The following is a 109,565-nucleotide window of genomic DNA, read 5'->3' as shown; positions in this document are numbered from 1 at the left end:
GCCCTGGAAAACGCGGGCGGCGACAAAGATTGGCATGGATCGCTGAGGTTCTCCTCGATTGAGATTCTTGTCCATCATTAATTAAGGGTCTCATGCTTGGCGCGTGACTTCGTTAGAAGCCTGGCCCGCTCGTTAGTAGTCCTGCCGTTCGCCATCGGGCCCCTTCCCCGGTCAGACCTCCCCCCGTCCAATATACAATAAACACAGTGCACTTTCTCTAGCTCTCTATCTTAAGGTCTCGGCGTTTTCTCATCGACCTTGCTGTAAGGAGGACTCGGGTTTATTATTAAACTGCAAACCGAGGTACGGACATTCCGAATAATAAAGGGTCTCCTATGTTCGTTGGCAGGCTATTAGCGGACCGACAATATAGGTACATACGCCGTCTAACGCTCGTCGTCGTCGTAATGGGGAACTCGGAGCGGGCGCAGTTTAGATTCGGAGAGCGCCAAGCTTCTAATTTCGGGTTGCCTTTAATTACGAAATCCAAACTGGAGAGTAAAAGCTCAAATTACGATCCAGGCGCCCACGCTAAATGCCACCCCACCCTGCCCACCCTTGTACCGGAGGCCCTTTACGTGGCCAGTTTTACAGGATGACTGCGTATATGATACTACTCTCTCTCTCTCTCTCTCTCTCTCTCTCTCTCTCTCTCTCTCTCTCTCTCTCTCTCTCACTCGTTATGACGATAGTGCTCGGCGAGTTGAAGGTTCCCCCAAAACCAGAAGATTGCAGGTAGATTCATTCTGGCGGACTGGCACTCATTAATTCTTGTTTTAATTACGAGATCGTATAATGAAGGGCGAGCGCGGAAGGGTTTGTCAAAACTAGATGATGGATTCTGACTTAAAGGCCGCAGTGCCGACGGAGAAATTGCCGCCTTCGTAATAGTTCGACTAGTTATATTTTAAAATGAAATTCGATACTTTACGTCTTTCGTGATGTTTCGGATCCTATTAAGGCGAAATTCTAAGGTTGACATGGAGTGTACGCTAAGTTCCTTTGTATAAGATAAAATGCTTGCGCAACCTGAATATTGATTTTGGCCACATTGAGCTGATTTACATTGATTTATCTAAATGTTTCTGTGATTATCATTGATTTATATAAAATTTTATGTGATTTTTCATTGCTTTTCGACAATTTTTATGTGATTTCCATTGCTTTTCCATAATTATAATGTGATTTTTTCATTGGTGTTACACAATTTTTCTGTGATTTTCCATTGGCTTTCCACAATTTTTCTGTGATTTTCAATTGATATTTCACAAATTTCTGTGATTTTCCATTAGCTTTCCACAATTTTTCTGTGATTTTCAATTTATTTTCCACAATTTTTCTGTGATTTTCAATTGATTTTCCACAATTCTTCTGTGATTTTCCGTTGGAGTAACACAATTTTTCTGCGATTTTCCATTGGTTTTCCCCAACTTTTCTGTGATTTTCAATTGATTTTCCACAATTCTTCTGTGATTTTCCGTTGGCGTAACACAATTTTCCTGCTATTTTCCCTTGGTTTTCCCCAACTTTCTGTGATTTTCAATTGATTTTCCACAATTTTTCTGTGATTTTCCATTGGTTTTCCCCAACTTTTATGTGATTTCAAAATGGAATCAGCTCGATTACCTAGGGCTTCTACACGTGATTACTTAAAGCGCAACAGAGGTGTTTGAATTTGACTAGTTTCCTGCACGATCATAGGAAGTAGAGTTGTTAAATCCCAGAATATGATTGGCTGGATCTGCTACCACGAGATACGGAAGAGGAGGAGCTACTTAATTTTTAAACGCCGTAATAATGAACAATACATAAAAATATAATATAAAGGTTAACCCTAATGATTTATAAGGGCTCTTTAAGTGGCTTTAATGTTAATTTATTTTCAGCACAGTTTGAGTACTTTTGATCCGTGCTAAATTGCCGCGACACCCAAATTTGAAACGCCTACGATTATGTAAATCGGCTTGTTTAAATTTAATCACGCATAATGGGAATGGACGAATTAAGAATAACTCTCAAGGTGCAAACGATAGACTGAAATTGACCGATTTTTAACATTGTCTTTTATCTGCTCGAAAAGAATGACCCCTGAACCGAAATGACCCAAATGGGGGTTTCCCAGCTACGTCAAAGGCAGCGGTTTAACATACTTCTGGAAAAGTCAGGGCCTACGCGTGGAAGTAAATCGCTTAATTAGCTTCGTTAGGACGGGCGAAAGTAGAAAACGCAGTCGGAGCGCGATTTCGAGACAAATCGAAATTAACGATTCCCAATTATTTTTAAGCGGAGGCCGCCCAGAAATAGATTCGAACAGGCGCTATATATACGTAATAGAATAGAATAGAATATACGTAACGGGGCGCGCGCACGCGATTAAAGGCGTAGTGAATCCGTCTAATTAGTAGCGCCAGGGGGTAATCGTTATTTCGCCTAATTAGCCTTCTCCTTAATTAAAATTCTGAAATTCACCAGTTTCTGGCCGGAGACCAAAAATCCCAGTTAGAAGTTGACACGATAATACATTCGTAAAAGAATCGTCCGTAACAGCAGCGGCGAGTGACGTCGCCCGAGACGGAAGGCGGGGATCGGGAAGCGCTTTCTCGCGTGACGTCACTCCGAGCTCAAAGAGTGAGAGCGAGCGAATTCGCAGTAATGAAGCGGAGACGGTGACGCGGAGACGAGATGAGGTTAGAAACTTTGATTACGCGCCTGCCACTTCTTTCGCCTCTCGTAACGACACCTATCCGTCAGAAGCATCTTTTCGGTTAGCCCCCCTACCCCCCTGGTCCCTTCACTCTCTCTCTCAGCCTCTCTCAATCCCCGTCCCCCCGCGATGGGTGACCCCTCTCGCGCCGCGACTAATGAGGGACCTCGTTAAGAACGACAAAAAAGTATTTCACATAAAATATCGCGCCATGGAAGAGAGTTGATAGCGCGGAGGAATTAGGGGGACCAAAGCCTCTTGGTCGTCCATAGCGCGGAGACAGAGCGCTGATGCTCACCAGAAATGAGACAGAGACACTCGCGATGGGAGGAAGAAAAAAAAGGTAACCATTTTTCCAAGGATGCCATTGGGAAGACGAGAGAGGAAAAATTTCGTGGAATTATTAATAGATAATTGCTCCTAAGAGTTTGGCATTTCTGAGGGCTGGTGTTACGGCCTCGAAGACATTATACGTTGACATAAATCTGAGGAGATCTTTTGTCCTTTTCTAACCATTTCGTTAAAAGAAGAAATATGCCAATAAGCGCTTAAATAAATTATCCTCCTAGGAAATCGCCAAGAAGTTGGATTTCCGAGTGCTAGGACCGGCAAGTTATTGTTTTTATAGTGCTTGTGGAAATAATGGAAACTTTTCACCTGTAACCAGAACGTCGTGTTTTTGCCAAGCCTTAATAAGTTAATATATGTCAAAAAAGCTACCTGGTTAAAAAGGAACGTTTGTTGCTGCCGTAAAGGTGAAAAATTTCCATAATTTTAACAAGCACTATATAAACAGTGACTTGCAGGTCCTGGCTCTCGGAAATATTACTTCTTGGCGCTTTCTTGGGTAGATGATTTATTGAAGCGTCTATTAAAGAGGACAAAAATTTAAATAAATTCCAAATATGAATTAATTTTAACCCAACAAATTAAGACATTAATTTCAAACATCTTCTATGGGTAAATTTTTCAATAAAGCATTCTTTATCTATACAGGGTGTTTCGAAAGGTTATGCAAAAAGTTTAAGGAGTTGTAGGGGGTGAGTTGAGAAATATGCCTGTTTTTTTTCAGTTTTCCTACGATGAGTTAAAAGAGCGCCTGAGAGCTTCAAACTGTGGCCTACTAGCCCCTGCAACAAGCGCCAAGCCAAGCAGCAGGGACTTTAAATACTGTTTAAGTTTCCGTTTTTACGCTGGTTACCTCCATTTGTTTACAAAGTCCTTTTTCACCTATCACACAAACCCAAACCTTAATGTTCGCGTTTCCCTGCGCTGCTTGGTTTGGCGCTTGTTGCAGCCTACTTCCAGGGGCTAGTAGGCCACACTTTGAAGCTCTCTGGCGCTCTTTTAACTCATCGTAGGTAAATGGGGAAAAAACAGGCATACTTCTCAACTCACCCCCTACAATTCCTTAAAATTTTTGCACAACCTTTTGAAACACCCTCTATAAATATACTTAGGCTTTGAAATTGGAACTTATTACATCCTGATGTAGTGTATACTGAAACTTGCCTAGATTCTGCGAAGATGCCTGGTCTAGATGGATACTGTCCTTGTAAGAGATAAATTATAAGATTTGTATTATGTATTGAAAGGAAACGCACATTTAAGCTTGGTTAAGTTTAAATTTTATTTATAACGATTGGATTAGAACTCTTAGGATCTGAACAAACTTCTGATAAACCTACAGCCAGAAGTAATTGAACCGAAGTTATCAGACTGCTATACTCCCCATTTTGGAGGCATTTTCCTTATGAAGTTACATTTTGACCTTGAATTTTAAATTTTGCACGCTCCTAGGCCGATAATAAAAACGTTTTTGTTTTTATGAAACCATTTTTTATGCATATAAATAGCTATACCCACAATTCCCAAGTGCAATTTATCGCGACAAAAGAGGGGGATGGAAATTAGCTTTTATTTGACGTAATTTTCTCATCATTTTCATAAGCAAAACGTCCTCCGATTCTGATAGCTATTACGATAACTGCGGTTCATTTACTTCTGGTACAACTCCTTAAAATTTGTGCATAACCTTTTGAAAAACCCTGTATATAATAATAATTATTACGTTGGTATTCAGCAAATTATTTATTTCTGTAGGCGGAATGAGGTGGTAAGGAAGTGCGTAAGATGGGAACGAGAGAGAGAGAGGCGACGATGATTTCTCGTCCAGATGGCGCGCGCCGGCGTTCTTTTTTGCGTGTTGGCGTAGGTTATAAAAAGCTTGTTATTTTTTTTCGGTCGTCGGGCCTAGTTAGTGGCCCGAGCTCGGAAAGGAGCTCGGTCCTAAAATGTTTCCGCCTCCCAATTAGGGGAAAACGCGCTAGGAAGAAGAAGAAGCGGGGAATCGAGGGGTGCTGGTTGCGGTGGCCCGGCGACGAGTCGCGTGCGGAGCTGGTGATTAAAACCAGACCATTAAAATTATAACTAGCAGCGGTCGCGCCAGCCAACCAGCCAGAGTCAGGAGCGCGCGACTATTCCGGATTCCTAATGAAGGACAATATAATAGTCGTAGAAAGCTCATATACGAGAATCACGCCACGGTAACGAGGGAGCGTCTATTCAGATCACTGCGATAAAGTTCATTAAATTTGTATTACAAGTCAAATAGCGATAATTTTTAAAACTGTATATTTTATTGATTTTATGTAATTTATTGACGCCTTATGATAATTTCGATAGTTTGGTAACATAAGCTAATACATATCCCCCGATCCACATAAGCTACAAGCTTGAGCGTGGTAGGGGATATAGAATTTATGTAGTCTTTGAAAAGGCAATCGATACATTTAAAAAAAAATTACATTGATACATTAATACAGTTTCATAATAATCGTAACAACTTATACAATATTTATTGTTATTATTTTTTTTTCTTTTTTTAAAATTGTAAGAAATTGTACAGTTGATTATAGCCATACTCTATAAGACAATTAGAAATTCATTTCTTAAATATATCCGCGTTAACACTGTTTTTTATATGAAGATCTAAGATATTAAATAATTTTGGGCCTAAGTACGAAACATATTTTTGTCCAATGGTCTTAGAAGTTTTATCAATACTTAAGTTTTTTTCCGAAACCCAACGAGTATTGTATTAAACGAGACATTTTAATAAATTATTTACCGAATAAAAAATGTATAACCCCTCTTGTTTGGTAGGGTGGATTTAGGCAATCGAGTCGGTTATCAAGTATAAATTTTTTTCATCGAGTATTCGAGTCGAGTAATATTGAAGTCGAATCGAGTTATCGAGTACTTGATTAAGGGGAAACTTTTTCTTATTCGAGTCGAGTAACTAAAAAAAGCTCGAGTACTATTTTTAACGAGTCGGGTTATCGAGTACTCGATTAGGAGCTGGTTTTATTCAAGAAATTAGGAAATTAAATTTAAAAGGAGTAAAGCAACGAGGATAGAAAAAACAAATACTCGACGCGGTTAGAGAGAAGCTTATTCGAGTATTCGGGTACAATTTTTTGGGACTAGGTAATCTACAAGTATTCTCCAATTAATAATTCGAGGTCGAGTACTCGCGCAGCCCTACCCAAATTCCGGAAAAGGTTATACACCCTAACTAAACTAACCCCTTGTGGCCCCTCGCTAGGAAGGCTTGTGGAAGCTACTCCGTATAGTCTAAGCGCACGCGACCAAACAAGAGGGGTTATACTCCCTTTAATAAACTAAGTCGTAAAAGATAAATAGCAAAAATAAATGAAATATTTAATTTTGTTTTTCTTTCTTTTTTTAATGAGCTAAAGATCGACAAAACAGAAGAATATCCTGTGTTTCGCCCAAGCGTTAAGTTGTAATTGCAATAGAAATAATTTAAAACAAACGCCACAAAATGCTTTCAATTTCTGCTTCCTTCGAAAAACACCAATTTGTTTATACCAAGAATATATTCAGGACAATAGAGAATGTGCAGCCGCAACTATAGCTTCTGTTTTCATTATTCCTTGAAGATAGTATTCGCTTTAGTCTTCCCACCTTACCGCGAGAAACGATTACAAGGTTTTTCCTCCGGAAATGACAAGGCTGATAGACTGCTGCGGACATGTTTTCTCTTAGCCTTAATACGTTTTTGGTTATTAATAACTAATCAATATTTAAATTAATTTCTACACTTTTTATAGGCGGTAGATAATGGTAAGTAACGTTATGGTATAAAATGGGGAAAATTGGTAAATAATGGTAGATAATTGTATGTAATATATTTAGATGAAATATTTACAATATTTAAAACTTAAACCTGCATTTATAGAGATAAAACCTTTAGGATTTAGAACAGACTTGCAGAGTAATCAAAATAAATTTTAAGATCTTCTCAAGTTGATACATTTCTTGATTACACATATTATTATACATTTACCATTATCTACTATTATTTACCATTATCTACCATTATTTACTATTATTAACATTCTTTACCATTATTTACTATGATTTACCATTCTTTACCATTATCTACCATTATTTACTATTATTTACCATTTTTACCATTATCTACCATTATATACCATTCTTTTTACCATTATCTACCATTATTTACCATTCTATACTATTATTTACCATTATCTACCATAATTTACCATTATTGACCATTCTTTACCATTATTTACCATTCTTTAAAATTATTTACCATTATTTACCATTATCTACCATAATTTACGATTCTTGACCAATCCTTACCATTATTTACCATTATCTCTACCATTATTTACCATTATCTCTACCATTATTTACCATTATCTCTACCATTATTTACCATTGTTTACCAGTTGCATGAAAAATATTCGAAAAAAAATTACTTTTGGAACAATGAGTCTACATTTATAATACTTAATAATATTACTCAAATTTGTAAGAAATAAATGTGTAGAAATTTCCAGGTTTTCCAAACTCCAGAAAATTAAGCTCATCTTCGCAATAATTTGACATCAGATCCCAGCTGACTCCCAGTTGTCCTTCTCAAAAGAGAACTAATTACCTTAAGAGCCCCCATTACTGGGATACGGGTACGAAAATAACCCAAACAAAAATTAAGCTTTTGCAAAAAAAAACCCCAAATCCTACAATTTCTAATTACCTGTAAAATATAAAAAGAGTAAAAACCTTAGCTAAACTCTAGTCGGTTTAAAAATATATCTCCAGAATGGAGATGAAGGGATGGTAACTACCAAGAATTTATTCGAGTTAAGCGGAGATCACCCTATTCGCCTCATGATTACCGAGCGAAAAACCACGCCCCTATACCTTTCAAAGCGTAATCTTTCCCCCTTTATCTCGGTAAGGGGGAAAGGATATCTGATATGATCGTAGGCTCTCTCTCTCCGTGTAGGCGGAGATTAACTTCCGGGTAACATAAGAACAGAGGCTAAACTCGTGGCTGCGTATTCTCCGTTAACATAAAAACATTTTTGTAACTACTTATTATTATTACACTTTCGCTAAGACTTTCGCAACGCGGAGAGAGATATCTCGTCGGAGAATCGCCAAATCATGAAATATGGCGTCATTAGTGCGCGTTCCCTGATGGCAAGAGAGGATGTGACGGAGAAGAAAGACGAGCGAAAGTAGAAGAGATGATTTCAACGGAAAGGACGGGAGGGGGCCACGGGAGGGGTGCCACAAAAGAGTCCCAATTAAGAGTGGTCCCTTTAACGAAGGAAAAAAGAAACAAGGTCGACCGTTCACCAAGCGTCAAGACTAAACACATCTTCGGCGGGGAAACGAAGCCGCCAAAATGGTGGAGGACAGAAGGAGAGAAAAAATGCGACCACTATAGTCGAAGCCCCCATTCGACTAATAGCGCCACCGCTACCTAGATGGCGCTTCTCCGTTAGAGCCAGGCTTCGGCTGAAGAGTAGATTGAGGACGCGTTGCAACTCGGAAGCTTTTCTATAGGATATCATAGCTAATTAGGCCTAACAAGCTAGCGTTGGCCGGGATAAAAGTAAACGTCACTCATTTGGGTTCCTAGGAAGAAAGGGGGGAACGGATTAGTCGCCGCCCCCCATCCAACCTCCGCATCTTGGGCCCTTATGAAATCTCGTATTAGATGACGAGAAATGACGTTTGGGATGTAGCATCATCTTGATTCGAAAGAAAAGTTTCAGAAAGTGTGTTTGCTAGATAAAAAAAGACATGATGAAGTTGGATCTTATCTTTTCTTTTCAAAATTAAACACAAGAAACTATACAGCGTATAACGAGCTACGCGATTAAAGTTTTAAAAACGTTATTTCACTTCGACATCTTTTAACGCAAACTGCATAGCGCCCTTTTGTGCGGAAAATCCGTAAAATTAAGGGCTTACAAATACAAACGAAACACGTAGGGTGCGCCATCTATAGCGGGAAAATGAAATTATTATTTTCCCTGTTTATTTTAAACTGAAATAGAATTTGCTTTCGACTTCAGTGACGTTTTTCAGTAGCTAACCCTTGAGGTAAAATAAATTAATAAAATAACAATTTAATTTTTAAGTAATATTTAATCGTACGGGCATAACTGTCTTATAATACACCGGCGTATTACACGTTAAAAATACGAAACTTAATTCGTTACAATATAAACTCATCCGTCCCTTAACAAACTACCTGTAACATAATATATGTTTTTATAACAAAATAAACTTTTCGGTAACGAGCCCCCACGATAATTTAGCTGGAATATTTCTACCCTCCCTACATCATTTATTTTTTTCGCCGCTATCCCTATAGAGAGATGCGCGTGCTGGAAGAGTAGTGCAGCGCTAGTGGGATGAGGTCGGCGCGCGAGGGTGGGGGGGGGGGATGGGACAATTTGAGAGACGCGCTCCAATCTACTAATCCAGGATTTCCTAACAAGGCTTCAATGAAGCATCTTCTAGCAGCGAAAAAGGGGGGTTTGCAGCCCGCAATATCGGCAGAGAGAGGGGGCCGGGGCACGGGGGCCGGAGCGATCCGATGAATAGGGCCTTCGTTTAGGAGCAAGATGAGGCGTGCAGGAGAGAAAGCCAGAGAGAGAGGATGGTCCTCGCGGCGTGGCTGATTAGGAGCGAAGCCTTTGATTGCAGTCGCCGCAGTGGGAAGCGTCCATACTTAAATGAGGAACTCTTTAACGAGTTGTTTTTGCCGATTCCCGCGCCCCCCCCCCTTCGTTCCATCCTCCAGCTCCGTCTCTCATCCGATTGGGGGAAAGGGGATCTCCCAGCCCGGGGGCAAACCCCCCCTATTCTCCCTCTCGATCAGTACAGACTCCTAAAAAACTTTTTAGCAACGCCGAGCTGATACGGCTCGTTAAGATCTTGCTTAAGAAATATCAGCGCGCATCTTTTTGCTCCCTACTCTCGACTTTTTATCATAGCTTATTCCGGGTGGGAGGGGGGTAAGAGAGAGAGAGAGAGAGGTATCGTTGCGATGATACATCTAGATGGTAAAAGATCTAAATTCGGATAATGCCGTGGCGGGGGGCTGGAGAGAAAAGAAAAAGGATTTGATTCTACAAGATATCTTTTGTTACGTATATACCGTTTTCGTTAAAGGAATCTTTTGGTTCCTTTTTGTGAGTAGAATGCTTGGATTTAGTCGCGACTGTTCTGTTTCCCCCCCTCTCTTACCAACTCTTTCACTATCTTAATTCTCCAAGGAGTTCTTGAAAGCTATAACGAAAAAGATGATAAATTCGCCGTTTCGTATTCTGGTTTTGATTCGTTATAGATACCGCTTGATTGTACAGTTGAAAATTAGGGTAAATTGTCAGGACTTATATTTTAAATATAAAAATGGGTAGTGGGATATTTATTTGAATATATCGTGTTGCTCGATATCGTTATTTAACCGATATCGATACCGATTTTGAGAATTTACCGATACCACTACAGATTTTGAGAATTTACCGATACCACTACAGATTTTGAGAATTTACCGATACCACTACAGATTTTGAGAATTTACCGATACCACTACAGATTTTGAGAATTTAATGATACCACTACAGATTTTGAGAATTTACCGATTACGATATCTAACCGATACCGATACACATTTTTAGAATTTACCGAAACCGACATCTAACCGATACCGATTTTGAGAATTTACCGATACCGACATCTAATCGATACCGATACAAATTTTGAGAATTTACCAATAACAGGGTTGCCACAGTTTTTCACATTAAAATTCCCTGACTTTTTCAGGTTTTCCCTGACCATCTCCGGAAATTTTCCCTGACTTATTTTGTGCGAAAATTTCAATTTTTTACCCTAAATATTAGTAAAGATTTTCTATTTGCAACCTAAATTAAATTCCCTGACATTTCCCTGATTTTTAGACAACTTTTTAAAATTCCCTGATTTTTCCCTGATTTTTAGACCCATATTCAAATTCCCTGACTTTTCCAGGAATTCCAGGTTTTCCAGGTACCGTGGCAACCCTGAATAACGATATCTAACCGATACCGATACACATTTTTAGAATTTACCGATACCGACACCTAATCGATACCGATACCGATTTTGAGATTTTACCGATACCGACATCTACTCGATACCGATACACATTTTTAGAATTTACCGATACCGACATCTAATCGATACCGATACCGATTTTGAGAATTTACTGATACCGACATCTAACCAATACCGATACAGATTTTGAGAATTTACCAATAACGATATCTAACCAATACCGATACACATTTTTAGAATTTACCGATACCGACATCTAACCGATACCGATACACATTTTTAGAATTTACCGATACCGACATCTAACCGATACCGCTACAGATTTTGAGTATTTACCGATACCAACATCTAACCGATACCGATACAGATTTTGAGAATTTACCAATAACGATATCTAACCGATACCGATACAAATTTTTAGAATTTACCGATACCGACATCTAACCGATACCGATACCGATTTTGAGAATTTACTGATACCGATATCTAACTGATTATTACCGATATCAATATGTAACCGATTATTACCGAAATCAATATCTAACCGATTATTACCGATATCAATATCTAACCGATTATTACCGATATCAATATCTAATCGATTATTACCGATATCAATATTTAACCGATTATTTCCAATATCTAACCGATTATTACCGATATCAATATCTAATCGATTATTACCGATATCAATATTTAACCGATTATTTCCAATATCTAACCGATTATTACCGATATCAATATCTAATCGATTATAACCGATATCAATATCTAACCGATTATTTCCAATATCTAACCGATTATTACTGATATTGATATTTTCCAATAAATTAGCAAAGCCAAAGGTCAAGGCTAGTGGCGCCATCTACCTTTTTTGAGAATTTCGGTTTTAAAATATCGGGAAAAATAATAAAATATTCGTATTATTAATATATTTAAGATCGGTATCGGGTAAAAATCTGTAAATAATATTCTTATAAATACAATATAATTTTATTAGAGATACCTTATTATACTATCGAGATTGTATGTTGATAATGTCTATGTTGAGAAAAAAAATTCGCTTTGATCTCCTTCCCCTATCAAATCAAATCAACACTAAGCGCACCTTGGTGACTTTTTCACCCCCCCCCCTTTCCTCTAGTGCCAGGGGCAAATTTGTCCATGTTATCGACGAAATAGTCATTCTACCTAAGTATAATATATAAATTCTCGATAATATCTCATTTATATAAAAACTACAGCAATAACACTACAATAAAATAGTGATAGATATATTTCTATCATTCTTGTAATGTAATTTCAATATATATTCCGTAGTTTTAATATAAATTATATAGTATCTTAAATTTATAAAAAAAATATAAAATATATTAATATAAAAATACAAAAAATATAATATCAAAAATATTCATTAAAAATAGCTTAGCATACTATATAATTTATAACAAAACTATGGAATATCATATTGAAACGACAATAACTGAAGAGCGTACCAAACACAATTTTTAATACATTCAGCGTATTTCAATTTTCCATTCCTAGAATTCATAGACATATATAAAAATGATTATAGAATCAAAAATCTTCCGCTATATAACACGCGGCTTAACTAGAAGCGCGAGGATTTTTAATAGCGAGATCCAGAGAGTCTGGCAAATAGCAAAAATATTCGATTGAATAAAAAAGGAAAAGCTTCTAAATTGAAAACCTTCGCGCCGTAAACTGTTGACGCGAATTAATTCGAGCGAAGAAGATTCGACAACGATATTGAAATACACCGTAGCGCCATCTACACGCTTATATATCAAACTCTCGGAGCAAAAATTATTTATTTGTAGAGCAAACACGTGACGCTAGCGAAGCTCTCGAATTAAAATATCTCCAGGCGGCGCTAAACGCGTTTTCCCCCAATGGCGTATATATACAATATACACTCTGAAAATTGATAACCCGAGAATTTTTATCGCGTAAAATGAATATAGAGGGCGATACTAGACTCAAGGGGAGGAATATATTTTATTCCTGGCTACGTAATATTGAAATACCGCCATTCATTTATGCAAAAAAAGTTTCATAAAAGACTTACTATTTGAAGTAATGATAAAAAGTGTGGGGTGTACAGAGGGGCTTGAGAAGAAGGGTAACCCCCCCCCCTTTGCTTTTTTTACCCCTCAAATATTGAAGGGTTTTAAAAACGCGTTATCATTGCCTATTCATCGGTGCTTTTTCTTAAAGAGGAGTTGGCACAGGGAGGGAGGTAGTACCCCCCGGAAAATGTATTTTTTTCACGCCAGGATTCTTTAGGATTTGTGGGGTGAAGGAGAACGGAGATGAACCCAACGGTTTGATAAAAAAATCTAAATATTAATGAGTTTTTTGCGGTTCTGGGTTGATTCATACGTGGGAGATTGAAGCGTCAAAGGCGCGGGGAACAAGGTAAAGGCTAAATACAGTGACGTTTCCGTTCGGGAGTGAGCGCTGATTGAACTATAGGTCTTTTTTATTCCTTGGGCAAAGACTTTCCTCCCCTCAATTCCTTACTCATCATCTTCATTTCATCTCTCTCCTTTCGTTTCTCAGCTCAGTCTGGTGCCTACGTAAGCTTTTACACGTTTACCGCTAAAAAAAATCAAGTGAGGTCTGGGCCCCACTTTTTTTTTCATTTCCGCTTTTTAATAAGAAAAAAAAACATAAGTGATTTTTTTTATTGCGCAACCTTCCTAGATCAAGTGTTTTTAAGTAAAATAAACTGGTTAAACTATAGCAAATATTTAGCTACTAGGATTTATTTGTACGTATGATCGTTGTAATAGGCTTTTCTATAAAATAAGCTACGCTTGCTGAATTTGTTTATTATGTAGTTCCATAGAGTAAACCACTCACATAGAGTGGAAGGATATCACGCTACCTGAGAGCAAAAGTCAAGTAAGTCGAGATACGTGACTATTGAAAGAAATTCAAAATAAGAATCCTTGAGTGTTTTTAAATAAAGGTGACTCAGTACAAAATTTTCAATATATATTTTCACTCTATTTTTATCAATTTTCATTGTTAGATTAACATTGTTATTATGCTAGATTTCTAACTTAAAACTGGTTTTTCTCAAATAGGGGGTTTCAGACTTGCTTGACTCTTGCTCTAAGGTAGCGATCAGCGAAACTTTTCGTACGCAACGTCTTGTTTTCGAGGCATGAAACAAACAAGTTGGCCTAAAGGTAATTTACAATATCTAGAAAAAAAAAGTTTTTACTCTAAAAAATGTAACAACAACACCATCGCTCTTCGGACTATATTTATTCACGCCTCGAAAACAAGCTGGCCTGTTAGGATTAATGTTTCACGCGCTTCCATAGGGCCTTCCACTCTATGCGAGTGCGTTACTTTATGTGTAGCTCATTCGTCACGAAATACGTAGGAGTTCCCATCAGTTTATGTTTAAAAACAGGGTGCTTCGTCGAATTTACCCTTATGCCCAGGGCTTTTCGTAGTAAAACGTCATCGATACGTCACCCGTGACGCAGCAGCAACATCAAAACAAGAAGGCCAATCATAGAGTAACACACTCGCATAGAGTGGAAGGCCCTATGCAAGCGCGTGAAACATTAATCCTAACGGGTCAAATTGTTTTCGAGGCGTGAATAAATAGAGTCCGTAGAGCAATGGTGTTGTTTTTAAATTTTTAGAGTAAAAACTTATTTTTTTTCTAGATATTGTACATTACCCAGGGACGTACCTTTGGGGGGGGGACAGGGGGGAGGCTCCCCCCCCAATGCTTTGTAGAGTTGGCAAATCGAGGCGGACTTGGCAAAATGAAAATTATTAAACATGTTAGTTAATTAAAAAAACTCCTAAATCGATAGTAAACGATATTGCAAAAATCATTTAGAATTTCCCAGCAATTGACTTCCCTAAAGTCATTCACTATGTTTGAGATTTCTATGTAGTTGCTTCTCCTTATGTATAACTTACAAAACCTGATTTCTATGCTAGGCAGCTAGTGTGTCGGAACTTTAGTTCAGCCTTGGCCCTTGTGGTAAAAGCTTTTTGAATAGTCATTTTTCCTACAGCACCTTATAAAATTGAAAGGCAGATAGACGCGTGATAGAGAATATCGGTTGTTTGTTATGATTTCAGTGTTCATTTTCTACGTTAAATTTGGCAATCTTTATAAAATTTATAAAAATAGTTTTAATTTTTATAGGAGATGTTACAGTTTTTTTTTTACTTAGGGTAAATTAGGTAAGTCGTGAATATTATAGTGATATTCTTTAGGAAAGTGAAAATTTCACAAGCCAATATTCCTAAAGTTTCGTTGGGTAATGATAAAGTGTGATACAGTGTCGGTTGTTCTTACGTTAATATTTCAGTAATAAGTTTTTGAATTGTTTATGTTATATTTGGGTATGAATAATTCCAGTTATTCAAAGCAGTTCAGTTAAACAACAACTAGTATTCGTCAGGATGAAATGTATCAATTTTTTACTACAGCGGGATACACGACGAGAAAATAGTAAGCGGGTTTGATGGGATTTTTAAATTGCTGTAGCATCGTTCAATCTCTGTTTTCTTCTTCGTGTATCTCACTTTATATATAAAGAGAGTACGCAAATGCTTCACTCACTATAACTAGACGCCGAGCCGTTTTCGCCATTGAATTGGGAATAGTACCGCTAGAATGACATAGGCGCGTTCGGTAGTCGTGGTTTCGCGAAACAAATTCTGAAATTTCCAGTCGGCGCACTCAGCCGTCAACTCTATCATTATACGGGTCGCGCCATCTATAGCTTTCAAAGTACATTAGTACTATTAATCCAATTGTATAATATATAGTTCCCGCCGCTAACAGCGGATGGCGCCACCAATTATAATTTTAATGAAACATTTAAATTGAAATTTACCGTAACAATCCAAACTTAGAGGACTTGACAAACTTTGTTTTTTACTTACCTCCCCCCCAAACGTACTCTCTTCGGTAAGCCCCTGACATTACCTTTAGGCCAGCTTGTTTGTTTGACGCCTCGAAACCAAGACGTTGCGTACGAAAAGTGTTAACAAGTTTCGCTGATAGCCTTTCACTCTATGTGAGTGGTTTACTCTATGAGGCCAATGTTACTTTATTGAAAGGCCTATTGTAATGACGGACGTGGTGAAATATGATTAATGCGAAAAAATGCTACACTTTGATCTTTGCCAAACTACTAACAGAATAATTATTATATTTCAAAAAACGTTGTTTTATCTATTTTGTTCGAAACACGTTTTCGAAGGATGGCTTAAACTCTCTATTTTAGTTTTAACCTCTCTACATGTAATTGCTTTATTTAAGTTTTTCAAAAAGTGTGTTACAGAACTACACTAAAGAATATACATCTAAGAAAAGCATACTATTTGTGAAATTGAAATATTTTTGAATAAACATGGTTAGATCAAATCAAACAAACACTAAAAATCACAATTTTGATGCACCTATCCTTTAGGGCCCAAATCTGATCAGCTATTTTAAAAATGTTTAAAGTTTCGAAACAATTATAGCAGTTATCTTTACAAGGCAAAAATGTTTCGCATCAAAGAGAGCACACCAAACCTTTGTGGTCAAAATAATATTATAGAGGTTAAGCAGAGCACTCTAGAAGTTTGAACAACAACGTCGGAAGTCAAGTGAACATTTTACACATTTTACTTTTCCCGTTTGAACTTCGGAGTCGAATATTTCACAACTTCAAGACGACGCCATATTTCTGTCGACCTTAAGTGACATGTCGTAATATATTTATAATTTAAATAAAATTATTGGTAATTATAATTTTCCAGACTAATATTTCGGTACACCTGGGCTAACGAATAATAATAATAAAAATCAGCTACATGTAGGCTAATACCCAAGGCACCACTTTATAGGCCTAAGTCATCAAGTGACTTTTAAAGCCATTAATTCAGGGGGCCGGGTAACAACATTTGCGTATAAAGGTGGTGTCCAGCCCTTCGTGCTACGCGGGCCAACTTATAATTATATTTCGACAACACTCATACCCATACATAACGCCGGTTTTAGTATCGTTCAAACGGCGTTTTTAATTCTTCGTGTACCCTGGGTTAGCGATTGCAAACGTATTTGATTGCCTTAGCGCGCTTAACCAATTTTAAATAATGTTTGTTCTCGAACGTCGAAGTACTCCCGACGTTGATGTTAAAATGTCTAGAGCGCTTTGCTAACCTCTCTAATAATAATCAGCTAGGCTAATACCCAAGACAGTACCATAGACCTAAGTCAGGTAGTGACTTTTAATTCCATTAATTCAGGTGGTCGGGTTACAACGCGTCGGAGGCTGGTGGCAAGCACTTCATGCCCAGGGCCGGACTTAGAGATCCTGGGCCCATAGGCAGATAAGGAGTCTGGGCCCCTTTTTCGCGCGCTGCATTTACTCATATCCCTGGAATTAGGCTGTGCCTGAATTTCCCTGATTCAGCGTAGAAGTCTGAGCTCTACGGTTATATTACCAAATATAAGCTCTTAACAATCGTCGACTAAAATTTGCGACAATTATGCAACATTGCGATTTAAGGCTGCGTCCGTAAACTGCCAGGCAGATATTTTGGTAATTTTAAAACAAAATCTTCTACCTAGGAATTTCTCCAATATAAATTACGATTTATATTATAGATTTATGACTTCGAATACAGTAATTACGGTCACTGGAGGGCCCCTTCCAAGGATGGGGCCCTAGGCCACGGACTAGGTTGGCCTAGGCGGAAATACGGCACTGTTCATGCCACGTGACCCACAACTCCCAACACTTACCATAGCTTTAACCTCAACAAGTTTTTATAGAGAGGTGGCAATCTATATGGGTCTACACAAAGGAGCAACTTACCAGGAAATAAAATATTTTTGTCGCGATATTTTATTTTGCATTTCGCCAAAATAAAAATATTAAATATCTGGTAGTAGATATTGTATTTTTACCGATATAAAGAATTTCTCGCATAAGCCGGGTTTCAAAATTTCAATTTAATTATAATAAATTTCAAGGTCTATTCAAGGTATCCAATGCGGATGAATATAACGCTTCTTAAAACCACCGTAACAAAACTACTTTTTTTTTCTTTCTAAACCTTAAAACGTATCTAGCGGAAAGCGTGGCCTACAAAAAAAAGGGGAAGAGTTTGTAGGGTACGAAACCGAACATTTTTGTCATCTTTTTTCGGGCAAGGGGGTGGTTTAAAAAGGGTGGAAGGATGGGGGTGTGTGGCGCCAAAAAACTAATCAGAAAAATATAGGCATAGGAGGGAAAAGTGGGCCTACGGAATAACCCATCCCCCTTCCATTCCAGCTTGGCCGCGTTACAATCCGGCGCTCCATTTTTTTCTTTCCCGCATTTCACCGCCGCAAACTTATTACTAGTTCGTATTTATAAAAAGAGAGGGCGCTATGTTATTACGCTCAGTGAGAAAAAGCGACGCGAATTATACAGGGAAGAGGGTGCCGTGACGAGGCCTATATAGGACGCGACGAAAGGTTTAAAGGGCGCAGACTGAGGCTGACGGAATTTGCCGGGTTATAAAACGGTGTCGAGCTTGAGCGGGGGGAATCCGCGAGAGCCGATTTTAATTTAGATAGGGCGCCCGCGCAGTTTGTGGTTCCACGCTCATTTCTTTAGCCGGTCTGGCTCGACGCTCCGCAACCCGCTTAACCATCGGCGAAGATTCGCAGCGCCTGGATGCGCGGGGGCTCGGCCATGCATATACTACGCCACGCATGGGACGACCATTTTTTTCCGCTGTATTTTTCATTCCGGGCGAATATACGATTCTAACGCTCTTCTTCTACAGCCCCAAAAACTTAATCGAGAACCTGCCTACTAACCACAGGGACCTTTACTTAAGCCACGGTTCAAAATAGTGTTTTTCATTTTCCGGAAAAATAAAATGCGGAAAAATTTCAGCAAATCGGAAAAATAAAAAATTGAAACATAAATTACATTTTGAGGGTTTTTAATTTTTTTTTAACTTTTTATCGATGTAAAATGTCTAATAACAGTAAACAGACTACAAAACATTAATAGTGTTGCATTGTTAATCAGATTAAAGCTAGTCTAGAGGTTTAGTTTCACTTTTAGATTCGATAAAATGAAGCGAAAATGCCGCTTTATTTAAATTTGCAAAACAATATTAGACTAATCATGTAATGAAACCTTTTTTTATTTGTTTCGGAAAAATACGGAAAAAAAGTCTTGGTCATTTTCCGACTTACAAGTTGTAAGTCGGAAAATGACCGAGTCTTGTAAGTTACAACAATTATTAATTATTTGATTAACAAATATTTCCAACTGATATACACAGTGAGCTATCAATCTCCTCATATAAAAATATTTGGATCTTGATTAAAGTGGATATGACAATGAAAGCACCAGTTAGAACATTGAACAGTTTCCTTTGTACATTTGAAAATAAATGAACATGAAAGCATTTATAGGTTGTGGAAAGTTTAGACCAGTGCACAAATGGGATAACGTTAGTAAATTTTCATCTTGACTTTCAAAATTGGCGATCTCGACCTTCAAAACAAAATGTATATCTCCAAAATATACTAAAATATTAAAATTAGTATAAATATACGTATCTTGACCTTGAGAATGACCGTCTTGACCTTCAAATTTTTTATCTATAAATTATTCAAAAATATTATAATAAAAAAATTAGCATAAATATGGTCATCTTGACCCTGAGAATGCGCATCTTGACCTTGAGAATGACCATCTTGACCTTCAAAATGTTTATCTAAAAATTACACTAAAATATTATAATAAAAAATTAACATAAATATGGCCATCTTGACCTTCAAATTGGGCGATTTGGATCTTCAAATTATCTCTAAAATTTTATAATCAATTTTATAAATATAGCCATCTTGATTCTTGACCTTGAGAATTGTGATTTCGACCTTGAAAAAAACGATCTTTAGGTTGGCAAAGTATTTTACTGAAAATTCCATACATGGAAATGTTAAAAGCGACTAATTTGGGGGAAAAATTTATTTCTTTTAAAAAAAAGGCTACCTCAATGCGTGTTCCCTTATTTGAATATTTCGCGTATTCCCAGTTAGATCCTAAGGGCGGGGGTGTATTCGGGCTTATTCGAATTTGGTGAAAGCGACAATCAGCCTCCCCCAAAAAACACCCCCTCAATATATATTTGCGGGTGGATGAGGCTGAGGGAACGGGGCCTTTAAGAGGCTCGCGTTTTGCGGAGAAGCGCCTTTCACGGAGCGGCGACTTCCAATAATAGAGGGGACGGCATTGCCCCCCCGCGCGACTCCGCGTAAAAACGTCTTCAATTTTAATGAGACGGCTATCAGATGTAAATGCCCCGCCAAACGGAGGGCCAAAATGAACGGGAAAAATTTGAAACGGAGTGTCGTCATCGAAAGCGAGCGCGAGCCTAGTGGGAAAAAGATCCGGATGACGACGATGAGAGATGTTTCGACGGGGATGACGCGAATGATGAGCCTTACTTTTCGCAGAGACCACGGCTATAAAACGTAATACCCGTGGAAAAATTATTTGGATACAGACGGATTTATAGAGGGATTTTAATAGTAATGTCGTGGGGTTGAAATAGTCTCGTTATTCGAGAATGTATGTACTGCTCTACTATGGTAATGTCCGTATTATCAGTAATATTAATATTGGAATGCTTTGCCACTGGAGATTCTACAATCGCCGTCAAAAACGGTATTTAGAAAGGCTGTTACCAATTGGATTTGCAAATTTGATCACATTAATTCTGTTCCTCTTCGTTATTTTCAAAATTAATTGTTGTTTATCTACTTGACTGTTTGTTCTATTATAAATATTTTCTTTTTTGACCATGGTTGACTAAATTAATAATTATTAATTAATGTTTGTTCTATATTATGTTTTTTTTTCTGTTTCCTTCTTTATGCATATATACTATCGATCCCCCACCCCCTTTTTCGGACCGCGCATAAGTCGCTTGTGGCTTAGTGGTCTTTGTATATCAATAAATAAATAAATATCTGTAATATCATAAGTAACATAATAAATATAAGTATGACACTTCCTATCCACCCAATGCAATTTTTTTAATAATGGTCTGTTTCGCCAATGACAACGAAAACCATTACGTACCGACGGACTGACAACTCTCCTAGTATTTGAAGGAAGCCCGGAAAATCGCCGATGGTCCGCCGAAATGAGGTAGAATATGAACTAGAGATACAAACAAATCTGGGATTCGCGGGACGCGTTTTATTTGAGTCGGAGAATTAGGCTTAAGTTTCAACTTTATCCAATCGTGTTGGCGCCATCTGTTTCTATAAGCAAATACTTTTGCCAAATATATTAAGGTTTAGTTTTCCAATAACACGATGGAGTTTATTAAGTTCATTTACTAGGCCTAACTCAACGAATACTGTCCAGCGAAACGGTAGATCTTGGAAGACAGATTTGGATTTCTATTTATTTTACCTCATTGGTCCGCCAGCAGCCTTTTCGACGGACCAGCCAAAGTCAAATTGAAAATTGAAATGCTTTCAAAAGTGTAAATAACGCTTACTTTTTGAAAATAATGAATTATTGAATCGGAAGAAAAACACTGGCTCCATTTCAGAAGTTGGTTCTTTTCGAATTTCAAACCTAAGCGCGTGTACGCTCGTATTTCTCGCCATCAAACTAACCAACTATTTTTCCAACGGAAAGAGTAGGAACTTCTTATTTCGCAATCCACGACAGACTATCATTAGCCGAATTCGTTCTGTGCCATACTTATGTTTATTATGTTACTTATGGTAATATCAGTAATATATAATACGTATCCAAGAGTATCCATCTCTCGATATTGATAATGCTATTTGTAGATTTTTCGAAATAGGTTTTGGAAGAATGTCGAAATACGTGTTCGTAGACAGGGTTAGCACAATTTAACCAAGAGTGGAAAAAACCGCGGTTTTTTCTAGGAATAAACCGGGTGGAAAAAACTAGATTTTTCCGCGGTTTTTCCATTTATTGTTTTCCTGTTAAAAACCGTGTGGAAAATCGTACTTCCATGGTTTTTTCCACCTCTAGTGGCAAAATTCAGTAAAAAATAAATAATAAAAACAGTATATTCTTCTATTCTATTCACTCTTCTTCTGGCCTTTTTTCATCTCTCCTATTTGCAATGACCAAATTAGTCACTTAATAGATATATCAATGATTAATTTAGCATGAAAAGAGTTTTTTCCACTTTTTTCCGTTTTTTATCATTTATTCCGGTTTTTACCAGTTTTTCCCACATGTCCCGGCAAAAACCTGTTAAATCCAACTATTGAAAACGGTTTCGATGCTAGTTTATTCGAAGAAAATCACACGGGCCTTACGTAGCAACTAGTAATAATCTTTAAATTGCGTGCTTGTTTTTTTTAATAAAGCAGGATGCACGGCGACGAAGTATTAAAGCAAAAACTACAGTCCAATGGGCCTTTTACCATGGTTGTAGCATCGTCCAATCACTTCATGTACCCTGGTTTATCGCAAAAATATAGCCACCAAATGCTTTATCCTTCAAAACTACCTGCCGAACCGTCTCCGTGTATCTTCCGAAACCAGCGCAGCCGAACCGAGTTTACAACAAGTGTCTTCGCTAGTCGTTTTGATCAGACGTCGACTCAAATAGCTATTTCACTAGTTAGTTAGTGGGTTTTAGCATATGTAACATAATTACTCATAAGTATGCCTCTGTATAACATTTCCATTGAAAAAAATTCAATGAGACCTTGTTTCACGCGGAACATACATTAAGCGGGCCCACCCCTGTAGCATTAGGGTGTCGGTCAAGAGTCAGGTATGGGTCTAAAAGTCGTTTTCAGGTCGACGACCGTATGCCGACTCAAATTGTTCAATTTTTTCAAACCCCAAAAATTACAAATTTCCATTTTGAGACTTTATAAAGTCGGCAAGTCGACTTTAATGTACAGTCGATATGCCGACTTGATAAGGACCACACATGTATTTTTTTCATATTTTTAAAATAATTGTATTTTATTGTATAATTATACTTGAAGTTAATTTTTACTAATTATGATTAATTAATTTTTAGAAATTAATTTTATTAATAAGTTACTTCCCCTGTAGCAAATTAGAGTCGGGCCGACGCCGGCAAAAGGTACTAAACACTAAAGTCGTCCGACCTTTGGATTGAGGGTCGAAATGTCGTAGGGGTAAAATGGGCGGCCGACTACAAAACGTCGACTCTTTACCGCCAATTAATAGACTCTAACCGACTCCGAAACGACGTCGGGCCGACTTTATGTTAATGCTTATTTCCGACCCAAAACTGATCTCATTATTAGATTTTCGAATACAAATAAGTTTGAAGAAAAATTAAAAGTGAATAAAAAATTCATCATCATCAAATAGTCAGAAAATAATTAAAATATCCCCTTTTCCTAAATAAATATGGTCGGTTTCATAAAGTTAATGTCGAATCCAATAATTAAATGTAAGGTGTATTTTAAGTTGGATAATGGTCGGTATACCGACTATAAATAGTCCCAAAAAAGGATTTACGGTTTTAGTGTCGAAAAACGTCGTCGACTATAAACCATTGAATTGGGAATAGTACTGCTAGAATTAAAATTACGATTTCAGTTGCCAAGGTTACGCGGGACCTAGTCTGATAAGACGGTACGAAATTCATCTTTATAATTAGGTGGTAGCGCCATCTATATTTTGTAAAGTTATATGGCTAAAAATAAATAATTATTAGCTAACTCACCGTAACTTGAGTTAAAAAGAATCGTGTTGACAGAATAAAATTATTTTTAAACAACTTCAAAGGTTTGTTTGTTACGAGAAATCATGCATTTCAATTTCTCATCAGATTCGATAAAAAATTCAATTGCAATCGTTGCCACCAATAGAGACAGATGCCCCCACGGTAGAACGATAAAGTTGATAAAATCTCTTTATGGAACGAAATTGATCCCGCGCCAGCCAGATTTAGTTGTACCTCTATTTATTCCCAACTCAATGCTGTAAACCGACTTTTCGACCGTACCCCGACTCTAAACCAAAGACTATATATAAATAGACTGGCGTGTTCAATGGCTCAACTTGCATACGATAGCAGACGCTGGTCAAAATTTTCCCCGCGCTTCAGAGTGCTACTAGTGGCGCCTCTAACGGCTGGTCAAAGCATGGAATAACGATTCCTGATTTTTATTGATATTGATTAATTATACTCTAAATAGATTAAAAAATTTAAAATGTATTAATAAATAGGCCTATTGATACTAGCACAAACGTTTTTCAAACGCTTCATAGTTTAAAAAATTCAAAAGCACGCGCCAGTTGATACTTTCGCAGCGCCATCTCCGGACTAGCAGCATGTTAGAAGTTTATTGGCGAACTTGCTTGAGATGAGAGGTGTAATTGTTGACTTGTGCGCTTAATTTTCTATTAAAAATTAATGGAAAAATAATAATTGAAATCTTGAGAAATACATTAAATCGAAACTAACAAAGTAAGTTTTTCAATAATATATCAATATAAATAATATCTATATCAATCAATTATAGCTTTGTGAACAATGTTTTGCATGAGCGGTTAGGCCTTGGCAATTACAAGGTCATGTGTTTTATAAATAACATATAAAATAGACTATAACATTAAAAGATAATGATATTTGTTAAAAGTATTTGAATTGTAATTGTTTTTACGTATTAAAATCTATAAGCTTAATTAAAATGTTTCTTTTCTATATCACTACTATATTAATTCTATGTACTTCGCCAAAAGATTTTCAGTCTTGTATATTGTTTGGATTAGTTCTATTAATTTGTTTACAAAATAATGGAAAATTATTGTCGATTCAATCTCAGCTAAATTACTGTTAAGGCATCAAATTGGTATTAAGTGGGAGTTCCGAAGTGCGATTTAATTTGACGTCGGCACAACGTCGTTTCACAGTCGGAATTGTATGTATATGAAGTTAGCCCAACGTCGTTTCCGAGTCGGAAATATGCCTTTGTGAAGTCGGCCCATAGTCATTTCTGAGTCGGCCCATAGTCCTTTCTGAGTCGGCCCATAGTCCTTTCTGAGTCGGCCCATAGTCATTTTTGAGTCGGCCCATAGTCATTTTTGAGTCGGCCCATAGTCCTTTCTGAGTCGGCCCATAGTCCTTTCTGAGTCGGCCCATAGTCCTTTCTGAGTCGGCCCATAGTCCTTTCTGAGTCGGCCCATAGTCCTTTCTGAGTCGGCCCATAGTCCTTTCTGAGTCGGCCCATAGTCCTTTCTGAGTCGGCCCATAGTCATTTTTGAGTCGGCCCATAGTCCTTTCTGAGTCGGCCCATAGTCATTTTTGAGTCGGCCCATAGTCATTTTTGAGTCGGCCCATAGTCATTTTTGAGTCGGCCCATAGTCCTTTCTGAGTCGGCCCATAGTCCTTTCTGAGTCGGCCCATAGTCCTTTCTGAGTCGGCCCATAGTCCTTTCTGAGTCGGCCCATAGTCCTTTCTGAGTCGGCCCATAGTCCTTTCTGAGTCGGCCCATAGTCCTTTCTGAGTCGGCCCATAGTCCTTTCTGAGTCGGCCCATAGTCCTTTCTGAGTCGGCCCATAGTCCTTTCTGAGTCGGCCCATAGTCATTTTTGAGTCGGCCCATAGTCATTTTTGAGTCGGCCCATAGTCATTTCTGAGTCGGCCCATAGTCATTTCTGAGTCGGCCCATAGTCATTTCTGAGTCGGCCCATAGTCATTTCTGAGTCGGCCCATAGTCATTTTTGAGTCGGTCCATAGTCCTTTCTGAGTAGAATTTTTTTGTCGATCGACGGTCGGCCGACTACTTTTCTACTAGGACATTTCGACCTTTCAGAGTGGGGTGGCCCGACAGTAGGCCGACCTTTCTGTTTTAAGACACTAGCCGACGTCGGCCCGACTCTAAAATGCTACAGGGGCAAAAATGGAAAAATGCTTATAATCCTTGCGCTAGTGAAAAGGTTACCATGGAAATGAAATCATGTGATCGCGAGGCACGAGCTAAACTTGACATGGGCAAAGCCAGAAACGCGCGAGGAATTCTCACTAACTTCCGTTTCCCATCAGTAAAGTTGATGACGCGTATTTCGTCACGGAGTTGTAAGTGACGAAATTTACGTCATATCCGGTGAACAAGGTTTCATTAACGAAAATGCTTTTATGGCATACTTATGAGTGATTATGTTACATATGGTTTTAGATATTGTTTCCATTTGATTGACCCATAAGAGGAATACATAATATTCCATTTTTTTTTTTGAGAAACACAAACATCGGTGTCGACCCGAGGCTTTAGACACCAGCACACACACAATAACTGATTAATCAGGGTGAGATATGTGTGACGGCCACGCCAACGGGGGGATACGTGGGGACAGGGGTGGGGACACCCGTGGCGGAAGTATCCCGACCACCCGTTGGGGGATTGGTAGTCGTCCTCACACGGCCTTCCACAAACTCTGCCTCCCGGACGCCTGGGATTACAGGAGTGAGCCACTACTCCCGGCCATAATATTCCATTCGTATTGTGACTTTATAAAACTATTAGCGAGGGAAAATAGGTAATTAGTAAGGTCGCGCACCTGTGATAATAATAATAATAATCAGCTAAGCTAAATTAGCTAATACCCTAGGAACAACACAGGCCAAAGTAGACTAGTGACTTGTGAAGCCAATAACCGGTGAGCGGGTTAAATTGCGTATGAGGTTTGTGGTAAGCCCTTCAAGCCACGCGAGCCAACAGCTCACTACACTTACCCTTAAAACACTACTGATTCTGGACAATTATTTAAAACCGATATTTTTGAATTAAAGTAGGACTCGCGACTAACGAAATATAATGGTAGACTATACTATTCTAAATGATTGTAAATTAGAAAGAACTGTAGATTTTTTGATAGTTCATCTCTGTCCAAAACACTGTCTCTAAAACTTATCAAGAATAAGGAACTATTAACTTTAAATCAATTTAATTAATTTAAATAGTGGTTCAGCAATGAATCTACAGATGGCGCTGGTGTAATTGATATAACAGGAATATTGAATGTTTACTATAATATTATCCACCTAGAATGGATAGAGCGGTATTCGTAATATGTCAAGTGATGCGACATCTGTTGTCAGTTTAAATAAACTACGTAAATTAATAGTTATTACCATAAATATTGTCCGACTACTTAAGAATAAAAGTTTTGAAAATTCTTATTAAATTATAAAATAGTTTAAATTTTAAATATTTTTCGAATTATTACTAACAATTACATTTAAGAAGCACCTTAAAAGTTTACATTAACGAACAAATGATGGCGCCACCAAAATTTGTGATTTTTAAATTATTGATAGTGTGGTGTTACGAGTCCCGTTGGATGTAAATGGTTTGAGAACCGCTATAAAGTGGTGTAACGACGATTTTTATTACGAGGGGAACGCAACATCGACTGAATTAGTTTTCATATAACCATAAATTTATACGCGAAATGCTCAAATGTTTCAGAAAGTTTTTACTCTTCAGGCTAAAGTTAATGTTTAACTCGAGTAATTAGCTCTCTCAAGAATTTCAGGAAACAAATTCTGATCTCATCATGAACGAATATTTATTAGCATTCCAGTGCCCCAGAGTGAAGCGATCCACCCGGGGCCCGTGAAATATTATCCAGTATAAACAGCGTTAAGGTATACGAGTCGTAAAATTAATTTTAATGTAGATTAGGTCATAAATTTATATTACACGTTAAAGTAAACTACGATTTCCCTTCACAAGACGCTACTTAATTAATAAATGAAGATCGGAAAATTGAAAATTCTATTACCAAGGAAATCGCGTGTTTAACTTGATATCTACAAAATTGGATCCAGATAACTATTAAACCGAGCGACTAATCAAGCGAGGGCCGAAAGCCAAAGTTTAAAAGGTTGCGAGAAACAATTTCGGTGGTTTACTGGGATTCGCGGATTTAATTCCAATCCTTTACGTGATCTTTTTCACTTTAATTATTCAAAAGCTAGAAATTGAGGAGATTGAGAGCCGAGGTTAAGTGAGAGGAGCGGATCCCGGAAAACATCGTGATTTCCCCCGGGCATCCCTTCAATTTATCGACCAGCATCAGGAAAACTACCTCGCTGTTTTTAATATAATACTCGAAAACAGTGTACCTACATCGTACATACGATTGATAAATGTATTTTCCCCAGTCGGAATAACCTAAATATTTGCATTTTATAAGGATAAAATCGAAAACAAAGAAATGTAAAAACTGTCCTAAGCTTATAAATAGCCCGGGAAGTTTTCCGCGCGAGGTAATTTATTATAAACTATTTACCAAGGACAAAATATACTCTCCGTTTAATTTATTCAACGAGGTGAAGTTTGGAGTATCTCTATTGATAAACATTTTTTCCGGCCAATATGGTACGAGTAGTCCGGAGCCGCTTCATGGGGAAAGGGTCGTTTTGAAAGGCACCCTTTGTACGGGAAGTTATGAGGAAAGACCTAGAATATATCAAATAGTAAGGCATCTGGAAGCGAGCTAGTGCGCGTATAGAAACGCGGAGAGGAAGGTTAGCGTGGTATTTTAATAAATTCAGCCCTTTTAAGGTAAAGAAGAGAACGGTATACGTGTAGAACGGGTTCAGGAGCGGAGGTGTCGGTTTTCAGCGCCACATTTTCGACAGGACAAACATTAAAATTCTCTGTTTAATTTGAGGGGTCGCTCAACGTACGGAAGAGAGGGGGGTCGGGGTGCCGTTTTCTGTTGATACGCGTTTTAGTCCCGGCTTCGAAGAGTCGCATTAATTCGGCCCTCATTCATCATAAATAATATTCGAGGCTCTTTTAATCGAGACCGCGCCGCCCGCTCTACAGAAACTTATTATAAAGCGTCCAAATAGAACGAGCGACCCGCTGATGAACGGGGGGGACTCGGAGAAGCTGCGCGCACGCTGGCTGAGAGAGAGAAGGAGGGGGAAAGGAACAACCCCCCGCTTTCTAGCACGCGCTAATAGTTTGTCGAGCGTCGCCCTCTAGCGGCGAGCGAATGAAGCACCTGCTGGACGCTAATTAATTGGCTTTCCCGCGCGAGGTGACGCTCTAGTCGGTCCCGGACGGTACACCTCAGAGCGGCGGTATAAACGTGGGGCGAACCTAGCTCGGGTATTAGTCGTCGCTTATAATTATAAGGGACGCCTGATCAGCGAAAGCCGTTGGAAACAAAAATATAGAACTTTCCTCCTCCTGTCCCACCTTCTACCTCCCGCTTCTACCGCCTCGCTCGCTCTTATTAGGTTAAATTTTGCTCTACCTCCTCCGCTCGCGGCGGGTTACGGTCGGAGTGATTTCAGTCTGGCATTTACGCGGGGAGTCATTCGTTAAAAGACATTAAAGACGCCGTCTGTATAAACTGTTTCTCTATTTCGACACGTATTCCTTTTCCCGCCTTTTAAATTTTGCACCGCTCGCTACAATCTGGCCACCATCCTTTTACGAAATGCTGTTCCCCCGAATCCCCGTTTTCACGCCCCCGCTTTAACAGAAGTGAAGGTCTCTTGATAGACCACCTACCTCGAGAAGGACTCGCATCAACCTCGAAAACAGGTGACGCAAACAGTGGCGTAGCTAAGAAAACCTAGGCCTACACGCGAATCTCTTTTCTGGGTAGGGCTCGGCGTTCGGATCAGAAATTTCCCGTTCATTTCTTTTATATCCATATCCGAAAATTATCCGAATAAAAGTTTATTTTCTGCATAATAAATCGTATAATAGTCGCGAATAATATCCATAAATAAACGATTAATAGAATTTTTTACGATTAATTGAAATTTTGAAGGGTTAATTTATCCGGTTCCCCGAGCTCTATTTCTGGGTTTAAGTTGGTATTTATAATATTATTTGATAGGAATTTAGGGGCCCCCCTGAACCACTGTGGCCCTCCTGCATTGCAAAAGTTATGCGGTTTTTTTACAGCAAACAGAAAATAGCCCCTGAAAATTCTTTATTTTACGAAATTAAAATAAAAAGTCGTGCACGAGTCAGCTTCTACAATACATTTTTTATTTTCGCACGTGCTCAACTTTGTCCCTTTAAAACTGTCTCTACTGGCCGTGAGATGGCGTGCTTTTAAAAAAGTACATCACATGTCCCTCTTGGGATAGGTAGTCTGTGGGTCTACACGCCTCCACGCGTTTTCAAGAGGGTGGTTTAACCTGGCTAAAATTACGCCATCTGTACTGGGTCAAATGTTTTTAAAAATAGGGTGGAATTTTTCTATTCCCAATAAATTCATTCCAATTTAACTAAATTTTTTGAATAGTTTTATAAAGCCACTATAATGACGTATGTTACCCCATACTTTTTATATAACGAAATATATAAATTTTTTAGCAATATAGAAAAATGGATATACTTCCCTAGTAGCATATCTTATTTACTTCCGGTAAAACGCATTTTTTAATTATATTTATGAAGTCACTATAATATCTGGCACCGAACCGCCGCCACTGATAAATTTTGTTCCCGCCGCCGAATTGGTTTGAGTTTTCGTTTTCCTACGTTTATTTATTTTTTTCTTCCAAAAATATTCAGGATTTTTTTATAAATTTTTGAAAAAGGGGGGGGGAATCCCCACTTCACGCCACCAAAAAAAAAAAACAACGCCGCCGATAATTTTTGATAAAAATCGGCGGGCCCATCGCCGCCTACTAATAAAACTGAAAGATTTATGAAATTTCTATTGAAAATTATCTTCTGGTTATTAACGAGAATAAAGCGCTTTTGCAAGCGTTGAAGGAATTAAGTTCACGAAGACATCCATAATCTAGGAGTACTCAAATAATGAGCAGTCGCAGTTCCGATAAACAACCGCTCATTCGCGAGCTGAATAGGCTTAGAAGAGGCTCTGATTAATTTCAGAAGGCCACGAGCAAGTTGGAAGAAGCTAATGCTCAACGAAAAGGACGTAGGAGGTAGAAATATGCCATCAGAGACGGATCGCCTAAAATGATTGAAAAGGAACAAGAGGGGGTCCACAAGGGGGTTCAGGGAGTTTCGGGTACGCGTCGCCCGGCTCGAAATTGGACGGACCAGTCCCGACGCTAAACTCCTCTACTCGCGCATCCACTATTCCCTCCCTGCTAGACATCTTGGAATGAAGACGGAACCCTAATTAGGGTTTGGCCCTAATTGCTTAGACCATCTAACACTAACAGGCACCAACCCCCGAAACCGTTCGAGCCCCCTCTGCCACTTTTGGCCGCTCGGAACGACGGATGTAACGTTTGAGTGATGCTTTCTATTAGTGAAAAGGAAAAGCGGCTTCACTTTGCGCCCATTCCAATGTCCAGCGGGAGGGAGGGTCGAGAAGGGGTCGAACGGAGCCCCAAAACGCGCGACCTTTTACACTTTTCTCTCCAAAATTAGGCCCCTTAGTCGTAAAGCCCAATTAGGGAAAATTTGATATTGACGGCGTCCCCCCGCCTCGCCTCCTCTCCTTTTCGCTCTCATTTTAATTTGGAGATACGTAGAAGGCCCGTTCGAGGTCCTGGCTGGAATACTCGTCCCCACGGTCTCCGACCCAGCTGTAGTTTTAGGAAGAGCCGCACCTCCTCCTTTTCGTAAACCCAGTTAGTTTTGCAGAGCGTCAAATTTTGCGTCCTCGCGGAGCGACTGCATTAATGGGCCAGCCATTATTTAAAGATTCAATTAAGAGTTTCGGCCTTTTAGCAAAATGTATATAAGCGCTCGCTGGCGCCCAGCGCGCCGCCAACTCCTTTTCTATGTATACGCGGGAAGAGAAAAGAGGAGAAAGCGTTTAAGATATTAATTAGTTTTAAACGCGTGGCCCCAATTTAAGAAAGCTGGCTCGCTTTAATCAGAGAGATTAGATTTAAAACGAAACTTTTAAGGACGAGTTCGCACTATCGGATGTAATAAAGGTGGTAAAAGTGGGGAGGTGTTTTCCAAAGAATGCGGGTTTCGTCCGATATCCCTCTCTAGCGTACCACGTTTGATTTGGGGGGATGAAAGTGCTAGGTTGTGCACTTAATGTTATAAGAGAGATCGTATGGCTTGGTGCGCCACCCGCGGGTGGAACGCAATGAAGATGAGGGGAAAGCTAGTGGGGGAAAAGCGGGGTCAATTTCCAAGCTGTTTGGGACCGGGGTCAAATTACGGCGGAAAGACTTGTTAGTGCCTAATGGATAAATGCATCCCAGAGTCTCCGAGCGCGGCTACGTGCGAAACTTCAACGAGCCGGAGAACCCGGAGAGCGGCCACCGGACGTCTCGCCATCTTTCTGTCCATTAATGCTTCCAGAATCCTTATGTATACAATGCCAGAGAGAGAACGCGCGCCTAAAAGAGAGATGCCTAATTGCGTTGAAAGGAAGGAAGAGGTCGCCACGGAGAGAAAACTGTCTTTATCTGGGAGGTTTGGTTCGCATTGTCGCTTAAAATACGACCTTTCGATATTGTACAACCAAGAAAGAATTTAGGTTACTAAAAATGCCTCTCTGAACGGAAGCCCTCCATTGTCTAGCGACATCTAGTATACATCCTGAAAACAGTCTCTTTCATATTTACACAAAACGTGCTTAATAGGGGTATTTATAAAATAAAACAAAAGTCAAAGTATAAAAAGTGAGTCCGAATTCCCTGGTTTTTGGCTTAAACTAGGCTCCAACGGAAAAGGCTAAATTGTAGATCGCGTACGAATTCAATGTCTTTTGGCTTAAACTAGGCTCAACCGGAAGTGGCTAAATTCTAGTTCGCATCCGAATTCCCTGTCTTTTGGTTAAAAATTGGGTCAACCGGAAGTGCCTAAATTCTAGATCGCGTCCGAATTGCCTGTCTTTTGGCTTAAAGTAGGCTCAAACGGAAATGGCTAAATTCTAGTTCGCATCCGAATTCCCTGTCTTTTGGTTAAAAATTGGGTCAACTGGAAGTGCCTAAATTCTAGATCGCGTCCGAATTGCCTGTCTTTTGGCTTAAAGTAGGCTCAAACGGAAATGGCTAAATTCTAGATCGCGTCCGAATTGCCTGTCTTTTGGCTTAAACTAGGATCAAATGGAAATGGCTAAATTCTAGATCGCGTCCGAATTCCCTGTCTTTTGGCTTAAACTAGGCTCAAACGGAAATGGCTAAATTCTAGATCGCGTCCGAATTCCCTGTCTTTTGGCTTAAGCTAGGCTCCAACGGAAATGGCTAAATTGTAGATCGCGTACGAATTCAATGTCTTTTGGCTTAAAGTAGGCTCAAACGAAAATGGCTAAATTCTAGATCGCATCCGAATTCCCTGTCTTTTGGTTAAAAAATGGGTCAAACGGAAATGGCTAAATTCTAGATCGCGTCCGAATTCCCTGTCTTTTGGCTTAAACTAGGCTTAAACGGAAATGGCTAAATTCTAGATCGTGTCCGAATTCCCTGTCTTTTGGCTTAAGCTAGGCTCAAACGGAAATCGCTAAATTCTAGATCGCGTCCGAATTCCCTGTCTTTTGGCTTAAACTAGGATCAAACGGAAATGGCTAAATTCTAGATCGCGTCCGAATTGCCTGTCTTTTGGCTTAAACTAGGCTCAAACGGAATTGGCTTAATTCTAGATCTTGTCCGAATTCCCAGTCTTTTGGCTAAAATTTGGCTCAAGTGCGAACGTGCAGCGATGCTTAGAATTCTGAATCTTGAACGTAAGCTATGCCACCCCATAGCTATTAATTGACAGACGAAAGCCAACAGAGGACGCTGCCCAACAGGATTGCTCCGTGTGATACCTTCGCGCTTGCGCAGAGTGAGTAATGCATTATTTCGCCAGTAGAGGGATGACCCTAAGTGTGGTTAACGTTTACACGTCCCTTTGTTAATTAATCCAAGATCAGATTTTGCTGGAATGTAATACACTAACAGTTTAATAATTAAAATTATGAATAATATTTATATAATTAATTGATTTATCCAAGAATATTTGCTGTGTGCGTTAAGCGTGTGCTTAAGCAGACCTTTTTTCGGGTGATCACAGGCTGCTGTCTTAACAAAATAGTTAACTGTCCCAATATTTAGAGAGCCTGGGAAAATATCTTCCTTCCAAGTTTACTAAAAAGGTCGGATAAGAATAGGTGTTTCTATAAAATAAAACCATAAGTATAAAATGTTTTTCTCCGCGTCACGATCTTAAGCTTTTTAGTACTTTATTGGCACGCGCGTTTCGCACGTGGACTTCAAATTCCATAATCCTAATTGACTTTAGCGCATGCTCTCTATCTTCAATAACTATAGCTAGTGACGTAGAAAAAACATTTACACGTGACCTTCCGTATTTTATAGAAACACCTATTAGTTACGGAGAAGTTGAATTTCCCTGCTAATTATTTTTGTGGTGGATTTTAAAATTCATACGCCGCCATGTTAGGTATAAAAGCAGATAAATATGCCTGCTGTACCTCACAATGTAAAGGTACTGCCACGCGCAAAAACGTAATTTTGAAATCGGTCAATTTCAATTAAAGCTGAATTAAATTATTTATTTCGTTTGATAGTTTCGTAATTATTGTGTCACTACATGAACATTATTAAACAATTCACCGACAGATGGGTTTACGTTTTCGGTTTGAATTGCTTTTCCACCGTGTTCAGGTACCTAAATTTGTTCTTATTAACAAGTTGACAAGCCAAAATATACCTCTCCTCGGAAGAGTTTCTAATTTTCAGTGAAACATAAAATCTATACGTGGTTCTGTGGTAGAACGCTCACCTATCGTGCAGGAGCGCTTGGGTTCGAATCCCGCCCGATACTAATGCAAATTGAAAAAATTTAAACTACACCCAATGACTAAAAGAGTGCTATTTTGGACAAAACCTTTTCCCTAATTCCAAGAAACTGCGTACGCAATGATTACCCTTTGCCCCGAAAATGCGAACGCGTTCGCAGGCCTAGAGGTCGGGGACGGCTAATCATTATCCATGTTTAAATGGATTTTTTTCGGGGGAAAAATGTAAACAAAGAAATCGGTTAATATTTCGGAAAATGATTAAAAAACATGTATTATTCGTAAAATTTTTGCTTTTTATCGAAAAAAACGTCGTTTTTCCGATTAATTTTACAAATTTATCAAAAAATTAATCGGATAATACAGAAATATAAATTAATTGATCAAAACGTTTTACGAATAATTTTGAGAGCTTTATCTATTGAATAAAAGTTAACCATCCCCGACCTCTACGCAGGCCTGACAGACAGACCCACAGACAGACAGACAGACACGGTGGTTGTATAACCCCTCGGAGAGGTAAAAACTACATTTTATAAATTAATTTAAATTAAATATGAAAATAGGCCAACATTCGCTTAAGCTTAACCGCCATAAAAAGTCAAAAAATTAAATTAAAACTGAATAAGTAAGATCAAGTTTAGTAAGATCAAATTTTTTTTAAGATTCTCAAAATACTCAAGTCTATGTCGAAGAGTGATCGGAGGCGTAGGGAAAGACCAAATCTTTAATTTGTCACGGGCCATCTTGTCCGTTGAACTAAGCGATTATTCAAAAAAGGAGAGAATGCGCCAGTCACGCCATGGGCGCATATTCCACTGACATTGCGATTGAAAGGGCGCAAATTACGTCGTATTTTATTATTCAAAGGGAAAAAGCGCGTGATCAGCCAAAGCCGTGGATCTATATAGTCAGGGAAGATGAGGAGATCCGGAGAAATGGGATTGAGCAGCCGGCGTCGTCACAGTTAATCTTACACGGTGGGGGGCGCGGAGTGGTACAACGGAAAGAGTTGCCGAGGCCCAATTTTTTTAGATTCGTCATAAGACATTTGCCGGAATCGGCCAGACGTTGATTGAAAGTGATAACTTCCATTTAGAATTTATATACGGTGAGACGGAAAGCGAATAAAGCAATCGTTTATCATCCTGCTAGGATTACAGCGGCCCGATATAGATTATTACTTCAATCACTTATAGAAATTGGCCGGCTGATGTCGAGCCATTCACTTACGAGCTTCCTTCAATGTTGACTGCGTTTCCATACCCAGATCGCCGAATACCAGTGTAAATTAATAATAGATCAACCTAATATAAATTACTCTTTCCGTTTTATTTCTTTATTATTTTACCTCGTTTTATCTCGATTTATTTGGTTTTATTTTATTCATTATATTTTTCATTTCATTTCAATTTATTTTATTTATTATATTTTCGTTTCATTTTATAATATTTTCATTTAATTTAATTATATTTTCATTTCATTTTATTATATTTTCATTTCATTTTATTATATTTTCATTTCATTTTATTATATTTTCATTTCATTTTATTATATTTTCATTTCATTTTATTTATTATATTTTCATTTCATTTTATTATATATTCATTTTATTATATTTTCATTTCATTTTATTTTATTTATTATATTTTCATTTCATTTCATTTCATTTTATTTATTATATTTTCATTCCCATTCATTTTATTTTATTTATTATATTTTCATTTCATTTCATTTCATTTTATTTTATTTATTCTATTTTTTATTTTATTTTATTTTATTTTATTTATCATATTTTTCATTTCATTTTATTTTATTTATCATATTTTTTATTTAATATAATTTTATTTTATTTTATTTTATTTTATTTTATTTTATTTTATTTTATTTTATTTTATTTACTATATTTTTCATTTAATTTTTTTACTATATTTTTCATTTCATTTTATTTATTATATTTTTATTTCATTTTATTTATTACATTTTCCATTTCATTTTATTTATTATATTTTCATTTCATTTTATTTATTATATTTTTCATTTCATTTTATTTATTATAATTTTCTTTTCATTTTATTTATTATATTTTTCATTTCACTTTATTTATTATATTTTTCATTTCACTTTATTTATTATATTTTTCATTTCATTTCATTTTATTTTATTTTATTTATTATATTTTTAAGTAAGATAACGGTAACGTAAGTTGGATATTGTAAATAGTTTTAAAATAAAACGCTGTAATTTGGAATATAGTACTTGTCCAGTGCGAACGGACCAGGTAAGAGATAAATGAAGGAAGATGATGTGGGTGGGGGGCGGAAAAGGGTTGCTCTGATCTGCGGGAGTCACGCTCAGGGCGAAACGCGCTCGCAGTCAAAGAGCCGCTTCTTCACCCATTTCACCATAAACACTATTCCAACAGGGACTGCATTTCCTTTCTAATAACCCAAACTATAGTCAATTGCAACCTTAGAATGGTAAAATTTCGAATGAAGAAATCGTTTTCAATAACACCCTGTTAACTCGATTTACCCGAATGAGGCAGATTTTGACTCCGATTACCCAATATTATTAAGGGGCTTCCGTTGCTTTTATTTAAAAATGGTGAGCGATACACGCGCGCTGGCACGTTCCGATGAACACGTGACACCGAGCGTGCGCCGCGTAACGTGATTTAAAGAGAAGCGGGAGAAAATCAGCTAATCAGTCCAAATCAATTGAATTGGCCCAAATTATACTTCAATGTTTCCCATTCAATAGTTAGTGCTGAACAGGTTATTTAGGTCGTTATTTTCAAATATCTGAAGATAATCAATAGTAAGATCAGATTGATCTGATATATCCCCGTCAGCCCACAATCTGATATCATATTGCATATGATTCATTATCCCAAGATCTGAACTGATCTGTTATAATTCAGAGGACCAGATTCAGTTCGATGAACAGTTATCTGAGTGTATGTATAATCTTGTAAGAAGTAAATCCCCCAAGATAACTATCTGAACTGATCTGTTATAATTCAGAGGACCAGTTTCAGTTAGATGAACAGTTATCTGAGTGTATTCTTGTAAGAAGTAACTCCCCCGAGATAACTATCTGAACTGATCTGTTATAATTCAGAGGACCAGTTTCAGTTCGATGAACAGTTATCTGAGTGTATTCTTGTAAGAAGTAACACCCCCAAGATAACTATCTGACCTGATCTGTTATAATTCAGAGGACCAGATTCAGTTAGCTGAACAGTTATTTGAGTGTATGTATAATCTTGTAAGACGCACATCAACCAAGATAACTATCTGAACTGATCTGTTATAATTCAGAGGACCAGTTTCAGTTCGATGAACAGTTATCTGAGTGTATATTAATTCTTGTAAGAAGTAAATCCCCCCAGATAACTATCTGAACTGATCTGTTATAATTAAGAGGACCAGTTTCAGTTCGATGAACAGTTATCTGAGTGTATATATATTCTTGTAAGAAGTAAATCCCCCAAGATAACTATCTGAATTGATCTGTTATAATTCAGAGGACCAGTTTCAGTTCGATGAACAGTTATCTGAGTGTATATATATTCTTGTAAGAAGTAAATCCCCCAAAATAACTATCTGAACTGATCTGTTATAATTCAGAGGACCAGTTTCAGTTCTATGAACAGTTATCTGAGTGTATATATATTCTTGTAAGAAGTAAATCCCCCAAAATAACTATCTGAACTGATCTGTTATAATTCAGAGGACCAGTTTCAGTTTGATGAACAGTTATCTGAGTGTATTCTTGTAAGAAGTAACTCCCCCAAGATAACTATCTGAACTGATCTTTTATAATTCAGAGGACCTGTTTCAGTTCGATGAACAGTTATCTGAGTGTATTCTTGTAAGAAGTAAATCCCCCAAGATAACTATCTGAATTGATCTGTTATAATTCAGAGGACCAGTTTCAGTTTGATGAACAGTTATCTGAGTGTATATATATTCTTGTAAGAAGTAAATGCCCCAAGATAACTATCTGAACTGATCTGTTATAATTCAGAGGACCAGTTTCAGTTTGATGAACAGTTATCTGAGTGTATTCTTGTAAGAAGTAACTCCCCCAAGATAACTATCTGAACTGATCTTTTATAATTCAGAGGACCTGTTTCAGTTCGATGAACAGTTATTTGAGTGTATTCTTGTAAGAAGTAACTCCCCCAAGATAACTATCTGAACTGATCTGTTATAATTCAGAGGACCAGTTTCAGTTAGATGAACAGTTATCTGAGTGTATTCTTGTAAGAAGTAACTCCCCAGAGATAACTATCTGAACTGATCTGTTATAATTCAGAGGACCAGATTCAGTTAGCTGAACAGTTATCTGAGTGTATGTATAATCTTGTAAGACGCACATCAACCAAGATAACTATCTGAACTGATCTGTTATAATTCAGAGGACCAGTTTCAGTTCGATGAACAGTTATCTTAGTGTTTATATAATGTTATAAGAAGTAACTCCCCCAAGATAACTATCTGAACTGATCTGTTATAATTCAGAGGACCAGTTTCAGTTCGATGAACAGTTATCTGAGTGTATATATATTCTTGTAAGAAGTAAATCCCCCCAGATAACTATCTGAACTGATCTGTTATAATTCAGAGGACCAGTTTCAGTTCGATGAACAGTTATCTGAGTGTATATATATTCTTGTAAGAAGTAAATCCCCCAAGATAACTATCTGAATTGATCTGTTATAATTCAGAGGACCAGTTTCAGTTCGATGAACAGTTATCTGAGTGTATATATATTCTTGTAAGAAGTAAATCCCCCAAAATAACTATCTGAACTGATCTGTTATAATTCAGAGGACCAGTTTCAGTTTGATGAACAGTTATCTGAGTGTATTCTTGTAAGAAGTAACTCCCCCAAGATAACTATCTGAACTGATCTTTTATAATTCAGAGGACCTGTTTCAGTTCGATGAACAGTTATCTGAGTGTATTCTTGTAAGAAGTAAATCCCCCAAGATAACTATCTGAATTGATCTGTTATAATTCAGAGGACCAGTTTCAGTTTGATGAACAGTTATCTGAGTGTATATATATTCTTGTAAGAAGTAAATCCCCCAAGATAACTATCTGAACTGATCTGTTATAATTCAGAGGACCAGTTTCAGTTTGATGAACAGTTATCTGAGTGTATTCTTGTAAGAAGTAACTCCCCCAAGATAACTATCTGAACTGATCTTTTATAATTCAGAGGACCTGTTTCAGTTCGATGAACAGTTATCTGAGTGTATTCTTGTAAGAAGTAACTCCCCCAAGATAACTATCTGAACTGATCTGTTATAATTCAGAGGACCAGTTTCAGTTAGATGAACAGTTATCTGAGTGTATTCTTGTAAGAAGTAACGCCCCCGAGATAACTATCTGAAATGATCTGTTATAATTCAGAGGACCAGTTTCAGTTCGATGAACAGTTATCTGAGTGTATTCTTGTATGAAGTAACTCCCCCAAGATAATTATCTGACCTGATCTGTTATAATTCAGAGGACCAGATTCAGTTAGCTGAACAGTTATCTGAGTGTATGTATAATCTTGTAAGACGCACATCAACCAAGATAACTATCTGAACTGATCTGTTATAATTCAGAGGACCAGTTTCAGTTCGATGAACAGTTATCTTAGTGTTTATATAATGTTATAAGAAGTAACTCCCCCAAGATAACTATCTGAACTGATCTGTTATAATTCAGAGGACCAGTTTCAGTTCGATGAACAGTTATCTGAGTGTATATATATTCTTGTAAGAAGTAAATCCCCCCAGATAACTATCTGAACTGATCTCTTATAATTCAGAGGACCAGTTTCAGTTCGATGAACAGTTATCTGAGTGTATATATATTCTTGTAAGAAGTAAATCCCCCAAGATAACTATCTGAATTGATCTGTTATAATTCAGAGGACCAGTTTCAGTTCGATGAACAGTTATCTGAGTGTATATATATTCTTGTAAGAAGTAAATCCCCCAAAATAACTATCTGAACTGATCTGTTATAATTCAGAGGACCAGTTTCAGTTTGATGAACAGTTATCTGAGTGTATTCTTGTAAGAAGTAACTCCCCCAAGATAACTATCTGAACTGATCTTTTATAATTCAGAGGACCTGTTTCAGTTCGATGAACAGTTATCTGAGTGTATTCTTGTAAGAAGTAAATCCCCCAAGATAACTATCTGAATTGATCTGTTATAATTCAGAGGACCAGTTTCAGTTTGATGAACAGTTATCTGAGTGTATATATATTCTTGTAAGAAGTAAATCCCCCAAGATAACTATCTGAACTGATCTGTTATAATTCAGAGGACCAGTTTCAGTTTGATGAACAGTTATCTGAGTGTATTCTTGTAAGAAGTAACTCCCCCCAGATAACTATCTGAACTGATCTGTTATAATTCAGAGGACCAGTTTCAGTTCGATGAACAGTTATCTGAGTGTATATATATTCTTGTAAGAAGTAAATCCCCCAAGATAACTATCTGAATTGATCTGTTATAATTCAGAGGACCAGTTTCAGTTCTATGAACAGTTATCTGAGTGTATATATATTCTTGTAAGAAGTAAATCCCCCAAAATAACTATCTGAACTGATCTGTTATAATTCAGAGGACCAGTTTCAGTTTGATGAACAGTTATCTGAGTGTATTCTTGTAAGAAGTAACTCCCCCAAGATAACTATCTGAACTGATCTTTTATAATTCAGAGGACCTGTTTCAGTTCGATGAACAGTTATCTGAGTGTATTCTTGTAAGAAGTAAATCCCCCAAGATAACTATCTGAATTGATCTGTTATAATTCAGAGGACCAGTTTCAGTTTGATGAACAGTTATCTGAGTGTATATATATTCTTGTAAGAAGTAAATGCCCCAAGATAACTATCTGAACTGATCTGTTATAATTCAGAGGACCAGTTTCAGTTTGATGAACAGTTATCTGAGTGTATTCTTGTAAGAAGTAACTCCCCCAAGATAACTATCTGAACTGATCTTTTATAATTCAGAGGACCTGTTTCAGTTCGATGAACAGTTATTTGAGTGTATTCTTGTAAGAAGTAACTCCCCCAAGATAACTATCTGAACTGATCTGTTATAATTCAGAGGACCAGTTTCAGTTAGCTGAACAGTTATCTGAGTGTATGTATAATCTTGTAAGACGCACATCAACCAAGATAACTATCTGAACTGATCTGTTATAATTCAGAGGACCAGTTTCAGTTCGATGAACAGTTATCTTAGTGTTTATATAATGTTATAAGAAGTAACTCCCCCAAGATAACTATCTGAACTGATCTGTTATAATTCAGAGGACCAGTTTCAGTTCGATGAACAGTTATCTGAGTGTATATATATTCTTGTAAGAAGTAAATCCCCCCAGATAACTATCTGAACTGATCTGTTATAATTCAGAGGACCAGTTTCAGTTCGATGAACAGTTATCTGAGTGTATATATATTCTTGTAAGAAGTAAATCCCCCAAGATAACTATCTGAATTGATCTGTTATAATTCAGAGGACCAGTTTCAGTTCGATGAACAGTTATCTGAGTGTATATATATTCTTGTAAGAAGTAAATCCCCCAAAATAACTATCTGAACTGATCTGTTATAATTCAGAGGACCAGTTTCAGTTTGATGAACAGTTATCTGAGTGTATTCTTGTAAGAAGTAACTCCCCCAAGATAACTATCTGAACTGATCTTTTATAATTCAGAGGACCTGTTTCAGTTCGATGAACAGTTATCTGAGTGTATTCTTGTAAGAAGTAAATCCCCCAAGATAACTATCTGAACTGATCTGTTATAATTCAGAGGACCAGTTTCAGTTTGATGAACAGTTATCTGAGTGTATATATATTCTTGTAAGAAGTAAATCCCCCAAGATAACTATCTGAACTGATCTGTTATAATTCAGAGGACCAGTTTCAGTTTGATGAACAGTTATCTGAGTGTATTCTTGTAAGAAGTAAATCCCCCAAGATAACTATCTGAATTGATCTGTTATAATTCAGAGGACCAGTTTCAGTTCTATGAACAGTTATCTGAGTGTATATATATTCTTGTAAGAAGTAAATCCCCCAAAATAACTATCTGAACTGATCTGTTATAATTCAGAGGACCAGTTTCAGTTTGATGAACAGTTATCTGAGTGTATTCTTGTAAGAAGTAACTCCCCCAAGATAACTATCTGAACTGATCTTTTATAATTCAGAGGACCTGTTTCAGTTCGATGAACAGTTATCTGAGTGTATTCTTGTAAGAAGTAAATCCCCCAAGATAACTATCTGAATTGATCTGTTATAATTCAGAGGACCAGTTTCAGTTTGATGAACAGTTATCTGAGTGTATATATATTCTTGTAAGAAGTAAATGCCCCAAGATAACTATCTGAACTGATCTGTTATAATTCAGAGGACCAGTTTCAGTTTGATGAACAGTTATCTGAGTGTATTCTTGTAAGAAGTAACTCCCCCAAGATAACTATCTGAACTGATCTTTTATAATTCAGAGGACCTGTTTCAGTTCGATGAACAGTTATTTGAGTGTATTCTTGTAAGAAGTAACTCCCCCAAGATAACTATCTGAACTGATCTGTTATAATTCAGAGGACCAGTTTCAGTTAGATGAACAGTTATCTGAGTGTATTCTTGTAAGAAGTAACTCCCCAGAGATAACTATCTGAACTGATCTGTTATAATTCAGAGGACCAGATTCAGTTAGCTGAACAGTTATCTGAGTGTATGTATAATCTTGTAAGACGCACATCAACCAAGATAACTATCTGAACTGATCTGTTATAATTCAGAGGACCAGTTTCAGTTCGATGAACAGTTATCTTAGTGTTTATATAATGTTATAAGAAGTAACTCCCCCAAGATAACTATCTGAACTGATCTGTTATAATTCAGAGGACCAGTTTCAGTTCGATGAACAGTTATCTGAGTGTATATATATTCTTGTAAGAAGTAAATCCCCCCAGATAACTATCTGAACTGATCTGTTATAATTCAGAGGACCAGTTTCAGTTCGATGAACAGTTATCTGAGTGTATATATATTCTTGTAAGAAGTAAATCCCCCAAGATAACTATCTGAATTGATCTGTTATAATTCAGAGGACCAGTTTCAGTTCGATGAACAGTTATCTGAGTGTATATATATTCTTGTAAGAAGTAAATCCCCCAAAATAACTATCTGAACTGATCTGTTATAATTCAGAGGACCAGTTTCAGTTTGATGAACAGTTATCTGAGTGTATTCTTGTAAGAAGTAACTCCCCCAAGATAACTATATGAACTGATCTTTTATAATTCAGAGGACCTGTTTCAGTTCGATGAACAGTTATCTGAGTGTATTCTTGTAAGAAGTAAATCCCCCAAGATAACTATCTGAACTGATCTGTTATAATTCAGAGGACCAGTTTCAGTTCGATGAACAGTTATCTGAGTGTATTCTTGTAAGAAGTAACTCCCCCAAGATAATTATCTGACCTGATCTGTTATAATTCAGAGGACCAGATTCAGTTAGCTGAACAGTTATCTGAGTGTATGTATAATCTTGTAAGACGCACATCAACTAAGATAACTATCTGAACTGATCTGTTATAATTCAGAGGACCAGTTTCAGTTCGATGAACAGTTATCTTAGTGTTTATATAATGTTATAAGAAGTAACTCCCCCAAGATAACTATCTGAACTGATCTGTTATTATTCAGAGGACCAGTTTCAGTTCGATGAACAGTTATCTGAGTGTAAATATATTCTTGTAAGAAGTAAATCCCCCCAGATAACTATCTGAACTGATCTGCTATAATTCAGAGGACCAGTTTCAGTTCGATGAACAGTTATCTGAGTGTATATATATTCTTGTAAGAAGTAAATCCCCAAGATAACTATCTGAATTAATCTGTTATAATTCAGAGGACCAGTTTCAGTTCGATGAACAGTTATCTGAGTGTATATATATTCTTGTAAGAAGTAAATCCCCCAAAATAACTATCTGAACTGATCTGTTATAATTCAGAGGACCAGTTCAGTTCGATGAACAGTTATCTGAGTGTATATATATTCTTGTAAGAAGTAAATCCCCCAAGATAACTATCTGAACTGATCTGTTAAAATTCAGAGGACCAGTTTCAGTTCGATGAACAGTTATCTGAGTGTATTCTTGTAAGAAGTAACTCCCCCAAGATAACTATCTGAACTGATCTGTTATAATTCAGAGGACCAGTTTCAGTTCTATGAACAGTTATCTGAGTGTATATATATTCTTGTAAGAAGTAAATCCCCCAAAATAACTATCTGAACTGATCTGTTATAATTCAGAGGACCAGTTTCAGTTCGATGAACAGTTATCTGAGTGTATTCTTGTAAGAAGTAACTCCCCCAAGATAACTATCTGAACTGATCTTTTATAATTCAGAGGACCAGTTTCAGTTCGATGAACAGTTATCTGAGTGTATTCTTGTAAGAAGTAAATCCCCCAAGATAACTATCTTAACCTGATCTGTTATAATTCAGAGGACCAGTTTCAGTTCGATGAACAGTTATCTGAGTGTATATATATTCTTGTAAGAAGTAAATCCTCCAAGAAAACTATCTGAACTGATCTGTTATAATTCAGAGGACCAGTTTCAGTTCGATGAACAGTTATCTGAGTGTGTATATAATGTTGTAAGAAGTAAATCCCCCAAGATAACTATCTGAACTGATCTGTTATAATTCAGAGGACCAGTTTCAGTTCGATGAACAGTTATCTGAGTGTGTATATAATGTTGTAAGAAGCAAATCGCCCAAGAACTGATCTGTTATAATTCAGTTATCTGAAACCTGTCTGTTGGATTACAATAAATTCAGTTAAGTTTCAGATTGCATGTTAACTCATGTCTACTGATCTGATAATATGTTAGTAATCTGATATCACCTGAAAGTAAATGCGGGTAGTCTTATATCAGATCTGTCGTTAGTAATGGTTCAGATCAGATAACGCAACTGTTATCTGAGAATTATCTGGAAAAATTACTACGGTTGCAACTAGGTATACCCCGTATTAATATAAATTTAACGCGACAAAAAACTGACCTAAATGCGGAAAAAGCCCCAACGATCATCCCCTTCAAAATTGCTTCCAAATATAATAACATTGAGGGTAAAAAAATTAAGAGCGCAAGAAAGATTGAAACCTTTCCCTAATTACAACCTTGGGCCGGGAAAATGAGGGGTTATACTAAAATAGTTTAAAAAAAATCCCACCCAAATTAATACCGAATTCGTCAAAACGATGACTCGCGAAATTGGGGTCGAAAGCTCGACATCAGGCATCGGAGGATGAAAGAAACGCGGCCCAAGTCATTAATCACGAACCCCCGATATTAATTAGATTAAAACAAAGGGGCCAGCGCCCCTTAAAACGAAGGTGCGTCCCAGAAAGGGGGCTCCTTAATGAGCGATTAAAGATAAGGAGAACCGCGTTATAACATCTCTTGAAAAATCTTAGAGCAGCGCCACCTACGGCAGAAAATAGAAGTCAAACCTTTGGAGAAAAAATCCTAGATCGGCTGGGGCATCAGATCGGAGATCTCGTTTTTAAAAATCAGAATAAGAATTATGCCCGGCTTATCTATGGGTGGATTACTATGATGACCTAATCTTTGTAAAATATACGTTTCATAGATATACCACCAGGGCGGCGCCCCGATGAACGGGATACTGTTCCTTTTCCGAGGTCGGCTTTTATTAAAAACACTCTCTAATTAATTACCGTTTCGCGAGGTATCCCGCGACTAAGTGATAAGACGTCCGTCAATAATGATAATTGAAGATTCGCCTTGGAAACAATCTAACGGATTCCGCCCTACTCACCCGAGACCTTTTATAAAGAATTCGCGTTGGAATTTCTGCCTTTGATTTTACTATCAGCTAAGCATCGGCGTATAAAAGGTTATAAGATGATGATGAAAAGGGAGTTTGGTGCAGGGGAGGGAGGGGGGAAAGGCGTTTTCTTAAATTTCATTAAGGAAAGTAATTTCAATCTAGGGAGGCGAGAGAAGGGGGGCTCGAAAATTAATCAAATCCATTTATTTTTTAATAATTATTATTTCACGCGAAAAACGAAAAGTATAATTTAAATTTTTCCAAATTATTTTTTTCAAAAAAATAAATTTAAGGTCGCGAACTCTCCTTTGTTTAAATGGGGGGTAGGAAATTAATTTTCGGTGGTCGTAAGCGGAGTTTAATAAAAGATTGAGGAAGAACTCTAGGGTGGGCTTTTCTCTTTTTTATTATTATAAATTTGGGGTTTTTAAACCCCTCGCCTTTCCCCCCTTCCGGCGAAGAGTCGAGGACGTGAGCCCCTATGGAAAACCTTTTCATAATTTTCCGAGATCAGCGCAGCTCGCGTCGGGGTTGGGGCCGGGGTGGGCGTGCGGGCTTGAAGAGAGTCGGCGGCGGTGGTCGAGCTTTGGGCGTGGTTGCTCGGACGAAATTGCCAATTCTTTTTTTAATCAAGCGACGGGCCGATTTGGCGATAGCCGCTGAAATGCGTCCCACTAATAGTCCTTGATGAATCACAGCAGATTGCTATTTATAGACGGGGGCTCCTAATCATTTTTATAGCTCCGAGAAAAATCTATTTTCCTCGTTTTATTACGCGCCAGAGAGAGCGAGGGACTGGGTAATCCAGGTGAGGTCGCGTTCTCATTGCCCCGCTGATAATTGAGAAGGTGAACCACTGATTTTTCTATTAAATTAAATGACACAAGCTTTGCAGAGTAATAAAGGATAAATTATGTAATAACGTTTAACTACGTCCCAAAATTTAACAAGCGCGAAATTTACATTAATTTTAATCGTGGTATTTCACACTACGCACTTTGGAAACGTTTTGAAACGTTTTGGAAAGATCAAATTCAACATTTTCGGAGTCAACACCAAAATTTAAAAATTTGATATTTCGAAACCGTTTTAAAACTTTTCCAAAGTATCTAGTGTGAACGCGGCTTTTGATTCGTAAAAATAATTTAAATTAAATTTTAAGCACCAAATGTGTCAATTTAGAATCAACATAATATTAACCGACTTCAATGTCAAATTTTAATAATTCATTATTGCGTGGCATTATTTCTAATATTACATTTGAAATTTTAAATCTCAAAAGGAAATGAATTTACCGATAGTTATACACGTACCAAATGACAAGTAATTTGGTCGGGAAGAAACCGAATAAATATCATGATAATATACGAGAAGAAATATCCAGAAGTCTAAGGAAGAGCCGTTCCTCCGTGCGTGTGACCAAGTTCTCGTCCGGAAGAGATCTGCGGTCCGCAACAGTCGATCCCCCAATCTTGGAGGGGGAAACCCGGGAGGAGAGTCACCTAGCGGAGCCCGGAAGAAACGTCGGAATCGGGAGACCCCTTCCCTGACCACGCCCCCGTTCCCGAAGCGGGGCTGTCGACCCGGCGCAGGCGCGACGACTTCGCAGTCGGGCCACAAGGTATCCCAGGAAAGAATGTTTCGAAGGGGGTACACGTTGGACGCGATATTCTCGCGGGGGTTCGGGGAGGAGGAGCCAAACATCGAGTTAAAAAGAAAGTTTGTACCGAAGAGAGAGACTCTCTTTACGTCTGGCATCTTCGGAGCGACGCGCGGACGCGGATCGCGCGAGAACCGAAGTAAAAGAACTAGAGAGGAGGGGGATCAAACGTTATTAGTGGGGTTGCCGCGGAACGGTGCGAGAGCAGAGTGTCAGTTAGCGTCCGGCCAGAGAGGAAAACGGGCCGACGGCGTTGCCAAGGAGAACGCGGCCGACTGCGCTCACCGACAACCACGCGGAATCTCCGGACACGCGCGCTCCCAAGATAGAGGAAAGGTATTTTTTCAATCTTCGTCTTCTGAGGGACGCCACCGACGAATGACAAACGCCATCTATTAGGAAAGTCGCGCGTTAAGATAACTATCCTCCGAATATTATGGAAGAAACGACAGTCTCCATTCCGGGCTCCGTTAATCTCTCGACGACTTTTTCCAAGGCGACACAAGGTAGAGTTCAATCTCGTTTTCTTTACGATAATCTTCCATCCGAAGAAAAATTAATTAAGAAACCTCTTAAGAAACTTAATTAGAACATTGACGCGCTTCAATTATTACGTGGACGCGATCATTAAGAAAGCTTTTTCATTATAAATTTAATTTACCAAGTTCGCGTGTAAGAAGAATCATTATGGATCTTAGGAAAACCATAATAAGCGTAAATTTAAAATTTGAGACCGTTAAATTTGTTGCACGATATGAATTTGAAATATTTTTGTTTAAGAAATGTAGATTTATAAAATTAAACTGGAGAAAAATTCGGTTAAAAAATTAATATCTAAATTTGTAGAACCCTTTTAGTATATCCCTTTCTTTGCCTATTTTCACTTGAAACAGTGGTAAAGCAAAAAGAAATAGCATGAAATCATCTGTGTATTAATTAAGTTCTCTCCCCACTGGTTTAAGGGGTTTTCGCCCGAGCTCTTCGGTTTCCACATCCATAAAAACTTGTTGAGGTTAAAGGTAATAGTTAGGTTAGGGAGTTATCTGCTCGCGTGGCATGAAGGGCTTACCACCACTATCCTACGAATTGTCACCCGGCCACCTGAATTAATGGCTTTAAAAGTCGCTTGATGACTTAGGCCTAAGGTGGTGCCTTGGGTATTAGCCTAGCTGATTATTTTATTCCCTGTTAACCTCAAAACATTTTAGATATAAATAAATAAATATACCTAAATCCTTGCCCTAACTTTGTATGAAAACACCGTAGTTTATCGTCATTACTAAAATACCTCTGCTTAAGCTAGATTTACACACAATTTTCTTAATTCAATTTCGAGATAATTTATTTCATAAAGTACAACACTTAATAAAAAGGGCAAGTGATAAAGTAGATAAAACACATGATTGAAAGCCTAGCTGATTATTATTATTATTATTATTATTCCTACCAATTATATCGAAATGTATCTTTACCCTTTCTACCATTTGGTTCCAGTGATGGGTGTGCTCAGCTCATTTTAGAGAGGTTCGGAGTTAGAATGAGCCGTAACTTTCAAATAATTGAGAGCAGAAGAACGGAATTTAGTTATTAAAGAGGGTGACAATCGAGAACCGAAATTTTAGCTTGATTAAATGAGCGTAAGAGAGGAGTGTCTCTTTCGGCCGGAAGGTGAGCTAGCTTTAGAGATGAGCGAGAGAAGAGCCGAGCTGTCTTTTTCAATCTTAAATTATCGACCAATTGAGACGAGCAAATGAGAATTAGCCTAAAAAGCGTGTATTGTGGGCTATTAAATCTACGCTTTTACGTAGATTTTTCACAATTTTTTATTAAATTGGTAGCTCTAAAATTTATTTTGTTGATTATAATATATTTTCGTTGACCTGTTTGATGAGACGAGCGAAATTTATTATATTTTCTTTGAGTTGAGCTGGAGAGAGCTTTAGCAATATTCAATTCGAAAATGAGTTTGATTTGAACGGTTATGAGAAAGTGAAATTACCTAAGTCACTCTCGCGAAGAGCGTGAGATACAAATATGTCAGGTTAGCATGAGCGGCTTGTAAGCTGAGATTGAGTTTTCAAAAAATGCCCATCACTGTTTTGATTCTAGATTGAGCAGTGTACTATTAAAAATATCTCTTTAAAATCATTAAAAATAGTGTGACACTAATAGTTTAGCTTATTTTAGTTCAAAAATACGCTTAATATAACGTTACAAAATAAAAGTTTGCCTTGAAACTTAAACACACAAGTTTCGAAAATTTGCCCATAAAACGTTTTTTGAAACTACATAAAAACTAATATTATCTCGATATCCAAGATAAAACTTAATATATTCAATACAACTTTATAATAATCACTGAAGCAGCCTTTTCAAATTTAACTTTAAGCTCGATAAATATTCAAAAATATTTCCTTCCAGAAAACACAATATCATATAAATTATAACCGCAAAAACTAGACCATATTGAATATAGTATACATCGTATACAAATTTAATTTTCTGGTTGAATATAACCTTTGAAAGCGGGGAGAGAAAATATAATAATCAATTTCGGTGTCGAGCCGTCTACGGCGGCCCACTCTGGCCCGATAATAAGCGGGACGAGATCTCGAAGCAGCCCTCCCTTCCGACGTTCCCAAATTTGAAGGGGAACATTTCGAAACCTCTATACACGTTAGTAATGACAACCTGACTTTGCGACTACACGGATTTGGTGTGGTGGCGAATTCCCAACGATAAAAATAGATTTCTAAAATGCAAACGTAAGCCCGCTCACGGTGATGGTTATAGGGTTGACCAAATCGAGCGGATCATTTTCCTAAATTAATAATTTAATCAATTTTTAATCAATTTAAGAAATGGGGTGGTTTAAATGTAAGGAATATTCGTTGTATGCAAACCACAAATATTACAAGAAACGTGTCTTTTAAGCGAGAATTGTAATGGTATGGATTTGCGTTAAGCTTAAGAAAGAAGGGACAGATATAAAAGTAAAATGGAAAAAGAAATTTATACAAATATTGGAAAAAGATTTATTACACGGGGGGTATCTTCGGCAAAGAGATGACATCGGTAAAGCGTTATTTATAGAAAAACGCTTTTTAGTAAAAAGAGAGGAGGGCGCTTTCTTCATCCGAGTCGCCCAAGACGCCACCTTCCCCCCCCCCGGGGGGATGGAAAGCTCTCAAGCCGACTAGCACGGAAAAGGGGACACTGTCTCCTGCGTGGCCCTCCGGAAAGAAAAATCATTGGTACATCCGATACTAGCCATTTCTACGACAAAGACGTTTCGTCCCCTCCCGAAATGATGGGGATGCAAATATTTGCCTTTTTTTTCATTCGCGTTTGTATGACTCTACTCACATTCAGTGTGGAGCCATAGACTCAAAGTTAGTTCGTTTCTTTAAATGCGATTTTAAAGAGGCACTCTTGAACTCTCGATAGGTATCCCATTTCAGCTTGATATATTTGCTTTAATTCGAATCGCGAAAGTTTTTGGATCGTTAGAAACTAGAGAATACGGTATATGGAAAGACCGAACGCGCAATTCTCACGGGTAAACAATATCAAACATTAATGATACGCTATATTCAACATCAAAGTGATACGATAACAACGACTGAGATCGACCAAATCAACATCATCCCAAATGATTTCGTAACTACAACAAAACATTAAAGCGAGATTAATAAATATAAATTCGATTCCGTATAAAATCGAGGGAAACTGGAAAATATAAACGTTTTGAATTCCCGGAGGTTGTCTCGACGTGACCTTCCGGATGTTTCGAGTCGCGACGGCTCTACAAAGAAAAAACCCCTCCATAATTGGTCCCTGTATAGCCAATTTCGAGTCGGCAAACTTTTTGGTTCGGCGCGTATCTTTATATTTTTCGCCGGGAAACGGGCTCGAAACCCGGGTTGCCGTATTCGTTGTCAAAGCGAAAAAATCGCAAATATAACAAGCGCTTTATTAATACAAGTTCCGTTCCATCTTATTACTAGTTAAGGGCCTATTTGTCGGGCCGCCACGCGCTCCCACGACGCCCCCAATTTCGGGCCCGGACTCCGACTAAACCCTCTTTAATTGATCACTGAGGAATACCGAACCCGGAACGGATAGCGACATCTATCGACTGCTCTGTCCTTACGAGAAAAATATATATTATTTACATTCGTATTAATAATCCGATTTCGTCTGATATTTGAAACAGCCTACTGAATAGCTCTAGACAATATGACGTTATAATAATTTAGCGAAACATTTTCAATCTAATATCTTTCATTTCGTTACCTTAGTTTCAAAACGTCGTAACTTAAGACTACATTAAAGCTAGAGTTACGACGTTTTCCAACTAAACGATTTATCATTTAAAATAATAAAAATAATAATACTGAGAAACTGTAAAGGCATCTTTCGGGGACTTTGAAAAATTAAATTAATGCAATCGTTGAATTTAACTTTTATTAAAGTTACACGAAATTGAATTAAGAGTGAAACAGTGTCGGATACCGAAAAAACTCAAGGGAGGGGGGGGACACTAAAAGACACCTTGAGCTATGGGTGTAATAACAAATCATCAAGTCACCGCCCCCCATATGTATCAGCCACTGCAGTGAAATCGAACTTCTCCGTAACTGTAAGAGTGAAAAAAAAACTTTACTACGACGGATACCAGATGGCATTATATATTTATAAGATACACTCGTACGTTCTCAGTAACGTAAATACGTTCTCGTTTAAGACTAAAATAGATATTTACAAGTATAAATGTAGCGTTTAAAATATTCTGTCAATTTTAAGGTTCTCGCTACGTAAGCGTTTAAACAATTTGAACCATCTATTACGCGAAACCAAGAAATTAACGCCAAACGAAGATGACAAATATCGTGGACCAGAAATTTTCTATTCAAACGTGGAGCGTGAAAAAAAATAATTGTATGAATAACGAGATCTTATAGTGTGCATAAACTGGGGAATAAATTAAACTTTAGCATTGGGAATAGACAAGGGGTGGTACGCGAAATTGAGAGACGGGCTTATTTGTTATTCTTATTGGTTGTTATGAAAATTGAATAATTAATTAGAAATCGCGTATCGTTTGAGGGGGGAGACGAACGAACGAAGGAAGAAAGAGTAGATTGGGAACGGGTGAAATGTTGCATTCCGCTACCGATGCTAATGAACTCCTTAAAGTATCTTGGCGTGCACCTCAAAAGGAAAGCCGGCTGAAGTTGGGGGGGGGGGTCGCGGAGTCACTTTCTCGTAGCGCACCTTTGGAAACGGGTCGAGCTCTGTGCAAAGGGGCTCAATGAAAAGGACCCCAAATGGACGGGGGGTCGGAAGGGTGAAGGGGGTTTCTCCGATAATAAGGTCGAAGAGACGAAACGCCACAAATGTTCCGCCGCTTTGGTAATAGTCCTAGAAACGTTTAGCTCGCCTTTTAATTAAAAGACTGGGGGCCCCGTTAGATGGCGGTGGTTACGGGGGGAAGAACGCGCTTAGTCATCCGAGATGATGGATTCACCGAGACACCGCCCTCTATACCGCCGCCCAGATATTTCACAGCGCGCGCCGGAGAGAGAGCTGGCTTTTGTTGGCTCCTTAGTAACAGACCATTTCACCTTTTCCATCTTAATCCATAATCTATTATTTGGCTGGCGCTATATTCCGAAGTGACTCGCGCTCGACAGCGTGGTCGTAGGCGGGGACGACATCGAAACCGACGCGTCGTCCGTTTCGACCGGAACTAGAGGCTATAAACGCGAGCTTACTTAACAAGAAGCGCATATAGAGACAAAACGCGCCGTTCTCCGCTATTGTCCCGGGCCTATTTCTACGCCCCTTTTAGCCCCGTTCTCCTCTCTTCCGATATTAGGGTTCTCGTTGGTTCCCTGGAGCTCTTTCCAAGTCATGGCTTAGAAGTTTTCCAAGCTTGTTAATTCGATTAGATCATTTCCTCCCCCCGCCCTCTTTTAGTATTAGGGAACGATTCTACGAACTAATTTTGAGGATATGGAATGAGTTTCGATATACGTATATTTAGAACCGTCCCTTCGACCTATTTTAGTTCTAATGGTTCGAGATCGACAACGAATTTCTATTGTTACGAACCGAACACCATTGAAATCTAATTTCACAAATACCAAAGGGATTTCGATTAACCTATAAATGTATATTTCACTAGCTACGAAGTTACGACGCTGAAGTAAAGAGTTGGAATTTATAAATAACTTTTTTTAAAATTATTTTGAAGTTATGGACAAATTAGGAAAATATTATAAATTGCGTTATAGCTATATTAGAAATCAAAATATTAGTATCAACCGTAACCAGAGAGAAGAAGTTGCGTAACAAAAATTGGGTTGTAAGATATTCATTTTTACCTCTCCGAGAGGACTTTGTACCCTAGGAGGGGTTATACAACCACCGTGCCTGTCTGTGGGTCTGTCTGTCAGGCCTGCGAACGCGTTCGCATTTTCGGGGCAAAGGGTAATCACTGCGTACCCAGTTTCTTAGAATCAGGGAAAAGCTTTTTCCAAAAGCGCCCTCTTTTTGTCATTGGGTGTAGTATAATTTTTTAATTGGCCGGGATTCGAACCCGAACCCTTTTGCACGACAGGTGAGCGTTCTACCGCAGAACCAAGGATACAGTTACGCTTCACTGAAAATTAAAAACTCTTCCGAGGAGAGGTATATTTTGGCTTGTCAACTTGTTTTTTATCCTTTGGGGAAAGCAAAATAATAGTTCGCTTGACCTTTAAAAAAATCAATTTCATTTAAATAATTGGCACTCTATTTACTTAATACCATTAGGAAATTTGACTTGAAGGAAATTTCCTACGAAATACATTAGAAACCTACATAAACTATACAATGCATTTAATAATATCAGAAAGGTCATTCGAAAAAAATATATGTAATTGGAAACCGTATTTTCTCGATTGCAGATTTCTCTGGAGTTTGATTTGGCCAATCTCATCGTCAAAACACGACTCCAAAAAGGAAGGTGAGTCGACTATCATTACTTTCACCTTTTTTGCTCTTTACGAAATCAAACCATCCACGTGCTCCATTACGCAAACCTACTGACATAGTGACACGGGATAAAAAAATAAGCTATTATTTCATGGCGCAATGAAATTACTTAGCGTAGTTTCGCAATAATGGAAAGAATCAAAACAACTAACCACAGCATGAATGAATTAATATTGAATCCCTTTTACATCAGGGAGGAAACTATTTTTATTGGTCCCACTAGTACGTTATATAACATTTAAAAAAAAACTAATACCATTAGGGAAACATATTTCCTAACTATTTTAAAGGACACTATAACTTGTAACTTTGCCTTGAAGGCCTATCAGCCGAATTACCGCGTATCGGTTCAATTTAATAAATAAATATATTTCAGTTTCCCCAAACGTTGTTGGTCTTTTTTACCTCTTCGTAGTTCAATATTATCTTTAGACCAACGATGGTGCTCGTTTTCTTAAAGGACACCATGTTTGGCCAATTTTAGTACAAAAAAAACAATATTAAATTTAAAAGAATTAGCTATTTACAATATATACATATAATCAAGAATGTATTGAAGTTACTAAGAATATTTGAGAATAGCATTAACCCCTGGTACCATCCTCACAGCTTTTGTGGAGAAAGTTCGTCTGCATTTAAGGCGCATTCAAGGTCATACCATATAGCAAACTTGAATGGGAAAGCAGACGAATTTAAGCTACAAAGGCTGCGAGGATGGGAATCAGAATCCTGTAGTCCAATATTCTTAGTAACTTCAATACATTCTTGATATAATACATAAAATCAACTTTAGGAAATTTAGAAAGACAACAGCAAGAGGGCTTCTATACGTTTCAAATTTCTTAACTCTCAAATGGCCTCAACGAAATGAATGAATGAATGAATGAATGAATTTCATTTTCTTAACACCTTTTAAGTTAATCCCTTCTTTAAATAGAGATTCTCAAGTAGCATTAACAAAACTATTTTCTTATATCAAAATATCCAAATATAGCAAAGTGATATATAAAGAAAGTTATAAAAACGTATTTAAATTTTGTGAGATAATTTAAAGAATAAAATACAATAATAAAATAAACTGAAACTGAAACAAGCCAATCTCCACCCTAACCGACAAATAACAATATTATTGTTGCTTTTACCAGTATTTTAACAGAGAGTCACCCTAATCTCGCGAATCCCAATTTTTAAATATCGCTAAGCATGAATGAATGAATATTTATTTACTCTTTGTTAAAGAACAAATCCCTTTTATAACAGGGAGGAAACCAGAATACGGATTCACGAGTTGCACTTTAAATTATATTAGCGATCGTAAAAACATATTATATACAATAATTCCGTTGGAATTTTTTTTCAAAAAACTTCAGAATTTGTAAAAATAAAACAAAAAGATGGATATGACAAATAATAAAGCTATATACAATATGTACAGCTCATATATGAATGAATTTGCCCGAGGGAGTAAAATTTTAAATTCGGCACCAGTAAAAGGTTTAGTTCTCAATTGTCCCAGAATTCGTTTCGTCACGAAAAGATCTTGCCATTCCGCACTCCCCGATCCTTAGCCCAAAAGATACGCCACGCTATCATCCGACTTGTCCAGTTCGTTGGAATAAATATAATCTTTTCGAACGTGTTCGAATTTCGGACATTCAACTAGGAGATGGCCAGCGAATCTCGACCTTGACTTCTTCCTTTCTACTATACAAGGAGAGACTCCGGTGTTTGTCGATTTCTTGCCCCCACTTCGTATTGGAGTTTTCCCCACACCGGAGTCCTAGGAGAAGTTAGCTACCAGCTTAACCACGGTTAATCAAGACATATTTAAAGCCCAAAATTAGGGCGGTATATAAACGTCCGCGATAAAATATGGACAAACGGGCGTACGGAAAGACTCTGTGTTACTGCTAATGTATGTAAAGACCCCCCAATTAGGATCCCTAATCCCGAGGCCAAAAATCTTTACTCCGAAAACAGAAGAGATCGGATACATATACGGGTGAGGTGACAGAACCGACTTGAGGCACGTCGTGAGGGGGGGATGGGGGGATTCCGTACGTCGCCTTTTCGTGGCAAGAGAAAGGATTATCGGAACGGGCGGGAGAAGGCGGTTAGCAACGATAATGTATGCTGACAAGTTCATCCTCGCCCTTCAATTCTCCTTATTCTCGCCATAAAAATAGCAAGTCGCGCCCAAGCCTAACTCGAATAGGCCTCCGCGGTGACGCCTAAGAAATCCTTCTCCATATTTCCTTATTCTAGACCCTGGGATAAGTCCCCCTCTATTTCGGCTGGAGTCTTTTCCTTTAAACCCACCAAACACCCTGGGAAGAATAAAAAAGGGCTTTGTGTACGTACCCAGCCGCGGAATAAATATACAAAAAAAAACTAGGAGGTGCTAGTACTACATATATCAATGTGTTACTTGTGTAATACAACGTGCTTATTACACTCTCTCTCACTGCTACTAGCTGCCTTTGAAATTATATAAGCTTTTCGCGCTTGGTTGGAGCGGCAACCAAAATCTTCTTGATGCGGTTGCGCCCTAATATATAGGGTTCCTTCCAGTACTTAGGGTTACACTCCCATTTCCTGACCAGATTCCATTCGCACTGGACCAGAGACTGGATCACGGAAAAATACTAATTCCTTTCTGAAGGGGGAAGAATACGGTAAAAGCCTCTTTTTCGTTTAAGCAGAACGTTTCTGTTTGAACAATTACATAATTGAATTATATTTTTTTATTAGGCTGAACCTTCCTCTAGTGCTTAAAATAATTTTGATAATTCTAATATTAATAGTTAACGAGATATAAGGTCCTAACTAAAGGGTAGTTTGGGTGCTTGCCCAACTTGTTTAGATCCGGGGGTCCGAACTAAAACGTAATAAATTAATTAATTTAAAATTTAAAATTGTCAAAATTATTTTAGTCACTAAACAAGAGGCTGTTCTACACATAAATATTAATTTTATAAGTTAAAATACAAAATTAAAAGAGTTCAGCTTGAAATAGCGCGAAAGTACGCAATGGCCACTGTAGTCTTCCCCCTTAAATCTATTATATACATTATAAGTTTATAAAGTGGAATGAAAATTTAATTAATTTCTGGTAAACTTAGCCAGGCGAGTAAGAACAAAGACAAGTAGGTATTATTTGAAATTATAATCAACGAACTCAATTAGTTTAGTTCGGGATTTTGAAAGCGTTTAAAATTCAACTTTCGCAATCAAAGTAATTAGGAAAAATTAACATTCGCGGGGGTTTATAATATTTTTCTTAGAGAGAAGTATTTTTCGTCTTATATTGATAATACATTCGCAAGCTCCCGTTCCATTTTCAAAATACGGTTTGCACGCGAAAGCAGTGCCTCAGAAAATTGATATTTTAGTATTTATTTATTCCAATAATTTATTTATTTATACTTAGGAAGATTGACAATGTTGAAACGATATTTTGCGTCGATACCAACCTCACTCAGGCTCTAAAAGCAAACACCTTTTCCTTAAATTAATCAAATCAGCCCTTACCATAAATAAATACATTCAGGCATAAGTAACATAATGACATAAGTATGACACTGAACGATTTCGGTTAATGATAGTCTGACATAGAGTGATTGCGTAATCGGAAGTCGCGTTATCGGAAACTCAGTCTTTCTCTTTTTGCTGGCGAAATAACTGCCAAATTAGTTTGATGGCTATCAATATGAGCGAAATATTTTAAAATAACCAATATTTAATAATAATATAATCGTGAATTCTCTAGTCAATTGGTTTACCAGTCCTTAGCCTGGTGTGGTTCATTTTCCGGAAAAATAAAAAATTGAAACATCAAAATTTTCCTTTTTAAGAGTTTTTTTTTAACTATTTATCGACATACAATGTCTAATAACAGTAAACATACTACAAAACATTAATAGTGTTTTAAAAGTGTTTAAAGCTAGTTTAGAGGTTTAGTTTTAGTTTTAGGTTCGAAAAAATGAGGCGAAAATGCCACTTTATTTAAATTTGCAAACAATATTAGACCAATCATGGAATGAAAACTTTTTTTTATTTTTTTTCGGAAAAATACGGAAACTTTTCCGGAGAAAAGGCCTCGGTCATTTTCCAAAATATTTTCCGACTTACAGCACTACCTTAGAAACATAGTTATTTATATGGTCCTTGACGAAACAAGACTATCGTTAAAGAACTTAGTGTTGTGAGAATAGGAAGTGTCATACTTATGACTATTATGTTACTTATGATTCAAGCTTATACTATTTGATCTCTTTAGAAGTATATTATGTACTTCTGGTAACAGGACGACCAAATAAAAAGTTTAAAATAAGTATTTTTACTTCCTCAGAAAGTTAGCGAGTGAAACCTAATATATTAATTATATAAAAGTCTGCAGAAAATATTTAAACTGGCTTTGTTATTTTTATACGGGATTTTCGAGAACACTAGCCATTTCAGTCACGCAATACATACACAGTTATTTCATTTAATTTCAAGGATTTGTTCTTTTAGAAACAGCATTAACATATCGATCGTTTTAATAAATAACCTAAGTATATCAAAACAGTGTATTTCAAAGAGTCACTAGTGCAAACGGAGCCCTTAGTAATGAAAGAACGGTTTAGAAATGGGTGATGCAACTCGCGGGATGAGGAAGAGGGGGATGCTCTGAAGGGGGGGAGGGGGTTCGCGACAGGGATGGAAGCTAGTATAAATGTTGCGGCTTAAATGGTCTTGGCGACCAAGAAAATCCTCTCAATTCTCCCCAATCAATTTTTTAGAAGAACAAGCGTTTATTTTGACACCGGCGAAAATTGAGGAGGGTGGGAAACTAAAAAGCTTCCCCGCTTAGAACCAAAAAAAAAGTAAAAAAAGAGGCCTTGCGGGAAAGAAGAAAGGTAGGGGAGGCCGGCAGAAGTTGAAGATGCGGGGGATTTTTTATTTGTCCAAGAGCGGCGAGCGACGCTCCGGTACAGCCAAAGAATCGAGGCTTTAAAACTAAAACCCTGGATGCGGGCTTCTTTGCCAATCGCCAGTATATACCACGAAACACGGCGAAGCTCGGGATCTGACGTGGCCCACCACGGATCTGAAGATACATGCACGGGCCGCGGGTTTCAAAAAAAAAAAAATAGGATTTCTCTTTTACCACCCCCAAATACTTAAAGGCTCAGTATATTTCGAGCTTGACCAGCAACTGACCCGAATCAATAATGGAGTGAGATAAAGAACACACAGCTAGCTATCATTTTCAGTTGAGAAATAGCGAGAAGTTACTTTATACAACAGGGATTAATTATATTACAGGACGTACGATGAATTCTTAGATTTAGACTCTTTTTAGGGGAGAGAAAAGTAATACGAAATGCCTACGTGGAAATATTGGTAACAACATCCAATCATATCAATACGTATGACAATAGGCGCTTCAATAAATAAATAAATAATTTTTCCCCCATACGCGTATAAATAAAACAGCCAAGTATTTATGTTAGTTTTGTTTGTAAGGCCCTGAATTTTCACTCTTAAAAATATTTTCTTGTTTTTGACCCAAATTGGGTTGTTTTTTTACCCATTGTTGGTTCAGTATTTAGCCAAACAAAATAATGGGTTGTTTTTGTTTTCACCCAAAAAGGGTTATTTTCCTAACGCTTTTTTGGATTAAATTTATAAGTTACCCAAATATAAGTTGAACATTAGCCCAAAATATGGTTAATATATGACTAAATTTTGGGTTATAGTTTCGTAGAGAAACTAGAGCGTACACGTTCAACTTTGACAAAATGGTGCCGTTGTTGTCGGTTAAATGATTAGGCTTAGTAAGCTTTAGACCGTTTATTTTTTAAATTGGGCCTTTAAAAGTGTAAGTAATGAAGTTAACCATTGTGCTAAGTAAAAATAATCAGTAAGCCGCATATGGCTGAGTTTTAATCAAATTTATTGGAATCCATTTCATTTCTAAACTTAAAAAAATTAATAAACGAAGCCTAACCGAACTTTCTCGCACGTACTGTGTCTTAAGCCCCAACTCGCAGTGATAGTTGAACATAATTCTTGATTAGATTCAAAGCGGCTGATGTACCTCAGTAAGCCTTCCGATTTAGGCCACGCCTACCGTGTCAAAATATCGAGAACAGTGAGTCCCCTTAAATTATTGGTCCATGGTAGGGCTAATGTTCAGGAGGCGCGTCCGAAATTGAAATATTGAGCAGTGCGCATTTTAAAATATAACGCTTTTACGAGTAGGTCCTGGTTCTCTGTATTACTACTTCTAGGCAAATCGCAGAATACGTTTTATTTAAGCGTCTATTAGCTAAAATTAACAGCAAAGGCACCACCTTAGGCGCAAGTCCTCTAACGATATTTAATGCCATTAAATAATGTGAGTGGTGTCAAGCCCTTCATGCCACGCGAGCCACCAACTCCCTACGACTCACTACAGTGACGTAGACAAGGGGGGGGGGGGGTTCCGGGTCTTGACCCCCTCCTTGGGCCTACCTTTGACTGTACTAAATTTCCACCCAGTTCTCGACACCCTCTTAACATTCACGTACTTCAACCCCCCCTCCTTTGACGAATTTCTGGCTACGCCACTGCCTCACTATTACCGTTAACATCAACAAGTTTTTAGTTTAGTTTAGTTCAGCACAGTGGCAGAGCACCATTGTCGAAAATTAACATTAAAACCATAGGATGAAACAAATACCTTTTGGGGCTAATCAGTACTGTGTAGAAATTCTGGCTATCTTCCGAAAACTGCCGATATCAGTAGAATTCAGTTGTATATTAGGCTATTAGAAATATGATGTTATTCTTATTATTTGACTTATAGTAACACGAATATAAAGTTACTGATGAATAAATGCGGAATAAAATTAATTCGTATTTCGAATATTAGTGAGCGAAATGCTTTTAAAAGTACTTCTATCGCGATAAAATACGAAGCGATCTAGTAACAATGAATTTTAAGAAACGTTCTACTCTTTAGAAAACGAATGAAACGTTAAGCATCAAGTATATGGAATACGAGATCTTCTCGCGAACCTTCCAAAGTGAAAGGCGCTTCCGTCCCCGCCTAGAAACCCGAAGCGAGCCAGATAAGATTCAAAAATTGTTTATTCATTAAAGCGAAGGAGCTAGTAGCGAAGAGGCCCCCGAAAAGCCTTAAAATGTCATTCGCATAAAATTCTCATTAATTAATTAACAGATAAACTAAAAGGGGTCTCTCTCTCTTACACAGCTCGCGACGACTCTATCCTTAAGCCCGTAACGAACCCATTAAAACAGTCGTACCACCGGGTATACGTACACGCGGCGCTTCAAAGCCAAGAATGGATCCCGATAAATTCCGACCGTCACATTCTAACCAAAACGTTGCGGCGCAGATTTTACCGTCCCTGGCGCCTTCGTCCGCGCTGCCGTCGGATGAAGAGACGACGGAGTCGGCTAAAGCTTAGGCGGCGCAGTCCGTTCGGCGCGTCTAATGGGAGCTATTCCAAATTCGTCGTCTTAATCCTCGTCGCCTTTTATCTGGCAAGCACTTAGAGAGTAAAGGCCAGAGTCAATTTGGCTAGCTAATACCAACGGTCCATTTCGAAGGGATTCGATTCCAATATAGCACCCCTACCGCCTCCCCGCGAAACCCTTATAAGATAGCGACTCCGGGAGGCGGTTACGCTTCCCACGGTATCCTATTCTAGCCATCAGTTTCTCCGCGCTAACCCGAAGACGGGAGGAGGAAATGGAGAAGCCGACTAAAGGCGTCTCTCCCCCCCCCCCCGTCAGCTGGATTAAGTCCCTTTCATTACGTCACTCCGATCGGACTACGGGATTTCTGATTGAGAAAGACCCGCGGCTTTATCCCATCTTCATCCCAACGTTCGCCGTTTCTGGAGGTCCTCCCTTTTTCGGATCATCCTTACGACGCTAATTTATCCCGGGGCTTTATTGGAATAGATCCACGGCTATACCCATCTCTCTCTCTCTCTCTATCGCTCTCTCTATCGCTCTCACTCTCTCTCTCTCTCTCACTCTCTTTCACTCTCTCTTTCACTCTCTCTCTCACTCTCTCTCTCTCACTCTCTTTCACTCTCTCTCTCACTCTCTCTCTCTCACTCTCTCTCTCACTCTCTCTCTCACTCTCTCTCTGTCTTGCTCTCCTTTCGTGATGGTATTAGTATGAGCGTTAATCAAGCTTGGCTGACGACTATGTTACCTATAAATATTACAGTACACGCTCCGGCCAACCGATGGCGCTGTTTTGCCCAACGTAAGAGTTATAAAGGGGGTGGGGGGTTGGAGCTTTCCACGCGATTTAGCGGCGATTAAATGAGCTTAGAGGACAGGAGGCCGGGATATTTTTTGCGAAAAGGGAATGCCAAACGAAGCCGCGTCAGATCCAAGCTGCTTTTAGATCCTATTAATTTTACGAGTCATTTTTATGGGAGAAGTCAGGAATTACGCGCTCGGCTTCACTTATTGAGTTATTTGTGTTCGGGGCTTATTATTAACAACGAAGTGGACGAATTAGCCCAGCCCTTATAAGTCTCGTTTCCAAGAACTATCGGCAGTCGCGAATTCCCTGAAAAGAGTTTTATTGTACTGAGATTTATTTACTGATTTCCTAAAATTTCCTGATGAGATAGGATAAGCATAGCGCTCTGGAAGTTTTAACAACAACGTCGGGAGTACCTCGACGTTCAAAGAGTGACATTCTTTAAAATAGGTTAAGGGCGCTTTCACTTCGCCGGCTAACGTAATCAAGAACGTTTGTAATCGCTAACCCAGGGTACACGAAGAATTAAAACAGGCGTTATGTATGGGCGTTAGTGTTGTCGAAATACAATTATTTGTTTCTTCGTGTGCCCGAGTGTACCGGCAATGAATCTCTTTGTATACTCGTACTTATTTCTCCAAATTCGTCATAATTGTACAAGGCCTAGCCGCGTTAAAATTCAAACAAATATTTACGCTTTTTAACAAGTACGCTGCTAGATAAATAATATATTGTCATAACTCGGTCTCGATTTGTTGAGTTGGAAAATTATAATTATCAGTAAATTTATTTAAACACTATAAATATATTACGACGTATCATGTAAGCTCGACAAAAATATGGCGTCGTCTTGAAGTTGTGAAATATTCGACTCCGAATTACAAACGGGAAAGTAAAACGTCAAAAATGTTCACTTGGCTCCCGATGTTATTGTTTAAACCTCTAGAATGCTCTGTTTAACCTCTCTAAATTGTTGTATTTTAAACTACGATGATATCGTAATCTAGATTTTAGATTAAAGTTCCCATAATCGGCTCGTTTGGATCATTAATAAAATGAAATCTCCTTCGCGAACAAAATAGCTCCACCCTGGACATTAGTGCGCTGCGGGTTTAACACTTCTACAGGCGTCAGTAGATCAAAAATAGGTCAAATGTGACTAAACTACGTTATACGATATTTCGTCTGATAATAAGGGTGATATATATATATATATATATATATATATATATATATATATTGCTATTTTTGGAATAATTCTTTAAGGTCATAGTGTACCTATTTATATAAGAGTACTTAAAAGAAGACCAAAGCCGTAGAGAAGTAGGGTTTCTACGGGGTTGGGGCGAGGAAAAGGGTAAATATATTTACTGTGATATTTGGGGTTTCGCGAGGGAAGCGATAGATGGCGCTCCTTTTTAAAACGTCGTCACCTGACCCCGACGTCCAGGCACCCTTCGCGAGAGGAAAAATATTATGATGATGGACAATGCGCTTAATGACGCGTGAAAACGATCCCCCGCTCTGTGTACTTTTTGACTATGGAAGAAACAGGAAACAGAGATAGAGCATGCCATACTTTAAGAGACCACAGTCACCGGATAGTGGAGCGAGGACGGAACATCCCATCCTCCAACGTCGATCGGAACTAGCCGATGAGGTAGGCTGTTCGTCGGCGGATAAAGGAGCGCAACTCTTGCATTTATGCATTTTTCGACACGAGCCCATCGTTCTCATCCTCGGTTCTCCGGCGCTGTTGGCAGAGTATTCGGGTCCGGGGCAAAAACGGCACGGACTGATAGTCAGTGTGGCTGCTAAAAATAAAGCCTTTGTCGATGGAATTACGGGCCGAATGGCGGCCTTCCCGACTTTGACCCATCAATTCCAGGCCAGCCTAGGCAGAGGCGTTTGTCAAAAACAAACCTCCCAGGAGAGTTGGCACCGCTATTAGGGGGCAGCTCCTACCCCCTCCATCCGGGTATCTCTGGTTGGATAAAATAGTGTTCCAAACCCGAGCTCATCTAGGCAAGCCCTGGCCGATATCTTTTACGCCGTTAGCGGTGAATAATAAGAGAAAAGGTTAGAATTCAACACGCTCGGAAGTAACCAGATACGAGAAGCGATCATTCTTCTTCGCGGGCTCTTCTCAACAGTCTCGGATTTGGCCCGAAAGAGGGCCAATATACGCCGGGAAATTATAATAATAACCCCATTATTTTTCAAAAAGCACAAAGGAGTGACGCGCAGTTGCTTCATTGTAGTTGCTAGAGACGCGATCGAGACTATCTATTAGGAAACAGACGGAAACGCTTAACACTGTTTGTACGGAGTTACGAAACCGCTGTAATCATAGAGGCAATCGCGCAACAATTGTTTCAACACGAGAGTCACGAATCTAATGTCAATTTTCTCACGATGCGAGAAAAATCAAGTACTGTTAGGTAGCGCATGGGGTAATTTTTTAAGTTTGACACGCACCAAGCTATGCAGGGTGTTTCGAAAGGTTACGCAAAAATTTTGAAGGAGTTGTAGGTTGTGAGTTGAGAAGTTTGCCGTACTGTTTAAGTTTACATTTTTACGCTGGTTACCTCGATTTGTTTACAAAGTCCTTTTTTACCTATCACACGAACCCAAACCTTAATGTTCGCGTTGTTTTAAGTGAAGTTTTTAGAGGTTAGACTACAAAATTTGTTATTAAAATCTGGGTTCAGAAAGAAATCAATTTCCAGGTAATAAATAATTTAAATTATTTTAAAATTCAAGGATTTGAATCGTTTCAGCATTTTATATCTTATAACTTCTGATGAGTTATAACCGACAAAACTAAGTAGTTTTAATTGAAATATTAAAGGTTATATGGCGAAATTTGTTATTAAAATCTGTGTTCGGAAATAATTCAATTTACAGGATAATAAATAGTTTAGATTATAACGATTTTAAGTCTCATAAACTAAGTAGTTTCAATTGATATATTTAGAGATTTAACCACAAAACGCGTTTATAAAATCTGGAACTATCTATTTTAAATACACAAAGAAAATAATCCGCAAATATCTCGGTACCGGTATAAAACAAGAGGAAAAATTCCGTTAAAAATGTTCTAAAATATCGCGGTGAAATCGCGACGGACGGACGGACGATGGTAATAAATCTGCGGTTTTTTTTCTTCCGGTGACGGAAAGTGGAGGAGTGACACAGACACACAGCGCCCACTGCGGAGTGGTCTTAAAAAACTCTGTTTAGAGAAGCAAAATAGAAGATACAACTGACTGAGCTTAAGTATAAAGAAAAAGAGGCGGAAAGGCAGGCGGGAGCGCCGCGGATGCAAAAAACGGGGGATGAGAGGAGGATGGTTTTTCAAGGAGGAGAGAGAAAAGATGGGAGGGAAGCGCGGGAGGAAGGATGCGGAGAGAAGTCTTTACTCAAAGTGTATGGAAAGAGGTTTCGGAGTGCTTGTCTCTGCCTATAAGCCGCTATTAGGGAGGTCGCGCGGTGCCACCCGAAAGGAGAAGAGTGCCTAACGGGGGCAGCATCCCGAGAAGGAGCCAGAGAGAGAGAGAGAGAGATAGTGGAAAGGAATAAGTTGGAAAGGGCTTTATACCGCGAAAGAGAGCGACGCATTAGGCGACTACAGTGAACGTCCATTAGCCCGCCGAAGATAATGAAACGAAAGAGGCCGCCAGCGCGAGCCGAGTCCCCGGTCCTCCGCGACGGCTTCCGAACGCTCTCAATCGGGCCGTCGGATGGCCAAGCAAGAAGAGACGTCTCTTCGGCAACTAGCTTTCTCTCGCGGCCCAAGAGTTATGTGTTTTAATAATCCTCCGGCCGTGGAAATCTCCGGAGGGATTCCGCGCTCGTATAAGACGACGTTGGGAGGGGGGAGGAAAAAGATTTATATAAAGAGAAAATATCTCCCCTTTTAGCTACCGCTCAATTTCTCACCCTGTTCCGCTATTCGGGATGCTTTATTCTAAACTAGCTTTATTCAGCCGCTTCTTCGGCATTTGTATACGGTTATTTCTTTTTTTTTGTACCGAACGAGGCTCGTTACGACCAGAGGGCGACACCGGTGATGCCCCTTTTATAAGCTAATGATACCGCGTCTCTTAAATGGCTTCTATCTCAGGTTGGTTTACTTCGGAGGGTAACCCTCGAAATGAACGCTCATTTCATACCCCTTTCTTTTTTAAGGGGGAATATTCATCCCTTTAAAATACTTAATTTTTTTAAACAGATTAATATATTTAAAAACGATTTTTTTTTATAAAATTATATATTCTTTAGGTTTAATAAAATATACATTAAATATAGAAAATTTAATTAAAAAATTTCAATAAAAAATGTTTAGGAGGAAAACGGAACTAAATTTTTAATTGTATATTTAATAATAATAATAATAATAATAATAATAATAATAATCGGCTAGGCTAATACCCAAGGCACCAAAAACGATTTTTTTTTATAAAATTCAATATTCTTCAAGTTTAAAGAAAATTAAATTAAAAAATTTCACTAAGAATTGTAATAAAAAAGTTTTTATTAGGAAAACGGTAACTAAATTTTTAATTGGATATTTACAAACGATAATTTTTATAACATTAAATTAAATTTTCATAGGGTATAGTAGAATTATATAAAAAATATAAAAAGGTTAGTTAACAAATTTCTTTACGAATTGTAATACCAAATTTTTTAGGGGGAAAAGGTATTGATTTTTTTTCTTTTAATATAAATTTTCATAAAATGTAGTGAAATTATGTAAAAAATACAAAAAATTAAGTTCACAGATTTCACTACAAATTGTAAATTAAAATTTTAAGAAAAAAACGAAACAAAATTTTTCACTGGATATTTACAAACTATAAGTTTTATAAATTAAAGTAAAATTAAAAAAAATTAAGTTCACAAATTTCACTACGAATTGTAAAAGAAAACTTTATGATGAAAAGTGAAACTTTTCAGGTAGTCAAACCGAGTTTGCTCAGTGAAAATCCCGACATTTTAAACTGAGATAAGAGATTAGAGCTAGGTAAGCATAGAGAGAATCTTTATAAGAACAAATAGGTGGACATAAATCCAAACTGAAGCTCGCTGTAGAACTTTCTCGCAAATCATACAAAGACGTCAACAAATACGGGACCCTGGCGACATTTATGAAGACTAAAGGTTTGATAACGTAACTTTATGACCCGATAGCTAGGTCTCGAGCCACGAAGAGGGTAAGGTCTGCGGGGTAACCAGAATTAACTGGTTTCCCAAAATTGAAGCCTGGAGGGCTGAGTAGAAGGGTTTGAAATGGCACTCAATCCGCGGCAACGCGGGCTGTCTCCCAGGGCGATTTTAAAAGGGTTCGTAATTATTTTTGCGCGGGGGTAATAATGAATCAGACGGTAATAGAGTTAAAGCTTCTTTTTTACTCAAAGTATATTCCTTCCAAAGTAGATTCGAGCCATTTTTTAAAAACCGTTACTTAAAAAAAACTTACTCGGAAGCAAAAAAAAAAGCATAAATTTAAAAACTAAGATAGGGTGATAAAGAAGGTTAAAAGAACGCATTTATAACCCCCCTCCCCTCCTTCTTAGCTTCAACAAATAAAAAATCTTTGTTGTAAAAAATAGCGCGATATATATTATACCTAGGGGGATTAACCCTAAATTGTCGTAATGTATCGAGACAGTTCCAAATATGAATTATGTTCCTAAAAAGATAGGTTCTTATTTCAGTCGGATTTAGCTTCGAGGCAAATTTTCTCGAAAGAAATATTTACGTCCATGCAAAGTAATATAATGAAATTCGTGTTTGAAAGGCGTATTATAAGGCAAAGGCTTCCAGCGCGGTGGTGAATAATTTATCCGTGGTCAGACGGAGGGTTTTAACTTGGCCCGCCGAAGGCTGGAATAAGGTAGGAGGGTGGTTTCCCGTCGTCGATTACGTGATCTTCAGCGGCGCTTAGGGTGGGGTCAATTTCGGCGGTCAAGAAAACTACGGCGGCCTAATGACCGGGTGACTAAAAACGCTATTAGGCAAAGCGTGTTTGCTTTATAAGCGGGGCTCTATCAAAAACTCTTTGACAAATTGAACGATAGAGCTCTGCCACTACGATTTCGCCAGCCAGCCTAAAAGTTATTATTAACATTTTTTACGTAATGGTGGGTCTCCCAGCTTATCGTGATCCAAGTATTTCCTACTTCGAAGTCAGATTCAATTATTACTATTAATAAAAGCAGACCAATTTAATGACTTGACGCGACAGAAATGTAGCAGCGGCCATATTGAATTGGTCAAACTTAATTGTTGTTATTTAATCCTCAGTTTGACACAGGGTGGATTTACCAAAATTGTTAGTAGACTTAAGCCTAGGGGCCCTGAACTAACCTAAAGCTAAAGGGGCCCGAGACGAGGTTAGCGCAAGGTCAGGGAGGGTCCAAATTTTCGCTTAAACCTACGGGCCCAGGTGGTAGTTAATCCACCACTGGTTTTACATCTTGTAGTTCATAGAGATAAAAATAGAGCTTCGCATGGCTCAGTGGTTGTCAAACCAACTCCAATTCATTTTTTTATTTTTATTTATTATAATTTAAATAACTTCTGGCTAAATTATGTAGCAAGTTCGCACACATTCCTATATATTTTCAGAAGCGACTGGAGGTTAATTCAAATTTCGCACGCGCTCTAATAAATATTGTGTTACAAAATAACTCGCTGAATATGTAAGGCAGTTTTGGAATTTTTCTATATTCAAGACATTTTCAGTTATTTTAGTTATTTCATATTTTCAGTTATTTTAGCTAATTCATATTTTCAGTTATTTTAGTTATTTCATATTTTCAGTTATTTTAGCTAATTCGTATTATCAGTTATTTTAGTTATTTCATATTTTCAGTTATTTTAGTTATTTCATATTTTCAGTTATTTTAGTTATTTCATATTTTTAGTTATTTTAGTTAATTCATATTATCAGTTATTTTAGTTATTTCATATTTTTAGTAATTTTAGTTGTTTAATAAAATTAGCAGTGAAGTTGTTTGAGAGGGCTTGAGCCCTGGGGTAGTGTATTTCCATTGTATTTTCCAAACATTGGAAATGCATTTACTAGGGGTCTTTTCTGATATTTTGGGAGGTGCCCTAAACAACACCAATGACAAATTTGTAAGGAAACTAATATATCACAAAAAAATTTAAAATACCTTTTACAAAAATTTCCTTTATCAAAAACCAACCATATTACTATTGAATGTCATAAAACACAGAGCAATAAATATCGCGTTAAATGTTGCTTTACCAAAAATGAAAAATATAAAATATCATTTGGCGATTTTAACTAATTGGTCGTGTTTTATTTTCAGCGGATGGAGGTGAAGGGTGACTCCCTCCCGCACCACCACAGAAGAGGAGGTCACGGACCTCCTCCGCCACCTAATTCGGCGACTGTGGTCAGGACATCCGCTGGTATGATGGGTGGACGAGTGGGAGCCGGACCCCCGGGGAACCCTGGTGGGTCCGGGAGCGGCCCGGAGTGCGCCGGGTGTCAGAAGCCCATCCGGGAGCGCTACTTGTTGAAGGCCCTGGACCAGCTGTGGCACGAGGACTGCCTGAAGTGCGCCTGCTGCGACTGCCGCTTGGGCGAAGTCGGATCGACGCTCTTCACCAAAGCCAACCTCATCCTCTGTAAAAGAGACTACCTCAGGTACGTACACCGTCTTTTGTACTTTGTCGCCAAATGCGAATGCGCCCTTTTACGTTGGAATATCTATGGCTTTGGGCTTGATATATATATATATATATATACGCGTCTCTTCGGGCAAAGGAAACGCGCGATCGGATGGTCTCACGTAGAGAACATTTCCACTTATTGGCTGGCTGCTGGCTGGATACGATCGCTCTTTCCATTAGAAGAGCTTGCGGGTGACTTTATCTTTAAACATAAGAGGCCCGTGTCGCGATTGCCAAACATTTCGAGGGTCCAACAGATAAGGGAAAACGCGTCGATGGAAAAGCCTTCTTTCCCCCTTTCGAAGCGTGTCCCAGGCGCGCCATATAGTCTAATCCGGGGGAGCCAGCTTCCCTAATGTACCCTAATGCTCAAAACTTCCTTCGATAAATCACGTAGCTCACCGATGAGTTTCTTACATCGATAATCGTTTAGCAGTCCTGGTTCCCGCCGCCGTTAGATACTTTACGAAGGTGCCTTAGATACCGAGGTGTTTTCCGAAACGTTCATTACCAGAAGAACACTATCCGCGAGTGTAGCTAGTTAACGACCTGATTTCTCTTCGCGAAATGAATGGATTCATCGTGTAATCGTGTTGTTAGGAGGAAATTCCCTTTGGTGTACTAAAGTAGATTACTACAGGCGGTTATTCTATCATCTTGATGTAGGGGCAATTTTATTCTACGCTATTGAAAATAAACTTCCAATATGAGACGCAAATGATGCTGTATTTCCCTTCGATCTAAGCTTCGGACACAGTGCGAACGCGGTCGAACGCAGCGAGTATAAAAAGGCTAAATCCACTAGGATGAAGTGGCGAAGATGGCGTGCGGGTGTTGGATTGGAACGGTCCTCTAAGTAGAGCGATGTAATTCCGTCACGCGCTTCCTCGATGTCATTTCGACGAAGGAAAGATGTTGAGAATTGCAGCGAGACTCGTGTCCACTGATAGCCGGGTGGTCACGATTATTCCAACTGTTATAACAAGGGGCACCTTATACCTTTGCTAGTTTTAAATCGGCGTCTTATCGAGACCACGGTAAAACTTCCCCCTCCTTCGAGCTAAGAATGAATAAACAGTTACGTAGAAGGGATGGGGATGGATACGTAACGACCGCCTATTTACGAGGTCCATTTAAAGACACCGTTACCACGCCTTTAAAACTCGTACTAAAGATCTCGAACGTTACCAACATTCCAACACCAAAAACGAGGACTTTTTACGACCGCGAAAAAAAATTAAACTTTATCGATACGTGTTTATGCCCATAACGATAACTTTCTCAGTCCCCCCCCCCCGAACGGATGGGTTGCGAAAAACATTAAGAAGGTATCAACGAAGACATTTCGAGGCGAAAAATTCACTTCGAAGTAAATAAAAATCGTTGGAGACACGCGATACAATAATCGTAAAAGTAGCGTGTATAGTTAAAGAGGGAAAAAAATATGGGAGAGACCGGGTATTCTCAGAGGTCAGCCCGAAGAAGACCCCCCGACTAGTATAGGACGAGGGGATCATTTTCGACGACTTGACCAAAGGCAATTTCGGTCGGTGGTGTGGGCGCTTCTTTTTACGAGGCCAGAGGGGAAGCGCTGAATGGCGCATCTCGACCGGAAACGTTGGGCCCACTCCTTATCGGCGGGAAATGGACAGTTTCGCCCTCAATCGCCTCCAGGGGCCGATACTAATGACCGCGACTCGGACATTTCCACGGGGAAGTCCAGAAACGGCGGCAGCTCCTATCTGCGCCTTTATAATAAAAAGCGGCTCTCTTTTGTGTCTGGTCGTGTCGCGCCAAATATGAATTTCCAATAGGAAGGGGTCCCGGGCCCCCGCTGGCTACGTTGGCGCGCGTCGGATGAATGGGAAGACTCTCTCTCTTATCGGGTACCCGGGACCGCTCAAGTGTCGCCAAAATGTTGTCGGCGGGAAAGAAGTTCCAGTTCCTTTTGGCGAAAGTGACTCCGCGCGGGCCCGGGGTCATTCCCGTAGAAGAGACTTTTTCGGTTATCTGCGGACCTCTGCGCCTCATTAAGCTCGAATGGTCGCTTCTCTCGCGCTTACTCGCTCTTTATGACGTTACAAAAGGGAGAGAGAGAGTTGGTTCGGGCCTCCTTAAATCCATCGAGCACCAACGGCGCCTCAGAAATGAAACCGCCCCGAGACGGGTGTAAAAATGTACCTTCGTTCAGGGACTCTACGACTCCCAAAAAGAAATTGGAGGACAATGACCAAATCAATTTGATCCTAGGAAAATTTTAGAGCCTTTACTCAGTCTATTACCAGTTCAATACGTTCCGAGCAATTTAGTTTTCAGCTTAGATATAACTACTTTCACTCGTTATAAAGACATATTACGGCCAATTTTATGGTTGATTAAGCGCGCAAAGTTTTCGGTACTATAAGAGCTGCTCGATTTGCTATTAAGAAAAATAAGCACGTGCTTAGGGCAACAAGGGATGGGGAGACCACAGACATTCGCTATTGCCAGATTAAATATAAACAGATAGGGTTCAAAACTGCAAGTGGTGCAGCTAATCTAGGTTCAGATATATATTTATGAAGGCACCACATTTATCAGTGCTTAGGCAGGACCTTAAAGTTCTTAATTCGGCTCTGGATACAATATAGAACGCATATTCCATGACACAAACGCGATGAGCTGACCACTCTCCGTAATCGCTCGACACGCTTTCAGTAAAGGGTATGAAATCTGGGCGTAATATATGTATCTCGCATAAGCTCACTTAGCGCACTCTTCGCGAAATATCAGCGTACTCCGCGTAATCTCAGCGTACTCCATGTAATCCCGGCGTATTCCGCGTAGGGTTACTTAGCGTACTCTTCGCGTAATCTCAGCGTACTCCACGTAGGCTTACTTACCGTACTTTTCACGTAATCTCAGCGTACTCCACGTAGGCTTACTTAGCGTACTCTTCGCGTAATCTCAGCGTACTCCGCGTAGGCTTACTTAGCGTACTCTTCGCGTAATCTCAGCGTACTCCGCGTAGGCTTACTTAGCGTACTCCACGTAGGCTTACTTAGCGTACTCTTCGCGTAATCTCAGCGTTCTTCACGTAGGCTTACGTTGCGTACTTTTCGCGTAATCCCAGCGTACTCCGCGTAGGCCTACTTAGCGTACTCTTCGCGTAATCTACAACGAACTTTGCGTGGGCTTACTTAGAGTACTCTTCACGTAATCTCAGCATCATCCGATTAAGTTAACTTATCATACTCTTCATGTATTCTCATAGTACTTCGATTTAGCTTACTTAGCGTACTCTTCACGTGATGTCAGCGTGCTCAGAGTAAGCTTACCTAGCCTACTTTTCACGTAATCTCAGCGTACTCTGATTAACCTTACTTAGCGTAGTCTTCACGTAATCTCAGCGTACTCCGATGAAGCTTACTTAGCGTAGTCTTCACGTAATCTCAGCGTAGTCCACAAACTATAAGTGAATAGCCCTTCGCACCAACGTTACGAAATCAAGTGAAAATGATCGATACACATTTGTATAGTCCGATCACGTAGAAAGATTGAATAACTCACATTCTATATTCCGTCTCGTTCTGTTATTAGGCGATATTTTGAGGTGACACAGATCCGCGCGTTTGGATACGGTCGTCAAATGTGACTTCCGCGGCGTTAAAAAGAGGACAAAGAAATGGAGATCTTTTTAAGCGGAAAGGTTTCCGCGGTCGAGTTTTAGCGTGCATCGCGAAGACGCGAGAAGAGACACGGCGTCGGTGCCGTTTGACGCTTTCGAGACAGATAAGAGCGCGGCGATTCCAAAGGCAACTTCTCGAAAGGCGCGGACTGACACTTCCCTGCAAAGAGAGACTTCATCTTCGTCTTTTTTTGGGACGGAGACTGGCTCGGCACTATCCTCTTCCGCGCCCAGCCCCCTCACGACGGAAGAAACAGGGGGATGACTTTAAACTGACGGATTTAAATAGGCTCCTTTCATATTTTGAAATTGATACAGCAAACCGATTAAAGCTAAACCAACCGCTTTATCCGAAAAAATATGTATCAAAAACATTTATTGAACGAAGTTTTATTTATTTTTTTATTATTTATTCGTGATTTTAACGTGTGGGACAATATAGTCCATCTGGTTAATCAGGGCGAGATATGTGTAACGGCCACGCCAGCGGGGGGATACGTGGGGACACCCGGGGCGGAACTATTCCAACCACCCTTTGGGAAATTGGCGGTCGTGCTTACACGGCCATCCACAAACTCTGCCTCCCAGACGCTTGGGATTACAGGAGTACGCCACTACCACCGGCAAGTTTCTTTCAGACGGCTGCAATCGCAAAATATATGAGTGAGCGGTAAACATACATGAATCGATTTAAAAAAATTATTGCACGTGAAAATTGAAGCCCTAATAGTCATTCATTTAAGTACGCGCTCCTAAAATTGTAGTTTTCTCAACTGAAATACATTCTTTCTGACCTTTTAAATAGTACTACTGTATCGGCTTGATTTTCGTCTGCTAAGCAAACGCTTTGTGGTTTTTCGCATGCTCATGACTTATCGCGTAAATATTAATTATTCTATTAGTAAGAAGATTCTACGCTACGTATTATATTTGTAATATATACTTACTATCATTAAAAGGTTTATTAGTACTGTTAGTTCCAATAAACAACCCTAGTTTTATTTATCCCTCAGGTTCAAAATACTTTTTAAGCCACTCGTTTGATAAATGAACGATATTTGGGTGCCAACATGTATTGCTTATCACAAAGAGCTTACCCGTTGTCGTAGACCCGCTTGATATAATAGTAGGTGTTTTACTAGACAGTATGCATAATTAACAAAAGTGCGCCAATTATCACTATTCGATGGAATTAAGGAACCAATGAGGGGGATATAGAACAACGCTAAAAATGTGGCGGAGTGGTTAGCACTTGCGCCTCGCAGCAAGAGGAGCCGGGTTCAATCCCAACTTGTGGCACTGGGTGAAAACTCGGAACAACTACTTCCGCGTTGAGTTCGCAAGTTATCTCCCCACTAGTTTAAGGGGTTTTCGCCCAAGCTATTCGTTAAAAACTTGTTGAGGTTAACGGTAATAGTGAGTGTAGGAAGCTGTTAGCTCGCGTGGCTTGAAGGGCTTGCCACCACGCTCCTACGCATTGTAACCCGGCTATTTGTTTAAAGGCATAATAAGTCGCTAGATGACTTGGGCCTTAGGTGGTGCCTTGGATATTAGCCTAGCTGTTTATTACTTACTTTATTACTTATAGCAAATATAAAAAATCTTTGAAAAGCATTATTTAGAAAATGTTTACGCCGGGGTAGAGTAATCCAGATGGCCATGGCCGTTCGTATAAAAGTACCCTATAGTTCCACATTCTTGGAAATACACGCTGAAGGCATCATATGAATATATTCTATTATTTTTAGAATTTTTTATTTTTTAGAATGTGATAAGATGAAAAACAGTTAAAATTAATGTTTTTGGAAGAATCGAGTCGGCAGACTTAATGAGATCGAGTTGACGAAATGAAAATTTTGTAATTTGTTTTTATTAGATAGTGATTAAAAAGAAATAGCGAAATCAAAGTTGACGAAATTAGAAAACTGATTTGACAAACTGAAATCGAGTTGTCAAAATGAACATTTTGACTATCTTACCCTTTTTAGAAAAGTGATTAGAAACAAAACAAAATTGTCGGATTTTGAACCACGGAGTTGGCACACTCCCGTTCTTTGTAGAAATTGATCGAGGGGCTAACCACTTCCTCAAATTCTGTAGTGCTTAATCTGTAAGCGATAGTGGTCAGCCCCTCTAAATTGATTAGAAACATAAATCCATCCGATTTTATAGAAATCTGTCGGATAGAAAATAATAATAAATTAACAACGTTTTCAGTATAACCAACTTTACACATGTTAGTCAAACTATTAACCTATTAACGCCTATAATACATTTCTATTTCTTAACGATAATTTTATCTTATTTGGTAAGTCGGAATTCGCGTATTCGATAGTACGAAACTGTAGAACAGTTCGATTAAAACGGCAACTCGGGCGTACCGCATCCAGAGCCATTAAGGGGGCTCTAGCGTGGCGGGGCAATACCGGATCCGGGAGAACTTTGGAATAACTTACAAAACCATTTAGGAATTCGAATTCCAATCGAATCGGCCAGGCCGGAATCGTTATCCATTACCGGTCCTAGACGCATTAAGATCGACCACTACTCTACGCTACCAGTCTAGCTGTACGGAATAGCCAACATCATCGTACCGCTGGTCACATAAATCATCTTAAGTGAAACTTTAGTTAAATTCAATGGTAGAAACGGAAAGAAGCCCGGGTTTTGGGGGGAACTTTTTAAAAACTTTAAAAGCAATAATGTTTTTTTAAGAAGAAGATTGAGACGGCAGGAATACACATTTTCCAGAAGCATCCTCAAACGATTGCGGAGCTGAGTCAATAAAATAACTTTTACGCCACCATTTTTTTTTTCATTCCCTACTTTTGCATATTTAAAGATTAGAAGGTTTCTTTTTCTGTGTTTTTTTTTTATTGCGGAGCTGTCCTACGGTTAACTTTTTTTCCGTTGCAAAGGTCGTTAGAGAACTCCACTCTCCCGTTCCACCCTCTCTAAATCGAAATTTTGCAACACAGAATCGTTGATTTCCAAAGTAACTAATGGAGCGAAGGAACTCCTCCTCCGATACCACCCAGCACCTATCGCACCCACATCGGAGGACGTTGGAAAAGATACCATTTTTCAATAGCGGAACTAAGGCGATTTTATTGGGATGTAATTGAATTTGCGAGGTCAGTGTGGGGGTATTTAGATGAAAACTACGGCAGCTATAACTACACCAAAACGTGACCGGAAATGCATCGACTGATACCGAATTTCCAGCGTCTGCATCTTGTTCAGAAACTTTATTAAAACTTTCAAAAGCCTTCTGTAAAGTTATCAAGTTCAACTTTACGTAAATAGTAATCCTGAGTAACTTGGGCGACGTTAAGGATAAAGTTACGTTTTGTTTAAATTAAATGAACGAAAGTTTGAGTGTCAGTTTATCAGAATATTAATTTGAGAGGAACCACGGCTATGGACTGCATTGCAAAGAGTCATAAAAAACGCGAATAAGTAGAATAGTTCATATTGAAAAAGGATAAAAAAGCTAAACCCTAAACAAATTTAAAGAAATTTGAAAACTTACAATTTGCTCGAACCAAATAGATCTTCGAGTGAAAAACTTAATTAAATAAAATAAAATAGAAATTCCAACGGTAGGCCGGTTTCGTCCTATTTGGGACTCATCAGTACCGTGGTAGTTTTTCACTCGAAGATCTATTTGGTCCGAGATTCGCGTCTTGGTTTGCTCGAAGACCTATCGGTACGAGCTATTTGTAAGTTTTTAAATTTCTTCAAATTTGTTTAGGGTTTAGATTTTTTATCCTTTTTCATTATGGACTATTCTACTTATTCGCGTTTTTTATCAAAATATTGCTGATTTTATATACGATTCACGATTAATCCAATCATCAGCTAGCTAATAATCAGGTAGGCTAATACCCAAGGCACCACCTTAGGCCCAAGTCATCGAGCGACTTTTAAAGCCTTTAATTCAGGTGGCCGGGTTACAATACAAAATTCCCACTGAATCGTTTCAAATTTGAATTTAATATATTACCCGTAAGAATTTAAAATATTACAGATTATTTTATATTTCAATTCTTTCGCTATATGAGCTTTTTAAGTTATTTTCAATAATAATTGAATGAACAGGACTATCTTAACCACGCGGATTGTAAATACCGAACGCGGTATAAAAAAGGGAATTGAGGGAAAGATATATTTTTTTCAAATCATCGTTGGGAGATTGCGCTCCGATTGAGACCTATCTCGGGCGCAACCCTCAAAGAACTATATAGAGTACACGAGATCCCCGTGGTTTTTTTTTCTCCGCTGGGCTAGTGGCTATCTCTCTTCCCTTTCTGTCGGCTCCCACAACCTTAAAATGATAACGGAGGAAGGAGGAACAGTTTACTCAAACCGATCAAGCGATTTAGCTTAGCGGGCGTAAACAGATAGCGAAGGCGGATTTTGGGGTAAATTCGCTAAAGAATAAATCGGGCAATAAAAAAGCAACTTCTACTCATCCCCGCCAAAACCCTCAACGATCCGCTCTTTTTTTTCTCTACAGCGCGGACCATTCTGACAGGCCGGGGCTGACACCCAGACAAAATTTGTCCTCTCAATACCGATAGCTCTAGAAACATTTACTTTTTATCGAGGTATTCCAGGAAAATACATGGAAGGTTTTTTCTTTCCATTTCAGCGATATCTAAGCGATTTGACGACCAATAATACCGTGAGAAAGTAACGTTTCTATGGGTCCAATTTGTTACTTATTTACAAACATATAACTACACTGGTTTTTTTAACTTCCTTCGGGAAATGTCGCATTCTATTTGAATGAAAATCCGGAAATAAATGATTATATGTATTTTACGCGAATCGCGACTTAAGATTTCAACTAGGGAATTTCTATTCAACGCAAAAAGAAAGTTCGAGATCAAGAAAAGTGAAATTCAAAAGAAACTACCCACTGTCGTTTTCAAAAGGGTACGCTAAAATATCACAAAAAAATCCAGCGAAACCCAAACAGAAATACTTAGACAATCAACAAAGAAACGTTCATAATCCGGCAATGAATTCTTAAAATAAATATCGTCTTCTCGGGGAATTAGAGAGACAAGCACCGAGTGATATAAAGGGAGAAAAAAACCAAAACTATTTATCCTTCCCCCTGAAATGCCAGAGGGAAAAATGATAAAGAGAACACGCACAATGATGCATTTCTTTATACGCGTCAATATTCATCTCTTTTCCAATGGCTCGGTGCAAAGGCGCAAATACCCCTCAGTCGTATAACTCGTTGGAACGTAATATAAACCACCGGGGAATAAAACTTTACCATAAAGCTGAGAGGGTGCAGGGGTGCGATATAAATAGCCGCGTATCGCGCGGGACTATTTTCATAAATATTCATTGTTTTCCGACTTATCATAAATGCGAACGCGTTTAAGGGCGAGATTTTTCCAAGAAAGATGGAGAGGGGGGGGTAGAGACCAGCCGGGGGGTGAGGGAAGATATCCCATCCAGCCGACAAAGTAGATAGAACTGTAAATATATCGGCCACCGTGAGATACGGGGGATCGAGGGCGGGAAACCTACCAAAATAAAGCCTTAAGATCGCCGACATCCGTTACTCCTTTACGTAGAGGGCTAAAACGAAGCTTAAGAGCGTCGGGGAGTGGACGGATTCGCGTTACGGAGTCGCGGCGGTCCTGTTTCGTCCGTATCGAGGAAGAGGGTATATATCTGCGGAAAAGAAGCCCCGAAGAAGAATCCAAAATATCTCAATTCCGCTTATCGGCCGAATAACGATTAGGGTTGAGTCTCTTGGTAATCCTTCTTCGGGGTCCCGGATAGGTCTACTTCTTCTCTTCCGCGCCGCAGCCAGGGATAAATCGAGAGAGGAGTTGGTCCTCTTATCGGCGTTGCCGGAATAAAACGGGCACGATCCTGCCGCCGCCTCTTTAAAGACTGAGATTTCGTTCCAGGAGGGATTGCGGCGGCGAGAGAGGGATGAAGTGGGAGGATGGGATGCCGAGGAGGACCGCGATCCGTCAAACGGAGATGTTGTTTCGGGGACTAAAATAAAACGGCCAAAAGATTTTGACGGGGAAAGAAGCCGGATAAACGCATATTTTTTGCCTCTCGCTGTCTTTTTTCCGCTTTGCTTTAGCCGATTCCCGCAGTGAGCGTCCTTCTATGTACGGACGGAAGGAAGGCGGGGATGGCTCGGGACACGCCGAAAATGTTGAGGAAATGGGCTCTTTTACCGACAAAATGTAAATTTGGGGGGATTTCGAGAAGTTTTGTGTCTTTCCCAGTTGAGGGTCAATCCATATTGCGTCGGAGGGGCGTGGTAGCTGAGGACTCGTTCTCACTGGAGAAAGAACATGCCCAAGATGCCTTACTTATAGTTCTTCCAAAAGATTCTCATTTAGCATTTGCCTTACCTATAGTTCTTCCAACAGATTCTCAGATGGCACTTGCCTTACCTAAAGTTCTTCCCACATATTCTCAGATAGCACTTCCCTTACTTATAGCTCTTCCAACAGATTCTCAGATAGCACTTCCCTTACTTATGGCTCTTCCAACAGATTCCCAGGAAGCACTTGCCTTACCTTAAGTTATTCCAACAGATTCTCAGATAGCACTTGCCTTACCTAACGTTCTTCAAACAGATTCTCAGATAGCACTTGTCTTACCTATATATCTTCCAACAAATTCTCAGATAGCACTTGCCTTACCTATAGTTCTTCCAACAGATTCTCAGATAGCACTTGCCTTACCTATAATTCTTCTAACAGATTCTCAGATAACACTTGCCTTACCTATAGTTCTTCTAACAGATTATCAGATAGCACTTGCCTTACCTAAAGTTCTTCCAACAGATTCCCAGGTAGTACTTGCCTTACCTAAAGTTCTTCCAACAGATTCCCAGGTAGTACTTGCCTTACCTTAAGTTCTTCCAACAGATTCCCAGGTAGTACTTGCCTTACCTAAAGTTCTTCCAACAGTTTCTCAGATAGCACTTGCCTTACTTATAGTTCTTCCAACAGATTCTCAGATAGCACTTGCCTTACCTATAGTTCTTACAAACAGATTCTCAGATAGCACTTGCCTTACCTAAAGTTCTTCCAACAGATTCCCAGGTAGTACTTGCCTTACCTAAAGTTCTTCCAACAGATTCCCAGGTAGTACTTGCCTTACCTATAGTTCTTCCAACAGATTCTCAGATAGCACTTGCCTTACCTAAAGTTCTTCCAACAGATTCTCAGATAGCACTTGCCTTACCTATAGTTCTTACAAACAGATTCTCAGATAGCACTTGCCTTACCTATAGTTCTTCTAACAGATTCTTAGATAGCACTCGCCTTACCTATAGTTCTTCCAACAGATTATCAGTTAGCACTTGCCTTACCTAACGTTCTTCAAACAGATTCTTAGATAGCACTTGCCTTACCTATAGTTCTTCCAACAGATTCTCAGATAGTACTTCCCTTACTTATGGATCTTCCAACAGATTCTCAGATAGCTCTTCCCTTACTTATGGCTCTTCCAACAGATTCTCAGATAGCACTTGCCTTACCTATAATTCTTCTAACAGATTCTCAGATAACACTTGCCTTACCTATAGTTCTTCTAACAGATTATCAGATAGCACTTGCCTTACCTAAAGTTCTTCCAACAGATTCCCAGGTAGTACTTGCCTTACCTAAAGTTCTTCCAACAGATTCCCAGGTAGTACTTGCCTTACCTTAAGTTCTTCCAACAGATTCCCAGGTAGTACTTGCCTTACCTAAAGTTCTTCCAACAGTTTCTCAGATAGCACTTGCCTTACTTATAGTTCTTCCAACAGATTCTCAGATAGCACTTGCCTTACCTATAGTTCTTACAAACAGATTCTCAGATAGCACTTGCCTTACCTAAAGTTCTTCCAACAGATTCCCAGGTAGTACTTGCCTTACCTAAAGTTCTTCCAACAGATTCCCAGGTAGTACTTGCCTTACCTATAGTTCTTCCAACAGATTCTCAGATAGCACTTGCCTTACCTAAAGTTCTTCCAACAGATTCTCAGATAGCACTTGCCTTACCTATAGTTCTTACAAACAGATTCTCAGATAGCACTTGCCTTACCTATAGTTCTTCTAACAGATTCTTAGATAGCACTCGCCTTACCTATAGTTCTTCCAACAGATTATCAGTTAGCACTTGCCTTACCTAACGTTCTTCAAACAGATTCTTAGATAGCACTTGCCTTACCTATAGTTCTTCCAACAGATTCTCAGATAGTACTTCCCTTACTTATGGATCTTCCAACAGATTCTCAGATAGCTCTTCCCTTACTTATGGCTCTTCCAACAGATTCCCAGGTAGCACTTGCCTTACCTAAAGTTATTCCAACAGATTCTCAGATAGCACTTGCCTTACCTAAAGTTCTTCCAACAGATTCTTAGATAGCACTTGCCTTACCTAAAGTTCTTACAACAGATTCTTAGATAGCACTTGCCTTACTTATAGTTCTTCCAACAGATTCTCAGATAGCACTTGCCTTACCTATAGTTCTTACAACAGATTCTCAGATAGCACTTGCGTTACGTAAAGTTCTTCCATCAGATTCTCAGATAGCAATTGCCTTACCTATAGTTCTTCCAACAGATTCTTAGATAGCACTCGCCTTACCTATAGTTCTTCCAACAGATTATCAGTTAGCACTTGCCTTACCTAACGTTCTTCAAACAGATTCTTAGATAGCACTTGCCTTACCTATAGTTCTTCCAACAGATTCTTAGATAGCACTTGCCTTACCTAAAGTTCTTCCAACAGATTCTTAGATAGCACTTGCCTTACCTAAAGTTCTTCCCACAGATTCTCAGATAGCACTTGCCTTACCTAAAGTTCTTCCAACAGATTCTTAGATAGCACTTGCCTTACCTAAAGTTCTTCCAACAGATTCTCAGATAGCACTTGCCTTACCTAAAGTTCTTCCAACAGATTCTCAGATAGCACTTGCCTTACCTATAGTTCTTACAAACAGATTCTCAGATAGCACTTGCCTTACCTATAGTTCTTCTAACAGATTCTTAGATAGCACTCGCCTTACCTATAGTTCTTCCAACAGATTATCAGTTAGCACTTGCCTTACCTAACGTTCTTCAAACAGATTCTTAGATAGCACTTGCCTTACCTATAGTTCTTCCAACAGATTCTCAGATAGTACTTCCCTTACTTATGGATCTTCCAACAGATTCTCAGATAGCTCTTCCCTTACTTATGGCTCTTCCAACAGATTCCCAGGTAGCACTTGCCTTACCTAAAGTTATTCCAACAGATTCTCAGATAGCACTTGCCTTACCTAAAGTTCTTCCAACAGATTCTTAGATAGCACTTGCCTTACCTAAAGTTCTTACAACAGATTCTTAGATAGCACTTGCCTTACTTATAGTTCTTCCAACAGATTCTCAGATAGCACTTGCCTTACCTATAGTTCTTACAACAGATTCTCAGATAGCACTTGCCTTACCTATAGTTCTTCTAACAGATTCTCAGATAGCACTTGCCTTACCTATACTTCTTCTAACATATTCTCAGATAGCACTTGCTGTTTATTAATTTTTTCCCGTTTTTAAAATATATTTACTTGAGTTGAATTGTGTCACAGATTTTTCATTAAACATCGCGTAGGCCTAAATGTAGATATTTGGAATAATTAAGTTTAAGTATTCATTCCATTCCCACCAAAACGTAATAAATGGTAATTGAATTATTAAATAAGTAAGTTGTTTTATTACGAATAGTGTTTCAAACTGATAATCCACAATTAGGTTTGGACATTATTAGATCAGTTGATATCTGTCAAAATGCAAACCAGATGGTTTACACCCGAAATTAACCTAAATTATATAAAATATTTTAAATTTTAAAGATTGTTAGTTGATTTCAGATTCCTCGGAGTTACCGATTTCACATATCTCCTGAAGAAATTTATTTAGAAATTGTATTACTATCGGTTTTTATTTAAATTTTATAAAAATTCGTTTTGCGCGCGCTCCCCTCTCACGTCGTTGTTTGTTAAGTTAACATAGTGACGTCAAAAAAACCACCAGTCACAGCGAGACAAAAATCTGCCGTGATAAGCATTCCAAGTACAGGCATGGTTTCCTGACCAATATTATAAACTCTAATATTTAAAGGTACTTAGAGGAATTTTGAAATCCGTTAATGACCATTAAATATTTCATTTTGAAAAGAGCTTGATCTAAAATATAATGATTTATAAAAAAAATGCTTTTAGGTAATTAAATAATCGTTAAAACATCAAAGAAATATTAAAAAAATTGTTTAAAAAAATCAAATATTATTACTTAATCAAAAATAACGTGGTAGAAGCACTTCCATTAAAGGCTCTTAAAAAATTTAAAACTAAGAATATTTGTTTTTTTTTATCATTCGTACTTTAAATTTAAATTTTTCAAATATAGAAATCACGCATTAACAAATGACAAAAACTGTTTGACAGAAAAGGGCAATGCTGACTCGCAACTCCTTAACTGACGTGAAACAGTCCGTATCCACGAGGCTCCACATACGTTACACAGTTGCGAAGGATGGCTTACCGAAAAGAGGGGATTGGATGGCAGGAATGAAGAATGAATTAAGATAGAATTCGTTAAGGGAAAAAATGACGACGAAGAGCTTTTAAAAATTTTTGCAGATGGGGTGGAGGGAAAAAACTGGGATTAAAGGGGGTATAATGGACGAGGGGGTTTCCTGAGCGACGCGTAATTTCGTTTGCCATTTTAATGGCTGCCGCTCGCGCTGAATCCCCCCCCCCCCGACCCCGACCCTTCCTGAGAAGTGGTACCTGTCTTTCTACTTATACTTTTTAGAGAAAAAAATTCCGGATAGGTGGCAGCAGGGGCGAATCTTCAATGCGGGAAAGAGCGAAAAAACGGGAGAAATAACGGCAAATGAGACGGGAGATGGCGCACCAATCCGCCTGGGTTTCGGCTAATGAACAACACGCTCTCCGGAGAAGACCAACTGCGAGGAGACAAAGAAGTATAGAGAAGATATTTTTCTAATGTCAAGCCGCATTTGCTTTCAAACAGGGGGTGGTCCTTATACCCGTATAAAAGGGAAAATTAAGGGAACCTCCTTTCTCGCCACCCTCCCAGACTCCGTCTTTATTGAAGAAAGGTCACCCCTGGAGTATCAAGAAGAGTTTCGGGAGAGAAAATGAAGAGAGATAGAAGATAATGCACTGTTTTACGTTTTAGCTTTTCTCGAAAAACTGGCTAAAAACCTTTATTACTCTCCTTTCTTATGGGAAGCTCTTTAGCTAACAGCGTAATTAATGGGTTCCTAATGAAAAGAGCTGGAATTAAAGAGCTAAATTCGGCCCCTCCCCCAAAGCACTATTGCAAAATCGAACCAGCCGTGCATTAGTGGTCGAGGAAGGGGAAAGGACCGTGGAGGGGGATGACATGGCCGCTGCCCTTAAATACTCAAAGTCTATTTTAGTTTTAATCCATACCCAGCCGAGCATGATACAAAGTTATTTATTTATTGTGTAGATAAAGTACAAAGAATTATTTATTACTTATGTGCCGAGGGGCTAACCACTAAACATCTGTACACAAGTTGCAGCTTAAGTAACGTAATACTAATAAGTATGACCATAAGTGTATAATATTTTTACATAAGTGTGACACTTCCTATTCTTCACATGCAAAAGTTTTACTGAGAGCTATTCACAAGACAGACTGCATTACGGGCTTTCTCGCCGTTTTGCGTCTGCTTGCTAACGCGTCACACGTAGCCTTTGACAGCGGCTCGCTAGGGGGAGATTTTCTCTTGGGGATGACGTAGCTTCGTTACTAGCTCTCAGTAAAATATTCCCCAAAGTGGCGAACTTACGGAACGCTATTATAGGCTTATGGTATGACAATTAGATAAAGGTTTCGGTAAGATATTTAGAATTAAAACAATATAAAATGAGACTTGTACTCCAATTACGGGTAGTTACCATCGATAAGAAACTAATAGGTACAGTAAAAGTAAAGTAATTAACATTACAGCGTGATCATTGTCTAACTGCACAAACGAATAATAATAAATAATAATAATAATATTAATCAGCTAAGCTAATACCGAAGGAAACACACAAGCCTAAGTCAACAAGCGACTAAAGGCCATTACCAGTGGCCGGGATACAATGCGCAGGAGGATGGTGGCAAGCCCTTCATGCCAACAGCTCCCTAACTATTACCCGTAACCTCAGCAAGTTTTTAAGGAAACGGGAAACCGAAGATCTCGGGGAAAACCCCTTTAAATAGTGGAGAGAGAATTGGCAAACTCAATGCGGAAAGAGTTTTTCACTCGGCTCCGCTGGCTGCGAGGTGAGAGTGCTAACCAGTACAACACCCCACGAAGTTGTACAATAGAATTGAAAATTAATTCGTGCTACATACGACGTTATAGTTTTTAATAGACGATTTCAATTCGTCTCATTGTAGCTTAATAAAAAATTAGCGAATTCGCAAAATGGAAGTAAAAAAAAGGGTTCGTCGAAATTGATAAAAAAAAAGAGTAAAAAAGCTTTTAAGGTTTTAGGTTTCTCTGTCTCGGGCGGGCAGCCTGTTAATGGCTCTAATGGACTTTAAATAGCTCTTTGGGGCCGAGCGCATCCTCCACTTACAACACTCAGGGCCCCCGACCCCGCACCAGAAATCGCCGCCAGCGGGGTATTTAAATCTCTTTGACACGGAAGGAAATACGCTCGGCTCCTCTCAGTACGCTCACTCGCGCGCTCTCTTCTTTCTGTATATCGCGTCGGGTCCGCGCTCTGAGAGGCTGTGGCCCGGGCCCGCGGAGGGAGGAGAGCGTATATCTATCCGTCGCGACGGGAGACGAGCCGGATAAAAGCGTTAAGCTTTATTACTTCTTAAAATATTTGTCGGGATTATTAATTGCGGACTGATGGAGAAGAACGCGACTGAGATAGGCGTGCAAAGTGCCGCGCTCTAATGCGAGTATTAGAAGGAGAATATCGAGGCCTATCCGCTAAGTGCTCCATTTTCAACTCAAGATATCAAAAAAGGGATTCTGTAAATGTATTAGGCTGGGGATTCAGAAAGACGCTCTTTAATGAAGATGACAAAAGTTTCCGTTTTAATATGTTAAATTTTTTAGGTTTTCTCTGTAAAGGCGATAGCAAATATTTCATAGAATATGATAGAGATCCGCATAGAGGATTGGGCCAATAGTCTTCTCAATAAACTCCGTTCTCCTTTCGCTTCTATCATGACGTAGTCACTTATCTGAAATATTTTCGGTCGGACGGTAACAGGGTTGCCAATTCAACCGGTAACCAACCAATTAAGCTAACTGCAATTCGACTTGTAAAATAGATTTTGCGTTTCACTTTCACCATGCTTTCACAAAAGAGACAAGTCTTTGCACACGTGTTCGTAAATGTTAAATTTTTTATGATATAAAGGTAAAATTTTACCTTTTTTAAACTTTTATATAACTTTTACCGCCTAAAATGTGGTCTTATTTTCGGCACCGCTTCAAAACCAAGAGACAAGTACTAAATAAAACCTAGCTTTCCATTCTACGCTCTCAGTGCTATTACTCCTTGGGGACTCGCTGATCAGCTTTTATTGAGACGCCTATTCTCCATTCATTTCTTTATGTGTATTTGTTTAAGGCATTAAAAGTCACTGGATGACTTCGGCCTAAGATAATGCCTAGCTGATTCTTATTTATTTTTAAATCTGAAGAAACAACTGCATTTTTGTTTATAGAATTCTTCGACTTTTTTTTCGTAAGACATTTTTATCTAAGGAAGGAGGACTTCATACTTTTATTAGTGCATACCAGTGGCGTAAATCTGCCAACGCAGCCAATGCGGTGCATTGGGGCCCACCCCAGTAATGGGGCCAATAAACTTTTACTTAGTCGACTATCCGATTGGCTGTCTCACGAAAGAAATACAAGTATATTTTTATAGCGAGTTATTACATTGGAAAGCGCAAAAATTGACATGTCACAGGGGCTCATTCTCTTATCTCGCATTGGGGCCCAATTTTCCTAGCTACGCCACTGGCGCATACATAGCCCATGCAAGGGGTCATTCACCCATGTCAGAACGTTCAGAACACATTAAATTAACGAAGTTTCAGTAGATTATAGAAAAGTGAAAAATTTCCGACGGCAAGTGTTCGGACATTCGGCGAAGAATCCTAATCGTCGATCTCGGAAGCCAATGACTCCCAAACATCAAGGCCAATTGAAATTGAACAACAAAACGGGGTGGTCAGCCAGAAGTTGCCGGCGGGGGCCGGCTGTAACGGACACTAGTCGGCAGATGGCCTGGAAGAAGCGAGTGGAGGAGGTCAGCCGAGTGTAAACGTCCATCGCCAGAAAGAACAAATAAAGAAACAAGAAAAAAGAAGAGGTCGTTAGTCTTCCGGGAAGCCGCTTTAGTGTCCATTCTGTTTATATAAATATAGATTGCGGCGAGCGACGGAGAATTCGACGGAGGAAGGAAAACTAGCCGCTGGTCAGTATGTGTCGGAAAAATAGTTTCGATCTTTCTCGCTGGCAAAGTAGCCATCGGGCTGTCTTGTCCAGGTGGCACCGCTGTCGATTGGCGACATCCACCACCCGCCGCCAGATAGCCGCTGGTCACGTCCAGATTTAGATACATGACGTTATTAATAAATGGTCAAGTCAGGTCCGCCTTCCATCTCACTCGCGGCGATACAAATCGATTGTTTACCGTTACGGGCGACACGACAAAACGCGAAAGTGACCAGTGGTCACTTAGGGCTGTTGCCGAACGCCTTCGGAGCGTCAAAAAAATGTGCCGTTCAGTAATTCGATCGGAAATCAATAGATCCAAATAATATAAGGCTAAATTTATTAAGAATTTAGGCCAATGACCCTTACAAAATCAACTATCAAATCCATACGTATATCTTTAAAAAAAAAACATAATTATTCTAAAAGACGTACCTAGTTCGTACACCGAACTGAAAAAACGTACATCTTTGCTTCGTCATAATGCGTTTCCTGCCGTATAACAAAATGCTAATTGAATTAAGCGGACAATATCGCCATGCCTAAAATCCTCTTCCAACTAAAAAAACCCCCAATCCTGCCAACGGGATAAAGGCGGTAGAAAAAAAACTATAATTGATATCAATTAGATAACGTTTCTTTGTTTTCAATCAAAAACGTCCCCTTTAGAAAAAAAAACGAGTAAGGTTCGCCAGCATTCAAGATGCCTCGAAAAATAATTACATCGAATTACTTTTATATCAGTTTTTTTATCCGGTAGAAAGCGAAAGAGGATAAGAAAAAAATATTTTTAATTTTATTATTCCACTGACTTTGTGATAATAAAATCCAGGAGGCACAGAACAGATAATAGGCGAACGTGTTCGTGCGCATTTTTTTTTAAGAGACGTAAAAGTGTTTAATATCTTAAAGGCCTTATTCGTAGGATGGAGAATGTTTTGGCAAAAAGCTCCGAGCCACAATTTCTTATCTCCGGAAAGAAAGTTACTCCTTTTCTCCCCTCCCGTGAATTTTTTTTAAATGAATATTAAAGATTTTGCGTAGCATCAGCCGCCGATTGACCATTTGACTTTTTTTCGGGAGGTTATTTCTTATCTGTAAACGGGGTTTCGGAGCCTTACCGCGAAGGAGCTTCGAGAAAGCGGGACCCGAGAAGCCAGCGCGATTAGGAAAGTTTTTTCTCCTTACGATTCTATATTCCGTATTCTTAAATAAAGGAGAAGCGTCGGAATTGATAAGGTTATCTTCGTTTCATTTTCCGTCCCCCGAATTCCTACCCACCCACACTTTAAGTAATTCTTTTCCTCAAACTACGCCACCCCCCCCCCCTCGCTCATCGCTCCCATCATTTACCCAGGCCCCTCCGTTGTCTGCTTTTTCTTATTGCACCTATAAAAATGAAAGTTTGGATAGAGACTAGTTCGCATTACGTTATTCCGATAAATTAAAACTATTTTTAGAACATTTAATGAACTGGTTAAATGTAGTGTTCGGAATTGTTTATTCATTATCCACAAATTTTCCGATTTATTTAAAAAACGTTGGTAAAAAGAATATCATTTTAACTTATTTAATTATGTTTTTTACGCAACCAAGCATTTATTTGAATAAAAGTGGTATTTATTTAATTAATTGTTTGTTTTATTTAAATAATAGGCTTATTCACTTTCGATTATTTAAACATTTTAAAATTTTTATTCAACTATTGGTTATTTAAATAAATATTATTTAAATTTAGCCGAGCTTATTTTATTCATGGATAAAAATTAATCGACTGCCGACGTCTAGTTAAATGGGTTTTACAATTGTATTTAGATTAAAGTGTAGGGAGGCGTGAAATACTTTCCAGAACCCTTCTACGCATTGAAACCCGGCCACTTGAATTAAGGACATTAACAGTTGGGCCTAAGGTGGTGTCTTGGGTACTAGTCTAGCTGGCTGTACTAAAGTGATTACGTTCCAATCAGTTTAATATGCCAATAATCGTGGAGTGTTAGCCCCTTGCAACTCCCATTTTCCAACTCTAAATAAAGCCTAACTTAAGAAGCCAGAATTGACAGTACCATTAATAAAATACCAGGATATTTTGCTAAAGTAGACCAAGTACCTCCTGCCATCTATTAGTATTTTTGGGAGCCCTTTAGAAGGATATTGAGCTGCTTTTTAATTTCCTAAACCTAACAAAATAGGGTGTTTTATCCCCAAAATTTCGATTTCCATGTAAGAAATTTCGGTAAAATATTAAAGAATTTAAAAGTTAACCCCAAGGAATTTTCCACAATTTCCCTAATTTTCAATTTTCTTGGTCTCCTTTTTGTGGGATTTAATAATCAGCTAGGCTAGGCTAATACCCAAGCCACCACCTTAGGCCTAAGTCGTCAAGCGACTTTTGAAGCCATTAATTCAGGTGGCCTGGTTACAATGCATGCCACGCGTTCGAGCCAACAGCTCCCTACACTCCCCCCTTTAAAATTTCAAGGAAGGCCCTACCTCGCTTACCCCCCAGAACAGTCACTGACGTTAGAAATAATTCTTAATTTCTATTACTATCACAGACTAGACGATTTTAATTTAATCTAAATTTAATTTCTAGCGAAGAGCATATAGGTGATTCTTTAACGGGACAGCCGCGATACGAACAAGACTCGGTAGTTCATTGATAAAAACGAGAGAGAGAGATGGATAGGGTTAGAAGAACATTCTGCTTCCTTTAATTTCTGTACGTGAGAATTTCTACCCCCATGAACCCCCGAACCGTTTTCTCTTCCTTTCTTTCGTGGGTGTTTTTTTTTGGAGCGGTTTTTTACCTTCCTCGCTCTCGTCAGGTGCCCGGGGTACAATTTAATTACGCATTCGAAATACAGACTTCCCCCGCAGATTCGCTTTTCTACTTAGCGCGTACGGCAGAAGGGAAAAGCCATTATTAAAGGGCGGATGATGGCGGATGCGAGAGCCCACCAGGGTGGGGCGGCCTCTGACGGGCCCGAAGAAAAGTACTGGAGTAAAAAAAAATTGAGACGGAGCCTATAGTGGATCCCAGTCTCAACCGACTACGATATAAATCGCGCGCCGACTTTGAACCGCGGCCGCATCCGTCGCTATGAATTATTTGTTCATCCTTAATCAAAGTATATAAGAATAGAGAATAAAAGAGGGAGAGAAAATGGCTGTTCCATTTAAAGCGGGGTCCCCGGTTATTAGGGCTTTGGCCTTCAGGTATGCCGTTATGAACGAACGTGATTTTCCAGATAATTTCAATAAGCGAGCCAAAAAAAGGTAGGGTCGGGGGGCACGAAATTAAAAAAAAATGCGGAGGATGGAAGTGCGGGGATGCTGCACTTATTCAATCTACAAGCTCTTCTCTATGACTCGGCAAAAATCGTGGTGCAATTAAAGAAGAAAGGTTTCTTATTTAATTAAAGTTTCTTTACTTATGATTAAATTTTTAATATGTACGATTCCGCGTGGGATTCTAAATAGGATAAAATGAGATATTAAACTATTTACTATTCGCGTTTAATTCTAAAAATAATAGAATATATTCATATGATGCCTTCAGCGTGTATTTCCAAGAATGTGGAACTATAGGGTACTTTTATACGAACGGCCTTGGCCATCTGGATTACTCTACCCCGGCGTAAACATTTTCTAAATAATGCTTTTCAAAGATTTTTTATATTTGCTATAAGTAATAAAGTAAGTAATAAACAGCTAGGCTAATACCCAAGGCACCACCTAAGGCCCAAGTCATCTAGCGACTTATTATGCCTTTAAACAAATAGCCGGGTTACAATGCGTAGGAGGGTGGTAGCAAGCCCTACATGTCACGCGAGCCAACAGCTCCCTACACTAACTATTACCGTTAACCTCTACAAGTTTTTATAACATACGCGAATAAGTAGATTAGTCCATAATGAAAAGGGATAAAAAATCTAAACCGTAAACAAATTTGAAGAAATTTAAAAACTTTATAGCTCGTACCGATAGGTCTTCGAGCAAACAAAAAGACGCGATTCTCGGACCAAATAGATCTTCGAGGGAAAAGCTAAATTAAATTACATAAAATAGCCAGCAATTCCAACGGTAGACCGGTTTCGTCCTATTTGGGACTCATCAGTACCGTGCGGGATATCTGGCTTGCGAATGTTACACCGAAAAGATAAACTAAGCCTAAACATTAAAAATTAACTATATTAAAAATTATTTACATAAAAATGACATGATACTTCATGACTAAAATATGTTTATTTAAAATTAACTTTACATAAAATGTGAATAGCTACTGAAAGAGTTTTTTGGGAACTTTTATGTTTTCCATAGTTAAATTTTTTCTCTAGTTTGTTTCTATTATTGAAATATTTAATTTATTGTTTTTAAATATTTTGTACAGAAATTATACGCATTATCGTTTTGTAAATATAATCAATTTAATAAATACTCAAAAACAAGCTTACCTGGTGTAGCAGGGACTTGAAACAGGGCCATGTAATAGCTATATAACGAAAATTGACCAGTTTTTCAATATACAAATTTCGATTACAGGGCGTAGGCTATCAGTTCCAACAAGAGATATGGGAAGCCGGTCTGTGTAGTCTGAGGGCCCAAGTTTGGACCCTTCTCGAAAGTTTTCCCCGGAAAACGTATAGTTATTTAGAGTAATAACGGCTTACTTATTATTAATAATTATTAAATTAATAATATAGAATTATTGTTTTACCGGAACCCGAACCCACTGTTAAGAAGCAACGTTCTTAGGAACCTAAATACCTTCTTGGTATTCCAAAATATTGCTTTTCCTTCTGAAACTCAAAAAATATGTGCCTTCTTATAAAACTTAAACAAATAAACGATTGGACCCGAATCTAGATTACACACTTAGTTCTTTCAAAGAAAGTACTCAATAAGAATGAAAAGTTTTCTACAAAAATATTGAACACGGGCGCCATCGATCGATATTAAAATTAATTTTGCGCGTTAAAATACGTCATCATGATAGGGTATAAAATCAAGAAAATAAACCGCCTAAAACACATAATGTAGATGTTGAAATCGGTCTAAATAAGCTATAACGTTACGCACGTGCTTTGTATTTGGGCGGATAAGTTTCGCGATTCTCTCGGTAGGTGCCCTGGCGGGTGATACTAATTGAAGAATGTGTTTTTAGGTTTAAGATTCGCGTCCGCAAATTATTAGTCCTTTACTGAATGATGATATTTTTATTTAAAAGGTTGTTCGGGACGACGGGCCTCTGTTCCGCCTGCAACAAGACGATACCAGCCTTCGAGATGGTGATGCGGGCCAGAGGGAACGTCTATCACCTCGAATGTTTCGCCTGCCAACAGTGCAATCACAGGTCAGTATCCTTTTGCCGAACAAAACCAATTAAAACCTTTCTGCAATTTGAAAAACTTTCGCCAGGATCAGACACTTGGGGCGTAAAAGCAAATCCAAAAGCGAGAGCCAGAAAATCAAAAGGGGAGACGTTTTGACTTGTTAGACGCGAAATAATCTTAATTGGAAAATAATTACTTGGATTTTTCCGAGAGAAAGTTTTCCGTCGTTGGTCTTTTGGAAGCGAGAAGCTGGTGGGGACACGCGGCCCCTCCAATTTTGCTATTTTAAAGGGAGAAAGAATTAAGGGAGGTTGGGGCCGTGCCTCTTGATAATAAGAAGACTGCGGGGGGGAGGGACTAAGGAACCCGCGGTACCGATAACGAAGGGAAAGGGGGGGGGGATCTTCTAATTAGTTGTTCATCGACCAAATAAGGTATATATTACGAGGAAAAAGTAATTCTACAACTTGTTAATTTAACAAGGTATCTCTTCTCCTTCTCTACAAGATCATTATCTTTGGAAGTAAAGGTTGCGGCGGAGATTTCGACCCCCAACTACTCCCCCCCCCCCGAGTTAGTTAAAAGGGGGCGGCGGAAAGGGGATTCGAATACCGGTATACAGCCCGTAAATTAGACATTATATCCGTGTCTGGATTTTGTGTTAATTGGGTCCACCCGGGCCTTGTTACGCGAGAAAGCGGCCTCTGTTTGCCGGCGCTAATTTTAATTGGGATGCCTAATGAAGGGCAGATTTTTCCCTCGATTCCCAAATTTCTACAAAGAGGCTTACACGTTCCGATAGAGTTAGGTAGAGCGCCGAGAGTATTACAACTTCGTAACTGGGGCCATTCGGATACGTCCGTAAGCTGTTAAAACCTCGATCAACAGCTTCGTGTGTCTTTTGAATTTTTCCACGAAAGAGGGTTTCCTTGGTAACCAACATTTTTACTCAAAACTTAACTTAACGGCTTTCAACTTCTCGAAAATAGATTTTCATTAAAGAAGAACGTTCAAAGGTTGTTATTTCGCCGATAAACTCAAATACCATTTTTGTGTCTTGATTACGTTATCAGATGAAAGGGTTTTGTAACGCCCAAACATAAAGTGCACCCGTTGTAGCTCCAAAAAAAAACTAGATTATTAGCTTCTTGGGTGGGAGTGACATCAGGAAAAATAAACCTATGTAGTCGGAATGAAATAGAGCGGGATATCAAAGGCTATATATATATATATATATATATATATATATATAGATTACACAAGAGACGGGGTGGGCCAAATTGGGTATGGGAACTAAGTCGAGCCCGGAGCGGGGTAAGTTGGGTGGGGTGGCAAAAGCAATTGGAAAGCTAATTGAGCCGGTAAACTCCCGGAGGGCAGCGGACAAGAAGAAACGAACGGCGATACTCGATTCTGTCCGGCTCCACCGAGAGTTTCACCGTCCGCTTTTCAGCTGACCCCATCAATATCGGCCCTGGTCAAGGAAGAGAAGGGTGGCTGGGGGGGGGGTGACCCCTCCAGACCCAACGGTCACTATCTAACTCGATCCAAATAGGATCCGATGCCGTTGCGCGATAGCCCATGTACAGGGTAAGATGATGCGCTTTTTAATTGTAATCCCATTTTTGCAGATTTTGCGTGGGAGACAAATTTTACCTGCACGAGAACAAGATTCTTTGCGAGTACGACTACGAAGAGAGGATGGTCTTCGCGAATCTGCCTTACACCTACAACCTCGCTCACTTGAAATGTCAACCGCCTCATCCGCCACCCGGCGGTGGGCCCGGAGGCGGACCACCCGGTTCGGGCCCTTCGATGCCTTGCAACCCGGTATCGGGGCCCAATTCGGTCACCCCGGGCAACGGGCCCCAGTGCCCGCCCAACAACGGGTCGGGCCCGCCACCGCCAATGTCGAATGGCACCAACGCGGGCTCCACGGGCCCGGACGACGGCTCCAGCGGTTACGGGAGCGCCGATTCGAACTTTGACGGGAAATGACGTCGGCTACGTCATTGACCCCTTTGATCTGCGCGCTTTCCTCCGCCCGACGTGGAATTTTTTGTCGATAAATATTGCGATAAACAATGTATCAAATCATACCACCAGGTGGAGGAAATTTTAGAAACGGAACCCGCAGGTTAAATGGATCAATGATGTAATACTACATTGTTGAAGTTCAACAAAAACGTTGCCAAGTGCTAAGAAAGGCCAAAACTACGATGGCTATATTGTACATCTCAAAAACAAATAAAACTCTTATATACAGACACTCGGAAGTGAACAATTTACGCTGACTAATTCAGTGACTAAACTATCATGCAAAAAGCGGTTTTTTATTATTTACATTTTTTTTGGTTGTTAATTCGTTAAATGTATCTAGTCTTTATTATAATTATTTTCTAAAACGGAAAAAATTAACAAAAAAAAAACCAAAAATCAAATTTTAAAAAAAAATCAAATTTATCTAGTCAGATTCGAAAACCGGTACGATTCGTTAGTGCAATAAAAATCGTTTCATAAGTATAAACCGGTTACCTTAAACAAGGTGAAATAATAATTACTCAAAAGCGTACAATTAATAATTATTAAACAAAAAATTATGTATAGATTGTATTGTTGCGTGTACATTTCGGACGCTGAATATAACTGTAAATAAGTCAACGATGAAAATTCGATTTACCCCCGATAAATTCAAAAGTTGAAAGTCTAATGGCAAATAGCGTCAAAATGTATAAAAAAATATTAAAAGTACGAGCTGTTTCATTTCAATTATTAAGAATTAAAAATGAGTTTATAATTATTTAACTGTCATTTATTGGAGAATACAGGAATGCATACCTCTACTTGGAACGCTTATCCTGCCGTATCGCGTATGGTAAGATCACTCTGACGGCTTTGGCCCCGCCTACGAGATAAAAAAATCCCCTTTGCGCCCTCTCACGTTGTTGTTTGTTAAGTTAACATAGTGACGTCAATAAACCACGTTGAGACGAAAATCTGCCGCGATAAGCATTCCAAGTAGCGGTATGGATTCCTGGAGAAACATATAGAATCAAATATCGGAGTATATCCTAGATGTAGGCTTCTCTCTGAACGTTTGTGTAACGCTTGTAAAACACTTCTACAGGCGCCAGTAGATCAAAAATAGGCCAGATCGGATACCGTCTACCGACTATTTGGAAAATAAGAATTATTGGTAGAATGCACTCGATATTAAATATAGGAGGGAATTCTCAGGGGGTTAAAAGTGGAGAATAACGCTGATGCCATGGGGGGTTTAATACGGAGGTCTATCTTGTAAATAACTATAGGAAAATCGAATAGGCTTGTAGTACTAAGTTGAAGGGAAGGTCAGCCTGGGGCACACTTATAGGGAAAGGAACGTGGTTCCTCTTAAATAGGCCTCGAGATGGGAAAATCGCGACCTCTAATCGAAGTGGCGGGTGGGTCGCGGGGACGATGGCGTCGGGGCATATTACATCTTCATATTTCCCTCTCCTCTCCTTGTCTCCCGGCGGGATATTAAATGCTCTCGCGCTATACAAAACACGACAGATATAGGAGAGAGCCCCAGAAATAGATCGTCCGCGTGTTCGTCCCTCCCGCTATTTTTTTAATAGTAAAACTCGACTCCAGGGGGAGAGAGAAAAAGAAAAACAGGATCGACGTGGAGGATGGGAAAAGCATCTTTCCAAACGCATTTATGAAAAAAAGTTGTGATCAAAAAATTCCCCGTCGAATAACGATGCCTTATAGTAAAGAGGGAAGATGGGAGGAGTTGGAACAGAAATATTATCGTGCATTTATTGATAACTCGCTCTCGCGCTTCCTGGGGATGGAAAAATGATCGGACGGAATATCATTCGTTATTTATGGATTTTTCTCCTCTTCCGTTAGCCAAAAAAGACCCCCTCCCTCCTATATATTATTCGACGGTTGGTTTTTGGTCGTCGCGTGTAGTTATAATCTAATAGTCGAGGCCGTTTGGAGCAAACGTACTATATTACCGAAACCGAAAAATAGTCGAAGATGGGTAAACGCCGGCGTTACCAATGCCGTGATAGATCCTAGTTAACTTCACTTCGTCCCAACCCTTCGCCGATCTTTCCGGTAAGTAGAGAAGGAAGAGACGGGTTTACCTGAGGGGATAAGTACGTGTGTATCTAAATAAGGAATAGTGACTGTCGTAACCGCGATCAAATATTCAAAATAGTCGTGCTTTATTACGTTGACTGTCGTTCCCGCGGAACGTCGTTTCTTATAATTTGATTTTACAAAAACCGGGCCATTTTTATACGCCTCACTCTCCTTATCCTGGGAAAAAGGGGGGTTACGTACTCGGGCGATCTCTCGAGAATTAAAAAGAGTTACTCCGTAATGGAAAGAAACATTATACGAACAAAAAATAACATTTTTCGTAGATGCTGGAATGAGAGAAAAAAGCTATCGTACTCGCGGATTTCTATATATTTAATAAGCGGATACCGTACCGAGTTAGGAGAACTCCCCCTTTTCCATTAGAGTTATTTTTAATGGCGAAAGAGCGCGCTCGCGGCCTCCGATTATTAGCATAGCGCAATCCGAAACATTAATTATTAAACGCCATCTAGTGTCGTTAAAACGAAATGTCTAAAATGCTTAAACACGGAGAAGCAATCCAATTAGGGACCCCCTAGCTCACGACTCTCCGCGGGACGAAACTCACCCGCGTACTCGGACCTTACGTAAAAGCGAATAGATTTTACCTCCGCATTAGGTTGGTGCGGAAATATCCGCTTATTAGAAACGAGGAACACTAACCAAATCCACTCTCTCTCTCTGGTGGCGATTATATAAGGCCCGGACTATTCCAGGCATCCAAATTTTATACGTTATTGGTGGGAAAACTAGCGCTGCCAGCTTGGGTCGTCTCGGAGTCGGTCGGCGTTTCAATCCGGGCTAATAGCCGAATACTTCACCCCCAATTTAAGATCGCATTAGGCGCCGGAGAGAGAGCTCCCAGCATTAGTGCTCTCGCTCGCCATAAGCGTTTAATTAAATCAATGACGCATTTGATAATTGAGTACGCGACCGTTTAGGTAATGAAGGCCTTTGAAAGCGGGCAACGGGGGGGTCGTAAATAGTACCGGGTGGGGGGGGGCGAAACGGCAGACAAAATTAAGGCCCGATGCTTCATGAGGAAAAGGCCCGGCGTTAAGGGCCGCCAGGACTGCATTAGCGACTGAAAGCTCGGCTAAAAACACGTTGTAAGCTATTAACGAAATGGATCTACTGTTTGGAATTTGCCCGCTGCCGACAATGTTTCGCGGAAGGGAACTTTCGCTCTCTGTTCCATTAATATTTAGCAGCCACGCGCACGCTGTTCCCTTCTCTTACTTTTACTCCGAATGTACTCTACTTTACTCTAAGTGCTCCGCTCGGTACCAGAGTTTCAAGCTTTCGTGAAAAGACACTAGAAGGTGGGAAAAATTAACCCTATCTTTAATATCGAACAACGAATATTACTTGTGTCAATACTTTTTCAACGAACGTGCTTTGCTTTAAAGATGAAGAATCTATTGACAATTTGTTAATTATTTATCGTCTGTGATGGAGCTAAGGATTTACGTTAATGAGTCTGACAGAAATCTATGGATCTATTGAAAGTTTCGGAACAGGAAAGTTATACCTCCGTTTGCAAAATTACTGTCAGGCTAGTTTGACAGCGTTAAATAAGAATTGAAACACGTTGAGGCCTAAAACTTTAAAATATCTAACAACAGAATATTGTATTTCAATTAAATAAATCATCATTAAATAATATTTTCCCTCTAACTTTTGTTACAAATCCGTCATACATCAATTCCGTGCACAGCCCTGTAATTTCGTTAATTAAACATTTTTCTATTATTTATCTTGACCTATTAATTACCTTCAACTTCTAGGTAATTAAATCGAATACATCCCATTTCGGGTACTTATCTGGTGTGTGTGATCTCAAACGTTTAATTGGTTTTCTTTATTATCATACAAACTATGATGGTTCAATGTAGGCTCACTGAGCACCGTATTAAATTAGATACTAATACCAGCAGTATTCGAAACTTTTCGTGATTATATTATTTTTTTCATTCATTTTCAAAACTTTACGTTTGCGCGCTACTCACAGCGAAATATTATTTTGGGCGCGTGTGGAGAGCCACGAATGAACCTATTTATTTACGTTAATTATTTTATTAAAAATAGCGTTAAAATTAGGGGTCATCCATACATCAAGTGTTTCGTAACTTCTAAACGGCGGCCCAATTAAAGGGAATATAACCTGCAAAGCAATCTTTATAGAAGACCCCTTCAATTTATCAAATTAGCCTGTACAGTGGCGCCAAATATTTCTAAAGCCAAAGGCTAGAGTGGCCAGATCTGCAAACGTTGGTGTTCCACACTAAATACGTGAGGTTATATTCCCTTTAAGAAAAATGTCATAGAACATTTTCGTCTTAAAATAATCTGTCGAACCCGTATAGGTCTCGCTCATACCACCCTTTTTGAAACACCCTGTATAACATTAAAAGCACAAATAGTTAACCGACTTTCAAATGTTCGACGACTAAAGTGCCAAATAGAGAGCTTCATTTTTCTCGACCACGAAAATACAATATGTAATTGCTGAATTTGCATAAAAACGTCTGTTACCGGTTTACCATTGCATTAGTTCCGACAATAAGAGTCGCCACGGGGGGGGGGGGGGCAATAACAGAAGGGTTTCGAGGGTGGTGCGGGATGTCCATTACCGGGACACCCATTTCCCGGCGCCGAAAATGAAAGCGAGCTATTTAAGCGAAATGTATTATTCTAATGAACTTCCTTTCTAAGTATATACGATAGGCAGGAACGGTTGAGCTGCAAATGTCAATTTTTTCCTCTCTCTGTCGGTTACGGATCGAAATTCAAAGTTCGTAGTGCACACCCACCGTAAACCTTTTTTCTATCAAAACACACTTCCTTCGGAAACCGAAAAACCACGTTCCCTTTCGAATCTACCCTTTTTTTCCCCCGCCGCCGCTTAATAACGGCGAGAACTTACTTCTTAGCACGATCCCAAACCGGTGTTTTCCTCGAGCAAGCTCCCTCTAGCGGATGCAAATCATTACCATCAGAAACAACGGGGAACCCGCCCTAGCGCCGTATAACCGACAAGAACGCTAAGGGGTAATAGTCAAAATGTGTAGGACAAATCGGTAGCGCCGCTCAAACACGAAAATAAACCGCGACTGGCGGGAACGGGAGGCCGAAATTCCAGCCGAGAGTTTCCGTATAATTGTTCCGCTAGTTAAAAATATAATGGCTAGCTCCAGCATTTTTCCATACAGAGAACGGAACCCGTATTACAATGACACGCGTCTGACTCCGCCAGTCTACTGCCTATATACACTGTCGTCAGGGCTGGTCGCCAAACGCGTAATTACGCGATGCGGGGGGGGGGGGGAGGTAGAAAGTCAATTAAGAGTGGTGGCGCCCTCCCTCGGGATGAGGTTGCTATTGAATTAACGACAAAAATGAGTATTCATTTCGCTAGAAAAAGAAGGGGAAACGTCGGCAAAAAATGGAAGCGAAAAACCATTGTTAACGGTGGGGGCGCGTATCCCCAACAACGTCTCGCTACGAAGACCTTACCCACCACCCTACCTTCGACTAGAACTATCGGATGAGGACTGACCTCGGCGCGGAAATGAAAAGAAAGCAAATTCTAATTGCGAATCAAAAAATAACGCTTTTTCTCCACTTTTGCGCGCCGTTTTTTTTCTCCACTCTTGGACAATTTTCTGGTATATAGTAATCGAAACATTCATACACCGAGCTAGCTGCTCTCCCCTCCCCCGCGTAATGGAAAAGAGAACTAAATTAGTTCTTTAATAATTACTTCGGCTTTTTTTCCCGGTCAGAGTTGGAATTCGCCTATAGAAAAAACCCGCGTTACCAGACTCGAAAAGGAAGTGAAAAAATAAACAAAAATTATATATATTTATGAGAAAGGTAGAAAATGATTTTCTAGATGGTTTTATGGAGTTCTGAGAGAAAAAACTAATTAAATAAATTTGCAATATAGTGGTTTGTTAAATAACTTTGGGCGCTGATATCGATTGACGATTTAGGAAGCTTGGTCAGTTGAATATTTAATTTAACTAATTAGCTGTTATTGAAGAAACTGGTCTTGATCGAAAAAGAAATAATATTGTTAAGGATTTAATTGGCTATTAATTACATATATTTTCTATTAAATATTACTTGTTTTTAAATAAATTTGCCTGTTAAAGTTAATAAGAAGCTAATAGTTTTAGAAATAAGAAGTAAATCGTTTTAGAAATAAGAAGTTAATTGTTTTAGAAATTATAAACTATACTTTTAGGAACTATAAACTATACTTTTAGAAATTATAAACCATACTTTCAGAAATTATAAACCATACTTTTAGAAATTATAACGTATAATTTTAGAAATTATAAGTTGAATTAATAGTTTGGAAAATTAGAAGTTGAATTAAAAGTTTTAGAAATTATAAGTTAATAGTTTTAGAAATTATAAGTTAATAGTTTTAGAAATTATAAGTTAATAGTTTTAGAAATTATAAGTTAATAGTTTTAGAAATTAGAAGTTAATAGTTTTAGAAATTAGAAGTACGTAGTCTTAGTTTTAATTGTCTATCAAACATGATTTCTTCATGATTGGTATAAATGTTTTAATGTAAGCTTTAAAATTTAGCATAATTCCAGAGATAATTCCATATAACTACAAATAGACAAGGTTTGTAAATATTGAATGAAACCTTTCTTAATATTTTGAAAATCTTAAACGAATTTCCTGTAAATATTTTGTCGCAAAATCAAATATTATATTTTAACATATTTAATCCGTTGTTTACCTAATCAACTTGTCTAGTTCGCCTAAGTAACCATTAGATTTAAAAATATGTTAATACCTTAAAATGACACAAAGATGACGAATTTTAGTTTCCTTATTATTTTTTTAAATTCATAAGTCGTTTTATTCCTATTACACGTTAGATTCCTTCAATAAACAATATTTTAAATCCTTTCTAATAAAATTGAGAAGTATAAGGACAAAATGTAATCCGATTATGATCTAGTAAGTCGAATTTAAACAATTTATTTTTGTAAAATCATCGAAAATCTTTGGAGTATCATATTACTTTGCAATTTCTAAAAATATCTATTTTCATTTTCTGACACTTCATTGATTTAGTATTAACAAAGAAAGTATTTATTTGTTCTTGCGGAGAATGACTAACATTGTAAGTTGAGACATTTTGAGAGTTAATCCCAATCAACGTCATGGCCAGCTCTTCCTCTCCAGTTTCAATCAAATTGGATCGGTTTATCAGCGGTTCCATAAAACACACGACGGTGACCTTTACCCTTTCCCGTACAGGGTGGAAATTGGACCACGGTGTTCGTAGATTGCCTCAACATATTGATTCTAATTATGTATTAATTAATTTTGGTTCTGAATGCATGTTCTTAAAGGTGAGAAATACATATTTAGGCCTATTATTTTTTTTACAATATCAGTTAGTTATTTGGCGTTCAAAGCTTTGATATTCATTATCTCGTTAAATCGATTTGAGTTGACCACTCTTTTTTTGATATTTTTTATATCACAAACATTTTAAGATTTTTTTATTCACTTTAGCTTTAGGATATTTTTAGCTCATTATCCCTTTAATAATCTTTGAGTTTACTAAAAAACCTTCCACTATCCCTTTAGGATTTTTTTGGGGTCTCACTATCCCTTTAATATTTATTTTTGGATCCACTATACCTTAAAGATTTATTTTTGGGTCCACTATCCCTTTAAGAATTATTTAAGATTTAATTTTGGGTTTACTATCCCTTTAAAATTTATTTAAGATTTATTTTTGGGTCTACTTTCCCTTTAAGATATATTTTTGGATCCACTAAACCTTTAAGATTTATTTTTGGGTCCACTATCAATTCAAGATTTATTTTTGGGTCCATTATCCCTTTAAGATTAATTTTTGGGTCTACTTTCCCTTGAAGATTTCTTTTTGGGTCTACTATCCCCTTAAGATTTATTTTTGGGTCCACTTTCCCTTTAAGATTTATTTTTGGGTCTACTATCACTTGAAGATTTATTTTTGGGTTCCCGATCCTTTAAAAATTTATTTTTGGGTTCCCGATCCTTTAAAAATTTATTTTTGGGTCCACTATCCCTTTAAAATTTATTTAAGATTTATTTTTGGGTCTACTATCCCTTGAAGATTTTTTTGGGTCCACTTTCCCTTTAAGATTTATTTTTGGATCCACTATCCCTTTAAGATTTATTTTTGGGTCCACTATCACTTTAAGATTAATTTTTGGGTCTACTATCTCTTTCAAATTTATTTAAGATTTATTTTTGGGTCTACTATCTCTTGAAGATTTTTTTAGGGTCCACTTTCCCTTTAAAATTTATTTTTGGATCCACTATCCCTTTAAGATTTATTTTTGGATCCACTTTCCCTTTAAGATTTATTTAAGATTTATTTTGGGTTTACTATCCCTTTAAGATTTATTTTTGGGTCTACTCTCCCATGAAGATTTTTTTGGGTTTACTATCCATTTAAGATTTATTTTTGGGTCTACTATCCCTTGAAGATTTTTTTGGGTTTACTATCCCTTTAAGATTTATTTTTGGGTTTACTATCCCTTTAAGATTTATTTTTGGGTAAACTATCCCTTTATAAAGGAATAGTGCCTTGTTTATTAGGAATGAAAGCATTCCTATAAGAATTGCCACGAATAGTGTCTTGATTATCAGGAACGAAAGCATTCCTGTAATAATTGTCAGCAATAGTGCCTTTATTATCAGGAATGCAAGCATTCCTGTCAGAATTGTTACGAATAGTGTCTTGATTATCAGGAGTGAAAGCATTCTTGTCAGAATGGTCAGGAATAGTGCATTGATTATCGGGAATAAAAACTCATTTAAGGATAGTCAGGAATAGTGTCTTGATTATCAGGAATTAAAAACATTCTGTCATGATTATGAAGAATGAAAACATCCTTTTAGTATTAACAGGATTTTAAACACATCCTGTCAGGATTATCAGGAATGGTGCCTTGATTATCAGCAATGAAACAATACGGTCAGGGTTGTCAGGAATAGCGTCTTGATTATCAGCAATGAAACAATACGGTCAAGATTGTCAGGAATAGCGTCTTGATTGTCAGGAATGAAACAAAACGGTCAGGGTTGTCAGGAATAGCGTCTTGATTATCAGCAATGAAACAATACGGTCAGGATTGTCAGGAATAGCATCTTGATTGTCAGGAATGAAACAATACGGTCAGGGTTGTCAGGAATAGCGTCTTGATTATCAGCAATTAAACAATACGGTCAGGATTTTCAGGAATAGCGTCTTGATTATCAGGAATGAAACAATACGGTCAGGATTGTCAAAAATAGCGTCTTGATTATCAGGAATGAAACAATACGGTCAGGATTGTCAGGAATAGCATCTTGATTGTCAGGAATGAAACAATACGGTCAGGGTTGTCAGGAATAGCGTCTTGATTATCAGCAATGAAACAATACGGTCAGGATTGTCAGGAATAGCATCTTGATTGTCAGGAATGAAACAATACGGTCAGGGTTGTCAGGAATAGCGTCTTGATTATCAGCAATTAAACAATACGGTCAGGATTTTCAGGAATAGCGTCTTGATTATCAGGAATGAAACAATACGGTCAGGATTGTCAAAAATAGCGTCTTGATTATCAGGAATGAAACAATACGGTCAGGATTGTCAGGAATAGCGTCTTGATTATCAGGAATGAAACAATACGGTCAGGATTGTCAGGAATAGCATCTTGATTGTCAGGAATGAAACAATACGGTCAGGGTTGTCAGGAATAGCGTCTTGATTATCAGCAATTAAACAATACGGTCAGGATTTTCAGGAATAGCGTCTTGATTATCAGGAATGAAACAATACGGTCAGGATTGTCAAAAATAGCGTCTTGATTATCAGGAATGAAACAATACGGTCAGGATTGTCAGGAATAGCGTCTTGATTATCAGGAATGAAACAATACGGTCAGGATTGTCAGGAATAGCATCTTGATTGTCAGGAATGAAACAATACGGTCAGGGTTGTCAGGAATAGCGTCTTGATTATCAGCAATTAAACAATACGGTCAGGATTTTCAGGAATAGCGTCTTGATTATCAGGAATGAAACAATACGGTCAGGATTGTCAAAAATAGCGTCTTGATTATCAGGAATGAAACAATACGGTCAGGATTGTCAGGAATAGCGTCTTGATTATCAGGAATGAAACAATACGGTCAGGATTGTCAGGAATAGCGTCTTGATTATCAGGAATGAAACAATACGGTCAGGATTGTCAGGAATAGCGTCTTGATTATCAGGAATGAAACAATACGGTCAGGGTTGTCAGGAATAGCGTCTTGATTATCAGCAATTAAACAATACGGTCAGGATTGTCAGGAATAGCGTCTTGATTATCAGCAATGAAACAATACGGTCAGGATTGTCAGGAATAGCGTCTTGATTATCAGGAATGAAACAATACGGTCAGGATTGTCAGGAATAGTGTCTTGATTATCAGAAATGAAACAATACGGTCAGGATTGTCAGGAATAGCGTCTTGATTATCAGGAATGAAACAATATGGTCAGGATTGTCAGGAATAGCGTCTTGATTATCAGCAATGAAACAATACGGTCAGGATTGTCAGGAATAACGTATTGATTATCAGGAATGAAACAATACGGTCAGGATTATCACGAATGGTGCATTGATTTTCATGAATGAAAGCGTTCCTGAGAAAGCATTACTTTCAGGATTGTTAGGAATGGTGCCTTGATTATCAGGAATGAAAGCATTCCCGGGAAAGAATTCCTATCAGGATTATCAGGAATAGTGTCTTGATTATCAGGAATAAAACAATGTGGTCAGGATTGTCAGGAATAGCGTCTTGATTATCAGGAATATAAACTCATTTTAGGATAGTCAGGTATAGTGTCTTGATTATCAGGAATTAAAAACATCATGTCATGATTATCAGGAATGAAAACTTCCTGTCAGGATTATGAGGAATGAAAACATCCTTTTAGTATTAACAGGATTTTAAACACATCCTGTCAGGATTATCAGGAATGGTGCCTTGATTATCATGAATAAAAGCGTTCACGAGAAAGCATTACTTAGCATTATCAGGAATAGTGTCTTGATTATCAGGAATAAAACAATATGGTCAGGATTGTCAGGAATAGCGTCTTGATTATCAGGAATATAAACTCATTTTAGGATAGTCAGGTATAGTGTCTTGATTATCAGGAATTAAAAACATCATGTCATGATTATCAGGAATGAAAAACATCATGTCATGATTATCAGGAATGAAAAACATCATGTCATGATTATCAGGAATGAAAACTTCCTGCCAGTATTATGAGGAATGAAAACATCCTTTTAGTATTAACAGGATTTTAAACACATCCTGTCAGGATTATCAGGAATGGTGCCTTGATTATCATGAATAAAAGCGTTCACGAGAAAGCATTACTTAGCATTATCAGGAATAGTGTCTTGATTATCAGGAATAAAACAATATGGTCAGGTTTGTCAGGAATAGCGTCTTGATTATCAGGAATATAAACTCATTTTAGGATAGTAAGGTATAGTGTCTTGATTATCAGGAATTAAAAACATCATGTCATGATTATCAGGAATGAAAACTTCCTGTCAGGATTATGAGGAATGAAAACATCCTTTTAGTATTAACAGGATTTTAAACACATCCTGTCAGGATTATCAGGAATGGTGCCTTGATTATCATGAATAAAAGCGTTCACGAGAAAGCATTACTTAGCATTATCAGGAATAGTGTCTTGATTATCAGGAATAAAACAATATGGTCAGGTTTGTCAGGAATAGCGTCTTGATTATCAGGAATATAAACTCATTTTAGGATAGTAAGGTATAGTGTCTTGATTATCAGGAATTAAAAACATCATGTCATGATTATCAGGAATGAAAACTTCCTGTCAGGATTATGAGGAATGAAAACATCCTTTTAGTATTAACAGGATTTTAAACACATCCTGTCAGGATTATCAGGAATGGTGCCTTGATTATCATGAATAAAAGCGTTCACGAGAAAGCATTACTTAGCATTATCAGGAATAGTGTCTTGATTATCAGGAATAAAACAATATGGTCAGGTTTGTCAGGAATAGCGTCTTGATTATCAGGAATATAAACTCATTTTAGGATAGTCAGGTATAGTGTCTTGATTATCAGGAATTAAAAACATCATGTCATGATTATCAGGAATGAAAACTTCCTGTCAGTATTACGAGGAATGAAAACATCCTTTTAGTATTAACAGGATTTTAAACACATCTTGTCAGGATTATCAGGAATGGTGCCTTGATTATCATGAATAAAAGCGTTCACGAGAAAGCATTACTT

General features: G+C 38.5%; 1 protein-coding gene across 1 annotated transcript; it reads left to right on the top strand.

Moving 5' to 3' along the window:
- The first annotated feature begins 48,713 nt into the window (after window positions 1–48,713).
- LOC149934928 (LIM domain transcription factor LMO4-like) lies at window positions 48,714–97,869 on the top strand. The gene is made up of 5 exons (XM_090181518.1): window positions 48,714–49,002; window positions 55,450–55,508; window positions 71,162–71,502; window positions 94,964–95,089; window positions 96,701–97,869. Exons 3-5 carry the CDS (start codon window positions 71,165–71,167, stop codon window positions 97,065–97,067), a joined length of 831 nt encoding a protein of 276 aa, XP_090037644.1. The 5' UTR covers window positions 48,714–49,002; window positions 55,450–55,508; window positions 71,162–71,164; the 3' UTR covers window positions 97,068–97,869.
- Window positions 97,870–109,565: the final 11,696 nt, after the last annotated feature.

This window comes from Leiobunum rupestre, chromosome 7 (genome assembly GCF_980474605.1).
Source record: "Leiobunum rupestre chromosome 7, qqLeiRupe1.1.hap1, whole genome shotgun sequence".
Taxonomy (NCBI): Eukaryota; Metazoa; Arthropoda; class Arachnida; order Opiliones; family Sclerosomatidae; genus Leiobunum; species Leiobunum rupestre.
The sequence above is the reverse complement of the archived record's forward strand: the minus strand, read 5'-3'. Positions and strand labels throughout refer to the sequence as shown.

Coding starts and splice junctions, on each gene's coding strand:
- LOC149934928 (XM_090181518.1), top strand. CDS start 71,165: ATGGAGGTGAAGGGTGACTCCCTCCCGCACCACCACAGAAGAGGAGGT. Junction 71,503..94,963: donor TGTAAAAGAGACTACCTCAG/GTACGTACACCG, acceptor TTTATTTAAAAG/GTTGTTCGGGACGACGGGCC. Junction 95,090..96,700: donor TGCCAACAGTGCAATCACAG/GTCAGTATCCTT, acceptor CCATTTTTGCAG/ATTTTGCGTGGGAGACAAAT.